This window comes from Rhinopithecus roxellana, chromosome 5 (genome assembly GCF_007565055.1).
Source record: "Rhinopithecus roxellana isolate Shanxi Qingling chromosome 5, ASM756505v1, whole genome shotgun sequence".
NCBI classification, from domain to species: domain Eukaryota; kingdom Metazoa; phylum Chordata; class Mammalia; order Primates; family Cercopithecidae; genus Rhinopithecus; species Rhinopithecus roxellana.
In genome coordinates, this window is record NC_044553.1 from 120667489 (window position 1) to 120792791 (window position 125303).

The 125303-nt window shown below is 42.4% G+C and overlaps 1 protein-coding gene, 1 non-coding gene and 1 pseudogene across 2 annotated transcripts; 2 read left to right on the top strand and 1 right to left on the bottom strand.

Moving 5' to 3' along the window:
• Positions 1–7344: 7344 nt before the first annotated feature.
• BLM (BLM RecQ like helicase) lies at positions 7345–113243 on the bottom strand. Its single transcript, XM_010384791.2, is given in 23 exon segments — positions 7345–7701; positions 11742–11943; positions 13912–14034; positions 19109–19301; positions 19741–19940; positions 26336–26483; positions 30628–30818; positions 34116–34311; positions 39697–39857; positions 42174–42280; positions 56177–56325; positions 56542–56640; positions 58735–58848; positions 60350–60468; positions 62917–63108; positions 64825–65486; positions 65801–65933; positions 71221–71348; positions 75508–75664; positions 78362–78926; positions 78928–79063; positions 80936–81037; positions 113152–113243. Coding segments are annotated over 22 exon segments (4251 nt in total). The 5' UTR covers positions 81034–81037; positions 113152–113243; the 3' UTR covers positions 7345–7523.
• On the top strand, positions 70844–70913 carry LOC115897856. The gene has a single exon (XR_004057633.1). It is a non-coding gene; the product is annotated as a small nucleolar RNA SNORD18 (small nucleolar RNA).
• LOC104679271 lies at positions 98738–99312 on the top strand (annotated as a pseudogene).
• Positions 113244–125303: the final 12060 nt, after the last annotated feature.

Here is a 125303-nt window from a genome sequence, read left to right on the forward strand (position 1 = left end):
ACTGTGCCCTACTCCCTCACTCTTGCAGATGGGAAACCAAGGATGAAGGAGAGGAGAATGCCTTGCTCAAGACCTCAGAGCTAAAATTCCCAGCAGCTGTGGTTTGTATTCACCTGGGGCTGGCAGCGTCGGGACCACCAGGAGGCCAGGTGGAAATGCTCACCCTTGGGGTGCACCCCAGACTTGCTGCATTGGAAGCCGTGCCACAACCAGCCCTCCAGGTGACCGAGGCTAACACAAGTTTGAGAACTACTGCCCTGGCCCTTGCTTTCTCAGCTGGGACTGAAGTTCTGCACAGGTAGGACCCACTGACAAATTTTTACCTCCCAACTGCTCCATGCACCTTGGTCCCCACAAAAGCCTTCCTCACACAAGTAAACTCTGGAAGCACAGGATAGGAAAGAGAGCTAGAAGCAGACACTGTGGTTACGAAAATCTTCACATGATAAACAATGCAGCCCAAAGTGAGGAAACTGGCTTGCTCTTTCAGCACAAATAAGACGCCGACTGGCCAAAAACATTAGTACACAAGCAAAAGAAAACCTAGGCCAGGCACCGTGGCTCATGCCTGTAATCCCAGCACTTTGGGAGGCTGAGGTGGGTGGATCACCTGAGGTCAGGAGTTCAAGACCAGCCTGTCCAACATGGTGAAAACCCATCTCTACTAAAAATACAAAAAATTAGCTGGGCATGGTGGCGGGCACCTGTAATCCCAGCTACTCGGGAGGCTGAGACAGGAGAATTGCTTGAACCCAGGAGGCGGAGGTTGCAGTGAGCCGAGATCGCGCCATCGCACTCCAGCCTGGGTAACAGAGCAAGACTCTGTCTCAAACAATAACAACAACAACAATAAAAATAAAAAACAGAAGAGAAAAGAAAACGTAGGCCGGGCACAGTGACTCATGTCTGCAATCCCAGCACTTTGGGAGGCCGAGGCAGGCGGATCACCTGAGGTCAGGAGATTGAGACCATCCTGGCTAACACAGTGAAACCCCGTCTCTACTAAAAAAAAAAATAATAATACAAAAAACAAAATTAGCCAGGCGTGGTAGCGGGCGTCTGTAGTCCCGGCTACTCTGGAGGCTGAGGCAGGAGAATGGCGTGAACAGAAGGTAGAGCTTGCGGTGAGCCGAGATCGCGCCACTGCGCTCCAGCCTGGGCGACAGAGCGAGACTCCACCTCAAAAAAAAAAAAAAAAAAAAAAGAAGAAGAAAATCTAAGTGAAAACTGAAGCCAGCTGGAAAGCAGCTTCTACTTATCCAGATGAAGCCAGCAGAAGTAACAAGGGAGGCTTCGGTGACCTGGGACACCGTTCCCACTGGCCTGGTGCTGGCCAGGGGGCTATAGGATTTTAAGGCCCTGCAGCCTGAGGCCCCGTCTCCTCCTTGTATCTTATCCTCCCATGAGAAGGCAGTGAGACAGATGTCTTCACAGCGCCCCTGCACCCACTCACCCACCCATCCGCTCATCTATCCATCCAACAAGCTGTTTTTAGGCACCTGCTGTGTGCCAAGTCCCTGGGACTGGAACCCAGATGTGGGGCAAAGGTACAGACCCTAAGCTGAGGCCTGTGGAGAGAGTGGCAGGCCCTATGGGGCAGGGGTCCTGGCATGTGTGCTGGGGTCACCCCCATTATGCCCACTTGCTGGGCTGGAGCTCATACAGGCAGGTGGCCCAGCCCAGGGTGCGCATGTCCTCACAGTGAGGTGGTGGCCAGGCTGGCACAGGGCGTTTTCTGCTCAGGAAGGGTGTCCCGTGGGTGGGCGCTGTGTCCTTTCTGCTCTTCCTAGGTGAGGAGGGGACCACAAAGGAGAGCACAGGGTGGCTTCAGCGGGAGTGGCTGGACACTGGGATGGTCAGCCTGGAGGTCACTTGGCTGCTTCAGCCCCCTGGGCACCGTCCCCCAATCCCAGTGGCCCAGGTGCCCTGGGGTCTTCACCCCCACCCCCGCATACTCCAACACTGCTCTCTCCTCTCCCCAGGGCGTTTCCCTCCCTGTCTGTGCCCTGGTTGAGGCTGAACCATGCCTGGAGCACTGCTCTGGCCAAGAAATGTTTGTGGAATATCTGACCAAAAGGATGCCGCAGCAGCCCTGGAGGTCAGGACCAAGGGGCATGTTTATGGTGCAAATGAGACACTGGGACTCAGAGAGGCCACAGAACTTGCCAAGGGCACTCGGTGGCTGAGGAAGGGGCCGGGTGCCCACTCCAGACTGGCTTTCATTTGGGTGCAAGGGACCTGTGGCGACGATGGCCGCACGGGTCTCTGTCTTCATATTAACATCCAGCCTTGCAGGTGGGTGTCTGTGGTGGGGCTGGCATGGGCAGACCTCTGATCTCCCTGGTGCTAACTGCTGAGTTCATCTCTGGGGTTAGCAGGGTTAACTGCGTCCCCGTCACAACGTCTCAGTGCTTCCACAGCTGTGGGGGCCACAGTGGAGGGGGCCATCCCTTTCTGAGCCCAAGCAGGGCTCTGGGCAGAAGTCCCAGTGTCTCTCAGTGTCTCTGATGTCCTTCCTTCCAGGCGGGGGTTTCAGGTCTGGTAGTGGTGGCTCTTCAGACCCTTCCTCCGCGTCAGCAGTTCCCGGGACACCATTGCCACCTCCTACCCTAAGGGTCCCTGCTCCAGGTTCTGTCCCACTGAGGAGAGTCTTCCCTGCAGGAAGCAGGGACCTGAGCTCTCCGCTCCACTCCTGGCCCAGGCATAGTGCCAGGGCCTGACCTTCATGGGGCCTTGTGGCTCCTGGCAGGGACTGAGTAGATGGGGCCGGGACAGGCAGACGCCTGTGGCCTGTGTGCGTGGCAAGCCCTGTGTGTGGGACCCATGGGGACAGACAGGCTCTCTGGGGTGAACTCCCACATCCTGAATAGACCCGAGCCTAGACACCATCAGAGTGCCATTCTGGCACCTTGCCAGGGTTCCCCGAACCCTCTGGGGGCCGTGGAACCACACAGTTGAGCTGTGATGATGCCAGAACCCCAACCTTCACCTTGACTAGCTACAGGGACCAGCCTCAGGCCTGTTCCGGGATGCCTTGCCGTGTCTGGGGCTTTCTGGACTCTACTTCTGGCTTCTAACTTGTCCTGTCCTTCTTCCCAGTGGTGACCCTGTGGGGGAGGGTCCACAGCCCACCCCAACCAGGGAGGGTTTTCTCCCTTCCTCCTTCCTCTCCTGCCAACAGGGAGCGTGGGCCAGCTGAGGAGCCTTTCCGGGGTGGGAGGAACAGCAGCGTGAGTGCATTTTGGAAAGCAGGAGCCTTCTGCAGGCCGAGGGGCTTGTCCCCGAAGTCCTGGGTCTGCCCTGCACAGCTGCAGAGTTGAGCCCCTGCCTACTAGTGGTTGCTGCACTCATGAACTGGAGCACCTAGCAGGCTCTGGGCCAGGCTCGGGTCCCCTGGGTGTGCCCCACCAGCTGGCTTCTCTGAGCCCTGGCTTTGAGGCCACATGGGGCTGTGGCAGCTGCACTGAGGGAGAAGTGGCTGCTGGAGCCACTGGGGATTTCACTCCAGCTGCCACAGAAGACCCATCAGCCATTGTCTCTGCCCAGAGGCCTCTGCAGCAGGGGGTCCCAGGCTGGGGGAGGTTGACAGCTGCTGTCTGCTGCTCCCCACCCAGGCAGCAGCTCTGAGCCAGAGAAAGAGCCGGGCTGGGACTCTGGGAGCCTCCAAAGGACAGGGTGGGCCTCGGGGCCTCAGAGCAGTTCCAGGCGGCTGCAGGAGTGGGAGAAACAGCAGGTTCTCAAGAAGAACGAGAGGGCCTGGACCACAGCCTCCGCTTCCTCTTCTGGAGAAAAGCCGCAGCTCAGCGATGCTGGCTGATAATTCTGCAGCCTCTGTCCCTGGAGCCTGCAGCAGAGGCCAGGAGTTTCGAACAGGTGACAGCAGGTAGCCCCTGAGGCTCTGGCTGGAAAGTGGGGTTGGGAGAGGAGGTTGGATAGTTCAGGGAAAGAGCTTAGATTCTTGATGCCACTGAACTTGTCTGAACTGGAGCACTTCTTAGAATGAAAGTGAGCTGTGTTAATTATCACACCAGGACAACGGATGTAAACTGGGACTCTTCAGGGCAAATCGAGATGTGTATTACCCTACTTACTACCACTTACTAGCTGCGTGGATTTGGGCAAGTTACATAACCTCTCTGAATTCTGGTTTCTGCATAAAAAAGGCCAACATCATGTGCCTGCCTCCCAGGGCTGTGGGAGGGATGGAAGAAGTGAATTACCTGAGTTCCCGAAACAGCCCTTGGCACAGTGCTGGTGGGGTGGGGGCTCTCCGTGCTTATTCTTTTCCTTTGAGAGTGGTTGGTTCTGTGTCCCTGGAGGTGAGCAAGGGCCTGCCTGCCAGCATTCTGCAGTGTGAGGGCCTCAGCAGAGCGTATGTGCAGCTGCAGAGCCAGATTCCAATCCTGCCTGTGCCCTCCAGAAGGGTGACAAGTGAGTGTGGGAGAGTCAGGCCTTCCCGTACCTAGGGGAGGGTGGGCCCGTGATGGGTCCCAGGCTGGCACTCCCTGGTGGACTTGTGCCCTCTCCTATCCCAGGTGGTGGCAATTTGTGCCCATGGAGGGGCACCAGCAGGGCCCAGCCCAGAGAAGCTTTGCTGTCACCGTGGACCTGTCTTTGGCTTCAAGGCCTTGGCATCGGTTCAGAGAAAGTTTGCCTGCTTCTGCCCTCCTGGGGTTGTGCTGGGCAAATGCAGAGCCTTCCCTGGGGGTCTGGGAGGGCTGGAAGATGAGCTGGAGGAAGGAGGCTGCTTACATTTTCTGTGCCTGCTCCCAGGTCCTGAGAAACTGAGAAGACCCTGTTCCAACCCAGAATGTTTTCTTTTTTTTTCTTTTTTTTTTTTTTTGAGACGGAGTTTCGCTCTGTCACCCAGGCTGGAGTGCAGTGGCCGGATCTCAGCTCACTGCAAGCTCTGCTTCCCGGGTTTATGCCATTCTCCTGCCTCAGCCTCCCGAGTAGCTGGGACTACAGGCACCCGCCACCTCGCCCGGCTTAGTTTTTTGTATTTTTTAGTAGAGACGGGGTTTCACCATGTTAGCCAGGATGGTCTCGATCTCCGGACCTCGTGATCCGCCCGTCTCGGCCTCCCAAAGTGCTGGGATTACAGGCTTGAGCCACCTGCGCCCGGCCCCCAGAATGTTTTCAAGAGTTGGGTGTGGGGTCTGGCTCTGCCACTTGTGGTCATTTGAGCTTAGGCAAATCAGAGGTCTCTAAGCCTCAGGTTCCTTGCTGGGAGGCAGGGGCGAGCCACCCTGTCATCTTCCCAGGGCATGGGGAAGGGCTATAGGTAGTGTGGGCCCCACATGGCCTCTGCTCTCCAGCTTCAGGCCCCGCACATGTTATTTTCATCTGTTCCCCCACAGCCCTGGGAGCCCCTGGAGGCACAGCCTGCGACCCTGAGGGATAAGCTCCATCTCCAGAAGGAACGAGTGGATGAGGTCAGAGCCCAGCAGTGACCTGTCTGTGCTGGGGTCCATCCCCACCAAGGCCAGAGCTGCTGCAGCAGGTGGAACGGACATGTCTCCTGCCAGATGCGCTGGCTGGATCAGCAACTCTCCAAGGTGGCCTCATGCTGTGGACATTAACCCAGATGCCTCAACTTCTGGCTACTTTGTCTCCTTTCCATTCCTCATCCCCAGAGAAGGTTCTTCTGGCCAGAAGGATGGCCTCTGAAAATGTCAGATCCGGAAGGCATCCGTGCTAATGGTGCTCAGCCCTCAGTAAAGTCACCTGGCCAGTCAACCCCATTAAATGCGGAGCCAAAAGCCCACAGGCGGCAGTTGGGGCTCACAGACAGCCCAGGAGGCAGGAAGTCAGTGTGCTACCACAAGGGTGGGTCCTCAGGGTGGGTGCAGGGTCCCTCTCAGGACTGAGTCACCAGGCGGAGGCCACATGGCTTCTAATCAACCCCTTCTTCACACCTTTGGCTTTGGCACAGGCAGGGTCTTCCCAGCTATACCCTCCTGAGTGAGGTCACAGGTAATACCACACAAGGGGCAGGCTGAGGTGTGTGTTTCACGACTTATGCCACTTCCTCGCTGCGTGGGACCCAGACAAAGGTAACCTATAGCTGAGAAACGCATGTCTGCAAAAACGGGGCCACTGGAGTTCAGGCAAGAGAGGCCAAAATCCTACCTAGGATGCTGGGACCAATCAGCCCATTATGGAGCATCCTGAAAAGCGAGGCCACCACAATACCAAAGGACTAGAGGAACTGCCACACACACCACCCAAACAACCTGCCAACCTTTCTCACTGACCCCAAATACTGGGATATTATCCAGTGTAAATTTGTAGGCAAAAGAATGAACTCACGTGGTTTTATCATATTTTTATTCATGGAGATTGACCATTTTCACGTATTTGCAGAGCATGTGTATTTCTTTCCTTCTTTTTTTTTTTTTTTTTTTGAGACGGAGTCTCGCTCTGTCGCTCAGGCTGGAGTGCAACGGCATGATCTTGGCTCACTGCAATCTCCGCCTCCCGGGTTCGAGAGATTCTCCTGCCTCAGCCTCCCGAGTAGCTGGGACTACAGTTGTGCCTGTACACCATGCCTGGCTAATTTTTGTATTTTTTTTTTTTTTTTTTTTTTTTTGAGACGGAGTCTCGCTCTGTCACCCAAGCTGGAGTGCACTGGCCAGATCTCAGCTCACTGCAAGCTCCGCCTCCCGGGTTCACGCCATTCTCCTGCCTCAGCCTCCCGAGTAGCTGGGACTACAGGCACCCGCCACCTCGCCCGGCTAGTTTTTTGTATTTTTTAGTAGAGACGGGGTTTCACCGTGTTAGCCAGGATGGTCTCGATCTCCTGACCTCGTGATCCGCCTGCCTCGGCCTCCCAAAGTGCTGGGATTACAGGCTTGAGCCACCGCGCCTGGCCAATTTTTGTATTTTTAATAGAGATGGGGTTTCACCATGTTGGTCAGGCTAGTCTCGAACTCCTGACCTCATGATCCATCTGCCTTGGCCTCCCAAAGTGCTGGGATCACAGGTGTGAGCCACAGCGCCCAGCCATGAGCATGTGAATTTCTTCTTCTGAGACTAGCCTGTTCACATCGTTGGTTCACCTGCCCACTGGGATGTTTCTGACTGGTTCACAGGTATTTGGTATATGATGGATACTAATCCTTTGTAATATATTTTCTCCTCTTTTCCCCATCATTTGTCTTTTAATTTTGTGTTGTCTCATACAAAAAGCTTTAGTTTCACAAGGGCCCACAGTGTGGCTCTTCCTTTGGCTTCTGGGTTTCGTGTTATGCTCAGAATCTCTTGCACTGAGATGATTCAGCTGCTGCCTCAGACGTTCTGAGAAATAACGGCCACAACACTTGCAGCAGAAGCAAAACATGCTTATTCAAAATAAAATGTTTATTTTAAAAAGAAGAACTATCACCCCCAGCATTTATTTAAATATTAATAGAGACGAGTAAAAATTTCAAATGGTATAAGAAGAGTAACAGCTTTATAGTCACAGATGGTCAGATGCTGACAAACAAGAAGGAGGGTCTATGTACACTGAGATTCGGTTGTTATGAGAATGCATACGAAGGCTTAAGAAACGGCCTATTTATAGGCTTCGGTGGAGCCATAATCCCCAATTTTCTATTGGCTCCTGATGTCACTTGAGAAGTATGTGAGGCTGAACTGGATCCAATGATGCTGGAGGATTTCGTTTTGGAAGGTATCTTTCTACATGTGGCAGACCCCCTGAAATGTGACAAAGAAAAAATCAAAATGTTAAATGAAACCAAAAGTGAATGACCTTCTTCCTCTCAACCTGCACAGAGCTACAATATGACTTTCCTGGGCCTAATGTGTCCTTGTGCATTTTCTGCCTACGAACCCCCTAGGTAAGGTAAGTTTCCTTTACGACTTAAGGAATAAAGGACCGCTGCCCTTCATATAAATTTGTCCTGGATTTGTCCTTCTGAAATGTGAAGGACTGTTTCTTAATTTTCTGACTTGTGACCAACCCACCGCCCCTCTCTCCACCCACACCTTCGGCAGCCTACAGCCAGAGCCCTACAAGAGGAGTTGAGGTTCACATGCCCCATTCATTCCGACCAAATAAAGGAAGTGAAACACCTTGTTGTAAGGCCTCAGCTCCCAGCTGACAGGCACCCCGGAATGATTGGATTTGTACAGTCCAGAGCAAGGCAGCTGTGGGGTGAGCACGTGTGGCGTGGAGCTGGGCGTCTTCCTGGCCAGCCCCAGGAAGCCCCAGGAAGGCTGCAGATGCAGCTTCCTGGGGAGGGCTGAGCTGCCTTATCCAAGGGTGTGGCCTGTCTCTGTCAGGGCCGCGTCCTGCAGCTCCCTGGCTCACCTGCCTACACCCGGAGATCTGCCCGCTCTCCCTCCCAGTCGCTGCCTTCTAAAGCCAAGGAAGAAGCCACCACAGCCGATTACAAAGTCCTTCCAGCATCTCACTTTCCTTGCAGACCTTAAGATAACAGCTTCCTTCCCACCCCTAAATGAAATAAAAAACAAAACCATGAGGCCGGCATGTTTACAGTGATGACTGGTGGGCAGCATTAGCCACAGAAGCCTTTCCTGCTGCTTTTAACCAGGCTGATGTCAGGCCCAACATTAATTCCATGGCACCAGGGCATGCAAGTAGCCTCCCGTCTGAATTGAGGGTACAGGGCCACAGCCTGTGGGTAATGACATTCTGGGGGAGCTCCATGACTTCAACTCTGGCTCCAGGGCAATTTTCCTGCAGAACTGGCAGAGATGCAGCCTGAAGTTTCCCTATGCTGATTTCCTGCTGAGAAATTAAGCCCGGAGCGAAAACCTGCTGTTTATGTTGATTTACAGAATGAATCTGCCAACAGCAGCCTCCATTTCACCTGGGCCATCTATTTACTCCCACTCAGAGAGCCCAGAACACAACTGGTTCATTGTATGTTGTTCTGAAGATGTAAAACTCTGAGGGTAGGGTGGGGAGGTGAGGTTGCTGGCAGAGAGCCACATTTATTCTTTCACTGCACAGGGACTCTCAATCCAGGGAGCAGACTGGCTTGGTGGAAAGGAGAGTGGAGCACAAAGAGGCTGCTCCAAGGGTAACACAAAGTCATACAGTGCACTGGCTTTAGCTGGTAGGGCTTAAAAAAGAATCCCATCTTGGCCGGACACAGTGGCTCATGCCTGTCATCCCAGCACTTTGGGAGGCTGAGGTGGGTGGATCACCTGAGGTCAGGAGTTTGAGACCAGCCTGCCCAACATGGTGCAACCCCATCTAAAAATACAAAAATTAGGCTGGGTGCGGTGGCTCAAAAGCCTGTAATCCCAGCACTTTGGGAGACCGAGACGGGCAGATCACGAGGTCAGGAGATCGAGACCATCCTGGCTAACACGGTGAAACCCCGTCTCTACTAAAAAATACAAAAACAAAGCTAGCCGGGCGAGGTGGCGGGCGCCTGTAGTCCCAGCTACTCAGGAGGCTGATGCAGGAGAATGGCATAAACCCGGGAGGTGGAGCTTGCAGTGAGCTGAGATCCGGCCACTGCACTCTAGCCTGGGCAACAGAGTGAGACTCTGTCTCAAAAAAAAAATAATAATAAAAATAAAAATTAGCCCAGCATGCACCTGTAATCCCAGCTACTTGGGAGGCTGAGGCAGGAGAATAGCTTGAACCCGGGAGGCAGAGGTTGCAGTGAGCTGAGATAGTGCCACTGCACTCCAGCCTGGGTGACAAGAGCGAAACTCCGTAACAACAACAATAACAACAACAACAAATAATCCCATCTTAAACACCCAGGCTCACTGAAAACAAGCATGGAAATTGATGCTGGCTTTTGCACGAGTGTGAGCTTTACTGCTTCTTATCAGTTTAGGTTCCAGGTGATGCTGCAAAGTGCTTCACTCTTACAAGCAAAAGTTGTGAAAATTAAATAAGGGAGCCAATAGCAGTGAACACTGGAATATGGTTTGCTTTGTTCTAATACATAAAAATGAGATGGGAGACCATGTGTGTTTTTTAGGAGTCTCCACAGGCAACATGCAGAAGTGGACATGCTCCAGGCAGGTGTGGGCAGGCCAGTGTCCGCTTCTATCTTTGAAATTGATACTAGGCAGGGTTGGCCTCCGATAAGCCCTCCCCAGGCCAGGCCTCAGCTTCCTCTTCAAAAACCCAGGGTGTTGAGCCAGATGCCTTTTAAGGTCTCTGGCTCTGTGTGAGTTACGGAGGAAATGAGTATTTCCCAAAGCGGAGGAATAAATGATGGAAATAAGAAAACGTCTTCACTTAAGAACATTTACTGATCACTTGCACACTCAAAGCCACAAAATTAAACTAACGTTTTCTAATGCCTTTAATTTCAGTACTCTGGCAGGAGAATTAGCACATACAAGATGTTTGTTTATGGACTTAACAAGAAAATGACAATTTGGTAATGTCTGCCTTCCTTTCCCTTCCCCCACTCAATTTTTGTTTTTTATTACCCAGAAGGACAAGAGGTAGAAAAACTGCAAAAGAAAACACAACAGCTTGCAAAGTTGACTGGACTTTTTTTTGGTTTCTTTTTTCTGCAAGCAATTCTGTTACAATATGCAGTTACTTTGGGGTCACATTCTCAAGACTGATGGAATGGTCTCCCTCCTGCCAGGCCTTACCTACTAGCCAGAAGGCAGAGGGTGCCCTGGCAGAAAACCAAAAAAGGGCTGTCAGGAAACAATGCAATTATTTAGAAAGAAGGACACTGCCAAGATCATCACACAGATCAGACCGTGCTATCTTTGTTGTTCCCCTGGTGTGCAGAAAGCACCCAGCACAGACATGTCCCAGACGAGCGGCCCAGGTAAACGTGGGAAGGGGAAGACAGAAGCCATTTATGCAACCCTAAAGAGGCCTGGCTTGACTGAACTTTTGGTTTCTCTGTTGTGGCTTCTTCTTGCTACCCCTGCAAAGGCTGGGAGGTCAATTCTCCCAGGTGTTAATGAAAGGCAGGGAGTGTGCACACGCCTCAAGGTGGAGATCCATGGGATTCTGCAGCAATAAAAGCAGCAGAGCAAGTACTGACAGAATCGTAAAAGTCACGAGGACACAAAACCCTTTGTTATTTATTCAGCTAGTGTATGATTTATAGTATTTTAGGTGGAAAAGTCTCTTAAGAAGAGCCATCATTCCAAACAAGCAAACAAATATCTAAGGGAAGATCAACATGGAAGACATCTTTGCAAACAAGAAACATTAGTCAGGCTGAGTGCAGGGGCTCACGTCTGTAATGCAGCACTTTGGCGAGACCAAAGTGGGCTGATCACTTGAGCTCAGGAGTTTGAGACCCACCTGGGCAACACGGGGAAACCCCCACCTGTACAAAAAATACAAAAATTAGCCAGGAGTGATGGCATACACCTGGAGTCCCAGCTACTCAGGAGGCTGAGGTGGGAGGATCACTTGAGTACAGGAGGCAGAGGTTGCAGCCAGCCGAGATTGCGCCACTGCACTCTAGCCTGGGCAACAGAGCCGGACTTTGCCCCCGAATAAAAAAACAAAATGAAAGAAAGAAAACTTTAGTCATAACTATTAGTCAGTAGATGTTTTAAACATCTGAAGCAAATATTTTTTGTGGTTTCTTGAAGCAAATATTTTTGCTTTGGATCAAACCTTAATTGTCACTCTATTAACTGGGGAGGCAATATTTAATAATGGCTTATTTTAATAAATACTTCAAAGCAAGGCAGAGCTGTAACATTTTTGTCCTTTTTTCTCTTGTTCCCTATATTGCAAAAGATGTCACAAAACCTACCCCTTTGCCTTGGAACCACTGGAAGCAGTTTTTCTCCTCTTAGACCTTTGGGAAGCTGGCATCTTTTTCCTCTTCCTTTCATTTCTGGTTTTACTTGTAAAGTAGTGGGAAGATACAGGTATTTCCTCGTTGAGCTCCTCAGCAGTACTTCTTCCGGGGCCTCTGCTGCCAGACAGGCTCATCCCTGGGGAACTGTCTTCAGCTACAAATGGAAAAGCAGATGTTTACAGGTGATGTTGCACTGGTCCACGTGTTTTTAGTCTATATGAAGAGACACACTGCAGGGGCCTGTTTTAGCAGATAACCTGGCTTCTTCCCTGCCATATGGATTCAACAGTTCAGCAAGAACCAAACCTTTTTTTACTTCACAAAGCCCCAAAGTGTTCAATGGCAATTCATTTTTAACAAAAGAGAATCAGAATTCATTTAAAAAATTTGTGATAGTCTTGAAGTTAACTAGAGACATGAGGTTTAGCTCATACTGTCGCATATGGCCTGTATTCCTATTGTTGATCGGGCAGTTAGTTCTCGTAGGCAATTCAAAAAATATCAAGTGCTATAAAGATGGCAGGCAATTTTACTTATTTTAAATGTGCTGAAAAAATTAGCTCAATATAAGGGAAACAAATGGTTCTGTATCTCCTCTTTGAACAATAGTTTCTTAGTAAATGAGCATAAGAAAATTCTAGACCCTATTTTACTCTTTACAGACAAAAAACTTGTCTTTGCACAATGGTTGAACATGTCACATATTATGCGAGAGGTGGGACTGCATGAAAGCACACATTTGCAAAGAAGATGGTAATTTCCATAAGTATTTGCATCCCAAGGCACCCAAAAAGCATGAAACCTCCCTATAGATAGGTCACACGGACACCCAGTCTCCATTTCCTGGCTGGTCTGGTTTGTCCTACAGGCCACCCTACAGGAGCAACATGGAGGGCACAGGACTCCACCATGGCTGCTCCAAACCTGGCTGTCAAAATGTATTCAGAACAAGGCTTTTAATGGACGAATTACCATATAGAAGAATTTATAAGAACCTGACCAAGTGTGGTGGCTCATGCCTGTAACCCCAGCACTTTAGGAGGCTGAGGTGGGTGGATCACTTGATGTCACAAGTTTGAGACCAGTCTGGTCAACATAGTGAAACCCCATCTCTACCAAAATATACAAAAATTAGTCAGGTATGGTGGTGCGTGCCTGCAGTCTCAGTTACTGGGGAGGCTGAGGTGGGATAATTGCTTGAACCTGGGAGGCAGAGTGAGCCAAGACTGTACCACTGAACTCCAGCCTGGAGTGAGACTCCAGACAGACTCTGTAAAAAAAAAAAAAAAAAAAAAAAAAGGTGACTGGGGAAAGAAAGAACTTGAACCATCTCATCCTGCTCATCATTTCCATCACCCTTGGGAAGACCCACACACTGCCTGTCTGGAAGCAGGAAGAACACTGAATTGGGCTTGTCTGTTGTGTCCTATTACATGGTGATGTTATCAGAGGGCAGAAGACTTCTGTGCTCTCAATATCGCCTGCAACAAAATACTTCGTTGTTCTCATTCCCCCCTGGTCAATGATTTCTAAAGCTATAATGATGATGAAGCTCATGATTAGAGGTGCCACAGGACAGGCCTAACGTGACTCTGGGAACATCTGATAATGACGCACTCAGGCAGGTTCTGTCAATGACTAACAATAGTAACATTCTAGTTTCATGCTCATTTCTCCAAAACATTTAAACACTAGTCTTAAATTTTATCTTTAGACATGTTTGTCAGATAACATGTTCCTTCCTTGGTGGAGGAACCTGATTCACAAAGAGGCTATTGGTGGCCTGCCAAAGATCACACTGCATGACACGGTGGCAGATCTGGCACCGGCACCCAGGGCTCTGATTCCTCGAGCACTTGCATTACAGGAACTAGCAACCCCTGGGCCCAAAGGTCCCCTTTTGGATCCTATGAGTAAGTTCAGAAGTGGCACCCGCAGGGGGCAAAAGCACTAGTGTCCTCTCAGAGGTGACTGGTACACCACTGGGGGCTGACTTGGATGTCAGTGTGACAAGGTGTAGGAAGCATTCACACAACCCGGAAACTGCATCATTCTAATTCAGTGAGATGCGTCACTTCACATTAAACAGGCTTTTAGAGAACACACATGGCTGTATACTAACCTGGCGATGTCCACTCAGAGTATTTCTGTAATACTGAAATCACTTCCGCACCATATTTTTCCAGTTTGTCTTCAGTAACACCATCAATTTGAAGCAAAACCTCAGGATCAGAAGATAAAGATTCTGTGCAGAGGCATAAAATTAGGAATTTAAATTATCACCCATAGAAAACCCACTGAATTCATGCTCATTCACGCATTCAGCACATGTCTGCTAAGTGCCAACTAACTGCAGGGTACTGGGAACACAGGCCAATTTTGTAAAAGGCAAAGTTAGCACCTCAGAGGCAGCAGACGGGCGCAGAGGGCAGGAACCCACCATCCAATTCCAGCGGCACAGGCCAGGGCAGAGCAAGGGCAAGAGCCAGGGCAGGAGGAGGCTGAGGGTGGGACTTGTGCCATGTGCGCAGAGTGGAGCAGACTTGCTCTTGCCCACTATTCCCATGGCCAATACTCATCTAACTGAGACTGGCATGCCCTGTCTTTACTGAGAAGGCTGCATTTCTATTTCCAGCTCCAGCCTCTTCTCTGTACTCCAGACTTGTACACCCCACCCTAGATGGCATAACCAAATTGTTACTTCCTCCAGCACAAACTTTTCTTCCTCCACTCTTCCCCACGTGGGGTGAGGCAATAAGCAGCCAGCTGAGTCCTCTGCATAGAGATTGCATATCAGTCTTGCAGCTAGACAAGCCTGTCATTTAAAGGTCACCCTGGCTGCTGTATAAGACATTGACTGTAAAGGAAACAGTAGAATCCAGGAGCCTGGTGGAAGCCATTGCAGGAGCGAGTGAGGATGGAGTGAACTGGAGTGCAGTAGTGGAGACACAGTGAAGCAAGGTTTGGGTGAGTTTTGGAGGCTGGCTCTGGAGGACTGACTGATGCACTGGCTCTGGGTAGCGAGGGAGTAATCATTCCTATGGATCTGAGCTGAGCAAAGGGGAGATTTCGAATCCTTTCCCATCTGTGATTTTCGTATCATTCCCATGTTTAGAGGAAAAGCAACAGACTGTGGACAGAACAGAAGGTTTATGAAGGGTGTTTAATGGAAGATAAAGTGGGAGAGGCAGGAAGAAATGTAGACCCTTGATAAAATGTATACTTTATCTGGGCAGCTGCTGTAGTTTTACTAGTTTTTGAAAGATTAAAATGTACATCACATTCACAGCTGGAGGTAATGAGGACAGTTAAGAAACTACACTAATAGCCTAGAAATAACATACCAGAAAATACCATATTTCATCAATTCCAAGATACACACCTTTTCACAATTTAGCATTCCTGAGGTCAAGTTGTGTCTTAGAACTGCTGATGGCTAAATGGCAGCTGCCTTGCGGTTGTTACTGCTCACGCTTGTGAGAACTTAGTCACAGCTATTAGTAGTACTGTCAGCATGTCAACAAAGTCACTGCACTGTTTGTACCTCATGTATTGAGTCTAACTGCCATGACATGTCTTCAAAAAGACTATACTGTGATGGTCGGGTGCGATGGCTCAAGTCTGTAATCCCAGCACTTTGGGAGGCCGAGACGGGCGGATCACGAGGTCAGGAGTTCGAGACCATCCTGGCTAACACGGTGAAACCCCGTCTCTACTAAAAAATACAAAAAAGCTAGCCGGGCGAGGTGGCGGGCACCTGTAGTCCCAGCTACTCGGGAGGCTGAGGCAGGAAAATGGCGTAAACCCGGGAGGCGGAACTTGCAATGAGCTGAGATCCGGCCACTGCACTCCAGCCCGGGCGACAGAGCGAGACTCCGTCTCAAAAAAAAAAAAAAAAAAAAAGACTATACTGTGATTAGCATTAAAAAAGTGATTGTGAATGCAGAAAAATTCTGAAACAGAGTAGCAAGGAACACATTTGGCATTAAGAAAAGCACTATCTGGCTGAGCGCGGTAGCTCATGCCTGTAATCCCAATACTTTGGGAGGCTGAGACAGGGCGGATTGCTTCAGCCCAAGAGTATGAGACCAGCCTGGGTAACAGTGAGGCCGTGTCTTTTCAAAAAAATGAAAAAGCTAGCCACGCATGGTGGTACGTGCCTGTAGTTCCAGCTACTCAGAAAGCTGGGGTAAGGAGGATCACTTGGGCCCAGGAGGTCTAGGCTGCAGTGAGCCGTGTTCAACCACTGCACCCAGAATAAGATCTTATCTCAAAAAAAAAAAAAAAAAAAAAAAAAAAAAAAAAACCAAAACAAAAAAAACCCAAGCAGTATTTGTCTCTGAGGACACATGCCCACAATTCCACAGTTTCTTGCAAGTACAACCAAGTGCTTTACATGACCTAAGAAAGAAGACACCTAAAGTAGATGAGGCAGCATTACATCTTTGTTACTGAGAGATGTACAACCTTCTGTTGACACCTTCTGGTATCATCAAGAAACCACCACCTTCAAAACAGAACTGATAACAGAGGTTTCAATTAAATCCTGGGGAAAATAGTGGAACACTCTGGAAATGCCTTATGGCTAATGAGAATGTTAGTGATGACACAGGGAAAAACAAAGACATGGACAACTCAGTTAAAAAGTGACTCAGAAGAGTCAGGCTTTGAATGTGAACTTTTATAGGTACCTACAGTAATTTGATTATATGTATTTTTCATATAGGCACAGAGCTGTGGATAATAAAAATCAATGTCTAAATCAGTAAAAAACAGTTCTTTCAATAAAAGCACTGTGTCATAGTTTAATTAGCAGAATTTTTTCTTCCTTAACAGTCCATAAAGTAACAGTATCTTAATATAGCTGGCATCTTAGAGTCAGTGAAATATTGTAATGATCGATTATGGTAGAATAGGGAATGAAGAAGAGAGAAGGTGATGATTATGAGATTTTATGAAGAAGAACATGGAAAGTAATATAGCCCAGTTGGTCAACTATATGAAGACGTTGTTTTCCAGGAACTCTACTACTGAAATTCTGGGTTGGGCTATCTGCCCATGGAAATAACTCAGACCAGTAAGTATTTATTAACTAAAGACATAGCAGTGTGCTAGATCCAGATGCAAAGAAGCATAAAACACAATCTCTTCACTGCAGACTTTTTTTTTTTTTTTGAGATGGAGTCTCGCTCTGTCGCCCAGGCTGGAATGCAGTGGCGCGATCTTGGCTCACTGCAACCTCCACCTCCTGGGTTCAAGCAATTTTCCTGCCTCAGGTTCCCAAGTAGCTGGGAGTACAAGTGCCTGCCACCACACCCAGCTAATTTTTGTATTATTAGTAGAGAAGGGGTTTTACCATGTTGGCCAGGCTAGTCTCTAACTCCTGACCTCAGGCAATCTGCGCACCTCAGCCTCCCAAAGTGTAGGGATTACAGGTGTGAGCCACGGCACCCAACCTATTACAATATTACAGTTGGTCATTACAATATTTCACTGACTCTAAGATGCCAACTATATTAAGATACCGTTATTTTATGGACTATTAAGGAAGAAAAAATTCTGCTAATTAAACTATGACACAGTGCTTTTTTGAAAGAATTGTTTTTTACTGATTTGGACATTGACTTTTATTATCCACAGTTCTGTGCCTATATGAAAAATACATGTAATCAAAGTAAACGGTGGGCGCATGCCTGTTATGCCAGCTAATTGGGAGGTTGAGGCAGGAGAATCGCTTGAACCCAGGAGGTGGAGGATGAAGATATTTGTATATAACACAGCTAAACACTATAAGGCAGGCAAATAATCAGCACAAATAATGAAGTGATGTCTCGTTTTAGAAATTACAATAATCCGGCCGGACACAGTGGCTCACGCCTGTAATCCCAGCACTTTGGGAGGCTGAGGTGGGTGGATCACCTGAGGTCGGGAGTTTGAGACTAGCCTGGCCAACATGGTGAAATCCTGCCTCTCGGGTTCAAGTGATTCTCCTGCGTCAGCCTCCCAAGTAGCTGGGATTACAGGCACCTGCCACTACGCCTGGCTGATTTTTTTGTATTTTTAGTAGAGATGGGTTTTGCCATGTTGGGCAGGCTGGTCTTGAACTCCTGACCTCGTGATCCACCTGCCTCGGCCTCCCAAAGTGCTGGGATTACAGGCATGAGCCACTGCGTCTGGCTGGATCATTGTAATTTCCAAAACCAGACATCACTTCATTATTTGTGCTGATTATTTGCTTGCCTGATAGTGTTCAGCTGTGTTATGTACGAATATCTGCAACCTCCGCCTCCTGGGTTCAAGCTATTCTCCTGCCTCAACCTCCCGAGTAGCTGGGATTACAGGCATGCGCCCACAATTTACTTTGATTATATGTATTTTTCATACAGGCACAGAGCAATAATTACAATTATACCATATATAACATATATAGGGTACCATTATACCATATATAACAAAGTACTGTATATATGTTAAAGAACATATTTTATCTTAAGAATGAGTTTAATATTCAACAGTCTTAGATGTCCTTAAAAAAAAAAAAGAATAAGTTTCAGCCGGGCGTGGTGGCTCACGCCTGTAATCCCAGCACTTTGGGAGGCTGAGGTGGGTGGATCACCTGAGGTTGGGAGTTCAAGACCAGCCTGACCAACATGGAGAAACCCCGTCTCCACTAAAAATACAAAATTAGCTGGGCATGGTGGCGTATGCCTGTAATCCCGGCTACTTGGGAGGCTGAGGCAGGAGAATCGCTTGAACCCGGGAGGCAGAGGTTGTGATGAGCTGAGATCGCGTCACCGCACTCCGGCCTGGGCAACAAGAGTGAAACACCGTCTCAAAAACAAACAGTAAAAGAATAAATTTCAATTGTTTCTCTGAGATTTTAATCCAGAGATTAAATAAAAACAACTGAGGCCAGGCTCAGTGGCTCATGCCTATCTGTAATCCCAGCACTCTGGCAGGCTGAGGCGGAAGGATCGCTTGAAGCCAAGAGTTTGAGACCAGACTGGGCAACATGGTGAAACTCTGTCTCTACGAAAAAATACAAAAATTAACTGTGCATGCTGGTATGTACCTGGAGTCCCATCTACTTGGGAAGTTGAGGTGGGAGGATCACTTGAGCCCAGGAGGCTGAGGCTGCAGTGAGCCATGATCACATCACAGCACTCCAGCCCGGGTGACACAGCTAGACCCTGTCTCAAAACAACCCCCAAAAAGAAACAAACCACTGAGATATATTTATCACTTAAGGAGTTCCCTAGCAAGATTAACTTTCGGCCTATTAATCTGTGCCACGTAACAAAGGATACATGCGTCCTCACCTGCAAGCTTCTTGAGAGTGACGGTATTAAAAATATTGAAGTAATGGACACCAAAAACTTTCCCCAGAGATTTGCAGACTTCTGTAAGTTCTCCAAGACATTTTTTAACCATCTCTTCCCTCTGAGATACTTTTGCTACTAACGCTTTTTGTTTTTTCACACTGCTGGAATTTTCTGTTTCCATAAAGTCTACCTTTTATGAGAGAGAAACAAATGACAGGAGTGGGTATGTGTGCACTTGTACCCATACAGGGGCTTTATTTAATGCATAATTGCATTTTTGGGGGGTAATTCTATTCTGTCACGCAGACAGTGAGCCCCCTGGGAACAGGGGCTGTGTATTCTCCATCTTCGTATCTCTACTGTCAAGCATAGAATAGCCTCTTGATAAATGTTTCTTTAATGAATATATAAAAATTTAGTGACCTGATAACCCATTAAATTACTTTTGACATTACTTGGGTTGAATGTTAAGATCTCTTTCCAATTTAAGAAGAACAGAATATGTTCATATAGAACAGTACATATAAATTCAGTATCTATAAGCTTGGACAAAGACACTATACTTCACAGTAATATATTTTGGTTCAACTCATTGTGAGATAATAAAATAAACATGAAAAATACCATACCTTTAAATTGCCATTTAGTACAGTTTGGGCTTTATTTCCGAGCATCACATACGCGATTGCCTGGTCGTTGGCATTGATATATAAATCTTCATCCAAAATCTTGTCAAGTATCAGCTTTTTAAAAAGTCTTTCGGCATTGTGTCGTGAATAAGCAGATCCTTTTCCAAATATACCTGACTGGATTTTTGCACTCTTACTCCCTGAAAAGAAGGTACAGGAAGTAAGATGAATAAATGTAGGTATATCATCACCCTCAAACAGAAGAGGCTAAAAAGTCATTTATGGACAGGTTTGGATAGATGTAATAGATCACAAACCCCTGGCACAGACACTCATTTCTGTAAAATGAGAATATTTGAGTAGAACGCTAAAATTTCTATGGTTGTATGTATTTTTCCTTATCTTTTTACAATACACATGGACAAAAAACAGCAGCAAAATTATATTGGAGCAAATAAATCAAAGAAAGAGTTTACATAAACCGTAGTAGCTTTCTATCACTGTGCTATGTATTAGGGTAACTGTCCATTACTTATCTAGTTACAGTATTTTTTTTTTTTTTTTTTTAAGAGAGAGGTTCTCACTCTATTGTGGAGGCTGGAGTGCAGTGGTGCAATCAGGGTTCACTGCAGTCTCAAACTCCTGGGCTCAAGTGATCCTCCTGTCTCAGCCTCCTGACTAGCTGAGATAACGGGTGCAGTCCATCACACCCATTTATTTAAAAATTTTAAATATTTAAGTGCATCTAGTATTTATCAATTTTTTAAATTTTTGTAGGTACATAGTAGGTGTATATATTTGTGTAGTACATGAGATATTTTGATACAGGCATACAGCGTGAAAAAAGCACACCATGGAGAATGGGCCATCCATTCCCTCAAGTATTTATCCATGGAGTTGCAAACAATCCAATGACACTCTTTATGTTCCTTTATAATATTTAATTTTTTTTGCAGAGACGAGGGTCTCACTATATTGTTCAGGCTGGTCTCTGTAACTCCTGGCGTCAAGCAATCCTCCCACCCTGGTCTCTCAAACTATTGGGATTACAGGCATGAGCCACCGCACCTGGCTACAAAAAATTTTTGACAGTTTTATAAGTACTATCCCTGGTCCTGTTATCAAAACTGCTACTAGTTGATAATCCAAGTATTTAAGTCTATTCTTTTTGTCACCCTCACTAATGAAGCCTATTCAAATTCTCAAAGAAAAGCACAACACCCTATAAGGTACTCAAGGGGAGAGATGAAGACAGGAATATGAACACACACCTCCCTCTTTCTCTTACCAGCCGAGAGCCACAGTTGGCTGGATCCTTTGTTTCATTCACAAGCTGCTGTAACTGCTAATGTCTTCATTATAAACACAATTTTATTGTAACAATCTACTTAAGAGACCTTGTGACATTTATAATAATCAGAATTAATGGTTATTATGTAAAACTTTAGCTCTGTTTTTAAAGAGTTCCAAATAATTATATTATTGTCAATTTCAAATGGCTTCTGGCCATATATCCTGAATTATTCAAATTTTTCTTTAAGTAATGTATGTCCCTGAAAGGTCACATTACAGAAACAGGACTACTGTTCTGCTAATGAAAGGCTGAGTGGCATGGACCAACCTTACTGCTAAGGACAACTAAGAAAGCTGGCTGAAATACAGTTTTTTTTTTTTTTTGAGTCAGGGTCTTGCTCTGTTGCCCAGGCTGGGGTACAGTGGTGGGATCACAGCTCACTGCCACCTCAATCTCATGGGCGCAGGTGATCCTCCCACCTCAGCCTCTGGAGTAGCTGGCACTACAGGTGCGTGCCACCATGCCTGACTAATTTTTGTATTTTTGATAGAGACAGGGTTTCACCAGGTTGCTCTTGAACGCCTGGGCTCAAGCAATACACTTGTCTTGGCCTCCCAAAGTGCTGGAATTACAGACATGGGCCATTGTACCCAGCCAGAAAGGTTTATAATTAAAAGCAATATTCCCCTGACTCATCCTTCCCTTCCCCAAGGGAATCACTTTTTAAACAGTTTTTTTTTTTCAGCTCTTCAGGTGGTTACTAACACACAGAAGGACCTGAAATCTTGCCTTCTGTCCAATAGCCTGACATTTATCTATTGCTCTTGCCCCTTTACTATGAAAGATGAGGATTTATCTCATTCATACCACCCCCACTTTGTTTCATTCTTCTCTGAATTTTGCTAGTTATATGATACTATTGGGTCATGTACTAATTATGTTTCTAACTTTAGACAGAACTTCTGACCACTACCCCTCCCCACAATGTGAGATGTTATTAGTACCCAAGCCTTCCCTGTATATGCCGTCTTTTATTTTTAGTGATTGTACTTTTACTTTTACATCATCAATATTAACATTTACATCTGTTCTGTCCTGTAACCACGTTTAGGTCTATATGTAGATTTCAATCGTTGTTTACATGATAACAAATTTCCTTCCCTAATTGGAACAATGTCATGACTCTTATGGAACCAAAAGGAGAATGTTTATGGATTTTTTTTGTACATTTTACTAATTCTTCAAAGTCATGTTACAATTTTTTTTTTTGAAATGGAGTCTTGCTCTGTCGCCCAGGCTGGAGTGCAGTGGTGCGATCTCAGCTCACTGCAACCTCCGCCTCCCAGATTCAAGCGATTCTCCTGCCTCGGCCTCCTGCGTAGCTGGGATTACAGGTGCACACCATCAGTCCCGGCTAATTTTTGTATTTTTTTGTAGAGATGAGGTTTTGCCACGTTGGCCAGGCTGGTCTGGAAATCCTGACCTCAAGTGAAACACCCACCTTGGCCTCCCAAAGTACTGGGATTACAGGCATGAGCCACTGCACCTGGCCACAACTTCCTTTGTTTTATATTTGATCTTGCTCTCTTGTATAATGTTTTCCCTGGAGTTTCTAAGGTCCTCTCTCGTTTTTTGTTTTTTTTGTTGTTGTTGTTGAGAAGTAACATTTGCATTCTTCACTGTTACCAATAAAACCATTCCTTTCTTACTCTCTCTGTATGTTGGGTGGGTCCTGTTCCTCCTGATTTTTTTTTTTTTTTTGAGATGGAGTTTCACTCTTGTTGCCCAGGCTGGAGTACAATGGCGCAATCTTGGCTTACCGCAACCTCCACCTTCTGGGTTCAAGCAATTCTCCTGCCTCAGCCTCACAACTAGCTGGGATTTCTGGCACGTGCCACCACACCCAACTTATTTTGTATTTTTAGTAGAGACGGAGTTTCTTCCATGTTGGTCAGGCTGGTCTTGAACTCCTGACCTCATGATTCGCCCGCCTCAGCCTCCCAAAGTGCTGGGATTACAGGCGTGAGCCACCATGCACAGCCTCCTCCTGACTTTTGTTAGTTTGCGTGGATTGCTTACTGGCCCTGCTGCCTGACTGTGATGATGGGTTTTCTTCACTGGACCCGTGGGTGGGTTCCACTGCTTATCAAATCATGATGTGCGCTTACTTTCTTTGCCTGCTGGTCTCCAGGATTGCTGATATTAAGCTGATGTCAGTCTGGTTTGGGTTCCTGTTTTCTTTCCAGAGCTTTCAGGATTGTCTCTGAAGGGGTCCAGAATATGCCACTATGGCATAAAAATTATTTTGAGCAGAAGGCATCTGAAATCTCTTATCTGCCAAAAAGCAGGGCCTCCCAAAAGAACTTAGTTGTCATAAATTCCCTCCCTTGGAAAAACCAGGGAAGGCTGACCCTTTTAAACAGAGATAAGGCTTCACACCACACTTAAACAGACATTGTCATAAAAACCTTGTATCTCCCATCTGGTCTCCTAACAGTCCATCTGTCTTTCCTAACAGTCATTTGTTTTTCTGTTAAGTGCCCCCCTCCTCCTCCCCTTCCTCTATTAAGATGGTATATAAGCCCCACATTCTAACTGCCCCTTTGAACCACATTTTTCTGTGAACTCCTATCCACACATGACTAAATCTGACTTTTCCCTTGCTAATCTGTCTTTTGTTGGTTTAATTTGCAGGCCCCATCGGTGAATCTAAGAAGGGTTGAGGAAAAGGTTTTCCTCTTTGACATGTCTTTAACTCTTAGTATTCTCAAATCTCACGGCCATATGTCTTTTTTTTTTTTTTTTTACAGGCATCCTATTTGGCATTCAGTGAACATTTTAATCCAAAACTTTTATCTCTTCCACTCTAGGAAGTTTTCCTATATCATTGGTTTGATAATTCCCTTTATTTTCTATTTCCAAAATTTTTGTCAGATTTTACATCTGCTGAGGATTAATCCTTTCTATGCTTTCTCTATTTTCCATACATCATTTTGATCAGTTTCTAAATTTTCTTGACTTTATTTTCCAACCTCTCCACTAAATTTACTTTGTCAATCATTTAAAATTGACAGCTCTTTCTCATTTTTGTTTCTTTTCCATTATTCAATTATTATCTCTTTATTTTAAAAAATCTTTAAGACGATACTAAGGAGTCTTCTCTCCCCTCTCTCCCAAACTACTATATTCAATGATCTCTATTACCCAGGGTCAAATATTCTATTTATTTGGTCTTCCTCTTTACTGTCCATTTCTTTCTTTTTTTTTTTTTTTGAGATGGAGTCTTGCTCTGTGCCCAGGCTGGAGTGCAGTGGCTGGATCTCAGCTCACTGCAAGCTCCGCCTCCCGGGTTTCTTTCTTTTTTTGAGATGGAGTCTCACTGTCACCAGGCTGGAGTGCAGTGGCTCACTGCAATCTCCATCTCCTAGGTTCAAGCAATTCTCTTGCCTCAGTCTCCCGAGTAGCTGGGACTACAGCTGTGCACCACCATACCCAGCTAATTTTTGTGTTTTCAGTAGAGACGAGGCTTCACCATGTTAGCGAGGATGGTCTCAATCTCTTGACCTCGTGATCCGCTCGCCTTGGCCTCCCAAAGTGCTGGGATTACAGGCGTGAGCCACTGAGCTCGGCCTTTACTGTTCATTTCTAAGTAAATTTCAGGGACTAGGTGAAACTTTTTAGGTGGGTTTCTTCTGTTATTTTCTATCTAGATTTATTTCCTCCCAAATTCCTTCCCTGAATGGGGATATTTAATTGTCAGGTTTGCTTTAGGGTAAGTAGGTGGGACCAGACTTTAGGTAGGCCAGGAAGTTCCCAAAGGCCACTTAGGGGCTCTGACACCTAATTCAGCTGCCCTTCTACTCTTTAGGCAATCACTTCATTTACTGTTGTTCTTGAGTCAATTCCAGGCATTCTATGCAGTTCTTTTGTGGGCACATTTTCTAATTTTCTTTTTTTTTTTTGAGACGGAGTCTTGCTCTGTCGCCCAAGCTGGAGTGCAGTGGTGTGATCTCGGCTCACTGCAACTTCCTCCTCCTGGGTTCAAGCGACCTACCTGCCTCAGCCACCTGAGTAGCTGAGACTACAGGCATGTGCCACCATGCCTGGCTAATTCTTGTAATTTTTTTTGTAGAGACGGTATTTTGCCATGTTGCCCAGGCTAGTCTTGAACTCCTGGGCTTAGGCAATCCTCCTATGTTGGTTTCCCAAAGTGCTGGGATTACAGGTGTGAGCCACCATGTCTAGCCCTGCTTCGTAATTTTGGCTCCCTTGGTTTCACTCCTATCCTCTTGTACCTCTAGACTTCAAGACTGATGCTTAGTGTTGGGGTTTTGCCTGGCTGATAGTCCCTTTTCTGTTATAAATCTTCCCTACATTCATTTTGGGTTGTGGCTTTATTGCATTTTGTTCTATTTGTCAACATGCTTCCATCCATTTCCTAAGTCTTTTTTTTTTTTCCGAGACAGAGTTTCGCTCTTGTTGCCCACGCTGGAGTGCAATTGTGTGATCTCGGCTCACTGCAACCTCTGCCCCTTGGGTTCAAGTGATTCTCCTGCTTCAGCCTCCCTGGTAGCTGGGATTACAGGCGCCCACCACCATACCCGGCTAATTTTTGTGTTTGTTTGTTTGTTTATTTATTTTTGAGACAGAGTTTCACTCTTGTTGCCCAGGCTGGAGTACAATGGTGCGATCTCAGCTCACTGCAACCTTCACTTCCTGGGTTCAAGTGATTCTCCTGCCTCAGCCTCCCGAGTAGCTGGGATTACAGGCGCCTGCCACCATGCCTGGCTAATTTTTTGTATTTTTTAGTAGAGACAGGGTTTCACCATGTTGGCCAGGCTGATCTTGAACTCCTGACCTCAGATGATCCACCCTGCCTCGGCCTCCCAAAGTGCTTGGATTACAGGTGTGAGCTAATATGCTCAGCCCCTAAGAGATTTTTAAAGGCTCTAATCTGATAATAATTTCTCTCCTACCTCTATGCTATTATGGGTCTAATCCTCATTTTATTTCCTTACTAACATTTTAATAGTTACATTCCACTCACTCAGATGAACTTGCATAAGTTTTATTATTTTCTTTTTTTGTATGTGAAACCATCTCAACTTAGTGACATATACATTATATAAAATATTATAATTAATAAAATTGACTTCCTTTTGTTACTCAAAAGTTTTATTCAGAAACTCAAGTTTTATAAGAAAATAGACAAAAGTGATTTTTTTCTATGTACTTGTAATAAATTCTTTAGATGCTCAATTTCAATTAACGTGACTCAAACATTCAAAACAGATGACTTACCCAAGAAAATGTCAACCAGCATATTCATAGTAAATCTTCCAGAAGGACCTACACGTTTTATATTTCTTGTTCCTTGTGATGAACTATGTTCTTGAACAAATCTTATAATACTTTTCACATCATCAGTCACATCTCTTGTTTTATAATCCTGTGAATAAAAAGAGAATACTTTCTGCTATAATTAAGGTAACAATGCCTAGATAGGGTTCAATATTAACTATGGTAGATTCATCATAACCCATTTCCAGAGCAATACCAAGACTAAAAACTACGGAAATTTCAAATGTTCATTCTTATCTAAGTTCTAGAACAATTACCACTCTATGTTGTTACTGTTTCACAGAGATATAGCTTGTCTTTCAACTACCTGACAGCACTCTGTGGGTAGATGTTTAGCTAATGATAGGCTGAGTGGCATGGACCAACCAACATATATAACATACAGACATATACACACAATTTAAATCCTTCATACCTCCTAGAATAGTGCTCTGTTATATACTGGGTGGCAACTTGTGGGATGAAAAATACTGTCCAGCCACGTATATCCATGAATTCTAACCCCTCTGGGGTCTTTGGTGCCACAGTCAATGCTCCTTCATCATCTCCTATGAGTTTCCTTTCTCATTTCCTTCAGCTATCCCCAAACTTTGCCCACTTTTTAGAGCCCCCATTACTAGATGACTTTTTGCCTTCCTCTCTCCTAGTTCTCTCTATCAGCAATACTGACCACTCACGGGTGTAAAAAGTTGCATCATGCTTGGTGCGTCTGTGCATGTAGTTCTCCCTACCTTCTAATCCTTGTCATTTGCACACACCAATAACCCGGAGATGAACAGGTTTCTGGTCTTAAACTAACAACTGGAAGCGATTCTGAGGCCCTATCTAGAATCATTTAAAAAAGTACCCTGTCACTCCATTCCTACCTTAATTTTTTTTTTTTTTTGAGATGGAGTTTTGCTCTTGTTGCCCAGGCTGGAGTGCAATGGTGCAATCTCGGCTCCCTGCAACCTCCACCTCCCAGGTTCAAGCGATTCTTCTGCCTCAGCCTCCCGAGTAGCTGGGGTTACAGGCACCTGCCACCATGCCAGGCTAATTTTTTTGTATTTTTAGTAGAGATGGGGTTTCACCACGCTGGCCAGACTAGTCTCTAACTCCTGACCTCAGGTGTGTGAGCCGCTGCACCTGGCCACCTACCTTAATTCTTGGTGATTGGGTATATAGAGCTGATCCTCCTACTTTGACCTTTTGGTTCTTGATCTCCTCTGCTCCAATGATCCTGTCCTCCACATACATCAGCCACTCACACTTCCTACCTTAAGCTTGCTAATAATGGCAACTCCTTCCTTCTCAGAACACCACATCATATCTTTCCAACTCATGCCATCTGGTATTCAGACTCCAACAATCCCCTGGGAATGCCCCTCTACTGACCCTCACCCTCAGATGTCCTCCTAACTCAGCTGAAATTCCACAGTCAATCATTATAATCACTATCTCTCATAGAGCGTCAGCTCTCTTGCCCTTAGGTCACTTCACCATATTACCTGGCAAAACATAGTGGACCCAATTCTCCATCTACACTATCCCTGTACCTATGTGGCTGAACTTGGCATTTTCACGGTCAATATGTGGTCAAAATGGACTGTTAACTCGAATGGACTGTTAATGCTATAGGCAATCATTATCTTTATACTTCCCTAGCCTATCATTCCTCCATTCTCTCACAACAGAAGTCAGCAAACTATGGCCCAGGAGATGGATGCCTGCTTTTGTGCGTAAAGTTTTATTGGAACACAGCCAGGGAAGATGACTGGAAAATCGGTGTATTTATTGTTTATGTCTGCATTTAGCCTACAATGGCAAAGTTGTGAGTCATTGTGACAGAGACTATGGCTGCAAAGTGTACATTTACTCTGTGACCCTTTAAAAGCAAGTTTACTGACCCCTGTCCTAGACAACTATTTCATACTTTCTCCCTTCTTTTCTGTCCCTTCTCTTATCCCAACTGTCAGCTAATGGCCATGCTTTAAATATCACCCATGTGCCATCAGTATCTTTTCAGAATTTTTGAATCTAATATATAACTCAATATTAGATTCCCAATTTAGGTAACCCAAACCAAACTCCTGATCTTCTCTGCCAACCAGCCTTCTGCATCGTAGCCAAGGAAAACTCCACCCTTCCAGTTACTCAGGCCTCCAGTTACTCTGGGACTCTAGCCGTCAAGTGACTGCTCTGGCTCTCCATCACCTCTTCCTCTCGCTGGCTCTTAATCCTGCTCAGCCACAGGGGGCTCCCTTGCTATCTCTCGAACACACCAGGCACACCACCACCTTAGGGCCTTTGCTCTAGCCAATGTTTCTTCCAGGAAAGCTCACATCCAGAGAGCTGCCAGCTAACTCCCTTCTTCAAGATTTTGCTCAGCTCCCATCTTCTCAATTAGACTTCCAACGACCACCCCGTCTAATACTGCATACTGCACTCTACCCATTCCTCCCATCTTTTTACTCTGCTGTGTCATTCACCACAGTTCTTATCCTTTCACATATATTTATTGTGTATATTGTTTGTAACTGGCCTCCCTCTGCTAGAGTGTAAGCTCCGCAAGGGCAGGGATTTTAATTTTGTTTAGTGATGTATCCCAAATTCCTACAACAGTGCCTGTTACACAGCCCAACAAATATCTGTTGAATGAGGGAAGTGATTAGCAATGTTTACGGGATTGCGTGGGGTGGGAGGAGATGGCATGAATTTGCCAATTCCACACTGAGAGAGATGACCCTCTGCTCTGCCTTGTGCTCCGTCTTTTTTAACTATACTTACTGAGAGTATTAAACATTTTTTTTTTTTTTTTTTTTTGAGATGAAGTTTTGCTCTTGTTGCCCAGGCTGGAGTGCAATGGCGTGATCTTGGCTCACTGTAGCCTCCTCCACCTACCAACTTCAAGCGATTCTTCTCCCTCAGCTTCCAAGTAGCTGGGATTACAGGCATGGGCCACCATGCCTGGCCAATTTTGTATTTTTTCAGTAGAGACAGGGTTTTACCATGTTGGTCAGGCTGGTCTTAAATTCCTGACCTCAGATGATCCGCCTGCCTCAGCCACCCAAAGTGCTGGGACTACAGGCATGAGCCACCGTGCCCAGCCAGAGTGTTAAACTTCTATGAACACATGTATGTCAGCCTCCACTCCAGTCTATGAATTGGTCTACACCATGTTCACTTGTGGCTCTCCAGCATCTTGCACATATAAGTTTAATACTCCCAGATAGGTAAATAATATACCAAATGTGAAAATGCTCAGTAAGCAGTAAGTTACAGTAGACATTAAAATGTAGAATTACCATGATAGGCAAAATAAGTACCTAATGATTGAATTTAACAATTCCCAAGGGTATTTTAGGACAGATAATAGTGAATTTACCCACAAGCAGTTACTGTTATAGTTAAAAAAAAAAAAGAGTAATGTAGGCCGGGCACAGTGGCTCACGCCTGTAATCCCAGCACTTTGGGAGGCTGAGGCGGGCGGATCACGAGGTCAGGAGATCGAGACCATCCTGGCTAACACGGTGAAACCCCGTCTCTACTAAAAATACAAAAAATTAGACGGGTGTGGTGCTGGGCGCCTGTAGTCCCAGTTACTTGGAGGCTGAGGCAGGAGAATGGCGTGAACCTGGGAGGTGGAGCTTGCAGTGAGCCGAGATCATGGCACTGCACTCCAGCCTGGGCGACAAAGCAAGACTCTGTCTCAAAAAAAAAAAAAAAAAAAAAGTAGTAATGTCATTGATTTGAATTCAAACATACAGTATGCTAGTTATTATTCTTTTGAGAATGAGCTCTTTTAGTATATTAATTAAATATTTAAAAATTAAATACTAATACATCAATCTAAATATATTTAGTTTAATCAATTAAAATTTTAATATAATGTAATATATTAATAAGATCAATATATTAAATTTAAAATATTCTATCTGCCCATGTTGAATCTTTTTGGGTGTTTGCATATTAATATTTCTAAAATATTTTGTAATCATCAGTGCACATATATAAACTCAGTATTTTGGATATGTAGATGTCCAGTATATTTTTTAACAGGGTTCTAATTATAAAGAAAAGATACTGCATGAAATTACTTTTTAAACGTTTCCATTCCAAATTACTACTGGAAGGAAGCTGTCTTTCCCCTGTTAATCTGTCAGAGACCACCTTTTGCAATCTAATTTGTATCTACATTTTTAAAATTAAAAAACATTTTAATTATAAATAATTTTAACACTTTTTTTTTTTACCTTTGTTTTACAGCAGTTATCACAAGAAACATCTGGGTGTTTCTTACAAAAATCAGGATTAAATCCATTTTCACCAAAATAGGCCAAAAACTGTATTCTCCTGCATTCCGTTATATTTTCACAGTAATGCACCATGCTATACAAATTATTGAAGTGAGTTTCTCTTGTATGATGGTTTCCATCTTTTTCCACTAAAAGAGATGAAGAGTATAGTAAGATATACTTATAGGGGAAAAATAGAGAACATCACAGAAATATTTAGAATAGATTCATATAACTTTAAATATTAAATAAGAAAATTACTGTTAACAGCATTATGTCAACATGGCATTCTATATTATAATTAACTGAGTATTAATGTTCATCCTCAAGATTTTAGTATTATAGGAATAAATGTTAGATTTTTTTTTTTTCAAATCTTCATTATCCCCAATGATGATGGTTTGACTTATATTTGCTGTATTTATCAGGTGAGCATGTACTGAACTGAACATCCCGAGGAAGCAGAGCCTGAGATTATGGCAGCGGCCATGCACTTCTCTGAGTATCTGAGGTCAAAGTAGTTACACCAATGGTTCCAAAATTGTGCGCCAACAAGCCCTGGGGTGCTGTGGTGAACTCACAGAGGCAGAATATTTTAAATTTAAGGGAAACACAGCAATGCCTAACATCTGTTGAACATCACCCAAATTATTAGCTTGAGGTAGTTAATGGTATTAACATTAGATTGTGCTGTATTCCTATTAGCAATATCTTATCTTTGCAAAGCTGGGTTTTTGGTAGTTGTTATGATAAAAAGAAGTATCTCAAGAAAATCAATGTGAAACAGGAAATGAGGGTGGCAGTGTCTGATTTGATTCGAATGTGTGAGAACAGCAGTGGCATACTTTCCATTAGTAAGCAACTGTCGTTCGTTACTTAAGAATTTTAACACCAGGTATGGTGGCTCATGCCTGTAATCCTAGCACTCTGGGAGGCCAAGGTGGGCAGATCACCTGAGGTCAGGAGCTCGAGACCAGTCTGGCCAACATGGCAAAACCCTGTCTCTACTAAGAATACAAAAATTAGCTGAGTGTGGTGGCACAAGCCTGTAGTCCCTGCTACTCAGGAGGCTGAGGCTGGAGAATCACTTAAATCCAGGAGGTGGAGGTTGCAGTGAGCTGAGATCACGCCACTGTACTCCAGCCTGGGCGACAAGAGTGCAACTCTGTCTCAAAAAAAAAAAAAAAAAAAAAAAAAGAAAAGAATTTTTAAAAAATATTATTTTTTCTTCCAGTTTATGAGTATTTTCCCCCCAAATAGTTGCTGTCATCAGGACTTAAATATCTATTAAATTGTCTGGGCCTAAATTTTTTTTTTTTTGGCCTTGGCCTCCCAAAGTGCTGGGGTTACAGGTGTGAGCCACCATGCCTGGCCATGTTTGGGCCTAGCTTTAACATAGATTAAAAAAAACACACACAAATGGGCAAAGCAAGTGTAAATATTTCATTTTCTTCACTGAGAATCACTTTGGTATAGTGCAAGGAAATGGACTTTGGAATCAGATGAACTTGGGTTCTGTCAGGGCTCTACCATTTACTAGTTTTGCATTTCATTTTCCTCCTCTGTAAAATGAGGAAAGCAAAGGTCTTATCTCTGAGGGTTATTGTGGAGATGAAATTAGTTGATGATGTATGTAAGGCATTTAGAACGGCACACAGGAAGTGCTAAATAAATACTATCTATAATAATTACCATTGTTATACTACTACTACAACTACTCCTATTGCTCCTGCTACATCAGTCATCTTGAGGAAAAGTTACAAAACCTTTCTGAAGCTCACTTTTTATGGGAGTACTTCTACATCACAAGTTAGTTGTTTTACAAATAAGGTAATGAGGTGACATATGCAGTGTTGGGCACAGTGATTGGTAAGTGCCATTTCCCATGCTCAGTACTTCTGCCAGAGTTAATTTAAAAGTGGTCTTGGCTGGGCATGGTGGCTCATGCCTGTAATCCCAGCACTTTGGGAGGCTGAGGCAGGCAGATCACTGGAGGTCAAGAGTTTAAGACCAGCCTGGCCAACGTGGTGAAACCCTGTCTCTACTAAAAATACAAAAATTAGCTGGGCGTGGTGGCGGGCACCTGTAATCCCAGCTACTCGGGAAGCTGAGGTAGGAGAATTGCTTGAATCTGGGAGGCAGAGGTTGCAGTGAGCCAAGATCGCGCCACTACACTTCAGCCTGGGCAACAAGAGCAAGACTCCATCTCAAAAAAAAAAAAAGAGAGAGAAAAAAAACAGTGGTCTCAAAAGAAATACATATATTTATGAAATATATTTAACTCTCACAACCCAGGAGAAAAATGAGCAAAGAATGTAATAAAATTTTAAAATATGTATTCACTTTCACCCAGCAAGTTTAAGTTTAGAAATTTATCCTATAAGGCCGGGGGTGGTGGCTCACGCCTGTAATACCAACACTTTGGGAGGCTGAGGTGGGCAGATCACCTGAGGTCAGGAGTTCGAGACCACCTGGGACAACATGGTGAAATCCCTGTTTCTACTAAAAATACAAAAATTAGCTGGGCGTGGTAGCACATGCCTGTAGTCCCAGCTACTCTGGAGGCTGAGGTGAGAGAATTGCTTGAACCCGGGAGGCGGAGGTTGCAGTGAGCCAAGATCACACCATTGCACTCCAGCCAGGGTGACAGAGTAAGACTTGGTCTTTAAAAAAAAAAAAAATTATCTTGTATAAATAATTGCAAAAATGCCCAAAGATATTTGTATAGGGATGTTCAATACTGCATTGTTGATAACAGTGAAAAACAATAAACAATATCTAGTAAGAGGGGACTAGTTTAATAACCATGGAATAACCACACTATGGAATTCTAGGTAGTCAGGCTATATGTATTCATTGGAATAATTACATCCTATTGTTGACTGAAAAAAATTGGATCATTATATAATTCCATTTACATTTTAAAAGATGTGCATTTGGAAAAGGTACATACCAAATACAAGATATTGCCTGCCTTTAATGGGAGAGGATGGATGAGACAAGACAGACTATGGGGTGGTGGGGAGGGGTTTAGCTCCATTGATTGTGTTTTATTTCTTAACCCAGATGGTGGTATATGACAGCTCATTATTTTCTCCTTTTTATCTTCCTGCATGTTTGTTACATGCAAGAACGGATGCAGAAATTGGGTCTGAAAGGATACAAAGGAAACCAATAACTAGAGTTATTTTTGGGGCAAAACTATAAGGCATAGTTTGTAAATTTTCTGCCTTGTACACATCTGTATCATTTGAGTTTTACATAATAAGTACTTACCACTTTTATAATAAAAATGAACTAAAATAAAATTGCCAATCTGTATAAACACCTCTATTTTTCTACGATTATTTAAGGAAAACTGGACCAGAAGTACCACAATAGCAGGAGTAGATTACTATCATGAGACCAAAGATGATAGAATGTCTCTGCAATGGAGCCCAGCTTACTCATTATAAGTCTTTTCAGTCTGGTCACATCATGATAGGTATAGAAAAGCAGGCAGTGAGATATTTCCCCATCTCTTCCAGCTCTGCCAGATTCTTGGTAGTAACCCTCCATAGATTTAGGGAGAGATGCATGAATCACAAATCGCACGTCCGGTTTGTCAATCCCCATTCCAAATGCAATTGTCGCACAGATAACCTGATATAAAAGCAAAAGCTTATTAGATTCATAAGGCACAGACTTGAAGGAACGTTCTTAATAACAGATGCTTCTAAAAGCTCTATCATTTGTTTACTTTAAAATGCACACTACATAACAACCTAATATCTTAACTTGGTCCCACTATTTAGTATAACTAATATGAGTTTTTATGTTGATAACTTGCAATTCCATTAAAACCCAAGAAGGTAAAGAGAAGCTTAGCATGGCAGGCACTTTCTTGTATGACTCGGCATTCTCGTGTAAGAGAGCCAGAATCAACTGCAGTCAGCCCACGATGTGCTGCCACTGTTCTCTGTTTTTGCTACTGAGGTGTGGGGGGTGTTGCTCACACAGTCATGATATCCAGGTCACTGATCATAAGCAACATGTTGCTCAGGAGCTCCAGGGTGTTCCCAGGGCTCCTCAGAGGTCATTGCTGCTAGTTCCTCCAACGGCTCAGGAACAATGCGTTCTTACCTGCTCCACTGCTTATCATCAGTTTTCCCAATGGCACCAGCTGATCACACACCAACTCCTTCGATTCATCAGCTGATTTAAAGTCAAAGCTTGTACAATTTTAATGGAAACTCATGTGGGTAAAAGTCTGAGAGCTACTTATACTAAAAAAAGGAAAAACACCAGGAACTGTGGATCTTAGCCCATACAAATTACTTAGTTGGAAGCAAGGTGATAGTTCACTCTCAAGAGCTTGATAAATCAGTTTTCAAGGATATCCATTTCAGTTGCAAATTTAGGAGCTATTTAACCCAGACCAAAATGTTATATCCAGGCAAAATTACATTTCACAAATAAAACTGCAAGTTTTTTTTTAGCACTTAAAAAAATGAATTGCTACTGCAAGAACAGTATTTCAAAGGCATCTGAAATATCTGGCAGGCGGACTGAGGCTAATGACGATTTCAGTAACTGTGAGTACCAGCGGAAGGAACTGCAAGCTCTGGAGTATGTGGACAGTAAAGGGGTACATTTATCAACACCAGGAATGGTGGTGAGTGGCCTGTGCTCTCGGTTAGTCATCCATCTGCATTTATGGCACTCTGATCAAAGGCAAATCTCCTTGGAAACAGAAAGACTATTGTAGCTTCTAGTGAAGGAGAGCAGGTGGAGAGGCTGCATAGCAAGATGTCAGCCAACAGGTCCGGAAGCATGACCCACAGGGTTCCATGAACTCCAGGTGCATCTCCCACTATCAGGGCGGGCACAGGGCTGTGAGGCACTGCCTGCAGCCTCCAGGTGAGGATGCAATGCTGCCAGCTCTTTCTGAAAGCTCTTATTTCTTGAAATTGGGAAAAGTGGCTTTGTTTAACTGTGATTTCCTTTTTTATTTCTGTGCTTTTAAAACTTCAAACCACATCATTCTTTGTGAAGAATAATGGCCAAGTTTTATTCTATCTAATGAATCTAACAAGATCAAGTCTGTCGAGCTGGTGTAGGCTAATACTATATTCTGACTGTAAGGATTAATTAGTCTGAGAGCAGAAATAATTAGATTTTTATAAACCCCTATTTTTAAACCATATTTTTGATCAAAGTTATATGTATATCTCCACTGTAGATTATTTATACTATACATAACCATTTAAAGCACTTGAAAAATATCTTTTTTTTTTTTTTTTTTGAGACAGTCTCGGTCTGTTGCCCAGGCTGGAATGCAGTGGTGCGATTTTGGCTCACTGCAACCTCCACCTCCAGGGTTCAAGCGATTCTCCTGCCTCAGCCTCCCGAGTAGCTGGGACTACAGGTGTGCACCAGTATGCCAGGCTAATTTTTGTGTTTTTTTGTAGAAACAGGGTTTCACCACATTGCTTGGGCTGGTAGCGAACTCCTAGGCTCAAGTGATCTTCCCACCTTGGCCTCCCAAAGTGCTGGGATTACAGGTGTGAACTACCATGCCTAACCCTTTCCTGAAAACTTTTTCCTTATCATACATTGTTTTTATATGTTTTCTGGTCAGTTCTGTTCCACTGATCTGCCTATAATGTATTGCGAACTAGTGTTCCTGCGTTATTAGTTGTTTTGTTTTTTTTTCCAAACTCTTATTTTCACTTGAATATTCTTCCAAGCAAACTTTAGAAAAAGTTTATCAAAGGTGGGGGGGGGGGGGGGGCGGAAACACTGGCATTTGGGTTAAAATATAAACTAAAATACAAACATTTGTCAGTGAAGACAAATGAGTGATATATTTCTGAACTTTCTGCATATCTGAAAATGACCTTTTTAGCTGGGCGAGGTGGCGGGCGCCTGTAGTCCCAGCTACTCGGGAGGCTGAGGCAGGAGAATGGCGTGAACCCGGGAGGCGGAGCTTGCAGTGAGCTGAGATCCGGCCACTGCACTCCAGCCTGGGCGACAGAGCAAGACTCCGTCTCAAAAAAAAAAAAAAAAAAAAGAAAAAAAAGAAAATGACCTTTCATAATGAGCTGGGTATGAAATTCTTCAGTCCCAGTCTTCCTTCTTCCAATTCTGAAGACAGTCTTCTATTATTTTTGTTATATATTTGTTATGTATTTATTTATAACGCACTTATCTGTTTCAATTATCCTGCTTTCTTGCTTGGGTACACTCACTGTTCTTAGGCTGAATCCTTGCCTCCTTTTATCAACAAAGATAATTTCTACCCCCACCCCATTTTAATCTTTTTTCCCTTGCATTCTCAAGTAATTCACTACATCACTGATTCTATTGTCTCCACTGAGTCATTCCATTTGTGTCTTAATATATAATTCTGCTCTTAGTTTTGTTTTTCTTATTTGGATAAACCGAATTTTTCTTTCTTTTTTTTTTTGAGATGGAGTCTCGTTCTGTTCCCTAGGCTGGAGTACAGTGGCATGATCTCAGCTCACTGCAACCTCTGGTTGCTAGGTTCAAGTGATTCTCCTGCCTCAGCCTCCCGAGTAGCTGGGACTACAGATGCCCGCCACCACATCCGGCTAATTTTTGTATTTTTAGTAGAGAAAGGGTTTCACCATAGTGGCCAGGCTGGTCTCAAACTCCTGATCTCAGGTGATCCGTCCACATTGGCCTCTCAAAGTGCTGGGATTACAGACGTGGGCCACTGCACCTGGCCATAAACTGGATTTTTATTTCTCCCTTCATCTCACCCTGTGATCTTCTTATGGAAGTTGTTGCTAGTTCATGTATTTCAAGTCTTATATCTTTCTCAGGATGCTAAACTGATATCCTCTAAAATTTTGTTTTCCCAGAGAAAACAATTTTGAGAGATATTTTTCCTCTGAATCTTCAAAGTAACTACTTTTTCCCACACCAAAACTTTTCATTGGCTTCAAGTAATTATTAGTTGTTTTGCTCAAATTCATCCTTACATTTAGAGGGATCTATCCAAGGCTGGCATTTATCACAATAAGAGATGCCTAAAGTATTCTCAGGATTTCCTCCCCACCCACCTGGGTGATGGAAAATTTCTCATCTCAGAAACAGATGCCCAATATTGTTAGTTACTAGGGAAATGCAAATCAAAACCACAAAGAGGGCCAGGCACAGTGACTCACACCTGTAATCCCAGCACTTTGGGAGGCTGAGGTGGGCGGATCATGAGGTCAGGAGTTTGCGACCAGCCTGGCCAATATGGTGAAATCCCATCTCTACTAAAAATACAAAAATTAGCTGGGTGTGGTGGCACATGCCTGTAGTCCTGGCTACCTGGGAGGCTGAAGTAGGAGAATTGCTTGAACTGGGAGGTGGAAGTCGCAGTGAGCCAAGATCGCGCCACTGCACTCCAGCCTGGGTGACAGAGCAAGACTCTGTCTCAAAAAAGAAAAAAAACCCACAAAGAGATGCCATTTCCCACCCACAAGGATGAACACATTAAAAAAGCTGGATAGTAAAAAATATTGGCAAAGATGTGGAGACACTGGCACCTCATACATTGCTGGTGAGAATGCAGAACTGCAGAGCCACTTGGAAAAGCAGTTTGACAGTTCCTCTAAAAGTTAAAGAGTTGCCATTTGACCCAGCAAGTCCACTCCCAGGTGTCTACCCAAGAGAACTGAAAGCATATGTCCATGGAAAAACTTGTACATGATGCTCACAAAGCCATTATTCACAGTAGTCAAGAAGCAGAAACACACCGGGGATGGTGGCTCACACCTATAATTGCAGCAATTTGGTAGGTTGAGGCAGGAGTATCACTTGAGTCTAGGAGTTCAAGACCAGGCTGGACAACACAGGGAGACCTCGTTTATACAAAAAATAAAAAAATTAGCTGGGCATAGTGGTGCGCCTGTGGTCCTAGCTACTTGGGAAATGGGAGGATTGTTTGAGGTATGGTCTGCAGTGAGCAGAGATCATGCCACTGCACTCCAGCCTGAATGAAAGAGTAAGACCCTGTCTCAAAAAAAAGAAAAGAAAAGAAAAGAAAAGAAAAGAAAAGAAAGAAAGAAAGAAAGAAAGAAAGAAAGAAAGAAAGAAAGAAAGAAAGAAAGAAACAAGCCAAATGTCTAACCAGCTGATGAGTAGATAAATAAACTGTGTTATATCCATATAACAGAATATTATCTGACCATAAAAAGGTATGAAGTACTTATATATGCTAAAATATGGATAAATCTTGAAAAACTTATGCTAAATAAAAGCAAACAGACTAGGCAAGGTGGCTCGTGCCTATAATCCCAGCAATTTGGGAGGCTGAGGCAGGTGGATCACTTGAGGCCACGAGTTCAAGACCAGCCTGGCCAACATGGCAAAACCCTGTCTCCACTAAAAATATTAAATACAAAAATTAGCCGGGCATGGTGGTGCGTGTCTGTAATCCCATCTACTTAGGAGGCTGAGGCAGGAGAATCATTTGAACCTGGGAGGTGGAGGTAGAAGTAAGTCGAGATCCCTCCACTGCACTGCAGTCTGGGAGACAGAGTGAGACTCTGTCTCCGGAAAAAAAAAAAAAGAAAGAAAAGTTACAAAGACCACATATTGTATGATTCTATTTACATGCAATGTACAGAGTAATAAACTCTAGAAACAGGTTAGTAGTAGTTAGTAGATTCGTGGTTTCCAGGCATTAGGGGGTGTGGGAAGTGACTGGGTATGAGGTTTCTTTTTATGGTGATCAAAAATTCTGGAATTAGATAGTGATGATGATTGTACAACTTTGCAAATATAGTAAAAAGTACTAACTTATTTGCTTTGAAAGGATAAATTTTATGATATGTGAATTATATCTCAAGCAATATTTTTTTATGAAAGAAAAGGAACTTTAGAAGTATCAAAAGAAAATCCATTTTAAAATTTCAGTCTTATTTTGATGTTTACTACCTTCAAGGTAAAAGTTTGCATTCTACATATGCATGTTTGGTTATATGCTATAAAATATTATTTCTATTATTTGTTTATCTTTAAAAATGTTACCTGACAGCCATCCTGATTAATCCACTTCTGCTGCACTTCATCTCTGGCAGAATCACTGAGGCCAGCATGGTAAGCAAGAGCAGCGAGCCCATCTCTCTGTAATGTGTCAGCCATGGTGTCACATTCTCGCCTGGAGAGGCAGTAAATTATCCCTGAGTCATCTGCCAAGAAAGCAAGAGTACTGAGAAACAAGAATTTTTAACATAAACAACAACACAATTTATACTATGTTTTTAGAAATATATGAACCATAAATAGATCTCCCATAGTGTTCTTCTACTGCTGGAAGACCACACACATGAATAATTCAAGCAAGGAATTCATGTGCACTGGAAATGAGATGTGGCTTTTCATCCTGTTGCTGCTAATGACTCGTGAGTTGGACCTGGACGAACTCTAGGTTCTACTTCACACTAGATACATGTGGGCATCGAAAAGCCACCCTTGGTCGGGCGAGGTGGCTCATGCCTGTAATCCCAGCACTTTGGGAGGCGAAGGAGGGCAGATCATTTGAGGTCAGGAGTTCAAGACCAGCCTGGCCAACATGGTGAAACCCTATCTCTATTAAAAATACAAAAAAAAATTAGCCAGGTATGGTGGTGGGCGCCTGTAATCCTAGTTAGTCAGGAGGCTGAGGCAGGAGAATCACTTGAACCTAGGAGGCAGAGGTTGCAGTGAGCCAAGATCGTACCACTGCACTCCAGCTTGGAGATAGAGCGAGACTCAGCCTCAAAAAAAAAAAAAAAAAAAAAAAAAAAAAAAAAAAAAAAAAGCCATCCTTGCACAAACTTTGTCAAAAGCATATGGCAGTATGTATCAAGAGCCTTAGAAATACCTTTGACTCAGTTTCCTTCTAGGAAATTAATCTAGGAAATAAAGTGATACAAGGACATAAACAAAAGTTTTACTTCAAACTTTAAAAATTACAAAGATTTTAATGAGCAACATTAGGGAAATAAATAAAGGGAACTGTGAAATAAAATATACTATAACCATCAAAAGTGTTTTCTAAATTTTTAAAAGACATGGGAAAATGCTCATGATACAAAGTAGATTAAGGATAGAAACGTATATAGTATGCTAGTGGAAAAAAATGCATATAAAAATACTGGAAATTAATAATAACATGATAACAGTGATTTTGCTCATTGAATGATGTTTGTCTTTTGTTTCTTCTTTTTGTTGCTTTCTAAATTTTCTTTTTTGTTTTTTGAGACAGTCTTGCTCTGTTGCCCAGGCTGGAGTGCAGTGGCACGATCTCAGCTCACTGCAACATCTGCCTCCCGGGTTCAAGCAGTTCTTCTGCCTCAGCCTCCAGAATAGCTGGAATTACAGGTGCGTGCCACCATGCCTGGCTAATTTTTGTAGAGGTGGGGTTTCACCATTTTGGCCAGACTGGTCTTGAAATCCTGACCTCAAGTGATCCACCCACCTTGGCCTCCCAAAATGCTGAGATTACAGGTGTGAGCCACAGTGCCTGGCCATCTAAATTTTCTTTAATGAGCATGTATTTTATTTATTTATTTATTTATTTATTTATTTATTTTTGAGACGGAGTCTCGCTCTGTCACCCAGGCTGGAGTGCAGTGGCACAATCTCGGCTCACTGCAACCTCTGCCTCCCAGGTTCATGCCATTCTCCCGCCTCAGCCGAGTAGCTGGGACTACAGGGGCCCGCCACTACACCCGGCTAATTTTTTTGTAGTTTTAGTACAGACGGGGTTTCACCGTATTAACCAGGATGGTCTCGATCTCCTGACCTCGTGATCCTTCCATCTTGGCCTCCCAAAGTGCTGAGATTACAGGTGTGAGCCACCACACCTGGCCATGTGTGTTGTTTTTAGACATGGAAATTAAAAGATATTAAAGGAAAAGTCATCTCTCTGTGACTGAGCCAAAGATCTAGATATACACGTGAAGCTATTGACATTAGCTGCCTGGGAGAGGTGGGCCTGAGCAGGGAAATCACTGACTTTTTCTTGGTGGATCTCTACTGACTGATTTGTCCACACAAACATGTACATTAATTTCTAAAAAATAAAATAGAAATAGCAAAAATATTCTCCATGGAAAAGTGGAAAGGGGGTTACATGGAAAACTACTATGAATTCAGAATCTCATTTTAGTTAATAAAACTCAAAGGCAGACAGGCTTGGGACAAGGAACTAAAACAAAAAGCTGTATAATTCAAACACTGATTGAAGCCTGAGGAAAGACATTGAAACCAAAAGTTATAATACACGTGTGCAGGAGGGAGTATTTAATATATTTTTGTTAGAATTTCTTGTTATCAAACCAAATGAGATTTTACAATTTCCAGAATTGAGAGAGTTGCAATAGTCTGCTCTATAAATAGCAAGTTAGTGCTGTCATAATGCAAAAAGGAATGTTTAATATGCAATTTTATATATCCTATTGTGGTACTAAAAAGACATTTATTTGTTACTTCTAGACAGTTAATCACATGGCTGTACTCACATGGGTAGTGTTTTCTGATCCATTCTAGGCAGTCAAATGCCACCTTTTTAGGCTTTTTCGGTAATACATAGTATTTCAGATTATGTCTGTTAAAGCTCATGCTAAACCTAAAAAAGTCCCAAACATAAAATTTAGTTATTATGAGAAAGTATAACTTTCGGTATTGTTATAGACTACATGTGTCCCCCTAAAATCCTAACCCCCAATGTGATAGTATTAGGAGTTGGAGCCTTTGGGAGATAATTAGGTCATGAGGGGTGGAGTTATGAATGAGGTAAGTGCTCAAAAATAAGTAGAGACCTCGCTGGCTCTCCCCACCCTCATATGTGAGTATACAAAGAGAATACTGCCATTTACAAACCAGGAAGAGGGACCTCATCTGATACGGGATCTGCCAGCATCTTGATCTTGGACTTCCTGGCTTTCAGAACTATGAGAAATACATTTTTATTTGAGCCACCCAATCTACAGTATTCTGTCATAGCAGCCCAAGCTAATATCAAGTGTTTTTTTTTTTTTTTTTTTTTTTTTTTTTTGAGACAGAGTCTCGCTCTGTCACCCAGGCTGGAGTACAGTGGCGCAATCTTGGCTCACTACAACCTCTGCCTCCTGGGTTCAAGCCATTCTACTGCCTCAGCCTCCCAAGTAGCTGGGATTACGGATGCCCACCATCGCGCCCGGTTAATTTTTGTATTTTTAGTAGAGATAGAATTTCACTATGTTGGCCAGGCTGGTCTCGAACTCCTGACCTCAAGCAATCCACCCGCCTCAGCCTCCCAAAGTGCTGGGATTACAGGCATGAGCCACCGGGCCCAGCCTATCAAGTAATTTTCAGTTGAATACTGTCATTAGCAGCTTACATAATAGAACACTGAAATGGAAGTTAGGCTAAGGGTTAAAGAAAAGGAAGTTAGGCTGAGTAGCTGGGATTACAGGTGCCCACCACCACGCCCAGCTAATTTTTGTTATTTTTAGTAGAGACAGGGTTTCACCATGTTGGCCAGACTGGTCTCAAACTCCTGACCTCAGGTGATCTGCCCACCTCGGCCTCTCAAAGTGCTGGAATTACAGGTGTGAGCCACTGCACCCAGCCAGTTAGTGTATTTTATGTGTGGTCTAAGACAATCCTTCTTCTTCCAATATGGCCCAGGGAAGCCAAAAGATTGGACACCCCTGGGGTAAATAAAGAGCTAACTGCAGGACAGCAGAAGTTGCTAAAGCCCTACTGATCACGGTCACTTTATTTTTGTTCTTGACCCCAAATAAAATGTGGCTAACTCTGAGACAGATGGGCTCCTCCTCTTCCTCTGATCTACTATTCTTGTCCCATTTCCTCCCTCCCACTTCCTCAGTGAGCTTGTTCTCTCCATTATCTCCTTTTTTGTATTTTCAGTCTGTTCTGTGAATTTTTCTTCTGTCTCTGAATATGTTCTAGGACCACCCTTTCCAACAAAAGGCTCTGTTGATCTATCTTCTAATCAACCTCTCTCTTTTCCTCCAATGGCAAGTTTCTCAGAAGATACTTATGTTCCCAACCAACTAACTACACATTTAATTTCAATTATCATTATTTTCTATTCTCAATTTTGCCTCTACCATTCTACCAATTTTTTCCCCAAGGTTTTTAAAACTAAAGAAAGGTGACAGAATTGTTATAGGGTCCTGCCCTCCAGGTACCTCCACTGCTCCACATTTCAACTATATCCAATCCACAGGAGGAGAGAGAACACTGTGGAACATGGTAAGGATAGAGCACAAAGACATCTCCATGCCTGGGTAGACAGAAGAAAGGATCATAAACTGCAGTAATCTGTGTCATGGGGGCTGCCTATATACAGGATCGGAGGAAGAAAAGATGAGGAATAAAACCACTGGCTTTCTGTTTTTGCATCTAAATCCAACTAGATGGGCCCACACAATAGGCAGCAGTGATCTTGCTGCATTTGGTGTATGCAAAGATGGGTCTTCTTTCAGACTTCACTCTCTCTGGCCTCTCTGTATTCTACTTTTTTTTTTTTTTTTTTTTTTTTTTTGAGACAGTCTCACTCTGTCCCTTAGGCTGGGGTGCAGTGGCATGATATCGGCTCACTGCAACCTCTGCCTCCCAGGTTCAAGCAATTCTCTTGCCTCAGCCTCCCGAGTAGCTGGGACGACAGGCACTCACCACTACGCCCGTCTAATTTTTCATATTTTTAGTAGAGATGGGGTTTCGCCATGTTGGTCAGGCTGGTCTTGAACTCGTGACCTCAGGTGATCCTCCCGCCTCAGCCTCCCAAAGTGCTGGGATTACAGTTGTGAGCCACCGCGCCTGGCCTGTATTCTATATTGTTGGCTACCCTTACTGAAAATTCTCTATTATGTCTTACAACTTTATATTCCCATGGGATTTTCTCCCTTGCATCTCTGGTTTCTCCACTTCCACCTCTTCTTCCTTTGCTCACTCTTTAAGTGAGAATCACCCCACAGACATCTGGCTCTCTTCTCTTCTCTTCCATTATCTCCTTCAGCACTCTCACTGCCTTAAACGCACCCAAATTTCAGTCCCAGGTGTTCCAGCTTTTGCCCTTAGACCAGTGGTCTAAAATTGGGAAGCATACATTCCTAGGGGTTCACAAAGACTTTCTGTGTATACATGAGCAAAGATCGTCTTAAACAAATTCAGACCCTCAATTTTCGCATCCCTTGGTTTCCCATGGGGGATTGGTTCTAGGGCCTCCTCGGATACATAAATCCAAGGATGCTCAAGTCCCTGATATAAAATGGTGTAGTATATGTATATAACCTATGCACATCCTCCTGTATACTTTAAACCATCTCTAGATTACTTATAATACTCAATACAATATATTAAATAAATGCCATCTAAATAGTTGCTACACTGTACTGTCAGTAATTACGTAACATTTTTCTTCTGTCATGGCGGCAGGATACAGCAGAGTATGCCTACACATCACTCCATTCATGTGGACACAGCATAGCACTTGGTGCTCAGCAAATTCAAATCTTGCATTTTGAAACTTTCAGAAACTATTTTCCTTTCAAATGTGTTTGATATACAGTTGGGTGAATCTGCAGATGCAGAAACTGTGGATACGAAGGGCTGGCTGTCCTTTTCCCTAAGACTGATCTGAGAATGCTCCCACAGACAAGACATCCTGGTCAGGGGCGGTGGCTCACATCAATAGTCTCAACATTTTGGAAGGCCAAAGCAGGAGGATCACTTGTGCGCAGGAGTTAAAGACCAGTTGGGCAACAAAGTGAGACTCCTGTCTCTATTAAAAAAAAGACATCCTGGCTGGGCGCAGTGGCTCACACCTGTAATCCCAGCACTTTGGGAGGCCAAGGCGGGCAGATGACAAGATCAGGAGTTCGAAACCAGCCTAACCAACGTGGTGAAACCCTGTCTCTGCTAAAAATACAAAAACTAGCCAGGCATGGTGGTACATGCCTGTAATCCCAGCTACTCAGGAGGCTGAGGCAGGAGAATCCCTTGAACCCGAGAGGCGGAGGTTGCAGTGAGCCGACATCACGCCACTGCATACCAGCCTGGGCAACAGAGCGAGACTCTGTCTAAAAAGAAAGAAAGAAAAAAAAAAGACACCCTGCTTGTTTCACCTTTCCCATTTTTCCCTTTTACAATTGTCTCACTTTCTGAAAACAAACAAACTAATCCTACTTTTCATACATTCTGAATTTTACCACTGTGCACTCTTCCAGGATGTAAAAATCTCCAGGACACCCAACAAAGCAAACTGAAATATAGTATGGGTGTAGGTGAAATTTTCTTTAATTAAAGCACTAGAAATCCTTGGTAGGAGGGCCTCATATCTTTAGGTGTTTTACTTATTTCTGTTAAGGGTGAAGAGTAACTAGGAACAAAGTATTTTGACTCTTACTAGGATGTTCTGAATTCAGATATACTGAGAATAAGGCGGTGGGAATGAAGATGGCCTTCACTTTATGATGTTGTTTCTTTCATCTCTATAATCACAGAATGCATTACCCTGAAAGTCTTTTAGACTACTGTTAAAAAATACTTTGATACCACCTCTCTTATGACAGCATTTCTTTGCAAAAAACACCTAGAGTCCTTTTAGTGCTTGAAACGGAAGAATGTGTAGCAGACTGTGGCAAAAAAGGTAGTAGATTTAAGAACTGTCTAGGAATACAAATGATAAAGAAAATCTTAAAATTTATTTGAGTCGATTTGGGCTTAAGTTGGAAATGGTACATGAGTCTCCCCACCAATAGGAATGCTATTGTGACTGGGCACAACAATGGCCTTACTGCTTTTTCCCACATTAAAAAAATATACTTTATTTTCAGAAAAGTGTTTTATTAATTTTAAAAAATCTTTGGGTCAAAAAGAGAGACAAAAACAAGTATTGGGGAGGATATGAAAAAAGTGGAACCCTTGTACATCACTAGTGAAAATGTAAAATGGCACAGCCACTTTGGAAAACAGTGTGACAGTTCTTTAAAAGGTTAAACATAGGCCAGGCATGGTGGCTTATGCCTGTAATTCCAGCACTTTGGGAGGCCGAGGCGGGCGGATCACGAGGTCAGGAGTTTGAGACCAGCCTGGCCAATATGGGGAAACCCCCATCTCCACTAAAAACACAAAAATTAGCCGGGTGTGACGGTGCACACCTGTAGTAGCAGCTACTCAGGAGGCTGAGGCAGAAGAATCACCTGAACCGGGGAGGCGGAGGTTGTGGTAAGCCAAGATTGCACCACTGCACTCCAGCCTGGGTTAGAGTGAGACTCCGTCTCAAGAAAAGGTTAAACATCGAGTTACTATATGACCCAATAATTTCACTCCTGGTGTATATACCTAAGAGAAATGAAAACATATGTCCACACAAAAATTTATACATGTATGATTATACCAGCATTATTCATAATAGTAAAAAATAAAAATGGAAATAACCCAATATCAACTGATGAATAAATAAAATGTCGTATACGTATACAATGGAATATTATTCACCAATAAACCGTGAAAACATTATGCTAAGTAGACAGTCACAAAAGATCACATATTGGATGATTCTGATTCTGTTTACACAAGATACCCAGAGTAGGCAAATCTATACATAGAAAGTAGATTAGTGGTTGCCTAGGGCTGGCAGGGTGGAGATGTGAGGGGAAAAGGAGATTGAACTGTAATGGGTTTGGGTGTTTTTGGAGGGTGACGAAATGTTCTAAAACTCTGGCAATGGCTGTACAATTCTGAATATGCTAAAAGCTTTGAATTGTACTTTTTAAATATGGGAATTGTATGGTATGTGGGTTATACCACAACAAAGCTGTTACTAAAAACATCTGGCATATGATCTGAATTTCTTAAAATTTGTAGACACAATTGAAAAAGCTCAGAACTGTTTACCAGTTAATTTAGTCAAACAAATTACTTTTACTAAAAATAATAAAAATGACATGAGATTAGAACATAAAGTTGTAGATCACAAATCCAATTAAAACCAAGACAACTATCTCTAATGCAAAAGGACTGTGGGTAACTAACTAAAAGCAATATTTACACAATTTGTTATAATGAAAAAGTTAATAGACCCTTGGAGTTTATTACATGTAACAAATCTTACTCTGCCTGTTGGAAAATAAGATGTTTGGAATTACCAAATATCTAGTTACAGACAGTTCCCATCAACTGATGAATGGATAAATAAAATGCAAAACACTCATACACTGGAATATTATTCAGCTATAAAAATGAATGAAGTACTGACCAATGCACCAACAGGGATGACCCTTGAAAACTATGCTCAGTGAAAGAAGCTAGGCACAAACAAGAGGGAGAGGATGGGGAGCAGCTGCTAAAGGATACCAGGTTTCTTGCTGGGGTGATAAAAATGCTGTAAACTTAGATATTGGGGATGGTTGTACAATTCTGTGAAAATACAGAAAAAAACCAACCTACTAAATTGTACTCTTTAAATGGATGAATTTTATAGTGTGTGAATTACATTTTAATAAAGTCTTCTTAAAAGTTAGATTCTATTGTTTCTTGTCTAAGGTTCTGCTGGATATTACCATTAAAATCATAAATATGTTTGAGGTGTCAAACTCATGTCTTTTCAAAGTGTTGTGTGAGGAAACAAAGTCAACTAGAGCTCAGCTTGCTGCTTTTGGAATTGACAATAGTTGTCATGTGATGTATACTAAATAGTTTATGTGAATTGAAAAATGAGGCCAGGTGCAGTGGCTCACGCCTGTCCCACCACTTTGGCAGGCTGTGGGCAGATCACCTGAGGTCAGGAGTTCAAGACCAGCCTGCCCAATATGGCGAAACTCCGTCTCTACCAGAAATACAAAAAATTAGCTGGGCATGGTGGTGGGAGCCTGTAATCCCAGCTACTCGGGAGGCTGAGGCAGGAGAATCACTTGAACCCAGGAGGTGGAGGTTGCAGTGAGCCACTGCACTCCAGACTTGGCGATAAGAGCAAAACTCCATCCTCCCCCCGCCGCCTCTCCCCCCAAAAAAAGAAAAATGAAGTCATCCAGGCATGGTGGTATGTGCCTGTAGTCCCAGCTACTCAGGAGGCTAGGGCAGGAAGATCACTTAAGCCCAGGAGTTCAAGACCAGCCTGGGCAACATAGTGAGAATAAGACCTCATCTCCAAAACAAAAACAAAAACAAAACAAAACAAAACAAAACCCACAAAGAAAAGAAGTCTAATTTAGCAATAAAGACTGGCTTTACCAATTAGGTTATATGGTAGTCATTTCCCATTTTTGGAAAGAGCTAATCTATAGCTACAGAGTTTTGACAAAACTGTATTTAAAAGTATATCGCACAATATAGTTGGGAATGGTGGTCCACGCCTGTAATCCCAGCACTGTGGGAGGCTGGGGCAGGCAGATCCCCTGAGCTCAGGAGTTTGAGACCAGTCTGGGCAAGATGGTGAAACTCTGTCTCTACGAAAAAACAACACAAACTAACAAACAAAAACCATAAAAATTAGCCAGGTATGGTGGTGCACGCCTGTAGTCCTGGCTACTCGGGTGGTTGAGGCAGGAGGACAAATTGAGGCTGGGAGGCGGAGGTTGCAGTGAGCCGAGATCGCACCACTGTACTCACTCCATCCTGGGTGACAAATTGGGACCCTGTCTCAAAAACCAACAACAAAAAAGTTATTAGAGAAGCGCATCACACAATAAAAGTATTTTGTCAAAAATATCATATTGGAAAGGCATACTGAAACTAACAGTATTCTGATTTCCCCAACTCTTCCAAACATATTGGATACAGGGAACAGGATTCTTGTTGAAAGAATACTACCTACTACTAAATAGTCATTAGGTAAGTATTGGTAAAGCTTTTTTTAGGGTATTTTTCCTAGAAAAAATAAAGTGAATAACCATTGATCTTGCTTATTTTCTCAGTCAGAGAGTTTCCAATTCTTTGCTTACCACAAATTTGAAGGACCTAATTGAATTAGGTTGACAGATAATTAAAAATAATTTTTGACGACGGATCATTATGTAATCTTGGTATATATGTCAGAAGGAATTCAAATAATTGTTACAGCTACAAAAAATGCCTTCCATTCTCATCTACATGTTTATGTGAGCAATGTTTCTTAGTGCTTACATCCATAAAAATAAGAAATAGGAACCGACCCAATTCGTCCAGACATGTGAACTAACTGAACAACAAAAAGTCCTAGCTGGGTGTGGTGGTACTCACCTGTAGTCCCCACTATTTAGAAGATTAAGGTGGGAGGATCACTTGAGGCCCGGAATTCCAGACTAACCTGAACAATATAACGAGACCTCATCTCTTAAACAAACTAAAGGCCTATCTCATTAAGAGATACATTCTCAATCAAAATGTTTGCTTATGGCCAGGTGTGGTGGCTCACGTAATCCCAGCATTTTGGGAGGCTGGGGCGGGCAGACCACCCGAGGTTAGGAGTTTGAGGCCAGCTTGGCCAACACGGTGAAACCCTGTCTCTACTAAAACTACAAAAATTAGCCGGGCATGGTGGCAAGTGCCTGTAGTCCCAGCTACTTGGGAGGCTGAGGCAGGAGAATCACTTGAACTCGGGAGGTGGAGCTTGCAGAGACTGTGTCCTTGTACTCCAGCCTGGGCAACAAGAACCAAACTCAGTCTAAAACATATATATATCTATATGTATGTATGTATACAGGAGGTATATAGTTTTCCAGGATTCTTTCAGGAGGTACATGTGACCAAAGAAGGTTGAAGATAGCTATCTTGGTCATCCACTCATCCCTTAAACATCCCAGGCACCATACATCTAAAATCAAATTTATTACTCATCTTACTTCCTCCATTTCCATTTATGGTCAATGGCACTAGTCACCTGCCCCAGGAACTACTATAAACTTCAACTGTATCCACTTTTCTCATTCCATTTAGTTGCCATTCCTGCCCTCTCTCTTGACTCTGTTTCTTCCTTCCACTTCTGCTGTTACCACCAGCATCAGCTCTCCTCAATTACTGCAACAGGTTCCTGAAGGGCTGCTCTACCTCTAACTTTCTGTTCTCCCACTCATCCTCTCCTCTATTCTCTTGCCAGGGTTATCATTCATCCACACAGTTCAGATCAAGCCACTTCCCAGGTTAAAGTGCCAAAAGAATAAAGTCCAAACATTTTACCATCGTTATATGCAAGGCCCTCCATGATCTGGCCTCAAGCCACCTTGTCAGGGTCATCCCTTCTCTAAGTTTCTCCACTTATCCAATGGATTATTCACCATTCCTTGGGCATGACCTGTACTTTTTTTTTTTTTGGCTGGAGTGTAGTGGTGTGATCTTGGCTCACTGCAACCTCCGCCTCCCGGTTTCAAGCAATTCTCCTGTCTCAGCCTCCCGAGTAGCTGCAACTATAGGTGCATGCCATCACACCCAGCTAATTTTTGTAGTTTTAGTAGAGATGGGGTTTCACCATGTTGGCGAGGCTAGTCTCCAGCTCCTGACCTCAGGCGATCTACTCGCCTCGGCCACCCAAAGTGCTGGGATTACAGGCGTGAGCCACCGAGCCTGGCCTGACCTGTATTTTTATGAGCCTGGCCTGACCTGTATTTTTATAACAGAAACGTCAGCCCTGAATTTTCACTCTTTGCCTGCTAAAATGCCATTCACCTACCACTTCACATAGCTGTAATAAAAAAAAGACAGTAACAAGTGTTGATGAGCATGTGGAAAAATTGCAACCCCCATACACTGCTGAAGGTAATATAAAATGATAGAGGCGGCCAGGCGCGGTGACTCACACCTGTAATCCCAGCATTTTGGGAGGTTGAGACGGGTGGATCACCTAAGGTCAGGAGTTTGAGAACAGCCTGGCCAACATGGTAGAACCCCGTCTCTACTAAAAATACAAAATTAGCTGGGTGTGGTGGCACATGCCTGTACTCCCAGCTACTTGGGAGGCTGAGACAGGAGAATCGCTTGAACCCAGGAGGTGGAGGTTGCAGTGAGCCGAGATTGTGTCACTGCACTCCAGCCTGGGTGACAGAGTGAGACTCCGTTTCAAAAAAAAAAAAAAAAAAAAAAAGACGGAGGCACTTTGAAAAACAGTTTAGCAGTCCTTGAAAAGGTTAATCATACAGTTACCACAGACCCAGCAACCCAAGAGAAATAAAACTTATGACCACAGAACAACTTCTACACAAATGTTCACAAAAGCATTATTCAAAAAAACCAAAAAATTGAAACAGCTTGAACATCCATCAAATGATGAATGGGTAAATAAAACAGAGAGTAGGATCCATAAAATGGAGTATTATTTGAAAATAGAAAGGAATGAAATACTGGAACAGGCTACAACATGGAGGAACCTCAGTGAAAGAAGTCAGTCACAAAAGGCCACATGTTATGTGATTCCATTTAACTCCATTTATATGAAATGTCCAGAATAGGCGCAAATCTACGGAGACAGAAAGTAGATGAGGGGTTGCCTAGGAATGGGGGAGTGAGAAAGTAGGAACTGACTGCTACTGGGTGTGCTCTCCCTTTCAATGGAGACGAACATGTTCTAAAATTAGATAATGGTGATGGCTGCACAACCCTATAAACAAACTAAAAAAAAGGCCACTGAAGTGTCAACTTTAGGTGAATTTTATGGTATGTAAATTGTATCTCAATACAGTCGTTTAAGCTTTCGTTGTTGTTGTTTGTTTTTGAGATGGAGTCTTGCTCTATCACCCAGGCTGGAGTGCAGTGGTGTGATCTCGGATCACTGCAACCTCCACCTCCCAGGTATAACCAATTTTCCTGCCTCAGCCTCCCAGGTAGCTGGCATTACAGATGCCCACCACCACGCCTAGTTAATTTTTATATTTTTAGTAGAGATGGGGTTTCAACATGTTGGCCAGGCTGGTCTTGAACTCCTGACCTCAGGTGATCTGTCTGCCTTGGACTCCCAAAGTGCTGGGATTACAGGTGTACAGGTGTGAGCCACTGCGCTAGGCTGCTGTTTACGCTTTTATTTTGTTTATTTATTTATTTATTTATTTTTTAGACAGTCTCGCTCTTGTTGCCCAGGATGGGGTGCAGTAGTACGATCTCAGCTCACTGCAACCTCTGACTCCCAGGTTCAAGCAATTCTCCTGCCTCAGCCTCCCCAGTAGCTGGGATTACAGGCATGCACCACCAGGCCTGGCTAGTTTTGTATTTTTAGTAGAGACGGGGTTTCTCCTTGTTGGTCAGGCTGGTCTTGAACTCCTGACCTCAGGTGATCCACCCACCTTGGCCTTCCAAAGTGCTGGGATTACAGGTGTGAGCCACCATGCCCAGCCTACGCTTTTAAATAAATTACTCCTCCTACAATGCCCAGTTCCTTTACGAAACTTGATCTGACCCCTCCTCATAACAGGTGTTACTGGGGGTTCTAGCTTATCTTGTCTTCTTCAGTTCCTGCAGCTGTAATTTACATCTCAAATCACTGCTTTCTTCTTTCTGCAATTTGACCTAGTATTTAAAGGATTCTGAAACCAGCTTTCTGGGGTTTTAAGTTCTCACTCCAACTCTTGCTAGGCATATGAAATTATGTAATCTCTTTGTGCCTCAATTTCCTCACCTGTAGAATGAGGAAAATAGGAGTACCTACCTTGCTTCTGTGTGGACAAGGGGGTTAATACACATAAAATGACAACAGTGCCTGGCACACTGAGTAGGCTGGATATGTAAGTGTTAGCTATTACTATTGTTCTACTATTGTTAACTCTATATGCCTGTCTCTTTGCTCTCTTCCACTTCATATGTGAAGGCCCTAAGGAAATGGAATAAAGCCTTTCTTATGTGCCTTGTATTTCCCAAAGAGGAAGAATATTATTATAGACTAGCAGGAGGAGAGCAGCACAGGGGCTGTGGCTTCAACCTTAGGAATACCTGACTTCACCAGGGTCACGACATAGCAGCAATTGAGCAAATTTAATCCAAACCAGGGGCCTACCGGCAGAAAAGATCAGGAAACAGAGTCCCAGAAAGTGTTCCTTAAAATTTCCTACTTCCAAATGCAGAGAAGTGCCAAACACATTAAGGAGTCAACAGACATGCCTAAATTTTTACATTTACCCAAATTCCTCCATGTTTTTCATTTATTGATTACTACTGAGTACCAATTATGTACCAAGTGCTGGAGACTGGAAATCCACAACCTTGCTTTCCCAGGCAGATCTCTTCTCCACAGTACTAAGAAAAGAGATTCAAGGTGTCTGCCTCTAAATAAAGAAATAAATATGTGCACTCTTTACTCAAACATAAATCACAAATCCTATACTTACAAAAAGTCATTCAAAAGGAAAATAAATTTTTTTATCATTTAACTACGGGCATTTGCCATTAATGTAACTGATCCAAAAGAACAGTAGATTGCATCTGGCATAAGCAGACAGAAAAATCCCAGCACTTAGGAAGGCTGAGACGGGAGGATTGTTTAAGCCCAGGAGTTCGAGACCAGCCTGCGTAACATGGCAACATGGCAAGATCTGTCTCAAAAAAAAAAACAAAAAAAAATTATGGATCAATGTAGTACTTACAGAAAAAAGTTGTTGCAAATAGGCTATTAGAGTCTAAAGTATAATATAAATTTTTTGTTTTCTGTGTTTTTTTTTTTTTGAGACAGAGCCTCACACTGTTGCCCAGGCTGGAGTACAGTGGCATGAGCTTGGCTCACTGCAACCTCCACCTCCCGGGTTTAAGCAATTCTCCTGCCTCAGCCTCCTGAGTAGCAGGTATTACAGGGGCACGCCACCAGGCCTGGCAAATTTTTGTATTTTTAGTAAAGATGGGGTATTGCCACGCTGGCCAGGCTGGTCTCGAACTCCTGATCTCAGGTGATCCATCTGCCTTGGCTTCCCAAAGTGCTGGGATTACAGGTGTGAGCCACTATGCCCAGCCTAATATGACACATTAAATATAGCATTATAATGCTTATCAATTATAGAAGCAAAATATTTTCCCCCAAATTTTATACAAATACTCCTCTGCAAGTGAGATTAAATTAAAATATTCCATTCCAAACTTTGTGATCACACACGCAAAATTCTGAGGACTCTAAAATCCTTGCACTTGAGTATGGTCATTAGTGCTATGTAACAGTGCTACTAGCAATAAAATATTCTAGGCCAGAACCAAACAACTTAAAGGCTGGAAGAAACCCAAAATGTTGGAATTCCTTGATTTAGATCAGATAATTTAGAAGCTGCCAATTTAACCTGCAAAAGCCTTTGTAGCTATCTTAATCTAATGACCCATTCATATCCTTCATAAGGAACCTTCAGTTCTTGTCATAATCCTCTAAGAGATACTGTTGCTGTTCTTACTGCTTATAATATTTATAGAGCCAGCTTGTCTTTATTTTCAAATGAACAAAAGCTGTGCTTCAAAAATTCACCCCAGTATCCAGGTCAGTCATTACTCCTTCAGGCATACCATGTTAATGTTTACATCTCAAACTAAAGCGCACACTAACAAATTAGAAGAAAAAAATACTTTAACCTTGGCACACAACGTTTTTTTTTTTTTTTTTTTTTTGAGACGGAGTCTCGCTCTGTCGCCCAGGCTGGAGTACAGTGGCGCGATCTCAGCTCACTGCAAGCTCCGCCTCCCGGGTTTACACCATTCTCCTGCCTCAGCCTCCCGAGTAGCTGGGACTACAGGCGCCCGCCACCTCGCCCGGCTAGTTTTTTTGCATTTTTTAGTAGAGACGGGGTTTCACCGGGTTAGCCAGGATGGTCTCGATCTCCTGACCTCGTGATCCACCCATCTCGACCTCCCAAAGTGCTGGGATTACAGGCTTGAGCCACCGCGCCCGGCCTCACAACGGTTGTTAAATAAATATTTGCTGAGTGAATAAACTTACCAAAAATCCGTATCTCTACAAACTCAGGTAGAAGTATAAAATAATCCAGTACAGCCTAGATACATATGTGGGGATTTCTTTTATAGGTTTTGTTACTGAAGAGTTATGGATTTGGTGGCAACAAGAAGCATTTTGTTGTTGAGAAGAAAACAAAGTAAAAAAGCTATTCGACATAGTATCTGGACCATTTTCAACATCCTGGATTCAATTGGGACCTTAGGGGGAAATGACAAAGCAGGGTCATCTTTCACTTCACGGAATACACTCTAGGATATAAGGACGCCAAAATTAGATAAGTAAAAATTAATTTATTGCTGGGACTATACCAGGGATGATAGGTATGGTATGCAATTTATCCCTATTTCCAAAGTAGGTACTGAAATGGAGTTTTAATTTCAGTAAGTGAAGAAAAGCCCTAGGACTCTGGTTCCCAAACTCCACTGCACATTGTAATCACTTGGGGATTTTTTAAAAAACTACTGGCTTTCAGCCCCAAACATTCTGATTTAGCTGCCATCAGGTACAACTTGGGCATGGGGGTGGGGTGGGGTGGTGGTGTTAAAGCGCCACAGGTAATTCTAACGTGTAGCAGCTCCGGCAATCACTGCTCCAGGGCTCTCAAATACATGACATGCAACAACTTACACCTGAGGTCTGAGAATCTTCAGCTGAGTGAGGATGTCCTTCTGTACCCTGGGATTAGCTGTGGCCGTAAGAGCCATCACCGGAACGGAAGGAAACTTCTGGCGAAGCATATTCATTCTTTTGTAATCTTGACGAAAATCATGTCCCCACTAGTTGGAAAAAAAAAAAAAATACTGCTTTTCAGACTATTTGGAACTTCCCTCTATAAAAAGCCAACACTGCTCAATATATTAAGAACCACCTTACTTTTCAGTAAAATAGCAGACTAGTTCACTCAACGTGGGTTTTTCTTCAGTACTGAAAATACATATATTGTTGGTAGTATGTATTTATTGGTATTTCCGGATATAAAAAACAGTACTTACCTGACTGACACAATGTGCTTCATCAATAACAAAACGTGCCAACAGCTTCCTCTCATAGAGATTCTCCAGCATAGAAATGAGTCTGTTACTTGCACAGATCTAGGCCAGAAATATATTAGACATTTAAAAACACTGAAACACATCACCTTATGATTCTGTTGTCTTCGAATTCCATTGCAACTTAAGCTGTATTAAAACCTCCATATAAGGCCGGGTGCGGTGGCTCACGCCTGTAATCCCAGCACTTTGGGAGGCTGAGGCAGGCAGGTCATCTGAGGTCGTGAGTTTGTGACCAGCCTGATCAACATGGGGAAACCCCGTCTCTACTAAAAATACAAAATTAGCCGAGCGTGGTGGTGCATGCCTGTAATCTCAGCTACTCAGGAAGGCTGAGGCAGGAGAATTGCTTGAACCCGGTAGGCAGAGGTTGCGGTGAGCCGAGATCACGCCACTGCACTCCAGCCTGGGCAACAACAGCGAAATTCAGTCTCAAGAAAAAACAAAACAAACAAACAAAAAACCTCCATATAAAATTGGTTCTTATTTCAATCTATGAAGAGAACAGCAGAAGTAACAGAAAATAGCAGATCACATTTTAGAACGTTCACCAACATTAAGCAAACAGCTTATTTAGCAGGTTAGTGGTTCTAAAACTTTTGTCTGCTTCAAGACATCTGAGGGCCACCACACATTTACACTGGCAACAGGGTTCCATATCTGGGCTATATGGATGCATGTTGGCTGGGAAACAAATTATATATTAACAGGGCCTAGAAGCAATGACATCTCAGCAGCAACGAGCACATGTAGCACTCACATCTTGACGGACATGTCAAAAGGACAGAGAAGCCAGCTTCATAGAGATGTCTCACTGGTCACATCTAGGACAATTAGAACATCAAAATACTTGATAATTGATTGTAACTCATTGAATAAATTAAGAAGTCATGAGTTCATGCTGGTATCAATAAACATGTGGGCTGGGCACAGTGGCTCACGCTTGTAATCCTAGTACTTTGGGAGGCCGAGGTGGGTGGATTACTTAAGGTCAGGAGTTCCAGACCAGCCTGGCCAATATGGCAAAACCCCATCTCTACTAAAACTACAAAAATTAGCCAGGTGTCGTGGCACGCACCTGTAGTCCTAGCTACTTGGGAGGCAGAGGCAGGAAAATCGGCTGAACCCAGGTTGCAGTAAGCTGAGATTGCGCCACTGCATTCCAGCCTGGGTGACAGAGTAAGACTCCACCTCAAAAAAAAAAAAAAAAAAAAAAAAGTGTAATCAACGGGAAAATTCTTTTTACGGCAAAATACCAACTACATTTAAAAAATAATTTTATATCTATTATAGTAATAATTGATGTGGGGAAGAATCATCAATGGATGCTAAAAGATGTGGGTAAAATTCTGATCACTGACAGGGTATTTACATAGTCTCAAAGCATCCCACAACAGGATACCTACTAATTATAAAGGCCGAAAAGAAAGGATAACTTTGCAGCAGAGAAGTCTATCAGACACTACCATAACCAAGCGATCAGTTCACTAACATTGTCAGTAATGGGACGAATCAACATCAAGTGCCTCCTGACAGTGGGCATGAGAACATATCACTGTTTCTGTGATATTCGAGGAGTAACAGGAATCTAAGCAGGAGGAAGCAAGACAAACTTAAATTGAGGGATAGTTCTCAAAATGACTGGCCTTCAAAAATGTCAAAATCATTAAAGACATTAAGAGAGAGAAACTGTTTACAAGATTACAGAGAAGGACAACTGAATGCATGCATGATCTGGGATTTTCTTTTGCTATAAAGGACAACATTGGGACAACTAGTGAAACCGGAATAAGGTTTACAGATTAAGTAATAGTACTGCATCAATATACATCTCCTAATTTTGATCATTATACTGAGGTTATATAAGAGAATACTTTGTTTTTAGGAAATGCACAGTGAAGTACTTAGGGTTTAAAAGGATACCATGTCTGCAATTTTCAATCAAATGTTTCAGGAAAACATATGCAGAGAGAGAATAACAAAGCAATTATAGTAAAATGCTACCATTTGGGGTTTCTGGATGAAAGTTATACAAAAATTCTTTGCACTACATATAAAAAATGTTGTTAAAATTTTAAAAATATATGTATTCTAGTGGTCTTTAATATATTTTAAAATAATGATATAAATACAAACCTTTTCTGGAGTGACATATAGAAGTTTTATGATTGGGACTTTTTTTGATAACTGGAGGTAAATATTTGTAGCTTCTGAGTCAGTCTTATCACCTGTCAGATATGTAGCTGGAATCTAAGTATGAAAGTAGTAAACAATTTCAATTTTATACATTAACCCGACAAAATTACATTTGTCTTTAGGTTTTATAAATATTTTATTAGTCACATATCAAACCTATCAAAGGAAACACATATCTCAATATAACAAGTATGTAAGTACATACATTTTTAAAAACCCTTATTAAGTGTAACTCAGGCAGGGCGTGGTGGCTCACACCTGTAATTTCCGCACTTTGGGAGGCTGAGGCAGGTGGATCACTTGGGGTCAGGAGTTCGAGACTAGCATGGCCAACACGGAGAAACCCCATCTCTACTGAAAATACAAAAATTAGCCTGGCGTGGTGCTGGGTGCCTGTAATCCCAGCTACTCAGGAGGCTGAGGCAGGAAAACTGCTTGAGCTTGGGAGGCAGAGGTTGCAGTGAGCCAAGGTTGCACCACTGCACTCCAGCCTGGGCGACAAAACAAGACTCTGTCTTTAAAAAAAAAAAAAAAAAAAAAAAAAAAGCATAACACAAAATGGTCTTCTCACTGTTTATTTCCTTTTCTTGCTTTATTTTTCATCTTTGTAAATAAGATAAATATGAATTAGGTATACAAGATATTCCAGTCCTACTGTATGGTGGCATTTTTTTTTTAGATAAATGATTTCAGGGTTTTAAAGGTTAACGACAAGGAAGGGGCCATAATATCACAAATGGTTGAACAATGGCCACCATCACCGCACTAAGACGTTCTTTGGAAGCAAACCAAACGAGTGGTCTTATTGAGGAGTGGTGACTTTAATTCCTAAAACAGTTCTTCTTAATCGAAATGTGAAGACTGAGTTGGGGTCTTGCTTTCACCAAGGCTAGACTGTAGTGGCATGATCATGACTCACTGCAGCCTCAAACTCCTGGGCTGAAGCGACCCTCAGCTTCCTAAGTAGCTGGGACCACAGGCGTTCACCACCATGTCCAGCTTATTTTATTTTTCTGTAGAAAAAGTCTTGCTGTGTTGCCCAGGCAGGTCTTGAATTCTTGGCCTCAAGCAATCCTCCCACCTTAGCCTTCCAAGTCACTGGGATTACAGGCATGAGCCACCACCCCCACCGACATTGTGAAGAGTTAGGTAGAATGCATTCATTTACTTCCTTAAACTCAGCCATGAGGAAAAAAGACGTATGTGTGCAGGCATGCATGTGTGTATGCATTTTAAGATATAAGGGAAAGAGAACTATGCTGACCTGGCAGTAATGAAAAAAGAAATGATTTTCTATTAGTTAAAAAAAAAATTACATCAGCAAAAAATAGCATTGGTTAAAAGTTCTTACTAAAATACATTCTTGTAGAATAAAATGAGATTGAACTACAGGTTATCTGTATCAAATTTTCAGACTTCTGTTTAATTGCACAACTTAATTTAATTGCTGTGCTTTATTTTTACAAATTATGAACTATTTTATAAAAAGGTTATCCAGAGGACTGAAATTTAATTGTTTCTAAGGCATGTTTTTATTAGTATTTTTATAACTTACATCCAAGGAAGTCAGCTTTTGGACTTGATCTACTATTAGTGATCTCAAGGGAGAAATGACAATAGTGACCCCAGGAGAAACACAGGCGGGGAGCTGGTAACACAAACTCTTACCACCTCCTGAAAGAGAAACAATGAAAAAATATCTGTCAGGTTCTGTCTTGAGAGCATGAATATAAAAGTTACAAAAGAAATCATATCTTTAATAGGACACCAAGGCATATTGTCCCTGGTGTCAACAATTTGCCATACTCAAATGACTCCAACTATTACATTTAGGCAATTTAAAAATGATTTTTTTTAAAAAAAGGTTTTTCGTTTTGTTTTTTTTTTTGACAGAGTCTTGTTCTGTTGCCCAGGCTGGAGTGCAGTGGTGCCATCTGAGCTCACTACAACCTCCACCTCCCGGGTTCAAGCAATTGTCATGCCTCACCCTCCCCAGTAGCTAGGACTATAAGCGCCCACCACCACACCCTTCTAGTTTTTGTATTTTCAGTAGAGATGGGTTTCACCATGTTGGCCAGGCTGGTCTTGAACTCCTGACCTCAGGTAATCCACCTTCCTTGGACTCCCAAAGTGCTGGGATTACAGGCAAGAGCCACTGTGCCTAGGACATCTTACACAGACATATATAATAGCAAAGGCAAGAATTAGGGCAGGAAACTTAAAATGTAATGGAATACAGTAAACTTTTTATTTCTAGTAGTAGAAGAGTCTCTAAAAACGATGCTAGGATTAAAATAATTACTTTCCATATAATGTTTATTTATTTTTATTATTATAAATCCCATCACTTTGGGAGCCTGAGGCAGGCAGACTGCTTGAGCCCAGGGAAGTTGAGATCAGCTTGGGCAACACAGTGAGATCTCGTCTCTACAAAAAATTTAAAAATTAGCCGGGTGTGGTGGCACATGCCTGTAGTCCCAGCTTCTTGGGAGGCTTAGGTCGGGGGGATTGTTTGAACCCAATTGAAGCTGCTGTGAGCTGTGACAGCACCACTGTATTCTAGCATGGGTGACAGACCAAGAGACCCTATCTCAAAAATAATAAATAAAAATAAAATAAACCTTATTTGGAATATTTATACACACACTATATCTATATTATAATTACATATACTAGACATATTATCTATAATACAATATACATATTATACATAATTATATCTTTTATATGTATATATCTCAAGTGGTTGAAATTGGGGTAGGACCTTAAAAATGCCCTCTTGAAACCCTAAAGGACAATGGAAAGCCCTGAAAAAAAATCAACGGATTAGATCATTGCCAAGGTTTTTTCCAGCTTTAGAGTTCTGCAACACCAAAATAGGGTTGAAAGGAAGGCACAGTGATTAATAAATTAATAAAAATTGAAATGCTGATTATTAAGCCAAGGCTATCTAAATCTAAAAACCAGGTTGAAAAAGTTCAGATGCCCAGTCAACATTATACAATAATGACAGCACTAGCTAACTTGCTAAAGGTCACAAGTCAAGTGATAGACAGAGGGAGGACTAGACACGTAGGTACTGAAACTGCAAATTCTCCATGCGCTCTGCCCTGTTTAATATTCTCATGTGAATGACTATAAATCATTGAACAGCTATCATAAGCTTTAATAACACAATGAATGTCCTAGACTCTTTAAAGTGGGGCCAACACAATATTGTGGTAAATGATTTTCATTTAATTCTCATGCCATTCTGTGAACCAGGTACTTTACTGCTATCACCATTGCACACATGAGAAAATGGGTCCAGGGAGTAAAGCGCCTTGCACTGTGGCCACACTGCTGTGAGCAGCAGAGCTGTTCTTTAAGTTCAGGCCTTTGGTCCACAGCTGATGGACCACTATGCACGTATGCATACATGATTTAACCATTATGCAACACTAGATTGTTGCAAATAGACTGCCAGAAATGGTCATGGTCTCTGACAGTGATTTTTCTGTTTGATTTCCAAAATTGCTTAGACTAGAAAAAAGAAAAATTCCCAAAGAAAAATTCTAGATCAGTTCAACACAGTGAGCTTCAAGTTGAAAATCTTACAGGAGGCCGGGTGCAGTGGGTCACGCCTATAATCCCAGCACTTTGGGAGGCCGAGGCAGGGCGGATCACGAGGTCAGGAGATCGAGACCACCCTGGCTAACACAGTGAAACCCTGTCTCTACTAAAAATACAAAAAATTAGCCGGGCGTGGTGGCGGGCGCCTGTAGTCCCAGCTACTCCAGAGGCTGAGGCAGGAGAATGGCGGGAACCCAGGAGATGGAGCTTGCAGTGAGCTGAGATCTCACCACTGCACTCCAGTCTGGGCGACAGAGCAAGACTCTGTCCCCCCGACCACCCAAAAAAAAAAAAAAAAAACAAGAAAATCTTACAGGGCTATAAACTTCATCATGTCAACAACCAGAACAGAGGATATAAAGTAATACACTTTCTTACTATGGTATGGGAGGTTTAAGAGGTCCCTAAATGATAGAAATACTGTGTACGTGGTCTTTTTATTTCTATTAAAGAGCTTTCATTTAACATCTGCCAATGGATTCCTGCCCATTCACTTCTAAAAATACATACCAGTCGGCATCAGGATAAAACAGTCTTCACCAAGCAGTGCAGCATTGATCGCCTCTAGCTGATTAGTTCTAAAATTATGCAGGCCAAATTTTTTATGAAAAATCTTCATCATTTCCTTTGTATGAGGAAAACTAAGACTTTGGAAACGCTCATGTTTCAGATTTCTGGATGTTAAATTTTGTGCTGACTTGTCTAGGAAAATAATCAACATTAAGAAAAATCAGTGCATGAATACAGTGAAAGTACAGCTTTAGCATTTCCCTTGGCCTGCAGAATCACTGGCACACGTTTCCCTGCAGCACAGTTCCTACACTGTTTACTGGCTTTCCTTCCCTACAAGTCTCAAAGCCACCAAAGACTTGCCAAAGGCCCAAATCAAGTATTTCCTTGACTTTTTCTACAGCACCTACCACTACTTTTATTCCTTCCTTCCTCTTCTCCCTTCCTCCAACCATGACCATCAAGACAATCATGGTTTTCTACTCACTTTAAATTCCCTTTCCTGGCTCTACTTCCTCCATCGGCCCCATAAATAGGGGAGTCTTTCAGATATTTGAGACTGGGCTCTGTAGACATTCTTTTTTGGAGCTTTCCTAGTCCTATGATCTTAAACATGACCTGTGTGCAGCAAATGTGTACACCTCTCTTCAGACCCAACTGACACCCTCCTAAAAGTTCCAGTCCTGCGCACAGCTCCCGTTGTCTTCAAGGCATTGGTACCTGAATGACTTACCAGCACTTTAACCTCTAGTCTTAAAATAGCCCTTCTCAGCTTTTCTCCAAATCTGACTCTGCCTCCTGACTCCCCTGTTTGTGTTACTGGTGTCACAGTTTTCCCAGTCTTCAGTGTCTGAAACCTTGGAGTCATCTGAGCTTCCTCAGACTCTTCTTTCATAACATCTCTCACACGCGCCCCTGCTCTGCAGCCTGGCTGTCGCAACTCTGGTTCAGCACAGAGAACAAGAGGTACTCACTCAGCTCTGGCAGTTACGCTAACCCCAACACTCAACTGTCTCAAGATAATTGCAAATATCAAGTATGACACATTCTAACATGATACAAAAATAAATCCATTAATGGTTGTTTTAAAGGTCAGTAGCGTAACTGTAAGAACAACCTCCGTGGTATTAAGTCATCAATGACAAAAATAGGGAGGGCTGTACTTTATAAACTTTTTTCAGCTAAAAAATACTTTTGATAACTTTATATGGTTGATGTAAGGTTTTAAAATTATTCTTGGCTTTTCTCCGGGGCCTTAACAGTGGCTAATTTCATTCCTCTCAAAACTTCTCTCTCACTAAGCTGTGAGCTCCAGGAGGGCAGGAACTACTGAGTATTTGTTATTCATCTTTAAATGACCAGTGCCCAGCATAGCACATGGCATGTAGTGAGCACATAGGCCCAAAGAAGTAGTTTGACTGATTTAAGACAGTTCTGACTTCATATCCTTTTTAGACCGCCCTATATTTTAACATTTTAAGACATAAAACATGCTTCCCTACTTTGTATTAATTGATTCTCATCAGTACAGAATTCTAAAGTACATTTTTAGCAAGCGAATTCATTTTTGCTTTTGCTCACCCCAAAATCATTAAAAACTTGGCCCTCATGAGTTTATTGTTTTAGGAACTAAAAAATGTTAATTCAAAGGCAAAGCACATTTGTAATGACTTTAGAGCCTTACTACAATAGGTTATAATTACACATTTTATAAAACTACAGCTGCTATAGAGACAAAAGAGCAACTTGCTTTTGAAATTGTGATTTGTAATTCATATCATCAGTAGAAATTTGCATAGCAACAATGTGGTTTTCAGGCAATCATGATTTGCTATGGTTTTTCTTATATAATTCCTATTTTGGGACAGTTTTGTTTTCATATAAGCATTCAATTTATTTTAAACTTACCAGTGTAATTCTGAATTGACTCCGAGAAGTTTATATTTTGAACAGTAGCTGCCACTGGAAGACAGTTGGTCTTGGCTGAAGAAAGTCCTTCCGATACTGATTTAACTGGCCGACCTTCCTTGATGGGTTGATAGGCAGCTGTGGAAGATTTGTTGGCGGCTAAATTATGCATTATGTTTTCCCAGTCATCATCATCATCAAAGTCATCTATGTCAAAATTATCAATATCATACGAAGGCTGGGTTTCTCTTTCTAAGTCATTTATTGAAGCAGTATGTTTATTCTGATCTTTCACAGCAGTGCTTGTGAGAACATTTCCTGGGAAATAAGAGCTTTCATTTTTTTTTCCTAGTCTTGGTGTTTCAGCCCAGTTGCTACTTACAAAGGACTTCTGTAAAGGGGTATTGAACGAAGGCCTTTCAAAAAGATTCTCCCTGGTGGCTGAAAATCCTGTCTTTCCTAGGGTGGTAGTCAGGAAACAGTCCTCAGGGGAAACAGAATTTGAGGGAAGGTGTGAAAAATTTAACTCCTTCATAGAATTCCCTGCAGAGCAGGAATCACCCTCCACAGGGCCATCAAGTGAATCAGGCCTGCATCTCCACACGGAGCCAAGAAGACTGGCATCACTTTTATTAAAATCTACTTCTGTTAGAAGTTTCCTTCTGAAGAGAGAAAAGAGAACAACGTATTAAACATAAGTAGTTTACTCTGGTAGGGCCACAAAAGCAAATCTTTAGTTTTCACACCAAATAGAAATTGTAGCAAAATATATGCTTTTTTTCTAACTTAAAAATATGAATATGAATGGTAAAGGAGTGGTTTGAAAAGTAAATGAATTTTAAAAATAGTTGCATGATGAGCATCTTTATGCCATTTCCAGGCCAGAAAGCCTGAACATTTTGCCCTGTCCATTTTTTTACTTAAGAGTGGTAAAAATATAATCAGATATATTCCAGAAGGAGGAAAATCAAGATACCTTATGTTCCGCTGCTGAAGTAGTTCGTTCCCACAATCCAAAAGTTTCAGTTTATCAGCAGGAATAGTATCAATTAATTTACAGATGTGGTCCATCACGTGAATAAGCTGCTGCTGTAAATTTATCTGTCTAGCTATAAAATAATTATGTTGTTAATATTTTTCTTTGAAAAAAAAAACAAAAAACAAAATGTCTTGGCTAGGCATGGTGGCTCATGACTGTAATCCCAGCACTTTGGGGAGGCCAAGGCAGGAGGATTGCTTAAGTCCAGGAGTTCAAGACCAGCTTGGGCAACACAGTGAGACCCTGTCACTAAAATGAAAAAGAAAAAAAAAAAAAAAAGGCTTAAGATCTGGATTTTTTTTTTTTTTAATAGCGTGGGCCAGGCACGGTGGCTCACGCCTGTAATCCCAGCACTTTAGGAGGCTGAGGCAGGTGTATCACCTGAGGTCAGGAGTTCGAGACCAGCCTGGCCAACGTGGTGAAACCCCGTCTTTACTAGTAACACGAAAATTAGCTGGGCGTTGTGGTGCGTGTCTGTAATCCCAGCTACTTGGAAGGCTGAGGCAAGAGAATTGCTTGAACCTGGGAGGTGGAGGTTGCAGTGAGCTGAGATCATGCCATTGCACTCCAGCCTGGGGGACAAGAGTGAGATTTTGTCTCAAAAAAAAAAAGAAAGAAAAGAAAAGAAAAGAGAAAAGAAAAGAAAGTGGGTCTGGCTCTGTTGCCCAGGTTAAACTGCAGTGGTGCAATCACTGCTCACTGAACCCTCAAGCTCTTAGGCTCAAGAAATCCTCCTGCCTCAGCCTCCCAAGTAGCTGAGACTTCAGGCCTATGCCACTGTGCCCAGCAACAAAACACATCTTTTTTTTTTTTTTTTTTTAATTAATTATTTTTTGTAGAGACAGGGTCTTGCCATGTTGCCCAGGCTGGGCTCAAACTCCTGGGCTCAAGTGATCCTCCCACCTTGGCCTCCTAAAGTGCTGGGATTACAGATGTGAGCCACTGTGCCCAGTCAAGTCTTAAGATTTTGAAAGTCACATATGTAAAATGTGAAGCAGTGTAAAAACAAGATCATAAACAACTATATATTGTCCTATTATCTTCCTGTAAATTAACTTGAAATTAGGTTGTCTCTATGCTTTATCATAAGAGCTCATAACTGTTTTCATTTAATTTAATAGTCTTTAATAAACATTTCTTGGGATAAGCAAGGTCATTGGCTGGAACAAAGGTTTATCAGTTAACTATGATTTTTTTTTAAACTAACTTCATGTGCAAAGCTCACTGTGCCAACACAAAGTGTACTGTTAAGCGTTGGACAGGCAAGAGCCCTAGCCATTGTTTTGATCGGCCTGGAATCCAGGCTTCCCTTTAATGGTAACAGTATAGCATCGAGATTTCCTATTAGACCTACCCTTCCCACTCCCTCAGTAGGCATCTGACATAAGGCAGCCCAGTGAAAATTAACTCTGGAAATACTTAGGACTGACTGGGAAAAAGTACCTCTCTTTTTCCAAGTTTAATATGATTCTGGTGGCCATTTCTGTCACCTTATAAAGAAAGACAGATTTCAAATAAGACTGATATAAAGGAAAAGTAGAAAGCAGATAGAAAGAAATGGAGGCTTGACCCGGAGAGATGGGACAGAAGAGAGGAGAGAGAAGGCAAGTGAGAGAGAGAGCAACTCCTGATACGATGTTTGAACAACTGAATCCTGCCAGCCCACTCCCATTTTAAAAATTAAGCCATAACTGATAAATAGAATTTCAAAGTAGTTGAGGTTTTATTTTATTTTTTGAGACAGATTCTCGATCTGTCTTCCAGGCTGGAGTGCAGTGGTGCAATGTCGGCTCACTGCAACCTCCATCTCCCAGGTTCAAGCGATTCTCCTGCCTCAGCCTCCTGAGTGCCTGGGACTACAAGCACACACTACCACGCTCGGCTTTTTCGTATTTTTATTAGACATGGGGTTTTGCCACGTTGGCCAGGATGGTCTTGAACTCCTGACCTCAAATGATCCACCCAGCTCGCCTCCCAAAGTGCTGGGATTATAGGTGTGAGCCACCGTGGCGGCCCTTTCCTTCATCTAAAATCTCAACTGTGGCTGGGCATGGTGGCTCACGCCTATAATCCCAGCACTTTGGGAGGCTAAGGCTGGAGGATCACCTGAGGTCAGAAGTTCGACACCAGCCCGGCCAACGTGGCAAAATCCTGTCTCTAATAAAAATACAAAAAAGTTGGGCATGATGGCGCACGCCTGTAGTCCCAGCTATTCAGGAGGCTAAGGCAGGAGAACCACTTGAATCTGGGAAGCGGAGGTTGCAGTGAGCAGAGATTGCACCAGTGCACTCCAGCCTGGGTGACAGAGCGAGGAAAAAAAAAAAAATGAAGAAAAGAAAAAACAAATGGCAACAGGAAGCAAGGACAACAGATGCCTGTGCCACCTCTCAGGCCTAAAGTCTGCGGGAGAAAAAAACAGTTTAGGTGGGCTGCAGGGGAAACAGTGCATATTCTCAGAAAATGATTAGAGAAAGAAGGGGAAGAAAATGATCAGAGAAGATGATGAGGCTACCGGGAAGTTGTTGATAGAGCAGTCAGTTAAATGGTTTACAAGCCAGGAAGGACAGGAAGTGAGGACAGAGCAGGGAGTGAAGATGGCAGGGTGGTGAAGGGTATCTGCACAAGAATGGCCTGGGAAATTTGGACTTCTGCTGGTGACTGAGAGAAATGTGAGGTATGAGATGTAAAACTGGAATTGCTGAATTCCTGTTACTTCTGTTTTTTCTGCAAGGAAAACAAGCATCTGATTGGAAAGAGAATACACAATGGTCTGATGGAACTGAAAGCCAAGGCTCAGAGGGAGATAAAAGAGAGTACCTAGCTATCAGAAACTAGCTCAAGACTCCTTGTCTAGACAGATTATACCTCAGAGTACAAAGGAAACCCGCAAACAGGATCTCAGAGCCCCTGTCACTGACACGTGTGTGAGGCATCTAGTGAATAAGAGAAATGATGGAAAGTGAGGACAGACAAACATTGTTCGAATTTTCAAAAAATTTGAAAGTGATTGACAAAAACTACAGGCTGGTGATTTGATGTAAATTCAAAGCAAAATTCTAGAGTCTGTTATCAAATAGCTGCTTTGTGAGCTCTAAGGGGGAGGAAACAATTACAGAGTCAGAAGGAGTTCATAAAAACAAACCATCCATCTTAATGTACTTCCTTCTTTAACAGGATTACTAGACTGGCAGATAACAACAGCTACCATTTATGAAAGGCCTGCAGTGTACTAGGCACTTTACCTTGAATCCTGACAACCACCCAGCAAGGTAGATATCATTCTCCTCATTTTATAGAAGAAAAAACTGAAGTCCAGAGAAGTTTAACTATTTGCCATAGTCACACAGCCAAGAGTAGGAGGAGACAGGTTTCTATCACAGGTCTGTAGCACTCTAGAGTCAATGTCCCACCCATTCCTTCTTGCTGCCTCACACCTCAAACTTTTTGGAGTCACATGGCCAAGTCTTTTGTGTCTCCATGGATAAAGAACAGAAATGTGGTCTGAAGACAGATATGTAACTAGCTGAACAAGAAGTGGTAATGAATGGACTGATGTAAGCCAAGAGGGAAGCCTCTACTGACATGCTGGAGAACTCTGTCCCTGCCCCTGTTCTGGCTAACCATTTTATTAGTGAAACTTAATGATACAGAGACAGTATAATGCAGTTGTTATCAATGAAAACTCAAAAGCCTCAAGACTGCTGTGTTCAGATCCTAGCTCTGCGGCTAATTCTATGACGGTGTGTAATTATTTAATGCTCCTGTACCTTAGTTTCATTATCTGTTAAATGGGGATAACAGAAACTACCTTAAAGTGGGCCGGGTGCCATGGCTCACGCCTGTAATCCCAGCACTTTGGGAGGCCAAGGTGGGCGGATCATCAGGTCAGGAGATCGAGACCATCCTGGCTAACATGGTGAAACCCTGTCTCTATTAAAAATACAAAACATTAGCCAGGTGTGATGGTACACATCTATAATCCCAGCTAATCGGGAGGCTGAGGCAGGAGAATTGCTTGATCCTGGAAGGCGGAGGTTGCAGTAAGCCAAGATCCTGCCACTGCACTCCAGCCTGGGTGATAGAGCAAGACTCTGTCTCAGAAAAAAAAAAAAAAAAAAAAAAAGAAATTACCTTAAAGTTTGACGTAGTTTATTGTGATGAGTAAATTAGTTAATATTGTAAGGCACTTTATAAGAGTGCCCAGAACATCAGTTATTTCATGAATATCTCTAAAATAAATTGAATCCAAAATAAACAACAAAAAAACTGGAGGAAACAAAAACAACAGAGAACACTACACACATGACCTGCACATGCATGCAGACATCGCTAAAAAAGCCCAGCAGCCCTCAGACTCGAACGCATGACAGAAATATTCAGAGAACAAAAAAGAGCTCTCGGAAATTGCCTTGATAGAAATTTAAAAATTCCATAGAAGAGTTAAAGATAAAATCAAGGAAATAAGTATAATAATAAAAAAAAAATGACTAAAAAAAAAAAAAAATCAAGGAAATATCCTAAAAAGCAGAAAATCAAGAGATGAAAAATAGAAAAGATAATTAATGGAAATCTAATGTGCAAATCACAGAAGTTCCAGGAAGAGTGAAAAAAAGAAAAAGAAAGTAAAAAGAAATAATGCCAGAAAAATGTCTACAAGAGGATGTAAATTTTCAGACTGAAGGTGCCTCTGAGAAGCAGACACCAAGGGTGGGAAGGGGGAGTGTCGTCTGTCAAAGACTTGCACTGCTATCCGATTATTTACACTAGATTATTTAATAAAAAATAAAAAATGAATTAGAAACAAAACAAACAAGCAAACAAGTATTTAGCTTTAAATGAACATCAAGACCCAGACCCAGACCAAGGCTCAGACTCAGAGTATATACAAAGGAGAACCGGAGGATAAAAGGTCAAGAAAGCAATTTCTAGCAAGGAGAGTTAAAAGACCTAATAATATTTGGTCAAGGTGGGAAAAAACTCTTATTATGATGAGATTACGCTCTGTGGTCCATGTTTCTGAAACACACGATTTTGTGAAAGTTCTCATTTGTGGAAGATTAAATAAATAAATAAATAAATATGTAAAAACCTCCTAGAATTTAAAGTTGAGTATGAGAGATGATTTCTAACAAGTAGCGTTTTCAAAATATGGAATGAATGCCCTTGTGAGAGCATGAGTTCATGAGTTCTTCAGGCAAATGCTGGCTAACCAGTGAACAGGGTTATAACATTAGAAAAGACTACAAATCTGCCATTTTGTAACATACAGCCACAGGTTGAAAACACAATCTTTGTGTTACGTTGTTTTCAAAAGTAAGTAGTTGAAATACATGATATGTCTAAAATATTGTTTGTACCGTCACAGTCTGTGCTGGTTTCTGGATTCGGCTCCTGTGTACTCATTTTCTCAGGTTTTGACAAAAGATCTTTTGATGTGCTAAGAACATCCTCTTTTCTGTCAGAGGTGTCAAGGTCCTTTAACATACTGCAAATAAAAAAATGTTAAGCCAATCATACTACAGGCTAGACCCAATAAATGTATAATTTCAAAACCCTTAATATTTTTCTACAACTGATCAGACAATATATAACAGAAAAGAGAATTAGTTTTTTTTTGACTTTCTCAATTATAAAACTTCTTTAGCTGGTCCTCAAAGTTGTCCCTCTTCTGGTCCCAAGAGCCCTTTTCAACTTTATCTCCAATTATGTCCTTTCAGTAACCCAAGGCTTCAATCATACTGTACCACTTACATTCTTCATATAAGCCCTGCATTGCCTATTTTGGGGATTTTGCCACTGATCCCCTCAATTTGGAAAACCTGCCATTCCAATCTCTTTTTACCCAAATCACACCTGTTCTAGCCCCAGCCCAAGCGTTACTTCTCCAGCAAATGATCATTAACGTCTCTTTTTCTGAGATTTCTGAGATTTCAAAGCACTTTTTCTGGACTTCTCTTATTATGCAAATATATGTATATGTGTTTGTGTGTGTCTGTATATATAATTACCTCACCACACAGATTATACAAAAACATATTAACATACAAACCTGGTCAGTCTGATTAGACAGAAAAAATACTTTACAAATAACAAAATAAATTAGTACTGAATGAGTGTTAAAGAGAGGATACTGTGGAAATCCAAAGAAAGGTAACATTTTTTGGAACTTAAGAAGGCTTTGCCAAGGAGATAAGATTTAAGCAAACTTTGAATGACAAGTATGGGGAAAGTGCCAGACTATGAAAGAAAGATTTTAAAAAGAACAATTCTATTTGTTTGACATCTGGGAATCAACCGTATTTTCCTAAAGCAGAATTTTGGAATGCAACTTTCTAACTAAATCAAAACAGTGTAAATTTTTTATATTGATTTTTAAACAATAACATTATAATTGAAGAAAATGATAATGCTTTCTAGATTGTTGGTTTGACTCATTAAGACCATTGGATTATTGTAAGGGCATAAGTGGAGATAAAGCTGAAAAAGGTAAATTGTGGCCAGAAGATGCAGAATCTTGAGGGCCAGCTACAGAGGTTTTAGAAAAGAGGAGACTGAAAAACAGGTCTCTCTTCTCTGTTATATACTGTCTGACCACTTGATTTCTGAAATTCAGAGGATACAAGCAGTATTTTTTAAAACTGAAATAAAATGTAGCACAGAATTTAAGCTGTGCACTGCACAAAAAATATTGTGAAAATTCTATTTCAGTTTTATAATATATACACATATGTATACTAAGTTACAATGGGAAATGTACAAAGAGAGTCTACCTTGGAAATACTTTGCAAAATAAGCTTTTTTTTTTTCTTTTTTTTTTTTTTTTTGAGACGGAGTCTCGCTCTGTCACCCAGGCTGGAGTGCAGTGGCCGGATCTCAGCTCACTGCAAGCTCCGCCTCCCGGGTTTACGCCATTCTCCTGCCTCAGCCTCCCGAGTAGCTGGGACTACAGGCGCCCGCCACCTCGCCCGGCTAGTTTTTTTGTATTTTTTAGTAGAGACGGGGTTTCACCATGTTAGCCAGGATGGTCTCGATCTCCTGACCTCGTGATCCGCCCGTCTCGGCCTCCCAAAGTGCTGGGATTACAGGCTTGAGCCACCGCGCCCGGCAAAATAAGCTTTTTTAATTGTTAAGACTCTAGGTAAATTTATTTATGGTATGACAATTTGATAAATTATGTAGCCACTAAAAGGAATTAAATATTAGCAATTAGAAAATAATTTAGGAATAATGCTAAGAGAAATAAAGCAGAATATAAAATTATAATTACATGTTGATTACAACAATGCAGAAATCAAACACACATGTACAAAATGATCAAAACCTGGCTGGGCGTGGTGGCTCACGCCTGTAATCCCAGCACTTCGGGAGGCCGAGGTGGGCGGATCATGAGGTCAGGAGATCGAGACCATCCTAGCTAACATGGTGAAACCCCGTCTCTACTAAAAATACATAAAAATTAGCTGGGCGTGGTGGCGGGCGCCTGTAGTCCCAGCCACTCGGGAGGCTGAGGCAGGAGAATGGCATGAACCTGGGAGGCGAGTTTGCAGTGAGTGGAGATCACACCACTGCACTCCAGCCTGGGTGACAGAGCGAGACTCCGTCTCAAAAAAAAAAAAAAAAAGAAAAGGATCAAAACTGAAGATGGATAAAGAAAATAGTCAGAATTGTGAGACTACTAGTATTCCTTCTCTCTCTCTCTTCTTAATGTTTTTAGAGATGAGGGTCTTGCTATGTTGCCCAGGCTGGGGTGCAATGGTTACTCATAGGCGTAACCACAGCATGCTACAGCCTTGAACTCCTCGGCTTAAGGGATCCTCCTGCCTCAGCCTCCTGAGTAGCTGGGACTACAGGCCACTACCACACCACCACACCCAGCAGTGCTCCTTCTTTCTTATTTAGAATCCTTGTTAAAATGATTATATTATTTGTGTGATACATATTTTTAATAAGTAAAGAAAAAAGCTAGGCATTCAGCAAGGAATCAGTATGACACCAGGAAAGCACTACACTGGATCTGAGTTCATCTCTCATTCATTTTATCATCCTGGGCAATTCCTGGCTCCTCCCTGGGCCTCAGCTGTTCCACCTGGTAAATGAGAATGCTGGTTTAGAATTGAGACCCCATACAAACTTTTGTTCAGTTTAGTATATATTATACTCTAGCACTCAACTGGTCTGAGAGTGAGACTGGGATGAGGATGAAGGTAACATTGACACTTAGCAATTTAAGCTACTGATGAGTCATATGGAGTATCTATTTTTCTCATAATACTACCAATTATAATCATGTCACCAATTTGCTAAAATTGAGTGAATAACAAATATAATGGCCAATTCTATCCTGTAGGATTTTTTTAAAAAGTACTAATGTCCCAGTTCACTTCCCATATAATGGGTTAGCTTTGTGTCATTTCAGGTCAGGTTTGGAAATATAATATTTTCAGAAATATATTCCTTATGTCAAAATCAACTATATAAGGCCAGGCAAGGTGGCTTATGCCTGTAATCCTAGCACTTTGGGAGGTCAACGCCGGAGGATTGCCTGAGCTCAGGAGATCAAGGCCAGCCTGGGCAACATGGCAAAACCTCGTCTTCACTGAAAATACAAAAAATTAGCTAGGAGGCATGGTGGCGTGTGTCTGTAGCTCCAGCTACTTGGGAGGCTGAGGCACAAGTATCACTTGAACCCGGGAGGTTGAGGCTGCAGTGAGACGAGATCACACCACCTCACTCCAGCCTGGGCGACAGAGTGAGATTGTCTCAAAAAAATTAAAAAAAAAAAAAATCAGGCAGGGCGCGGTGGCTCAAGCCTGTAATCCCAGCACTTTGGGAGGCCGAGACGGGTGGATCGCGAGGTCAGGAGATCGAGACCAACCTAGCTAACACGGCGAAACCCCGTCTCTACTAAAAAATACAAAAAACTAGCCGGGCGAGTTGGCGGGCGCCTGTAGTCCCAGCTACTTGGGAGGCTGAGGCAGGAGAATGGCGTAAACCCGAGAGGCGGAGCTTGCAGTGAGCTGAGATCCGGCCACTGCACTCCAGCCTGGGCGACAGAGCGAGACTCCGTCTCAAAAAAAAAAAAAAAAAAGGCCGGGCGCGGTGGCTCAAGCCTGTAATCCCAGCACTTTGGGAGGCCGAGACGGGCGGATCACAAGGTCAGGAGATCGAGACCATCCTGGCTAACACGGTGAAACCCCGTCTCTACTAAAAATACAAAAAAAAACTAGCCGGGCGAGGTGGCGGCGCCTGTAGTCCCAGCTACTCGGGAGGCTGAGGCAGGAGAATGGCGTGAACCCGGGAGGCGGAGCTTGAGCTGAGATCCGGCCACTGCACTCCAGCCTGGGTGACAGAGCGAGACTCCGTCTCAAAAAAAATAAATAAATAAATAAATAAAATAAAAATAAATCAACTACATAAAATTGTTTGGAAGGTTCATGTAATTAATCATAATGGGACTTCATCTTTAGAATGCAACCAATTAAATGTATAAATAGGGTTTTATTTTTTTGAGACTTTCACTTGAATGTAAAATAATTATACAAAGCATAAAATACTTTTATATAGAAATGATATTATATAACTAAATTAAACTATTTAAAGTATCTCAGAAACAAATAATAATGCTAATTATTTAGCTAGTTTACCTAAGGCATTTTGAAGAGGAATAAGAAGCAGAAATTTCTTCTGGAGAAGGTGGAACAAAATCTATATCATAATCATCATCATCAAATTCAATACATGGAACTTTCTCAGTTGAATGTAATTCAGCTTCTTCCAAATTCTTCTTCTTTTCGCTATTATCTACAGTAAAACAGTTGATAAATGTAGATTTGTTAACCACTAATGAGACAGAAAGAACAGGGCATGAGCACGTAAGAATGTGTGCTTCCAGCAAAAGTGAACAGGCAACCTACAGAATGGGAGAAAATTTTGGCAATCTACTCATCTGACAAAGGGCTAATATCCAGAACCTACAAAGAACTCAACCAAATTTACAAGAAAAAAACAACCCCATCAAAAAGTGGGCAAAGGATATGAACAGACACTTCTCAAAAGAAGACATTCATACAGCCAACAGACACATGAAAAAATGCTCATCATCACTCGCCATCAGAGAAATGCAAATCAAAACCACAATGAGGTACCATCTCACACCCAGTTAGAATGGCAATCATTAAAAAATCAGGAAACAACAGGTGCTGGAGAGGATGTGGAGAAATAGGAACACTTTTACACTGTTGGTGGGACTGTAAACTAGTTCAACCATTGTGGAAAACAGTGTGGTGATTCCTCAAGGATCTAGAACTAGAAATATCATTTGACCCAACCATCCCATTACTGGGGATATACCCAAAGGATTATAAGTCATGCTGCTATAAAGACACATGCACACGTATGTTTATTGCGGCACTATTCACAATAGCAAAGACTTGGAATCAACCCAAATGTCCATCAGTGACAGACTGGATTAAGAAAATGTGGCACATACACACCATGGAATACTATGCAGCCATAAAAAAGGATGAGTTCGTGTCCTTTGTAGGGACATGGATGCAGCTGGAAACCATCATTCTCAGCAAACTATTGCAAGAACAGAAAACCAAACACCGCATGTTCTCACTCATAGGTGGGAACTGAACAATGAGATCACTTGGACACAGAAAGGGGAGCATCACACACCAGGTCCTATTGTAGGGAGGGGGTAGGAGGGAGGGATAGCACTAGGAGATATACCTAATGTAAATGATGAGTTAAGGGGTGCAGCACATCAACACGACACATGTATACATATGTAACAAACCTGCACGTTGTGCACATGTACCCTAGAACTTAAAGTATAATTAAAAAAAAGAAAAAAGAATGAGTGCTTCTGGCAAGTCACAAACAATCATACCACTTTGTATGGATCCTCTCCCTTCACACGCTAATGCTGGCTTATTTATTCATAAATGATTATTATTGAGTCAACTGGATTAAGTCTAGTGAATGCTCAACTGAGGCCAAAGACTTGCTTAGGGATTTTCATGTCTGTCTCTGGTTAATTACGAGACACATATTTGGTATCAACGTTTCTAGTTTTCAGCTTTTCACTCATATTTAAATAAGGGTAAAGCGTAACAGATAAGTCTGATAATAACATAAACATGACTGCTTGTACAAACCACCTTTACCACAAAGTTTCCTAGTTATTTAAGTCTCTCTTTTGGACTATGGGGGAAAACACAACCCAAATCGTTGCTCTCTATCTTTTAACAAATTTTCCCTTCAGAAACAGAAGCATCATTGATGAGACTATAGTTTTGCTTATCATCAATCACTTTTCAGTGCTCTCTCACCCTAGAGTAACCTTAACGGGATTCAGGTGTTTAAAAATTTTACTCTCATATTTGCAACTGCTTCAAAAGGTGGTTACTTCCACATGTGGGTAATCTCAGTCACTCAATTTTGGACACTTAATAATTACAAGATCTAGCCAGGAAAAACTTTGAATGTAATTTATAACACTTTAATAGTGCAATTAGTATACATTATTCATCAATATTAGGTGGCAACAAGCCATAAAGGAATTACAGTAGAAAGGCTTAGTTTCATTTTCCAATTTACCACTGACCACCATTTAACCTCTATGGGTCTTACAACAGCACCCCCCTTTTCCTCAGGAAATATGTGACAAGACCCCTGATGGATGCCTGAAATCTCGGACAGTATCAAACCCTGTAAGTATTGTGTGTTTTCCTATACATACATACCTATGATAGAGTTTAATTTATGAATTAAGCACAGCAAAAAGATGAACAATGAAATAGCACACTTATAACAATATTCTGCAATAAAAATTACAGTGACTATGGTCTCTCGCTCAAAATATCTTACTGTACTGTACTCACCCTTCCTCTTGTAAAGATATAAGATGATAAAAAAATGCCTACATGATGAGATGAAGAGAGGTGAATAATGTAGGCATTGTGATGTAAATGGAAAATCCCAGAAATAAATTAATTCATAAAGTTTCAGTTTCAAGTTGTTTTGAGTAGTGTGATAAAATCTTGCCCCGACCTGATCTGTCCACCTGAGTTGCTGTTAATCACTTAGTAGTGGTCTCAGTTATCAGACTGACTGTCGTGGTATTGCAGGCTTGTGTTTTCTTAATAATGGTTCCAAAGCGCAAGAGAAGATACGCAGTATTTTCAGACCTCGGCTGGCTGCGGGTAACTGAAACCTCAGAATGCAAAGCTGTGGACAAGGGGAAACTACTGTATTTTCTTCATGTATAAAATCACAGAGCTATCCTGGAAATTATATTAGCAGACTAAAACCTTCCATTTCATCAGTATGTCCTGCCTTAGATATGTGGCCAACAGATTATTCAAAAAGCACCACTGAAGACCCTAACAACCTTAAGGCAAAAACTCTGTATATTCATGACTATTCCTAATGGCTAGCTTTGAATAAAAAAGTACAATGAACATACTAAAATGAAGATAAAATAATTGTTACCTCTTTCATCTTCCAAATGAGTTTTCAAAGAATCACTTTCCTGAGCATCTTCATTTATATGCGCTTCACCAATGGGGTCATCATCGATGCAAATCACATTGCTGCTTAACCATTCTGAGTCATCCTTCTGTTCCTTAGTCAAATCTATTTGCTCGCTTTCAGAGAAGGATGGAGGCAAATAAGCCTTTACTGTGTTTGTTGTATAAAGCTGTGCTTTAAAAAAGTTTCTCTTAGCCTTTTTTGATTTCTGAGCAGTGCTTACCCTTACAAAGTGACTTTGGGGTGGTGTCACAAATGCTTTTGAAGTCCCAGAAGTATCAAAGTCATCCATATCATCCCAATCATTGATGGTACTGAAAGAATCTGGTGAAGAACTAAATTCTAATTTCTTGAGAGCAGTATCCCGGGATTTCTTTACAGCTAGTGTGTTTTGGGTAGCGCATAAAACTTCCTTCGGAGTCTGCAAGAAATCTGGCAATAATGGTTTTGAGGCAACTCTCTGTGTTTGCTTTCCTGCTGAAGCATTTTTAAAGAAGTCCTTGACCCTTTGCTGATTTGTGGTGTCACGGTGGAGGTTCACTGAAGGAAAAGTCTTCGGTAACATTAACATCTTTATTTCTTAATGCAGGTGTTTTTGCTACTGACACATTAGTTACAGACACATTGTTATCTGAAGATGTTTTCTTTTTAAAAGTGAAACCTCTGAAAAATAATGGAAAAACTGGATTAGATAGATCCATATTAACAAACCCCTCAACTCTACAAAACAAAACTGTAATTTTTTAAACTAATTCACACAGGTTACATTAATTGTATCCCAACTCCAACTGAGCAAAGAATCTATCTCTCTCTTGATTTTAAATTTATCAAGTAACTTAAATTCTATTTGTTCTCTGGTCCTTCCCATTCAGAGGCTAATTATTTGGCTTTGAGAGTCCATTCCCACTACTTTATTTCTCAGGCTAGTAGTCCTTAGTCAATAGCATCTCCAGAGCGGGGTGACAGCATAAATGAAAAAGGGAAGAGGTCGGGCGCAGTGGCTCATGCCTGAAATCCCAGCACTTTGGGAGGCCAAGGCAGGTGGATTGCTTGAGGTCAGGAGTTCGAGACCAGCCTGGCCAACATGGTGAAACCCCATCTCTAATAAAAATACAAAAAATTAGCCAGGCATAGTGGTGTATGCCTGAAGCCCTAGCTACTCAGGAGGCTGAGGCAGGAGAATCGCTTGAACCCAGGAGGTGGAAGTTGCAGTGAGTCAAGACTGTGCCACTGCACTCCAGCCTGGGTGACAGAGCAAGACTGTCTCAAAAAAAAAGAGAGAGAGAGAGAAAGAAAACGGGAAGAGAGTCAAATGTGGCTACTTTTTGCTACTCTGATAAGAATTTTAAGGGGAAAAAGAGTTAAAAACTGCTAACTCTGTTAAAATCTGCAGGATAAGTAAAAGAGGCGGGAATCGTGGCTGTCTGCTGGATTTAATGATCTGAAAATCAGTGGTGACTTCAAAGCCAAGCACCCCAGAGTCTACAACCTGGTAAAAGCATCACTTATAAATTATTATCAGACATCATTAGGAGTCTGGAGGATAGCTTAGAGGAAAGGCAGAACTGGAGAGCTGTAGTTTCCTTGTAAGCTGTTGTTTGAAAGGATGTAAAATTATATTAAAATACTTGGCCGGGCGTGGTGGCTCATGTCTGTAATCCCAGCACTTTAGGAGGCCAAGGAGGGCGGATCACTTGAGGTTAGGAGTGCGAGACCAGCCTGCCCAACATGGAGAAACCCCATCTTTACTAAAAATACGAAATTAGCCGGGTGTGGTGGTGCACGCCTGTAATCCCAGTTACTGGGGAGGCTGAGGCAGAAGAATCACTTGAACCTGGAAGGCAGAGGTCGTGGTGAGCCAAGATTGCGCCATTGCACTCCAGCCTGGGCAACAAGAGTGAAACTCTGTCTCAAAAAAGAAAAAAAAAGGCTGGGCATGGTGGCTCATGCATGTAATCCCAGCACTTTGGGAGGCCGAGGCGGGCGGATCACGAGGTCAGATTGAGATCATCCTGGCTAACACGGTGAAACCATCTCTACTAAAAAGTACAAAAAAAATTAGCTGGGTGTGGTGGCGGGCACCTGTAGTCCCAGCTACTTGGGAGGCTGAGGCAGGAGAATGGCATGCACCCGGGAGGCGGAGCTTGCAGTGAGTTGAGATAGCGCCACTGCACTCCAGCCTGGGCGCAGAGCAAGACTCTGTCTCAAAAAACAAAAACAAAAACAAAAGCAAAACAAAAACACCTACAAAACTTAAAAAATACTTGTCTGCCCAAATTTACTAGATTATTCATTTACTCAACAAATCTTTATCGAGCAAACATTATGTGCCAGGAACCATGCAAAGGTGAGACACAATCTCACCTGGTGCTGCTAAAACATACTCTACCATTAATTGACAAAGTGGGAAAATCAATGAATCTCTCAGCTTCATTTCCTCATCTGTACAATGACAGAGTTTAAAGAGAAGATACCTCATGTGTACAATGTGGTAAGTTAGTGCCTATGTGACAGAAAACCAATCAAAACACTTACGAAAATTTTGGTTTTGAAAGACTTAATTTATTATCAAGTGTTCTGGCTGAATGACGTTCTAGTTGCTCCTGTAGATTATTCTGAGGAACAGCAGCCATAATCCTAAAAAGTGAGGGGAAAAAAAATTCAGTGGAGTTAGGTATTTTGCATTAATCACAATGTTTATTAAGGGGAGGAAGGACTTGATTCAAACAGGCATTGTTCCAAGTGTGCCCAGAGCAATAGGACTTTTTTTTGGGGGGGGCGGGGAGGTCAATAGACTGTTTTGACACTTACAACTAGTGACACTTGAAATATATAATCTTCAACTAACTGAAGGCTCACTTGAATAACGCAATAACCAGGTTCCCCCTCTCTTCCTCCACAATACTAAAATAAGTACAAAGGACATTAGGGAGAAGATTATTAGGAAAGGGCTTTTAGAAAAATGGGACCTGGCCTAGAAGGATAAATGGAAGCTGGAAGGGAGCGAGATGGGAGGAAATAATCAAAGTACACGGAAAGCCCAAAGAACAAATGAATAACTGAATTCTGTGCAAGGGCAAAATTGGGGAAAGGAGGAACGCCACCACCAATGAGAGCAAAGGTTTACCAGCAAGATACTATGCTTCATAATCATCTAGTTTCAACCTGAAAGAATACGTTTACCAAGCACATTTATATCTCTGTGTAACAAGCTGTGGTAATGCTGAGCTATAGCCCTCCTGGGCTTAACCACCTTAAAATTACTGGGGCTAAAGGAAGATCCTAACTGTAATCCATGCATTAAAAAATCCTCACTTTAGCTGATAACTGTAACCCCATAAACCCTTTTCCCTACCTTTACCAGACATCTACTTTTATTATTTTATAGCATATATCTTAGGAGGCAGGGTTAACGCTAGATGATATTTCTAGAAATATGAAGTTTCACATAAGCCATGTTCCACTCATTAACCTATGTCTATCAACCATCTTGACTTTAGATAACAGTGAAAAGCAGAATTTAGAAGAAACTAAGTTACACTCAATTGAGAAATCTTCATGTTTATAAGCATGATCATAATACAACTTTTGTCCCACCTTATCCAGAAGGAATTATTTCTGCTGCTTTTTCCTCTTTAACCTGCTTTAGGTAATATAGCTAGTTATTTAATAAACATTGAATAACTCACATTGGCATGTGAATTATATCTTAATTGTTACCCCAAAAAAAGTAGATGGAAGGAATAAATCCCTACATATCTATCACCCAGATTCAACAATTATCAACTCATCCAATATTGTTTCAGCTATACATACACCCTGAGTTCCTTACTCCACAATTTTGGAAGGCCACCTCCCAAAATAGTGACATTTAGATTCTGTTATTACTTCTTTCATTCATTAGCAGGAATACTTTTTGTTTGTTTGTTTTCTTTCTGAGACAGGGTATTGATCTGTTGCCCAGGATAGAGCACACTGGCTCAATCGCAGCTCACCGCAGCCTCGACCTCTTGGGCTCAAGTGATCCTCCCACCTCAGCTTCCTGAGTATCTGGGACTACAGGTGTACACTACCACAACCCAGCTAATTTTTAAATTTTTAGTAAAGACAGGGTCTCACCATGTCGCCCAGGCCGGTCTTGAACTCCTGCGCTCAAGTCATTATCCCACCTCAGCCTGCCAAAGTGCTGGGATTACAGGTGTGAGCCATGCCTAGCCAGCTGTAAGACTTTTATCATAAGTTTCAAAATAATGATGCAGTACACTAAAAGCCCATACCTCACTACTATATAGTATATGCACGTGGCTGGCAGCAGCGGCTCATGCCTGTAGTCCCAGCACTTTGGGAGGCTGAGGTGGATGGATTGCTTGAGCCCAGGAGTTTAAGACCAGGCTGGGCAACATGGCAAAACCCTGTCTCTACAAAAACTACAAAAAAATTAGCCTGGCATAATGGTGCAGGCCTGTGGTCCCTAATACTCAGCAGGTTGAGGTGGGAGGATTGCTTGAGCCTGGGAGGCAGAGGTTGCAGTGAGCCAAGATTGTGCCACCGCACTCCAGCCTGTGCAACAGAGCAAGACTCTGTGTCAAAAAAAAAACAAAAACAAAAACAAAAAAGAAGTCTACACTTGTATCCCTTAAATATATTATTAATGATAAATAAAAAATGATATTCATTCTTTCACCACCTTCAAACAGTGAAATTTTTTTCAGTATCATTATGAACTCATGGATTAAACATATTAGGTGTGTTTCAATCCAATACAGTGATCATCCTTATTGATTCTCAAATTGACTCATGTTTTGCCAGTGGGAGTTTTCAGGTGGGCTCTTCAGTCCTTATGACTTAACCTTATGAGTCATTGAGAGCTTCCTTCCTATATGGCATGAAAAGATGTTCCAGGCTTACCTTGTGCATTTTTTTTGCACGATTTGGAATCGGCCATTTCTTCAAGCATCCCTAATTCTTGTTTTCTTTTTCTTTTTTTGAGACAGGGTCTCACTTTGTTGCCCAGGCTGGAGTGTAGTGGTGGCTCACTGCAGCCTCTGCCTCCCCAGCTCAAGTGTTTCTCTCACACAGCTGAACCACAGGTGCACACCACTATGCCCTGCTAATTTTTCTGTATTTTTGGTAGAGATGGGGTTTCACCATGTTGCCCAGGCTAGCCTCGAACTCCTGTGCTCAAGGGATCCTCCTGCCTTGACCTCCCACAGTGCTGGGATTGCAGGTGTGAGCCACCGCACCTGGCTTCCCTGATTCTTTTTAATGGAGAATATTTTAAGACCTTGATCTCTGCAGTTCCTAGGGCACCTCACCATTTGGAATCCAGTTTAAAAGTACTGATCATTGGCTGGGCAAAGTGGCTTACTCCTGTAATCCCAGCACTTCGGGAGGACGAGGTGGGCGGATCACAAGGTCAGGAGATTGAGACCATCCTGGCCAATATGGTGAAACTCCATCTCTACTAAAAATACCAAAATTAGCTGGGCATGGCGGCATGTGCCTGTAATCCCAGTTACTTGGGAAGCTGAGGCAGGAGAACTGCTTGAACCAGAGGCAGAGGATGCAGTGAACCAAGATTGCGCCACTGCAATCCAGCCTGGCAACAGAGCTAGACTCCATCTCAATAAATAAATAAATAAATAAATAAATAAATAAATAAATAATAAAATTATTGATCTTTTGTTAAGGTGTCCTCTCTCCAAGGTGCCGTACAATGTGGAGGTCTTTCCCACATTAATAAATGATGTGAAGTGATAAAGAGTGAAGTCAGACTACTGCCCTCTCAGAATTTCAACATCAACAAAGTAGACTACTGACAAGGAGGCAGAGGTACACAGATCTTCAGTCTTATGACACTAAGCAGAACAAAGTGGTCCATGGCATCATCACTTACCCTTTTCTCACATTCCTTCCATAACTTATTTATTTTTGGATCAAAACTAGTCATGGTATTCTAATAACAGAGATTTCCTACATTACTGCACAGCATGGTTTTATGTTTATTTAGCCATCCCAGGAGAACAATTGTTTGATTAACTATTTTACAACTGTAGTGATTACACTATGGATTCACAGCTAGCATGCAGTCAACCTTAACTCTGAGTGGACCTCCTCCTGCTTTTGATATGCACTGCTCTTTGGTTATTCCTCAAGAGGTAGCACCCTCCAGCCAGAATCACATTCTGAAGTATGGTAATGAGTACATAATTTTCTTACTCAAAATCCTCAGTGGGAATGCTTTTAAGAAGTTGGTGAGTACTAAGAACTATAAGGGTGTCTCTTCTGTACATATTCCATTAAGCTATCAATACAATTGTTTGACACAAAAAGAAAATTGTTCACCAACATGCCTGTAGTCTCCGCTACTCAGGAGACTGAGGCAGGAGGACTGTATGAGCCCAGGAGTTCAGGGCTATAGTGCACTATGATCGCACCTGTAAACAGCCACTGCACTATAGCCTGGGTGACACTGTGAGACCCCATCTCTTAAAAAAAAGTGTTCATCCACAATAACAAAGATCAGTGATAAAGGAGAAAAAATAACTGAAAACAAATAAATTGAGTCTAGTGAAGTTTCACAATATTAAAAAAAGGAACAATTTCTGGGTACAATGAGCACTCAGAAACCAAAAAAAATAAACCTATGAATTAGAGTGACCACAAGAATCACAAATTCAATCTGGAAAACGATTAAAATTTTCTCCTACATATATGAAAGAAGCTATCATGCCATTACAAAAGCATATAAATAAGCAGGCCAGGAGCGGTGGCTCACGCCCATAATCCCAGCACTTTGGGAGGCTAAGGCGGGAGAATGGCTTGAGCCCAGGAGTTTGAGACTAGCCTGGGCAACATAGGGAGATCCTGTCTTTAGCCAGGCACGGTGGCACACACCTACAGTCCCAGCTACTCAGGGAGGCTGAGGCGGGAGGATCCCTTGAGCCCAGGAGTTTAAGGCTGCAGTGAGTAATTCTGTGCCGCTGCTCCAGCCTGGGTGACAGTGAGACCCTGTGTTTAAAAAAAGTCACAGGAGATGTAAGCTTCAAGCATTACCTTCAAAACTGGCTATTAAGAATTTTTCGGCCAGGCACGGTGGCTCAAGCCTGTAATCCCTCGCCGAGACAGGCGGATCACGAGTTCAGGAGATCGAGACCATTGTGGCAAACACGGTGAAACCCCGTCTCTACTAAAAAATGCAAAAAAAAAAAAAAAAAACTAGCCGGGCGAGGTGGCGGGCGCCTGTAGTCCCAGCTACTCGGGAGGCTGAGGCAGGAGAATGGTGTAAACCCGGGAGGCGGAGCTTGCAGTGAGCTGAGATCCAGCCACTGTACTCCAGCCTGGGCGACAGAGCGAGACTCCGTCTCAAAAAAAAAAAAAAAAAAAAAAAAAAAAAAAAAGAATTTTTCAAGTAGGCTGGGCACAGTGGATCACACTTGGAATACTAGCACTTCGGGAAGCCAAAGCAGGAGGATCACTTGAGCCCAGGAGTTGGAGGAGCAGCCTGGGCAACAAAGTAAGACCTGTCTCTACAAAAACTACAAAAATTAGCTGGGTGAGGTGGCACGTGTCTGTAGTCCCAGTTACTCAGGAGGCTGAGGTGGGAAGGATCATTTGAGCCTGGCAGGTAGAGGTTTCAGTGACCCATGATCACCCCACTGCACTCCAGCCTGGGCAACAGAGACCCTGTCTCAAAAATAAAAAAAGAATAAAAGTAAACACAATAACCCTTTAAAGAGAGAGAGAGAGAGAGACATGGGATGGAGAAAAACATAGTGAAAAAAAGTGCCTTTTCTTTGAAATAAGTGACACTATAGTTACTGGTTGGGGATCTATCAAAATTAAGACTAGGTCAAACCTGACTTTTTATTCATTTTGTTGTCAAAGATGGCTATTTCAGTCTATCAAGGGACAGACTGCCAAAAAGACTACTCTAAGACATTCAGTGCCAAGTAACATTTAGATGTTTCTGTTTCCAGTCTTCTGCTAAAAGTGGAGATTTTAGGAGGTGGTTCCTGAAAAACAGAGCCTCGGCTCTGTAAGCCTCACTCAGTGACTGTTCAAAGGGGAGGAGTTACTTTCCCTGGGGCAAAGGTGGTGAGCCTAACTAAGAACAATCAAAAAATCTAATTTTTGTATTTTTTTAAGTTGAGGTATTTATGAACCTCAACTTAATCTTAACTGGGGAACTAGGACAAGCAACTTTCTGTTCTCTGATAAAATTAAACATCAAACATAATTTCTAAACAAAGATTTTTGACAGAATTTTATGTCATATGTTCTCTTCGTTCATTGTTTCTCAAACTTCTTGATTCATATATATAGAATCATACAGTATGTATTATCAATGCATTTTTGAAAAGGCATCTAATAAAACTCAAACCATGTCTAACAAACACATTAAAACACAAAATTACAAGTATTTAAAATCTGGAACCAACAAATACCACATATTTTACACTAGGGGTGAATCCATTAAAAACAACAGCAAAAACAATATTGTTCTCTCATTTTCACTCCTATATCGGATGCTCTTGCCAATGCAAAAATATTCGAAAAACAAAATACTAGAAGAGATGAGATTATCATTACATGTAGACAACCTGATTATATACCAACACAATCCAAAGAAAATCAGTCATAACAATAGATAATTAGAACTTCAGAAAAGTGGTTAAAGATAAATATAGCTATAAATGTAGGATAAATGTAGGGTAAAATTTCAGACCCTTCATAGTTTTTGACTTAATAGATGCACACAGAGAGAGAGAGAGAAAACAGATGGAAAATATGAGAAGTTAACAGATATAGAAGACAGAGTAAGAAAGTCTAACATAAATCTAGCCAGGGTTCCAGAAAGAAGAGAAAATTGGTAAGAATTAATATTTGAAAAGATAACAGCTGGAACTTTTCCAGGACTAATTAAAGACACTAACCTTCAGATTTGAGAAAGTCAAAAAATTCCAAGCAGAGATAAAAAGAAATCCACATCAAAATATATCACTGTGTACCATATGGACAAAAAATTGATTTCTCTTTAGCAAAAATGAAAATCTAAAGACAGTGGAATGATAACTTCAATGTGCTGATAGAAAATAACCCAGAATTATTTTCCCAGAAAAAATATCCTTCACAAATCAAGGGCAATGAATTGTACACTAGGTTTTTAAAGGTGAATTTCATGGTATATGAATTATATCTCAATAAAGCTGTTATTTTTTAAAAGTAGCTATAATAACAGCAACAGGTAAGCGTTGGCAACGATGTGGGGAAATCAGAACCCTCATATACTGCTGGTAGGATTCTAAAATGGCACAGCCACTTTGGAAAACAGTCAGGCAGTACCTCAAAAAGCAAAACGTAGTCACCATGTGTACTAGTCCATTTTCATACTGCTATGAAGCAATACTGAGAGTGGGTAATTTATAAAGAAAAAGAAGTTTAATGGACTCAGTTCCACATGGCGGGGGAGGCCTCACAATCATGGCAGAAGGTAAAGGAGGGGCAAAGGCACATCTTAAATGGTGGCAGGCAAGAAAGTGTGTGCAGGGGAACTGCCCTTTATAAAACCATCAGCTGTCGTGAGACTTACTCTCACAAGAACAGCATGGGAAAAACCCATGTTCAATTACCTCCCACAAGGTCCTTCCCATGACACATGGGGATTATGGGAGTCACAATTCAAGATGAGATTTGAGTGGGGACACAGGCAAACCATATCACCACGTAACCCAGCACTTTCACTCCTAGCTATATATGCGAAAGAGTGAAAAATGGGTATTCAAAATAAATACTTGTACACAAATGTTCACAGGAGTTATTATTCACAATAGCCAAATTCAGAAACCACTCAAATGTCCATCAAGTGATGAATGGATAAATAAAATGTGTATATCAACAAAATATTATTTGGCCATATAAAAAATATAGTACTGATAAATGCTACAATAATGATGAGCCTTGAAACCATTATGTTAAGTGAAAGAATCCAGTCACAAAAGATGAAATAGTGTATGATTCCATTTATATGAAATGTATAAGAATAGGCATATCCATGGATACAGTGTAGATTAGTGATTGCCTAAGGTTGGGAAAGATGAGAGGATTTGGGGATGATGGCAAGGGGTATGCAAGTTTCTCTGTGGGCTGACGAAAATGTTCTAATATTGATTGTGGTGATGGCTGCATAACTGAATATACTCACAGCCACTGGATTGTACAGTTTATGGGTGAATTTTACATGTGTAATGTATTTCAATAGACCTGTCATTCAGGCCGGCCACAGTAGCTCATGCCTGTAATCTCAGCCCTTTGGGAGGCTGAGGTGGGGGGATCACTTGAGCCCAGGAGTTGGAGAGCAGCCTGGGCAACATGGTGAAACCCCTCATCTACCCAAAATACAAAAGATTAGCCAGGAATGATGGTGCATGCCTATTGTCCCAGCTACTTAGGAAGCTGAGGTAGGAGAACAGCTCAACCAGGAGGTCGAGGCTGCAGTGAGCTGTGATTGCACCACCACACTCTAGCCTGGGCAACAGAGCAAGACCCTGTCTCAAAAAAAAACACAAATGCTAATTTAAAAACAATACAGCTGTTATTTAAAAAGCAACAAGAAATAAAGACACTTCCAGATTATCAAAAAAACAAGTTTGTCATCAGCTGACTCATACAGTATGGGAATCATACTATATTCACACTGTAAGTGGAATCACACAGTATATGCCTTTTTGGGACTGGCTTATTTCACTCAGCACAATGTCCTCAAGCTTCTATGCTATGAGACATGTGCCAGAATTTCCTTCCTTTTTTGTGCAGTGGCAAGATCAGAGCTTGCTGCAGCCTCAAACTCCTGAGCTCTAATGATCCTCCTACCTCTGCCTCCAGAGTAGCTGGGATTACAGGTGTGAGTCACCATGAGAGGCTCCTTCCTTTTTTATTATTATTACTAATATTTTTTGAGGTGGAGTCTTGCTCTATTGCCCAGGCTGGAGTGCAGTGGCACAATCTCGGCTCACTGCCACCTCCTCCTCCCAGTGATTCTCCTGCCTGAGCCTCCTGAATAGCTGGGATTACAGGTGCCCACCATCAAGCCCAGATAATTTTTGTTTTGTATTTTTAGTAGAGACCAGGTTTCACCATGTTGGCCAGGCTGGTCTTGAACTTGTGACCTTGTGATCTGCCTGTCTCGGCCTCCCAAAGTGCTGGGATTACAAGTGTGAGCCACTGTGCCTGGCCACTCTTTCCTTTTTAAGGCTGAATAATCTCTAACTGTAGATACATACCACATTTGCTTATCCATTCAAGGACATTAGAGTTGCTTCCACCTTTTAGCTATTGTGAATAATGCTGTTATGAACATGGGTGTACAAATATATTTTTGAGAATTGCTGAATCATATGGTAATTTATTTTTAATTTTTAAGGAACCACCATACTGTTTTCCACAGTGGTTGCACTACTTCACATTGCTATAAATAATGCACAGGGCTTCCCATTTTTTCACATCCTAATTTCTCCACATCCTCAGCAACACTTGTTATTTTCTGGTTGTTTTGTTGTTTTGTTTTGTAACAGGCATTCTAACAGGTGTGAGGTCTTATCTCCTGGATTTGATTTGCCTTTCTCTAATGATTAGTGATAATGGGCATCTTTTCATTTGCTTATTGGTCATTTGTATATCTTCTTTGGGGAAGTGTCTATTCAAATCCTTTCTCCATTTTCTAAATGGGTTATTTGTCAAGCTGTATGAGTTTTTTTTTCTTTTTTTTTGGAGACAGGGTCTCACTCTGTCACCCAGGCTGGAGTGCACCAGCTCATAGCTGCCTCGACCTCCCGGGCTCAAGTGATCCTCCCACCTCAGCCTCCTGAGTAGCTGGGACCACAGCAGTGTACCACCACACCTGGCAAATTTTTAAATTTTTTGTACAGACAGGGTTTTACCATGTTGCTTAGGCTGGTCTCCAACTCCCAGGCTCAAGAAATTCTCCTGTCTCGGCAGCCTCCCAAAGTGCTGAGGAGGAATTCTTTATATATTCTGGGTATTAACCCTTTATCAAATATATCATTAATTGGAAGAGTTTGAGGAAAATTGGGGTTAATTCTTCTTTAAATATTGGTTAGAAATGACCAGTGAGGACATCTGGCCCTGAGCTTTTCTTTGTTGGGTGATTCCTGATTACTAACTGAATCTCCTTACTAGTTAGTTATAGGTCTGTTCAGATTTTCTGTTTCTTCATGATTTTGTCTTGGTGGTTATGTGTTTTGAGGAATTTATCCATTTCTTTTATGTTATCAAATTTGTTGGCATACATTTGCTCACAGTATTCTCTTATAAATCTTTTTACTGGCCAGGCGCGGTGGCTCAAGCCTGTAATCCCAGCACTTTGGGAGGCCGAGACGGGCGGATCACGAGGTCAGGAGATCGAGACCATCCTGGCTAACACCGTGAAACCCTGTCTCTACTAAAAAAAATACAAAAAACTAGCCGGGCATGGTGGCGGGCGTCTGTAGTCCCAGCTACTCGGGAGGCTGAGGCAGGAGAATGGCGTGAATCCGGGAGGCGGAGCTTGCAGTGAGCTGAGATCCGGCCACTGCACTCCAGCCTGGGCGACAGAGCGAGACTCCGTCTCAGAAAAAAAAATAAAATAAAATAAATTAAATAAATCTTTTTTACTTCCGTAAATCAGTTATAATGTCCACTTGTTCACTTCTGATTTCAGTAACTTTTCTTATTTTTTCTTAGTCCATCTGGCTAAAGTTTTATCAATTTTTTTATCACTTCAAAGAATCAGTTCTGTGTTATCAGTTTCTCTGCTGCTTTTCTATTCTCTGTTTTGTTTATCTCTGCCCTAATATTTATTATTTCCTTGTTTCTGCTAGTTTGGGTTTGGTTTGTTCTTTTTACAGTTCCTTTAAGTGTAAAGTTGTTGATTTCGGATCTTTCTTTTTTAATGTAAGCATTTGTAGCTATAAATTTCCTTCCTAGTACTGCTTTCACTGTATTCCATGAGTTTTGGCATGTTGTGTTTTCGTTTTCATTTGTCTCAAGATATACTCTAATGTCTCTTGTTTTCTTCTTTAACCCATTGGTTCCTCTGCCCTTCCCATCAGGCACTTTCTTACTACCTGGCACAACATTCATGGTCTTCCTGTACTTTCCCTGCTTCAGCCATAATCACCATTTCCCCAAATAGCCTTCATTTATTTTAATGAGGAAAAATATTTAAAATCTAAGACCTGGCCATTAGATATGATCTGCTACTTGCATATCATTGCTCCTAGGCCCTTTTAGTAGACAGATCTAGGAAATATAAACACTTCTATCTATTTCTGTATCTACATCTATACATCCATTGATGTATCCATCTATCTTAAAACTCATAGAAAAAAACTGATCATATATTTATTCATTTATTTAATCTGAAACTACAGGAAGTAATTTCAAATTGCTACACTCCTGTCACTAAAAAAAAAAACCTACTAAAAAGAGTTCAAAATTCAGTTGCATTTCTTTCTTTAGATTAAGGGTATATAATTAAAGTACTATATTCAAAAGTTACTTGATTGGTCATCCCCACCTCACCTTCAGGGTGATTACATTCATCATTTGAAATAGATTAGTTTGTGTTTGTACTGTTCTTGTGGATTTGATTTTTGAATATATAAAACATTTACATAGTTCTAAAAGTTAAAACTACATAAAAGACTTTTTCCCCACAGAGAAGCGTTCTTCCCACTCCATCCTTTGCCATCTACCTCCTGTGGGTTATTAATTTCAATAATTTCTGATTTATCTTTCCTGTTTTTCTTTTTGCAAAATAAACAGACATTAGTCTCTTTCCCTTCTTTCTTACATAAAAAATAGCACACTGTATGTACGCTTTCCATTCATATGTTAGAAATCACTCTATATCCGTTTGTAAAGATTTTCCTCATTCTTATTTACAGCTGTACAGGACTCCATTGTGTAGATATTTATCAACAAATTTCCTGTATGGACATTTGAAGTATTCTCTGATATTTTACTATTACAAATAATGCTGTAACAAATAACTTTGTGCATTCATATTTCCCTACTGTTGAAAATGTAAGGCCGGGCATGGTGGCTCACACCTGTCATCCCAGCAATTTGGGAGGCAGCAATGGGATTGCTTGAGTCCAGGAGTTCAAGACCAGCCTGGGCAACATGGTGAGACTCTGTCTCTACAAAAAAAATTTTTAAATTAGTAAGGCGTGATGGCATGCACTTGTAGTCCCAGTTACTCCAGAGGCCAAGGTGGAATCAATTGAGCCTGGGAGTCTGAGGCTGCAGTGAGCCAAGATCACACTACTGCACTTCAGTTTGGGTAACAGAGCAAGACCCTGTCTCAAAAAAAAAAAAAAAAAAAAAAGAAAGAAAGAAAGAAAGAAAGAAAAGAAAATGTATCTTTAGGGAATATTCCTACAAGTGGAATGGTTGGGTCAAAGGGCTAATGCATGTGTAGTCTGCTGGATTGCCAAATTCTCCCTCAAAGGGGGTTTTACAAGTTTGTCTTCCTCACAGCCTCACCAATGGGGCTTCTTGTGAAGCTTTCTAATTAGTGCAGAGCTGATAGGTGAGAAGTGGTATTTCAGTGCAGCTTTAAATTTATACCACCTATTTTAGGTGAAATCGAATATTTTCTTCATATATTTAACAGACAGAGACACTTTATTCAGTTTTTAAATATTTTTTAAAAATTGTATCTGCTCATGTATTCTGCCTTTTTAATCGAATTGTGGTATTTTTTTCTCTCAATTTAGACTAGGGATAGTAGGTCTTTAAAATGTATTTTGCAAATATTTTTTCCTGGTTTCTCATCTATCTTTTAATTTTGCTTATGGTGTTTTTAATTTTTGTAATCAAGAATTTGCTTTTCAATGTAGCCAATTTTTCCTCCCTCTTTTATTGCCTTTCCCCACATTCAGGTTATAGAAAACTCATCTATGTATTCTTCTAGTAGGTAATTTTGAAAAAATTAGATTTCTGGTTCATTTGAAGTTTATTCCTGTAGCTGATATAAAGTATAGATATAATTTTGTTTTTTCAAGTGGCTGACAAGTTGTCCCAGCACTATTTATTAAAAAGTCCATCTCTGCCCTAATAATTTCAGTACCACCTTTATCATACACTAAATTTATGTGTTTAGGAGACTACTTCTTGACTTTCTATTCTATACCATTGGTCTCTACCACAATCGTTTCATGATAGAAGCTTTGCAATATGTTACAATATCTGGAAGCCTTTCTCTTTGTAGTTCTTCTGGTTTCCTAGCTATTCTTGTATGTTTGTTTTTCTATATGAACTTTAGAATCAACTTGTCCAGTGCCAGAAAAAAATCCTGTTGATATTTATATTGAGATTGCATTAAATTTACATGTTAACTCAGGCGCAACCGGCACTTGTATGGTGTCGTTGTCCTATCCTAGAGTAGATCATTCTTTTCATTTGTTTAAGACTACTTTTGTTATTCAGAGGCGTTTTAAAGGCTTCTTCACTTAGATTTTACATGTTTTTAATCTTCTAGATATTTTATCTTTTTCTTGTTGCTGTAAATGGGATTTTACCCTCCATTATATATTCAAACTTGTTATCTGTGTATATGAAGACCACTGATTTTTGCATATTCTTATAAAATTCCTTTTTTGTTTTAGTTTCATTATTGATTTTCTGCAGTATTCCAGATATACTACCATATCACCTGCAAGTAGGGACAATATTACTTTTTATTTTCCAAATCTTGTGCCTCTAATTGATTTATCTAACTGCACTGCCTAAGCCCCCAGTACAAGGTTAAATACAAGTGGAGTTGGTGAGTATCTCTGCCTTTCTCTCAATCTTAGTAAAAATGCCTCCAGTATTTTCCTATTAGATAAAATACAGGATTTAGGAATAAAGTGTCTCTGCCTGTCTCTCTCTCTTCACTCTCTCTCTCTCTCCCTCCCTCCCTCTCCCTCTCCCTTTCTGTCTCTGCGTGTGGTGTGTGTGTGTGTGTGTGAGAGAGAGAGAGAGAGAGAGAGACAGAGAATACCATCATTAAGAAGTATTGATTGGCCGGGTATGGTGGCTCACATCTGTAATCCCAGCACTTTGGGAGGCCAAGGTGGGCAGATCACCTGAGGTTGGGAGTTTGAGACCAGCCTGGCCAAGATGGTGAAACCCCATTTCTACTAAAAATACAAAAATTAGCCAGGAGTGGTGATGGGCGCCTGTAATCCCAGCTACTTGGGAGGCTAAGGCAGGAGAATGGCTTGAACCTGGGAGGTGGAGGTTGCAGTGAGCTGAGGTCATGCTACTGCACTTCAGCCTGGGGGACAGGGGGAGACTCCATCTCAAAAAAAAAAAGTATTGCTTATAATATAATTTCTTAAGAGTTTTTACTATATATTGGTGTTGAATCTTGTCAAAGGTTTTTCAGCATATATAAAAGTAAATATATGAGTGTTCTCCTTAGGCTAAATATGGTGAATTACATTGATGATTCTAATGTTACACCATCTTTGCATTCCTGGTATACATCTTGGTGATGAGCTAACATTTTTATAATAGAGTGCTGGATTCTGTTCTGTTTGGTGGTAGTTTATTTAGAACTTTTACATAATTTTTATATATAATATTCATCTGTAATTTTCTTTGTGCTACCTTTAATCTGTATGTTAAATATTTGTTTTATACTTGCTTCATAAAAACCAATATAAAATAATTACTCTGTGTAAAAGAAGTTAGATACAAAAGAATATATACTGTATTATTACATTTATTAAAAGTCCAAGAACATGCTAATTATTCTACAGTAACAGAAACCAGATAAGCGGTTGACTGGCAAGAAGAGAGCAAGAAGGCAGAATTAAATGGGCATCAGAAAGCTTTTGAGAGTGATGGATATGTTCATTAACTGGATTATGGTGATGATATATGTATGTCAAAACTGCACAAATTATATACTTTAAATGTGTGCAGTCTATATCAATAAAACTACTTTAAAAAAGAGGGTCTAAGAACTAAAAAGTGTTTTAAGATGTTTTATTTTATTTCACTTTAGCCCTTCAACAACTGGAGACAGACAACTAAATCAGCATTTACAACACCAAGCCATTTAGAAAAGAAAGAATTTGGAAGTTTTCCTTCTTTTCTATTTTTTTTTTTTTTTTTTTTTTTTGAGACGGAGTCTCACTCTGTCGCCTGGGCTGGAGTGCAGTGGCCGGATCTCAGCTCACCGCAAGCTCTGCCTCCTGGGTTTACGCCATTCTCCTGCCTCAGCCTCCGGAGTAGCTGGGACTACAGGCGCCCGCCACCTCGCCCGGCTAGTTTTTTTTTTTTTTTGTATTTTTTAGTAGAGACGAGGTTTCACCATGTTAGCCAGGATGGTCTCGATCTTCTGACCTCGTGATCCGCCCGTCTTGGCCTCCCAAAGTGCTGGGATTACAGGCTTGAGCCACCGCGCCTGGCCCTTTTCTATGTTCTAAAACAATTTATTTAGCATTAGGATTATTTGAACTCCATAAATGTAGCAGAATTTTCCTGTTAAACCATTTGGACTTCATGTTTTTTATTTTTCAGTGAGAATAGTTATTTCATAACTTCAAAAACTTATTCAATGGAAATTGTGCTGTTTAACTTCCAATATCTACTTGAGTCAATTTTGGTAAACTATATTGTCACACATAATTATCCATTTCATTTTAGTTTTCAAATTTGTTTACGTAAAGGTATGTAAATTAATCTTGTTATAAAAACTACCCTGTGTCAATGGTTACTTACCACTTACGATTTGTTATTCTGTATATTTGTAATTTCTATTAGGTTAATTTATTTGCTTCATTAAACAATTCAAGATACACATCTTTTTTTTTTTTTTTTTTTGAGACAGAGTCTCGCTCTGTCGCCCAGGCTAGAGTGCGGTGTCACGATCTCGGCTCACTGCAAACTCTGCCTTCCAGATTCAAGCAATTCTCCTGCCTCAGCCTCCCGAGTAGCTGGGATTACAGGCGCATGCCACCATGCCCAGCTAACTTTATGTATTTAGTAGAGATGGGGTTTCACCATGTTAGACAGGATGGTCTTGATCTCCTGACCTCGTGATCTGCCTGCTTCGGCCTCCCAAAGTGCTGGGATTACTGGCGTGAACCACAGCGCTGAGCCAAGATAAAAATCTTAATTTTTGAATGAGATGTTTTTCTGTTCTCTTACTAATTTCTCTTTTTATCTTTATTATTTGTTCTCTTGTGCTTTCCATTAATTTACTTGTTTTTCTTTTTCTAACTTTCTAAGTTTGGAATTTACTTATTTTCCTTTCTTCATTTATAATATGTACTGAAGATTATAAATTTTCCCCCGATTAGTGCCTTACCTTTTTTTTTTTTTAAGAATCTGATATGCTGTGTTTTCATTCAGTTAAGTTTCAGAAATCCTTTATTTCAGTTTCTATTTTCCTTACATCCAATAGTTGTTTTCAGTTTTCCAGATGGAAGGATCTTTCTGCTTTTTTATAAATTTCATTTTTAATTTCTAGTTTTGTTGCATGGTGATCATAATTATAATATTTCTACTTTATGAAATTACTAATTTTTCCTTGTGACCTAATATATGAACTATTTTTATGAATGTAAATTGTTTACTTGGGAAGATGATATACTACACTAATTCTTCAACTTTTCTGTAGGGTTTTTTTTTTCTGTAGATTTTTAAAACTTCAAAATAAAGAAATGAGATCTAGAAAATCCCTTTGCATTGAAAATAAAGAAACATACTTGTGAATAAGCCATCAGTCAAGTAAGATATCACAGTGAGTATTCAAATATATTTTAAACTGAATAATGGAAGTCTACACATAAAAATATGTAACATGCAACTAAAGAAGTAGTTACAAGAAAATGGATGATCCAGGCTGGGTGCGGTGGCTCACACCTGTAATCCCAGCACTTTGGGAGGCCGAGACGGGCAGATCACGAGGTCAAGAGATCGAGACCATCCTGGCTAACACGGTGAACCCCCGTCTCTACTAAAAATACAAAAAAATTAGCCAGGGGTGGTGGCGGGCGCCTGTAGTCCCAGCTACTCGGGAGGCCGAGGCAGGAGAATGGCGTAAACCCGGGAGGCGGAGCTTGCAGTGAGCCGAGATAGGGCTACTGCACTCCAGCCTGGGCGACAGAGTGAGGCTCCGTCTCAAAAAAAAAAAAAAGAAAAGAAAAGAAAAGAAAAAAAAAAAGAAAATGGATGATACTAATTACTAGAAAAGAAAGAAACTGAAAAAATAAGCCTGATGAAAACAGAAAGGAGGAAGTTGTAAAGATAAGAGGCTCAGGCGCAGTGGCTCATGCCTGTAATCCCAGCACTTTGGGAGGCCAAGGCAGGTGGATCGCTTGAGCCCAGGAGTTCAAGACCAGCCTTGGCAACATGATGAAACCCCATCTCTACCAAAAATACAAATATTAGCCAGTTTCATAAACCAGTCTCAAAATAAATAAATAAATAGATTTTTAAAAAATTTAAGAGTTGGCCGGGCGCGGTGGCACAAGCCTGTAATCCCAGCACTTTGGGAGGCCGAGACGGGCGGATCACGAGGTCAAGAGTTCGAGACCATCCTGGTTAACACGGTGAAACCCCGTCTCTACTAAAAATACAAAAAACTAGCCGGGCGAGGTGGCGGGCGCCTGTAGTCCCAGCTACTCCGGAGGCTGAGGCAGGAGAATGGTGTAAACCCGGGAGGCGGAGCTTGCAGTGAGCTGAGATCCGGCCACTGTACTCCAGCCAGGGAGACAGAGCCAGACTCCATCTCAAAAAAAAAAAAAAAAAAAAAAAAAAAAATTAAGAGTTGCCGGCCGGGCGCGGTGGCTCAAGCCTGTAATCCCAGCACTTTGGGAGGCCGAGACGGGCGGATCACGAAGTCAGGAGATCGAGATCATCCTGGCGAACACAGTGAAACCCCGTCTCTACTAAAAAAATACAAAAAACTAGCCGGGCGAAGTGGCGGGCGCCTGTAGTCCCAGCTACTTGGGAGGCTGAGGCAGGAGAATGGCGTAAACCCGGGAGGCGGAGCTTGCAGTGAGCTGAGATCCGGCCACTGCACTCCAGCCTGGGCGACAAAGCGAGACTCCGTCTCAACAAAAACAAAAACAAAACAAAAAAAAATTTACGAGTAAAAAATAATAGATATAGAATAGAGAGGATCAATAAACCAAGTTTGTTCTGTGAAAAGACATAAAAAGAAGAGATTGAGCTCGAGCCCGGAGTCGCTCGGGGAGGGCACCAGGTCACTGCAGCCAGAGTGGTCCAGAAGAGAGGGGAGGCACTACCTCCACTATAGCAACCGCACCCACGATGCAGAGCATCAAGTGCGTGGTGGTGGGTGATGGGGCTGTGGGCAAGACGTGCCTGCTCATCTGCTACACAACTAACGCTTTCCCCAAAGAGTACATCCCCACTGTGTTCGACAATTACAGCGCGCAGAGTGCAGTTGACGGGCGCACAGTGAACCTGAACATGTGGGACACTGCGGGCCAGGAGGAGTATGACCGCCGCCGCACTCTCCTACCCTCAGACCAACGTCTTCGTCATCTGTTTTCCCCATTGCCAGTCCGCCTTCCCATGAGAAGGTGTGGCACAAGTGGCTTCCAGAGGTGTGCCACCACTGCCCTGATGTACCCATCCTGCTGGTGGGTACCAAGAAGGACCTGAGAGCCCAGCCTTACACCCTACGGCGCCTCAAGGATCAGGGCCAGGCACCCATCACACCGCAGCAGGGCCAGGCACTGGTCAAGCAGATCCACGCTGTGCGCTACCTTGAATGCCCAGCCCTGCAACACGATGGTGTCAAGGAAGTGTTCGCCGAGGCTGTCTGGGCTGTGCTCAACCCCACGCCGATCAAGTGTGGGCGGTCCTGCGTCCTCTTGTGACCCTGGTACTTGGCTTGGAGGCTGCCCCTGCCCTCCCCCACCAGTTGCACCTTGGTGCCTTGTCCACCCCAGCTGTGCCTTAAGGACTAATTCTGGCACCCCTTTCCAGGGGGCTCCCTGAATGCTTTTTTCTCTGGCGCCTTTTTCCCTTAAGGAGGCCTGCAGAGAAACGAGCCTTGGGGTCTGCCCCTCTCTGGTTGGGAACACTGGGAATTCTCATGAGCTCATCCAAGCCAAGGTTGGACCCCTCCCCAAGAGGCCAACCCAGTCCCGCCTCCCATTTTCCGCTGCTGACCAGTTCATCCAGCTTTCCACACAGTTGTTGCTTGCCTATTGTGTTGCCTCCTCAGGTTAGGGGCTCTCAGCCATCTCTAACCTCTGTCCTGGCTGCTCTTGGAATTGCGCCCCCAAGATGCTCTCTCCCTTCTCCAATGAGGGAGCCACAGAAGCCTGAGAAGGTGAATGTGCCCTAACCTGCTCCTCTGTGCCCAGGCCTTATGCATTTGCTGACTGACTCAGCCCCCATGCTTCTGGGGGCCTTTCCTACCCCCATCAGCATCAATAAAACCTCCTGTCTCCAGTGGAAAAAAAAAAAAAAAGAAGAAGAGATTGAAAGATGAGATTTAACTACCCATGCCATAGACATTAAAAGATAACATTAGGCTGTTATGAACAACTTTGCATCAATAAATTTTAAAATTTAGATGAGATGGACACATTCCTTAAAAATTAACTTATCAAAGCTCACTCAAAAATGAACAGAAAACCTAATAGCCTTGTAGCCATTAAAGAAGTCCTATTGATGGTCAAAAATCCACCTACAAAGCATCAAGACCAGAGAGTGTCACAGGTGAGTTCTTCTGAGCACTTATGGCAGTAAAATACTCCAATTTTACATAAACGATTCCAAAATAGAGAAAGAAACAACTCCCCAACTCATTCTGTGAGGCCAGCATAACTCTAATACTGAGTCCTGCAAGGACAGCCCATCAGTGAAAAATTCCAGGCTAATTCTTATTCATAAATGTAGATGCAAAAGTCCCAAACAGTATGTTAGCAAACTAAATCTAGCCATGTATAAAATAAACCAAGAGCCATGGGCATGGTGACTCACACCTGTAATCCCAGCACTTTTGGAGGCCGAGGCAGGAGGATTGCTTGAGCTCAGGATTTTGAGACCAGACTGGGCAGTGTGATTAAATCTCATCTCTACAAAAATTTATAAAAATTAACTGGGCATGGTGACACTTGCCTATAGTCCCAGCTACTTGGGAGGCTGAGATGGGAGGATGACTTGGGAGATCGAAGCTGCAGTGAGCTGAAGTCATGCCACTGCACTCTAGCCTGGGTAACAGTGAGACCCTGTGTAAAAAGATAAATAAACAAATAAAATAAAAAATACCAAGACCAAGTTGTGTTATCTCAAAAATGACTCAGAAGTGGTTCAACATTTAAAAATCAATTAATATAACTCACCACAACATTAAAGCTGAACAATCATATCATTGTCTCAAGAAGTCCAGAATAAGCATATGATAAGATCAAACATCCATTCATAGTGAAATCTATTCACAATGAAAACTCTTATCATGCCGGGTGTGGTGGCTCACACCTGTAATCCCAACACTTTGGGAGGCTGAGACGGGCAAATCACGAGATCAGGAGTTTGAGACCAGTCTGGCCAATATGGTGAAATCCCGTCTCTACCTAAAATACAAAAATTAGCTGGGCGCGGTGGCGCAGCCTCTAGTCTTAGCTACTTGGGAGGCTGAGACAGGAGAATCACCTGAACCCAGGAGGCGGAGGTTGCAGTGGGCCGAGATTGCGCCACTGCACTCCAGCCTGGGTGACAGAGCAAGACTCCATCTCAAAAAAAAACCACAAAAAACAAAAAAACCACAACTCTTATCAAACAGGAATAGAAAGGAACTTCTACAACCTCACAGAGAGAATACAGTAAGGTGAAATTTAGGAAGCTTTTCTTTTCAGATCAAGAACAATTCCAGAATGCCACTATTACCACTTTTACCTGATATACACTGGAAGTACAAGCCGGAGCAGTAGAGCATGAACAATAAATAAAAGGCGTGTTAACTGGAAAGATGTAAAATCATTAATATTCACAAAGGCTATAATTTTGTGTGTGGAACATCTAAAAGACTCTTCAGATTAAATTATTAAAATTCTTGGCCAGAAGCGGTGGCTCAAGCCTATAATCCCAGCACTTTGGGAGGCCAAGGTGGGTGGATCATGAGGTCAGTAGTTCGAGATAAGCCTGGTCACATAGTGAAACCCCATCTCTACTAAAAACACATACACACACAAAAAATTAGGTGGGCATGATGGAGCGTGCCTGTAGTCCCAGCTACTTGGGAGGTTGAGGCAGGAGAATCGCTTGAACCCAGGAGGCGGAAGTTGCAGTGAGCCAAGATAATGTCACTGCACTCCAGCCTGGGCGATACAGCAAGATTCTGTCTCAAAAAAAAAAAAAAAAAAAAAAATCTTAAGTGAGTGCAGGAGGTAGAATAATGTGACCACCACCACTATCCCTGTCTCCCACACCCATCCAAAGATGTCTATATCCTGATCCTTGGATGTTGTGAATATGCTTGGTTACATGACAAAGGTGAATTACTGTCATATGGAATTAAGACTGCTAATAAGCTGACCTTAAAATAGTAAGATTAAGGCCGGGCGCGGTGGCTCACGCCTGTAATCCCAGCACTTTGGGAGGCCGAGACGGGCAGATCACGAGGTCAGGAGATCGAGACCATCCTGGCTAACATGGTGAAATCCCGTCTCTACTAAAAAAAATACAAAAAACTAGCCGGGCATGATGGCGGCGCCTGTAGTCCCAGCTACCCGGGAGGCTGAGGCAGAAGAATGGCGTGAACCCGGGAGGCGGAGCTTACAGTGAGCTGAGATCCAGCCACTGCACTCCAGCCTGGGTGACAGAGCGTGACTCCGTCTCAAAAAAAAAAAAAAAAAAAAAAGGAAGATTATCCTGGACTAACCAGATGGACCCAATGTAATCACAAGTGTCTTTTTAAGTGGAAGACGAAATAAGATGACAGACCAGAAAGATGGCAACTTGAGGAGGACTCAAAGTTGCTGGCTTTGATAATGGAGGAGGAAAGCCAGGAGTCAAGGAATATGAATAGTCTCTAAAAGCTGAAAAGGGGAAGGAAATGGATTCTGCCCTTGAGCCTCCAGAAAGGAACTCAGCCTGCCAACACCTTGACTTTAGCCCAATGAAACCCATTCAGACTTCTGAACTACACAACTGTAAGATAATAAATCTATGTTGTTGTTTTTATTTATTTTATTTATTTATTTTGAAACTGAGTTTCACTCTTGTTGCCCAGGCTGGAGTACAGTGGCACGATCTCGGCAAACTGCAACCTCCGTCTCCTGTGCTCAAGTGATTCTCCTGCATCAGCCTCCTGAATAGCTGGGATTACAAGCACACACCACCATGTCTGGGTAATTTTTGTATTTTTAGTAGGGATGGAGTTTCGCCATGTTGGCCAGGCTGGTCTCAAACTCCTGACCTCAGGGGATCTGCCTGCCTCAGCCTCTCAAAGTGCTGGGATTACAGGCATGAGCCACCTTGTGTTGTTATTTTTAAACAGAGACGGGGACTCACTGTGTTGCCCAGGCCAGTCTCGAATTTCTGGGCTCCGGTGATACTCCCACCTGGGCCTCCCAAAGTGCTGGGATTACAGGCATGAGCCAATGTTCCCAGCCTCTGTGTTGTTTTAAGCCACTAAGTTTATGGTAATTTATCACAGCAGCTATAGAAAATACAGTGAGTTTAGGAAGACTGCTGGAGACAAGGTCAACATACAAAAATAAATTGTTTTTCTATAACACCAATAAACAAAAAATAAAATGTCAGAAAAGTTATTTATGATGACATCAAAAATTTAAATACCCAGCCGGGTGTGGTGGCTCATGCCTGTAATCTCAGCACTTTGGGAGGCCAAGGTGGGTGGATCATTTGAGGTCAGGAGTTTGAGATCAGCCTGGCCAACATGGTAAACCCCGTCTCTACTAAAAACACAAAAATTAGCTGAGCGTGGTGTCAGTAGTGGCACGTGCCTGTAATCCCAGCTGCTCTGAGCCTGGAAGGCAGGGGTTGCGGTGAGCTGAGATCACACCACTGCACTTCAGTCGGGGCGACAAAGTGAGACACTGTCTGAAAAAAAAAAAATTTTTTTTTAAATATTATATAGTCAAAAATACATCTAACAAATTATGTCCATGATATCTATTCAGAAAATTGGGCTGGGCACAGTGGCTCATGCCTATAATCCCAGCACTTTGGGAGGCCAAAGTGGGAGGATCACTTGAGTCCAGGAGTTTGAGAGCAGCCTGGGCAACACAGCAAAACCCTGTCTCTACAAAAATACAAAAATGTGTTGGTCATGGTGGCACGTGCCTATGGCCCTAGCTACTTAGGAGGCTGAGGTGGAAGGATCACCTGAGCTCAGGATGTCGAGGCTTCCAGTAAGCTATGATTGCACCACTTACCCTAGCCTAGGAGAGAGAGCAAGACCCTGTCTCAAAAAAAGAAAAGAAAATTGTAAGTTGTTAAGAGGAGTCAAGGAGGGAGGAAACAATCATATGAACCATATTCACATTGGAAGACAATATTGAGATGCTAATTCTCCCCAAATTCATCTATAACTTAATGCATTTCTAATCCAAATTCCAGCTTTTTTTTTTCTAGAGGAAGTTAATAGCTAAGTTCAATACTTTGCTAGAAGAACTCATGGGACTCAGCGTACAGTTGTACTCACAGCTAACATTTATTATATCATAAACACTTTAAGGATACACAGCCAGATCAGCAAGGGAAAAAAAACACCTCAGGTAGTGTCTGTAGGAATTCATGTGCAGGCTTCTCATGCTCTCCAACTCCTGAGAAAGTGCACGCTCTCTCAGTGAAAATGCAGCTATGCATGTGCACTGTTTCTGCCCCAAAGAAGCTGCATAGAGACTCCGAATCTAGGGGTTTTATTGAGGGCTGGTCACTTAGGCACCTTCCTCCCTTCCTCCCACCAAAATTTCAGACTCCCATAAGGAAAACAGGTATTAGCGGCTACAGTGGGCAAAACAACCTGATCAGTGTAGGAAAGGTTTCCAAAGCCAAGTTCCCAGACACAGCCAGGGACCAATTGTGCAAGCAGGCTTTTCTGAAGGTACCAGTTTCAGGCCTACTATATTAGATCATTCATGTACAAGTTATGTCTATGAAATATAACATACAACAATTCACAATAAAAGATGTTAAAAAAAAAATAGTGCAAATCAAAAACACAATTAGGGCCAGGCACAGTGGCTCATGCGTTGAATCCTAGCACTTTAGGAGGCTGAGGCAGGAGGACTGCTTGAGACCAGGAGTTCAGGACCAGCCTGGGCAACACAGCAAGATTCCATCTCTACAAAAAATTTTAGAAATTAAGAAAACAAAAAACAAACAAACAAAAAAACCACAATGAAGTCTCATCCTACCCCAGTTAAGATAGCTATTATCAAAAAGACAGAAAATAACAAATTCTGCTGAGGATGCAGAGAAAAGAGAACTCTTACACTTCCACTGCTGGTGGGAATATAAACTAGTACAGCCACTACGGAGAATAGTATGGAAGTTCCTCAAATAACTACAAATAGACCTACCATATGACCCAGCGATCCCACTACTGAGCACTTATCCAAAGGAAAAGATATCAGCATATCAAAGAGACATTTGCACCCCCATGCTTACTGCAGCACTATTCACAATAGCCAAGATATGGAATCAACCAAGGTGTTCAACAAGCGATGAATGAATTAAAAAAAAAAAATAGTACATATACACAACAGAATACTATTCAGCCATAAAAAAGAATAAAATCCTGTTATTCACAGCAACATGGAACCTGAAGACATTATGTTAGGTGGAATAAAGAACAGAAAGTTAAACACCACATGTTCTCACTCATATGTGGAACCTAAAAATTGTTGCTCTCATAGAAGTAAAACGTAGAACAGAAGGCACTAGAGGTTGGGAAGGGTAGAGGGAAAGGCGTAGGGGGAGACTTGTTAAAGAATACAAAATTGGTTGGGTGTGGTGGCTCATGTCTGTAATTCCAGCACTTTGGGAGGCCGAGGTGGGTGGATGATCTGAAGTCAGGAGTTCGAGATCAGCCTGACCAACATGGAGAAACCCTGTCTCTACTAAAAACGCAAAATTAGCCAGGGGTGGTGGCACATGCCTATAATCCCAGCTACTTGGGAGGCTGAGGCAGGAGAACTGCTTGAACCCAGGAGGCAGAGGTTGCAGTGAGCCGAGAACACACCATTGCACTCCAGTCTGGGCAACAAGAGTGAAACTCCGTCTCAAAAAAAAAAAAAAAAACAAAATTACAGCTAGATGGGAAGAGTAAGTTCTGGTGTTCTGTAGCACTACAGGATGACAGTTAACAATAATGTACTATACAGTTTCAAATAGCTAGGAGGAGGATATTGAATACTCCTAACACAAAGAAATGATAAATGTTTTAAGATGACAGATATGCTAATTACCCTGATCTGATCATTATACAGTATATGTATCAAAATATCACTATGAACCTCATAAATTGTTGGGGTACAATTATGTCAATTTAAAGAAATGTAAAAATGAAAAAAATCATTGACTAAAATTATGTTAAATCCATTTAAAAGCCAAAGTAGAAGATATTTGCTATACATGTGTATGTATGTACATATAAAAATGTAGATAACTATATATAAATGTTTATACATACATAAAACAAAGACAACTCAATAGAGAAGACAGAAAACTTAAAAAGGGACTGTAAAAAAGAGGAAATAGCCCATAAACACATCAAGGTACTCATCTTCACTAACAATCAGAGAAATTAGTTACCAGAAAAATACTACTATACGTGAATATACCAGATTGGAAAATAAAAAATATATATAATATAAAGCATTAGCCAGCATGAAGAGCAACGGAAAATCTAATACACTGGTGGGAGTGCAAGCACTTTTGAAAACAATTTAGTATTACATAGTAAGGTAAAACATACACACTTTTTGACCTATCAGTTTGTAATTAAATCAATAAAAACTTCCTCTGGGGGCCGGGCATGGTGGCCTTCGCCTGTAATCCCAGCACTTAGGGAGGCCGAGACAGGGAGATCACCTGAGGTCAGGAGTTCGAGACCATCCTGGCCAACATGGCAAAACCCTATCTCTACTAAAAATACAAAAATTAGCCAGGCATGATGGTGCACGCCTATAATCCCAGCTACTCAGGAAGCTGAGACATGAGAATCTCTTGAACCCAGCAGGTAGAGGTTGCAGCGAGCCAAGATCACACCACTGCACTCCAGCCTGGGTGACAGTGAGACTCCTCCTCAAAAAACAAAACAAAACTTCCTCTGGGGAGGACAAAGGGGCTGGGGAGTGACTTAATCACCAATGGCCAATTATTTAATCAGTCATGTCTAGGTAAGGAGGCCTACATAAAAATCCAGAAGGATAGGGCTTAGGGAGCTTCTGGGGTGGTGAGAACATGTAGAGATGGTGGGAGGCTGGCGTGCCTGGAGAGGGCATGGAAGTGCCACACCCCTTCCCACATACCTTGTCCTATGTATTTCTTGCAGCTGGCTGCTTCTGAGTTGTTTATAATAAGCTGATAATCTAGTAAGGAAACTGTTCTGTGAGCTGAATGTGGAGGACTTACCACTTGTGATTGTAGTGTGAAGTAGGGGGTCTGGAATGGGGGTGGACAGGGAGGAGTTAACATATGGGGTCTGCACTAACTCCTGGCAGTTAGGGTCAGAACTGAGCTAAATGTAGGACACCCAGTGTCTGCTAAAGAACTGAACTATTGTGGGGAAAAAAACACCACACATTTGGTGACAGAAGTGAAGAATTATTATATGGGTACAGAGTACAGAGGAAATGGAGTTTTCTTTACAGTGGTATACACATAAAACGAAATATTCAGCCTTTAAAAAGAAACAAATCGACTAGATGCAGTAGCTCATGCTTGAATCCCAGCACTTTGGGAGGCCAAGGCAGGAGTATTGCTTGAGCCCAGGAGTTCAAGACCAGCCTAGGCAATATAGCGAGACCCAGAATCTACAAAAAACAAAAAAGTTAGCCAGGCATGGTGGTGCACTCCTGTAGTCTCACCTTCTTGGGAGGCTGAGGCAGAAGGATCACCTGAGCCCAGGAGTTCAAGGCTGCAGTGAGCTATGATCATTCTACTGCACTCCAGCCGGTACAGCTGAGCAAGACCCTGTCTGAAAAAATAATAAAATACAATTAAATTAAATAATAAATTAAAAAAAAAAAAACCTGCAACATGAAATGACACAGATGGACCTTGAAGCCATTATGCAAAGTGAAATAAGCCAGTCACAGGACAAATACTGCAAGATTCCACTGCAATGAGGTATCTAAAATAGGCAAACTCATAGAAGCAAGGAGGGCCACAGTGGTCACCAGGGTAGGGGCTTTCAGGAAATGGGAAGTTGTTAATCAAAAAGTATAGTTTCAGTAATGCATTCTAGAGATCTGCCATACAACATTGTGGCTATGTGGTACTGTACATGTAAAACTCTGTTAAGAGGTTAAGGAAAACAATTAAAAAAAATTTTTTTAGAGACAAGGTATCGCTCTGTCACCCAGGCTAGAGTGCAGTGACAAAACTATAGTTCACTGCAGCCTCAAACTCCTAGGCTCAAGTGATCCTCCTGCCTCAGCCTCTGGAGAATCTGGAACTACAGGTGCATGCCATCATGCTCGACAAATTTTTTTAAATTTTTTGTAGAGATAAGTCTCCCATCGTTGCCAGGCTGGTCTTGAACTCCCGGCCTCAAGAGATCTTTCTTCCTCAGCCTCCCAAAGTGCTGGGATTACAGAAGTGAGCTACCATTCCAGCCAAAATTACTATTAAAAAAAAAAGAAAGAAAAACTTTATCTACAACATGGAAGAATCTCACAAACATAACGATGCAAACTAGAAAGGCTCAGTAGAATACATATAGTATCATCCCATTTATAGAGCTCAAAATCATGCAAAACTGAACTGTATTATTTACAGATGCATAGATCAGGGCAAACTACGAAGACAAGAAAAGCACTATCATAAAAATTGGGACAACAGGGCCCAGCGCGGTGGCTCATGCCTATAATCCCACTACTTTGGGAGGCTGAGGCAGGCGGATTACCAGAGGTCAGGAGTTTGAGACCAGCCTGGCCAATATGGTGTAACCCCGTCTCTACTAAAAACAGAAAAAATTAGCTGGGTATGGTGGTAGGCGCCTGTAATCCAAGCTACTCAGGAGGCTGAGGCAGAAGAATCGCTGGAACCCAGGAGGCGAAGGTTGCAGTGAGCCAAGATCATGCCACTGCACTCCAGCCTGGGCAACAAGAGCAAAACTCCATCTCAAAATAAATAAATAAATAATTGGGACAATAGTTATCCCTAACATAGAGAGGAGGTATGAAGAGAAAGATACACTTCTGGGGTCCTGGGATCCTGGTAATACTCTATTTCTTTCTTGATCTGGATGATGATTATGTGTAACTATAATTTTATACTGAGTCTTCACGTTTACTATGGATACAATATAATTTTTATGCATAACTAAACTTCATAATTTCTTTGTAACTATTCTTTAAATTATGTAAGGTTTTTTTTTTTTTTTTTTTTTTTTGAGATGGAATCTGGCTCTGTCACTCAGGCTGGAGTGCAGTGGCTGGGTCTCAGCTCACTGCAAGCTCCGCCTCCCGGGTTCCCGCCATTCTCTTGCCTCAGCCTCCCTAGTAGCTGGGACTACAGGTGCCCGCCACCTTGCCCGGCTAGTTTTTTGTATTTTTTTAGTAGAGACGGGGTTTCACTGTGTTAGCCAGGATTGTTTCGATCTCCTGACCTCATGATCCACCCATCTCGGCCTCCCAAAGTGCTGGGATTACAGGCTTGAGCCACCGCGCCCGGCCAGTTTTTTTTTTTTTAATTTAATTTTTTTGAGACAGAGTCTCACTCTGTTGCCCAGGCTGGAGTGCAATGGCATGATCGTGATCTAGGCTCACTGCAACCTCCGCTGCCCAGGTTCAAACGGTTCTTGTGCCTCTGCCTCCCGAGTAGCTGGGATTACAAACATGGGCCACCATGGCCAGCTAATTTTTGTATTTTAGTAGACATGGGGGTTTCACCATGTTGGCCAGGCTGGTCTCGAACTCCTGCCCTTAAGTGATCCACCTGCCTCAGCCTCCTGAAGTGCTGGGATTACAGGTGTGAGCCACTTTAACTCTTGGTTTCCGGCCAAATTATGTATATTTTTACAAATGTATCTTGGTCTCATAATAAATTTTTTTTTTTTTTTTTTAAATGGAGTCTCGCTCTGTCACCAGGCTGGAGTACAGTGGTGCAATCTCGGCTCACTGCAATCTCTTCCTCCTGGGTTCAAGTGATTATCCTGTCTCAGCCTCCCGAGTAGCTGGGATTACAGGTATGTGCCCCCATGCTCAGCTGACTTTTACATTTTTAGTAGAGATGGGGTTTCACCATGTTGGCCACACTGGGCTTGAACTCCTGACCTCATAATCTGCCTGCCTAGGCCTCCCAAAGTGCTGGGATTACAGGCGTGAGCCACCGCCCGGCCAATAAAAATATATATAAAAAAAAAAATTAGGCTGGGCGCAGTGGCTCATGCCTGTAATCCCAGCACTTTGGGAGGCCGAGACGGGTGGATCACGAGGTCTAGAGATCGAGACCATCCTGACTAATACGGTGAAACCCTGTCTCTACTAAAAAATACAAAAAAAACTAGCTGGGGGAGGTGGCCGGCACCTGTAGTCCCAGCTACTCAGGAGGCTGAGGCGGGAGAATGGCGTAAACCCGGGAGGCGGAGCTTGCAGTGAGCTGAGATCAGGCCACTGCACTCCAGCCTGGGTGACAGAGCAAGACTCCGTCTCAAAAAAAAAAAAAGAATATCCAGTTCCACTGAACAAATGTTCAGGGAATATAAACACAACAGCTCACCAGAATATATATACACTAAGTAAACTTATGAAAAAATTGTCAAATTTTTCTAATAATTAATAACATGGAGCATCATTTCATACCTATTAAGCCAAAGAGAGAGGAATATTGCGAAAATTTATAAGATAAATGACAAGCATGAAGACTGATCCGTTAAAAGAAATAATTTGTTCAGATTTTTATTTTACTTTTTGGTAGACATGGAGTTTTGCCATGTTGCCCAGGCTGGTCTTGAACTCCCGGGCTCAAGCAATCCCCTACCTTGGCTTCCCAAAGTGCTGGGATCATAGGCATGAGCTACCGCACCCAGCCAAGAAATGATTTAATATTGAAAAAAGCAGACCAGGCGTGGTGGCTCACACCTGTAATCCCAGCACTTTGAGAGGCCAACGTGGGCAAACTGCTTGCGCCTATGAGTTCGAGATCAACCTGGACAACATGGCGAAACCCTATCTCTACAAAAAATCAAAAGCCCATCTCTACAACAAATACAAAAATTAGCCAGGCGTGGTGGTACACCCCTGTACTCCCAGCTGGGGTGAGAGGATCACTTGAGCCCGGGAGGTTAGAGCTGCAGTGAGCCCTGTCTTAAAAAAAAAGAAAAGAAAAGAAAAAAGAAATTCCTCAAGTGTCAGGTTAAAAAAGAAAGAAAAAGGAAAAACACTAAGTTATGAATACATTAAGGCTATAGCTACCTAAGAAATCTGTACAGCTAAATCTGTATAACTAATTTTATAGCTGAAATTTGGAAAGGACTCATGGAAAATAAAAGTAGTTCAAGTGTTTGAAACAGTATTATGACTGGACTATTTTTCTTGACATTGAGAATATGTTTCAATAAAATACAGGAATTTTTAAACAAAGTAAACTCAATAGTTCCCTGTCATTCCAGAGAACAAAGTCCGTATGTCATAACTCCAAGAACTTTCATTCTCGGTCTTCGACTTGTCTTTTTCATTCATTTAACATCTACAGTGACTACTCTGTGCCAGCCATCATGGTAGGCACTGAGGTACAGAGATGGGCAAGTCATTATTACTGCCTTCAAGGAGCTTATAGACCAGCAGAAAATAGACATGTCAACAAATAATTACAAAGCAATGAGATAAGTCCGACAATCAAGTCTTTTCTTAAAAGACTGGCTTCCCAGATTAAGGAAAAACAGACAAAGATAGAGAAGCTTTTCAAAGAACACTGAATTGGATCTTGAAGGACAAGTGGAACTTTACAGACAGGACTGAGGTTGTGAAGAAGAGTAGTCTATGAGTGGTACAAAGGCTGAGGTAGAATAGTATGTGTTAGAGAAACAGAATGCTCAAAAGCCTCAGGTATCATACTAAGGAGTTTAGATTTTTATCCTACAGGTAATGGAGACCCTCACAGCCTTTCAGCACTGAAGTCCTAGGATTATTCTACGATTATCTTGGACCTCTTTTATTCTATCCATTTTTTGTCTTAGAAAAAAATATGTAAATTAAAAGATATATATATCTTTTAATTTTTAATATTTCTTACATGAAGATACAGAAAATAGAATTACACCCATGTACCCACTAACCAAATTTAAAAAGTTAAATTGGGCCCTATTCCCTCTCTTTTAAAGGCATAAAACATTTCAGAATGATTGACGAAGTCTCACTCTGTCACCCAGGCTGGAGTGCAGTGGTGCAATTTTGGCTAACTGCAGCCTCCTGGGTTCAAGCGATTCTCGTGCCTCAGCCTCCGCAGTAGCTAGAACCACAGGCGCACACCACCACGCCCAGATAATTTTTGTATTTACTGCAGAGAGGGGGCTTCATCATGTTGGTCAGGCAAGTCACTAATTCCTGGCCTCAGGTGATCCGCCTGCCTGTCTCCCAAAGTGCTGGGATTATGGAGAAAGCCTGATGTTGTGGGATATGCTTTAAAATCAGGCGCTCTTAGTTCAAATTCTGTATCTCTAGCACTCAATCGCCAAATGCTCTTTCTGTACAGAGACAAGCTCTTTATGCTTCAGATTTTCCATGTCTAAAATGAGGACAATTTCATCCGCTTCTCTGGGTAATAATAACAGAACCCTTACTGTGTACTATGTAACAGGTAGTCTTCCAAGCATTTATTATTGCATACATTAAGTCGTTTAATCCTAACAAAAACGCCAGGAAGTGGAAGAGACCATTTCCCCCATATGATAGACGAAAACCAAGACACTTAGTGTTTCAGTAACGTGCAGTAGACACAGCTAAACGTGAAGGGGCTAGAATTCGAACCCAAGCAATCTGATGCAGTATTCCTATTCACTTCGTTTTGCTGGGATATCGTGAAGCTACAGTTGTAAGATCATGGGTGCCAGGAACACGGCACACAGTAGACACTCAAAAACAAGAGTAGCCCAGCTCGTGATTATGGAAGGCCATAGAAAAAGTACAAAGTGTTTTCGTTGTTCCTCAGGAAGGACACGGAGGTAATAGTGCCAGAGGTCTGGGCTGGGATTACCCCGTGCGGAGCATCATGTTAGGCACTGGAGTACATGGGCAAGAACATGCCGGGTCCTAGCCCATGCTCGGCCTCTGACGCCCCGGGAGACCTTGGCAGAGTTCGCCCCTGCCCCGGGCCTCTATTTTCCCATCAGGAACGTATTATGTATCTGCTGTCCTCCCAGGATGTTCGCAAGACTAGCTGACTCAGCGGGGCGAGGCGAACCAGTGCAGGAAACGGAAGAACTCGTGCGGCCTCCAGCTCCGGGCTGGACCGCCAGAGCAGGGCTAGGTCACCGCTGACCGACCCGTAGTTACGCGCGCGGCACTCACCTCGCACGCAGACTCCTAGCGGGCGGAACCAGGATCCAAACTCCCCGCGGCACGACCACGGCTGCCGCGCAGATATCTCGCTCACTTCGCGCCGGAAGCCTGCCTATTCCGATTGGCTGCTTTCTGGGGAAACCGACCAATACTGTCGTACTCCCACATCTGTTCCCGCCCCTCAGGCTGCCGTGCGGCGCTGGGAGGGGCACGTATCTCCAAACCCCAATCAGAGTCCGAACGGGAGGGTCAGGTGACTACGGTTACATCCCGGCCTTCCGGCGCTAGTTGGGTCTTTGTTTTTGGTGTTTTAGAGTCAGTGAAGGCTTTAAAGGAAGTAGGAAGCTAGAACCCGGCTGTGGCGGGGTTAAAAAGCTCGGGCGTCTGAGAGCTGAGACTTGCCAGTTCCCACAGGCCAAGCCAGGCGTCTTCACCCCAGTCTCTTGGTTCCGACTGTGTGTCTCTGCGAGGTTTTGGCGGTCTTGCCTGTCCATCCCCGTAATAATGCTGGTCTCTTCACCCGCACCCCTCTACACGAGCAGGTGCAAATTGTCATTGAACTGGGAAAGGGGGCGCACACTCAGATGCCTCCAGGGACACTTGAGAAGCCATGCTTCTGTTTCAGCCTATTGCTGACACGCGGGAATGTGGGCCCTGTGGTGCCAGATCTTTCTTTCCTTTCTTCCTCTCGTCTCCCCTCTTTACTTCCTTCTCTCCTTCCCTCCCGCCCTCCCTCCTCTTTGTGTGTGTGGTAAAATGTATCTAACATAAAATTCACCATTTTTAAGTGTACAGTTCAGTGGCATTAAGTACATTCACATTGTTGTGAAACCATCACCACTATCCATCTCCAGAACTTTTTCATTATCCCAAATACAAAATCTGCCTATTACACAGTATCTCCCCATTATCCCCTTCTCACAACCCCTGATAGCCAATATTGCACTTTCTATCTGTAAATGCTAGGTACCGCATATAAATAGAATCATACAATAATGGCTTTTTTTTTGATTGGGTTATTTCACTTAGCATAATGTCTTCAAAGAGCATCTATGTCGTAGCGTGTATCAGAATTTCTTCCTTCTTGAGGCTGAATAATATTCCATTATACATGTATACTACATTTTGTTTATCCATTCATCCATATAAATGGATGCTTGGTTATTCCCACCTTTTGGCTATTGTGAATAATGCTACTGTGAAATTTGGTATACAAATAATCATTCTCCACGTAATACGCAGAAAGACTTTTCTAAAATGTAAAAATCTGTTCAAGTTACTGCCCTCCTGAAAATCTTCTATTGTAAATTGAAACCAAAATGTGATGCTATTAAACACTTCATAGAATAGCTGAAATGAAAAGACTGATAATTCCCTTAGTTGCAAAGATGCAGAAATGGGACTCTCATACAGTGTTGATGGGAGTGTAAAATGGTACAACCACTTTGGAAACATCAGTCTCTACCGAAATTAAATTTACTCCTACCTTATACCCCAGAAATCCCGTTTCTAGATATTTACCCCAAAAAATGAATGCCTTTGTTCACCAAAAGACTTATAGCAGCTTTATTCATAATAGCCAAAGGGAAAGAACTCAGATGTCCACCAATAGATGAACAGATAAATTGCGGCTTATTCATATAACTGTATACTACTGTTGAGTAATTTTAATATCAAATATAATCATACAGATATAAAATAAATGTTAGACATTTTATTTAACTCATTAATGAATGAGAGATCCAGAAAGATTACAACTGCTTCAATGGAAAATTCAAAGTACCTCACACACAGTCAAATGAGGAATAATGAAATAGCTACAAATATATACAAAAACTGGCAGAACTGATCAAATCCACAGCTCAGTAATCAATTGCATTCTACTGAAAACAATTTGCATTTCTATAGACAAGAAGTGTCTATAGTTTGTAAAACCTCTGAGTTGTTCTGTAGCTCAAAGACAGTGAAAGGTTTAGAGTCCTCATAGAATGAGACATCCTAGAAAGGTAAGCTGGACAGCTGGGCACCTTGTTTTTCAGTGACACCCAGTAATCATTTTTTTGTTGTTTGCTTTTAGATGGAGTCTTGCTCTGTCACCCAGGCTGGAGTACAGTGTTGTGATTTCAGCTCACAGCAACCTCCACTTCCCGGGTTCAAGCGATTCTCCTGCTCCAGCTTCCCGAGCAGCTGGGCCTACAGGTACGTGCCACCACGCCTGGCTAATTTCTTGTATTTTTAGTAGAGATGGGGTTTCACCATGTTGGCCAGGCTGGTCATGAACTTCCGACCTCAGGTGATCTGCCCGCCTTGGCCTCCCAAAGTGCTGGGATTATAGGCTTGAGCCACCATTCCTGGCCCCAGTAATCTTTTTTAGACCATTTCAAAGCTTTTCTCAGTTTTTTTCTGTATTACAAAGTAATAGGAGAACAAACTACTGGTACATACAATATAGGTGAAGCTCAGACACTACGCTGAGCACAAAAAGAGGCAGATAAAAGAGTGTATAGTGCATACCAGGTTACCTCTGGAGGCAGAGGTAGACTAGGAAGCTCTACAAGGAAATCTTATGGAGTGCTGGAAATTACATGTCTATCTTATATAGACATTTAGTATATTTAAAGTAATATATAAATCATTTATATATAAAATCATTATGTACATATAATCATTGAGATATGTATTTTTTCAATTTTTTAAAATTTGTTTTTATTTTTTGAGACAGGGTCTGGCTCTGTTGCCCAGACCAGAGTGCAGTGATGCCATCTTTGCTCAGTTCAACCTCCACCTCCCGGGCTCAAGCAATTCACCCACCTCAGCCTCCTGAGTAGCTGGGACCTCAGACACATGCCACCACGCCTGGCTAATTTTTGTATTTTTAGTAGAAATGGGATTTTGCCATGTTGCCCAGGATGGTCTTGAACTCCTGGCCTTACGCGATCTGCCAGCCTCAGCCTCTAAAAGTGCTGGAATTGTAGCTGTGAGCCACCTTGCCTGGCCAAGGTATGTATTTAAGATTAATATGAGTGCACAAGCCTTTCATCACCCTACGCTAACATCCACAGAATCCTTCCAGATGGGAGGTAAAGGTTGCAGTGAGCTGAGATCACACCACTGCACTCCACCCTGGGCGACAGTAAGAATCTATCTCAACACACACACACACACACACACACACACACACACACACAATCCTTCCAGCAGCTCCCATTTGCCTTCAAGGTGAAGACCAAACTCCAATTGAGTCCCTGCTTCCTCTCATATGTCATCTGTCCCTAATACCCATTTTCCTGACATTTCCTCAAGGTGTTTTATAGTCTTTCCAGTTTCCTGGCCTTTGCCTCCAAATCATACCTCTCATTCATCTCAGGTCTCAGGACAACTTTTCTGCAAGTTGTTGGAGAAGTTGAGAAGTTGGAAAGCCTTACCTAATCCTCCAAATCTGCCTGTGTATCCCTCCTGGGTTTTCCCATAACATCAGTCAGCATTTGTATTGGTTGTATTGACGCTATTAGTGTGCCTGTCTTCCTCTACAGAATATGCTGTCCATGAGGGTGTTCTTCAGGGCCTACCACAATGGCTGGTACTAGAGAAGGGCACAAAATTGAAGAACAGTGAAGACAAAAACAGTAAGATAATTAAGGCCATGTGAGACAGCAACAATATTAGCTGAGTGTCACTCTTTATTGAGTTGTGAGTATCCAACCTCTCACTTTGGGGGATACTGTTTGAGCCTAAATAACATTAGTGACTTTATTCATTTGGTAGATTGTTTGTATCTTTGCGTTGTCTCTATCCTGCTTTTTCCTTGGCCATTTTGCTATTAAAAATCTGCTTGATTTACTCTTCGTTTTCCCATAGAGAAGGGTAGCCTGAGGAGTTATTTAACAATGATGTGTTTTGGCCAGGCACGGTGGCTCACACTGGTAATCCTAGCACTTTGGGAGGCCGAGGCAGGCGGATCACAAGGTCAGGAGATCAAGACCATCCTGGCTAACACGGTGAAACCCCATCTCTGCTAAAAATACAAAAAATTAGCCGGGCGTGGCGGCGTGCACCTGTAGTCCCAGCTACTTGGGAGGCTGAGGCTGGAGAATGGTGTGAACCTGGGAGGTGGAGTTTGCAGTGAGCCAAGATCACACCACTGCACTCCAGCCTGGGTGACAGAGTGAGACTCCGTCTCAAAAAAAAAAAAAAAAAAAAAAAAAAAAAAAAAAACCTGACTGATGTGTTTTGTTTTTGCAACAAGTAAAAATTGACATATTTCACCCACATGTTCATTAACAGATGAATGAACAAACAAAATGTGGTATATCTAATACGCTGGGCGTGGTGGCTTACAGCTGTAATCCCAGCATTTGGGGAGGCTGAGGTGGGTGGATCACTTGAAATCAGGAGTTCAAGACCAGCCTGGCCAACATAGTGAAACCTTGTCTCTACTAAAAATACAAAAAAATTAGCCAGGCTTGGTGGCATGCCCCTGTAACCCCAGCTACTTGGGAGGTTGAGGCAGGAGAATTGCTTGAACCTGGCAGGTGGAGGTTGTAGTGAGCCGAGATTGTGCCACTGCACTCCAGCCTGGGCGACAGAGAGGGGCTCCATCTCAAAAAAAAAAAAAAAAAAAAAGGTAGTATATCCATACAGTGGAATATCATTCGGCCATGAAAAGGAGTGAAGCTCTGACACATGCTACAACATTCTGAGTCAAATATGCCAGACACAAAAGAAAAAATACTATCTGACTCCATTTATATGAAATATTTTGAATAGGCAAATTCATAGAGGCAAAGTAGATTAGAGGTTTCAGGAACTGACAGTAGGAGGGAGGGAAGAATGAGAAGTTATTGCTTACTGGGTTCATAGTTTCCATTTGGGGGGATGAAAAAGTTTAGAAATAGTGGCAATGGCTGTACAGCATTTTGAATGTAATTACTACCATTGAGTTCTACACATAAAAATGTTAAAATGGCAGTTTATTTCATACATATTTTACCACACACACAAGCAGTTGCTGTGAAAAAAAAAACACAACATATTTTACGCACACATGAAAGCCCCAGTCAAAACAGAAATAGATTTTCAGTTTTTCTTAAAAAAGATGAAAGAATAAAGGGTGGGAGGGTGGGAGGGAAGGAGAGAAGGAAGGAAGGAGAGAGGGAAGGAAGAAGAGAGGGAAGAAGAGAGGAAGGAAGGAAAGAAAAGAAAGTAAGATCTAGCATCATCACAGGGCCCACATTCCCTTGAACCAACAATAGGCTGAAACAAGCGTGGCTTCTGACGTGTCCCTGGAGGCATCTGAGTTTGTGTCATGTTTCCCCCATCAATGACAATTTGCACCTGCTCAGGTAGAGAGGTACGTGTGGAACAGAGGCCAGCATTAATAAGGGGGTGGAGAGGAGAGACTGCCAAAGCCTTGCAGAGACAGACAAAAGAAAGTGTGGTTTTCCAGGACTGAAAACTCAGTCGCAGTAGCCCCTGTCTCAGTTGTACCTGTGGGATTTTAATTTATAGAGGTAACTGAATGATGACAGACTAGTGGCATTGAAGGAATGATTTACCACATTTCCTGAGAGGAGGGGCACACCACGCCATGCAGGGCCACATGGAGAAGAAGCACCAGGTTTGGTCAGGAAGCAAAAAGGAATGAAGGGAAAGCTTAAACCAGAACCTTTATTAGCATTTCAGCAGGAAAGGCAAGGCAGTGCAGGGAAAGTTGGGGACTGGCTGGTTTGAATAATTCTGGGAGGTTTTGGAGATTAGCAGTATCTCTAGGGGTTCTCTAGTATCTAGCCTTGGGTTAATTTAGGGCAGGGGAAGTATTGGCTTTGTGTTCGATAAAGGGGGTAGTTAAAGGTATGGACTTGGGACCAGTTAGAGGGTTTGTAATGTAATTTTTTGGGCGCCCACAAAAGCAAGATCATAAGAAAGATGTAAACAACTTTCGCTGTTCATTTGGTCCTGTATGGCCTGAGCCACAAATGCGTTTGGCATAATAGCAGCTTCCAGGCACGAAAGAGCCAAAAAAAAAAAAAAAAAAAGACATCAAAAACACTACCTTTTGCAGTAGACATCTGTAATCTTTGCCTGGGGAAAATCATCTACTTACAGCACCCTGACACGGCTTTGGAGAGCCACCTTTCTCAATTCAGCCAGGAAATCCATGCCAATGTGGGACTGACTTCTCAAGCCTGGAATGCTAGGGGTGGCCATGCGACTTCAGCCTGGCCAATCAGTATATCCTACTGGCTTGGCCTGATGACTCCAGCTGGGCCGATGAGAGCCCTCTGCAGGACTTTGGCTAGAATTTACCAGGAATGTGGCAATAGGTGTGCCCTTTCTGTTGGAGTTCCCAAACTGTTAAGATGTCATCCTGGATGTGGGACTGGGAGGGGAGCCTGCCTGAGGATGAAGCCACCGGAGAGGAGAGTGCGGGCAAGAGAAGGAGATAAATTGGGTTTTGGTAGAATTAATTGTCTGAGGCCCTGGATCCTGCTGTGCTGGCAGCCACGTCCTAGACTTTGCAGTCATATAAGCCAATTAATTCCTGTTTATACTTTAAAAAAAAAAGGCAAACTGCAAAACAGTAACCATAGGATGATATGTTTATGTAGAAAACGTGGGAAAATGATTCAGATATGTGTCAGCTAGCATATTCATTTGAACTTTTCTAATAAATAAGAAGCTAATAATCATGAATACCTGTTGAGAGTGGGAACTGGGTAGATGGAGGAATGAGTCATAGAAATACTTTACTGTGGCCGGGCATGATGGCTTACGCCTGTAATCCCAACATTTTGGGAGGCCGAGGCAGGCAGATCACTTGAGGCCGGGAGTTCGAGACCAGTCTGGCCAACATGACAAAACCCCGTCTCTACTAAAAATACAAAACTTAGCTGGGCATGGTTTGCATGCACCTCTAGTCCCAGCTAGTCAGGAGGCTGAGGTGGGAGAGTTGCTTGAACCAGGAGGCAGAGGTTGCAGTGAGCCAAGATGGCGCCATTGCACTCCCGCCTGGGCGACAGCAAGACTCTGTCTCAAAAAAACAAAAACAAAGAAAGAAAAGAAATACTTCACTGTATACCCTTTCATATTTTTTGATGTTTGAACATGTGAGAATGTTACCTATTCATAATATGAAATACAGATATTTTGTTTTTATTTTTTGTAGACAGAGTCTTGCTGTTGTCCAGGTTAGTCTTGAACTCCTGGCCTCAAGCAGTCCTCCTGCCTCAGGCTCCCAAAGTGCTGGGATTACAAGCGTGAGCCACTGTGCCCAGCCCAGACTTTTAAAAATACAAAAAACTTGAGGTTTATTTTATAAAGCCCTTATGAAGAACAAATCCTATTATAGCAAATACATTGAATTTTCAATGTGCTGTGCTAGTAAGATATTTACACTCCTAACCACTCAGGAGCAAAGTAAACAAAGAACACTGTTAAGAGACCAGGTAGGTGGAGAAATATCTTAATTAAACTTAAAGTTATACATAGTCTGCCTTTTGTTATGTTTTCTAAGAATATGTTAGAAGCAGTCTGAGATATTCGGTGGTAAGAACGATGCTCTTCCGAGAATATACGTTGTTATTCACAAGGAACTTCTGCTTCCAAGTAGGATGTAGTAGGTATCAGTAGGTTGTCACTCCTGCTACAACAACCAGAAAAACAAAAATGCACACATACAAAAAAAGGATAAATTATACAAATCACACACATAAATATGTATATATTTATAGACAGTCTCACTCTGTCAGCTAGGCTGGAGTGCAGTGGTGCCATCTCAGCTCACTGCAACCTCTGCCTCCTGAGTTCAAGTAACTCTCCCACCTCAGCCACCCGACTAGCTGGGACTATAGATGTGTGCCAATGCCCAGTTAATTTTATATTTTTAGTAGAGACGGGGTTTCACCATGTTGGCCAGGCTGGTCTCAAACTGCCTTGGCCTCCCAAAGTGCTGGGATTACAGGTGTGAGCCACTGCCCGCGGCCCAAATCCTATTTTTAAAGACATAAGAACATCAAAGAGCAGTGGGATCAGAGAAAGAAGGGCCCACTGCTAAGTGAACTGGGATTGCTGGTCATTTTTCTCCCTGGGTGCATTTGTCAAAGCCAAAGATTGAGTGTGGTTTGCACTGAACTTTTGATGGCTTCTCAGGCTATTGTTACAGACTAGAGTCTAAAGGTGCCCAGATAAGAGGCTTTTTTTTCCCATGGGATATTTGCAGAGTGTTGGGGTAGACTGGGGGCCAAGGGCTGCGAAGCTCGGGACCTAGGCTGGAAAGGCAGAGTAAGGTCTCCTGCAGTCTCTTCATTCTTTTGAGCTACATTGGCTAACAGAAAATAGAGTCAACCATTCAGAGGAAAATATTATTAACTTCGACCTTTAAGGTTCTTTTATACACAATATTTGGCATACAATAAAAAAGTATTAGTCGGCAGGGTGCAATGGCTCACACCTGTAATCCCAGCACTTTGGGAGGCTGAGGCGGGTGGATCACTTGAGGTCAGGAGTTCGAGACCAGCCTAGCCAACATAGTGAAACCCCATCTCTAATAAAAATACAAAAATTAGGTGTGGTGGCACACACCTGTATTCCCAGCTACTCAGGAGGCTGAGGCAGAAGAATCACTTGAACCCAGGAGGTGGAGTTTGCAGTGAACAGAGATCGTGCCACTGCACTCCAGCCTAGGTAACAGAGTGAGACTCCATCTCAAAAAAGAAAGAAAATGTCTATAAGGACAGAAAGATAAAATAGAACAACGTTAACTACGAAGTTCTTATTTAATGTCTCCCTAGAATACAATATTTAGCCAAGATTATTCACATAATCTTAGCATGTTTGTTGTAGAAAATAAAAGGGAATTTGTTTATTTAAATTATAAATAAACTCATTTTGTAATCATATTATATAAATTCCTGTTAGAATCCTGGATCTAGTTTTTTCTTCACAGATTGCAAGTAACATAAAATAAAGCATCTACCAGATTTGAATCTAAATACCACACTTACTTTACAATTCTGAATTTTGGTTTCTACATTTGTAAAATAGAAATAGTAATACATGTCTCATAAGTTTAGTATGAAGATTAAGTGACGTAAGGCCCTTGGTATGATGCCTGGTATAGAGTAAATATACATTATTATTGCTATTATTACTTTTGGAGACAGGGTCTCATTCTGTCACCCAGGCTGGAGTGCAGTGGTACAATCATGGCTCACGGTAGTTTTGAACTCCTAGGCTCAGGTGATCCTCCTGCCTCAGCCTCTTGTTTAGCTGGGAATACAAGCACATGCCACCATGTCCAGCTAATTAAAAAAAAATGTTGGCCGGGTGCAGTGGCTCACGCCTGTAATCCCAGCACTTTGGGAGGCCAAGGTGGGCGGATCACGAGGTCAGGAGATCGAGACCATCCTGGCTAACACGGTGAAACCCTGTCTCTACTAAAAACTTCAAAAAATTAGCCGGGCGCGGTGGTGGGCACCTGTAGTCCCAGCTACTCGGGAAGCTGAGGCAGGAGAATGGCGTGAACCCGGGAGGCAGAGCTTGCAGTGAGCTGAGATCACGCCACTGCACTCCAGCCTGGGAAACAGTGAGACTCTGTCTCAAAAAAAAAAAAAAAAAAAAATTGTTTTTGCAGAGACAAGTTCTCTCTATGTTGCCAGGGCTGGTCTTGAACTCCTGGCCTCAAGCAATCCTCCTGCCTTGGCCTCCCAAAGTGCTGGGTTTATGGATGTGAGCCACTGCACCCAGCTATGAAAAATTATTAATTTTTCTTCAGGCATGCATATCTACCATGTCACAGGAATCATCACAGGGAGTGTGAGGGAATAGACTCCCATTAAATGAGATGAGATTAATTGAGACAATGGATGTAACTCTCTCAGTAAAGTCCTTGTAAATGGTGACCTTTATTATTATAATGACGTAATCTCAGTCTGCCAAATCAGGTGTGCAACAAACTATTTTAACATAACAACTTCACTTGTGTTTTGAGTTCCCAGTCTATTAGATAACAGCAAATTAATCTTAGATATGTGAGATTTGTTTGTTTGTTTGTTTTGTAGAGACAGAGGTCTCACTGTGTTGCCCAGGCAGGTCTCAAATTCTTGGCCTGAAACTGTCCTCTCGCCTCAGCCTCCCAAAGGGTTGGGATGACCGGTGTAAGCCACCGTGCCCAGCCCAAAATTTGGAGTTTTCTTTCCTTCCTGCTGGATGGTGCGTGGGTTCTAGGGTCTTACCTTGTGCCAAGGTGTGAGTTGGAAGGCAGTTGTTCCTTATAATCATCTTTCCTCGTGCGTCACACAGAAGTGACCCGTTCTTGTGCCTATGCCTTCTTCAAGTCTGGGGCATCCTTTCTCCACTTCTATTTACAGCCTGGGGTCCATGGGAATCTTTCTGTTGCTTCAGTGTCAAACAAGGGCATGGACATCCTAGAGTGCCTGCGGCTCTGCCAACCAAAACACCCTATATGCAGTGCCATCTCTGGGGTCATGCTGTTCCCTGGCATGCAGCCCAGGAATCAGGGCCTCAGGCTTTTCTTTCTTGGAGCCACCTTGTCACTGCTGTCATATCAGTGCCTCACTTCTCTCTCCCCCTCCTTAAGGGTTTTTTTTTTTTTTTTTTTGAGACGGAGTCTTGCTCTGCCGCCCAGGCTGGAGTGCAGTGGCCGGCTCTCAGCTCACTGCAAGCTCCGCCTCCCGGGTTCATGCCATTCTCCTGTCTCAGCCTCCCGAGTAGCTGGGACTACAGGCGCCCGCCTCGTCGCCCGGCTAGTTTTTTGTATTTTTTAGTAGAGACGGGGTTTCACCGTATTAGCCAGGATGGTCTCGATCTCCTGACCTCATGATCCGCCCGTCTCGGCCTTCCAAAGTGCTGGGATTACAGGCTTGAGCCACCGCGCCCGGCCCCTTAAGGGGTTTTTAATCTGGTCTCCCTAAAGAACTTTACCTATTATTACCTATCATTAAGAATAGGTTTAGTTTCTTTCAGAAACTATTGTTGTGGAGTGTTTTCCACTTTTGTTACCATTTCATCTCTCATCTGAGCCAATAGACACATAGATTGCTTAAATGGCTAAAGAGGCAGGGAAGGGAGGATACTAGAAGAAAATAAAAACAAGGCCGGCGCTGTGGCTCATGGCTGTAATCTCAGCACTTTGGGAGCCCGAGGCAGGCAGATCACTTGAGCCCAGGAGTTCAAGACCAGCCAGGGAAACATAGGGAGACCCTGTCTCTACAAAAAATCAAAAATTAGCCAGGCATGGTAGTGTGTACCTGTTAGTCCCAGCTACTCAGGAGGCTGAGGTGGGAGGATGGCTTGAGCCCAGGAGGCCAAGGCTGTGGTGAGCTGAGATCATGCCACTGCACTCTAGCCTGGGCCACAGAGCAAGACCTTGTCCCAAAAAGGAAAAAAAAAAAAAAAAAAAAAAAAAAGAAAAGAAAAACATATCAGGTAAGGGTTCCAACTATAATATAATTTTTTTTCTTTTTTTTTCTTTTTAAGACAGCATCTCACTCTGTTGCCCAGGCTGGAGTGCAGTGGTGCAGTCTTAGCTCACTGTAGCCTTGACCTCCTGGGCTCAAGTGATCCTTCCACTTCAATCTCCCAAGTAGCTGGGACCACAGACATGTGCCACCACTCCCAGCTACTTTTTGTATTTTTTGTAGAGACGGGCTTTCACCGTGTTGTGCAGGCTGGTCCTGAGCTCCTGGTCTCAAGCAGTGCTCCTACCTCAGCCTCCCAAAGTGTTGGGATTACAGACGGGAGCCATTAGGCCCAGCCTATAATGGGATTTTTATTATCAGATTAGCTTTTGTGCCTTAAACAACCATGAAACTGCCCAAAAGCTATAAGCAACCATTTTCAAACAATAGACAACAGGCAGTGCATGACAGTAATCCCTGAGATCACTGATGAGATGTTTCCCACAATTTCTCTGTCTCTCTGCTGGGGACAGCTTTCCAATTGCAGCATAGCAAGCTGGAATTCTGGCAGAGTAGGGATGCCCTGCTGTGTTGAGAAGAGATCAGAGTGAAGGGCTGCTGAAACCGCTGCAGTCGGTAAGTCATGGAGAGAATGGAGCTGCTTATGTCGGAGGCAGAGATCCACGCCACGGCTTTCTCATGAGTTCTTGGCTGAAAACTGGGATGTATGTGTGTCGGGGAAGA